This window comes from Hoplias malabaricus, chromosome Y, assembly GCF_029633855.1.
Source record: "Hoplias malabaricus isolate fHopMal1 chromosome Y, fHopMal1.hap1, whole genome shotgun sequence".
NCBI classification, from domain to species: Eukaryota; Metazoa; Chordata; class Actinopteri; order Characiformes; family Erythrinidae; genus Hoplias; species Hoplias malabaricus.
In genome coordinates, this window is record NC_089820.1 from 75,142,194 (window position 1) to 75,268,735 (window position 126,542).

At 43.6% G+C, this 126,542-nt stretch overlaps 2 protein-coding genes across 12 annotated transcripts; one reads left to right on the top strand and one right to left on the bottom strand.

Annotated features, from left to right (window-relative positions):
• Window positions 1-3,669: 3,669 nt before the first annotated feature.
• On the top strand, window positions 3,670-109,266 carry LOC136678622 (discs large homolog 1-like protein). 11 transcript variants are annotated; one of them, XM_066656686.1, is made up of 26 exons: window positions 3,670-4,413; window positions 6,092-6,223; window positions 16,485-16,654; window positions 56,790-56,954; window positions 61,818-61,925; window positions 74,926-75,024; window positions 75,590-75,643; window positions 77,735-77,785; window positions 79,776-79,900; window positions 80,947-81,116; window positions 84,055-84,191; window positions 84,682-84,826; window positions 89,925-90,051; window positions 91,401-91,557; window positions 92,055-92,157; window positions 96,883-96,997; window positions 97,377-97,553; window positions 97,666-97,732; window positions 101,027-101,126; window positions 102,814-102,855; window positions 105,143-105,193; window positions 105,848-105,949; window positions 106,057-106,229; window positions 106,358-106,467; window positions 107,285-107,376; window positions 107,736-109,266. In XM_066656686.1, the coding sequence occupies exons 1-26, from the start codon at window positions 4,395-4,397 to the stop codon at window positions 107,840-107,842; spliced, it is 2,898 nt and encodes a 965-aa protein (XP_066512783.1). In that variant the 5' UTR covers window positions 3,670-4,394; the 3' UTR covers window positions 107,843-109,266. The 11 variants fall into 11 exon arrangements, with proteins under 11 accessions (XP_066512783.1, XP_066512772.1, XP_066512776.1 ...); XM_066656675.1 differs by lacking the exon at window positions 74,926-75,024; XM_066656679.1 differs by lacking the exons at window positions 74,926-75,024; window positions 101,027-101,126 and adding an exon at window positions 101,783-101,816.
• A 1,287-nt stretch (window positions 109,267-110,553) lies between these two features.
• Window positions 110,554-111,802, bottom strand: LOC136679669 (protein NCBP2AS2-like). Its single transcript, XM_066658317.1, has 2 exons — window positions 111,733-111,802; window positions 110,554-111,129 (listed from the first exon to the last, which is right to left on the bottom strand). The coding sequence occupies exon 2, from the start codon at window positions 111,126-111,128 to the stop codon at window positions 110,814-110,816; it is 315 nt and encodes a 104-aa protein (XP_066514414.1). The 5' UTR covers window position 111,129; window positions 111,733-111,802; the 3' UTR covers window positions 110,554-110,813.
• Between the last annotated feature and the right edge of the window lie 14,740 nt (window positions 111,803-126,542).

Here is a 126,542-nt window from a genome sequence, read left to right on the forward strand (position 1 = left end):
GATTTAAAAGGGCAAATCCATTATTCTATTACTTTCATAACCTGTGCTGCATTTGTTTGGCCATCTGGTGCTACCTGACCAGAGGAGGTTGAGTTCCCATGTTGAGTCCCTACTATTGGTCCTTGTGTGTGTGAAGGGTTTCTCCTTTTGAGTCTTTGTTTATTTAAGTGCTCCTCGCTTTTAGGGGTTTTCCTCCTTTTTCTTAGATGTGTTCTTAAGGTTCTTAGAAAGTATGCCACATCTGAAGCTTAGTTCTTCTCAGTGGGTTCTCATATTTCATAATAAAGCTCACGAATTAAGCTACAAGGTTAACCTCATCATTACTGATACAGTCTAAGTGACCCATGAGGACCTGCTGATTATGAAGAAAGAGTCCTATCCTAAAGTCTACGGCTGAATAGTTTCATTGACACTGAAAGCTCCATGAATAAATTGTGTCATAACTCTCTAGTGTGATTCCTGCATGGCTTTCTGCTGTGAAATTCTGATTCACTTTGCCTGGCTGTTGACAGAATGCCGTCTGACTGCGCTTAAACCCAGCGCTGCCAAAATCCTGTCTTATGCCAAGATTATTTATGAGCAATTTGTCCAGAAATGACTGAAAAACAGCTGCCATAATCATATTACTGTCTGCCAGGGCCAGATGGGTTGGATGACGTTAAGTAAACATCGTGTGCTTGAAAGTGTGGATGGGTTACATTGAGTATAGATTCACAATTAGTAAAAAAAAATGTATTTTATTCTAAAAGCTGATCCATTTTCCTGCTATTTAAGGCCTTGCCACTTCCAGTCAGTGTAGACGTCAATCACAGGCCGCTCTATACGGCTAAATGTTTGTAAACAACTTCTTATACAACATTGCTGTTTAATATTTCTCTGCTAATAGCCAGTTTGTCTCTTTAGCTTTTTATGTCACTCTCCTTGAAAGATATTTGGAGCATATTTATGAATATTTGGTGGCACTCACTCACAAAATCATTAGTAAGGATCACTCATTCAAACCTATTCATCTGTAAATTATTGAAAATATCAATGTTAAATTGGATGTAATTTTATGGTTTTCTGTGGAGATCACACACACACTGTGTGTACAGCTGAACCCCCGTGTACCATAAAGTGTCTGAACTCTAGTCACAAGAGGTGTATTCAATTTTTTGGACATACAGTGTTCTATTTTTTGTAGTGAAATGGACAACATAAAGCACAATAGGGAGCCAGCTACTCCTCCACACACAGAGGAAGAGGTGGCCTCAGATCAGAGAGGGTCATTCATAAAACATGACCATCTAAAAATAAAATGCTCTTTTACCACCACTGCTTTCTAATCTGGGACACAGCTTTAGCTGTTTGTGTCGATACACGTTAGTTCTGAGAGGCCAGCGAGCATCCGGAGCCACTCGTGCTTTAGAGCCATTTTAGGTCCAGATGCTAACACTGAGCAATGGAGGTTGTTAGCATCCAATTAGCAAAGACATGTTTTAGTCATGTATCCTGTTTGTACTGGCACAGAAACAGTCATATGATGTCTAGATCATCCAATCAGGCCCTCTACATTGGTCCATACGAACCTAAGGTCCATATGACCCAAAAGATAGTGCCATTTTACACATTATTTACCATGTCCAAATATAGATGCTTTTCTAGATGTTGAATTTTTCCGTAGAAATGTAGATGCTCTGGAGCAGCCTAATGTCACCATGCCTCAAGCTAAGCATGGGCTAGAGATGTACAAAACAACTCAGAATGCTTTGGAGCAGTGGAACTGTATTCCCTGGAGTAATGGAGATCCATCCTTTGCCATTGAGATGAGTGAGAGCTAGAGTTGATCATCCAACACCAATACCAGACATTGAATATGTACACGTCTACAAACTTTAGGACACAGCTTATCACTGCAAGGTAGTAAAGTCAAAACACACAGAGAAAAGATGGTGTGGTATGGGTTCATATTAGCAAAGTTAAAGGGAAACGCCACAGAATATAGGCAATTCTGCATAATAAAATCATCAAAATGGAAAGTCAAGAAGAGTGACATGGTGTGAAACTCAATCAGAATTGTTCTGAATGGCAGTGATAGGAACCAGACATGAGTGTGAGAGACATGAGTGTGAAGATGTGAGTGCTGGACACATGCTTAGTGTTCTTGTGTGTGTGTGTGTGTGTTTGTTAGTGGGGGTGGGGGTGTGTTGGGGTCCCATTTGGAGGATAGTCCATTTGTTTTAATATCAATTTGGACTAAACTGTCCCATGCAAGCAGGTAGCACAAGGGGGCAATCCAGGTCAGAGCAGGAGCAGAGCATCACATCAACACTGAACCACTCAGGAAGCTCAGGGAGAGAGAGAAAGAAGAAAATAAGAAGGGTATAGAATGTATGGTGTGGAATATTCAGTGCTCTGTAACAATCCCACAATATTTGTTCTTCAGATTTACCAATATTTTGCCTTTGTCAACATTACAGAATCTCAGAAGACAAATGTACACTCTCTGAATAAACAGTCATAACTTCGCAAGTACAGAAAACTCAGTTAAGTTATTTTTAAGGACTGTTTTCTAGCTTTGAGAGCACACTATAAGTATAAGACACATTTTGTGTCTAGGAGAAACCTGTTTCACAAACCGGCTGTCTGTGCGGTTGTGGTTTGCCAGCTTTGCTGTTGGAAGTTGCCTTGACTAATGAACTAGTAAATTTGTTGGGGTTGGGGATGCGACCTCTGTTGGCTAGGTAAGTGAACTACAATAACATAGACCAGTGAAACTGACTAGTGCACATTTAATGTATTAATTCTGACCAGAATGAGCCACTGTGTCCCCAGGTTTTTCATTCTGTTGTCTACAAATGTTGTAATTATTACAGCTAGTGAATTTTAGCATAATGTTAACTACCATTAAAAGATACATTTAATAAGATTCCAGTAAACATTTAGCCATTGATTCAACGGTGAAATAATGTAATGACTGCCGTCAAATCAATGTTTTCTTAAAGTTGAATATGAAATTTGAAAAGACGCTAAAAAGACGACTATCAGACGTATTTTCGACGTAGCTTATTAATCGGTCCCGGAATAACTGACTTGTATAAATGCATTTTGGACGTCCATTGGCGTTATTAATTGGTCACCACTTAACTGACTTATTAAGATGGATTTTGCACGTCCATTGACGTTTAAAATTTGTCCTTGACGGACTGACTACATTTAGACCAATTTTGAAAAATCCAGGGACGTTCCTTGTTTACTGGGATGCAGAAAAAAGTTAGTTGACTATAGCTCAAATTGGCTACAAGTGCAGTGAATATCCATTTGTAATTTTAGGCTTACTTTCTGTCACATATTGTTGTCAACAACGTATATTGTTGTCACACATTGTTTTTTGTGTGTCTCTCAACAGGTCAGTTACAGATTTTAGAGTTTACGTAAGAACCCCGCCTTTAAGGCACTGACTCATGAGGCTCCACGGACAGCGAGGCACCAGTTGCTCCCTTGTCCATTTGAGTTGATAGGAATGTCTGAAAATTGCGTGGACTTCCCCTTCGAACTCTGGACGCTCGGTGACAAAGTTTGGATTCTCCTTTAAGAAAGCCACGTGACGCTCCGCCGAGCTCGCGACGCCATTTTGGAGGAAAGTTTGGAATTTGTGACATATACACGGAGGGGGAAAGAAGGAAGAGAGAGGGGGAGAGAAGAGGGACAGAGAGACGGAGATAGAGAGGGTGTCGGAGTGAGGGAAGCACAGGAAGAGACAGAGAAAGACAGAGGGAGGGAGGAGAGAAGGTGTGGGACACTCGCGGACGCCGCGCGCCGAGGATGAGGGCGTTAAAGTGCGCGTGATTGTTGCAGAGGGGTGCACTTGCAGCTTTGGAGTTTGTTTTTTTCCCTTGGTGTTGCAACGTCAGTGTGTGTCTGTGTGAGTGTATGTGTGTATGTATGTATATGTGTGTGAATGCATGCATGCGTGCGTGTTTGCGCGCGTGCATGGGTGTGTGTGTGAGAGAGTGTTTTTCGTCATGCACTGAACTCAGTAGAGCCTGAAGTGTCCGGAGAAAAGCTGGAGAAGGCTTGGGAAGACCTGGAAAAGCTGGAAAACTGCTGGATTTAACTGTTTTCCCTAATCTTTATGAAGCTGGAGAAGGAATGCAATAATCTAGTGAAGTCTGTGGGTGGTCTCGTGCATTTTAGACTTGTTTTAAAGTCCATTTTATTCTCTTTTAGTCCTGTCCCACTCTTCTTTTCATGTTTGGTGGATAAATATTTGGACCTGGTGCCAAAGAGGGGCATCTGATTCCCCCCCCCCCTCCCCATTAGCCCCCTTTTGTGCTTGGGAAAGTGGTCTGGAGTGAGGGGCATTTGGGGATTTTTGGGGCATTTTTGTTGGACCCTCCCTCCCCAGCCTGAAAATGCCAGTGAGGAGAAAAGGTGAGTTTTGAATTTTTTTAAATCCCTCAAATCCTCAGTAAGACCAAGATTAAAGATATTTATTTTTCTGTGCTGTTGTCTCGAGAACACTACTTACATTTCTCCTGCCTTCAAGATAACACATGGTTTTTCCCCAGATAAATAAGCTGTTTCCAGGAGGTAGTATCATGAGATGAAAACTGCATTTTCTTGTGAGCTCAAGATAATAATTGAACATGGTTCTTTTTTTTTTCTTGAAATACCTGAAGTTGTTGAACTTCAGAATGAAAATTAAGTTTTAACCCGAAAGAGAACATCATATTCCACCCTGAGGTCACAAGACTGATAACTTATGATCTAGAGGAAACCTTGTGTTATTTTAAGATCACAAGAAAAATAAGATGTGATGTCACGAAAGCAGCACAGAAAACTGTAATTGACACATGACCTCTGCGGACTTGTGTGTGAACTGAACTGTGAGCTATTGCATAAGCCTCTGTTTCCCAATCCTTCCCTCTCCTGCTCCATTTACACCTGATTCAGAAAGTAACCCCACTAACCTCATTCCCACACTCTGTTCATGAGCTTTACTTTGTTAAAGTCTTGTGCAGAAATGTGTCCACCCTTGCTCCAGTGATTTACAATGAATGGAAGTAAACAAAGTAGATTGGTTTTTCTCTGCCATTTGTAGTGCATTATTTTGCCATAAAATGTAATACGTGCCATAAATGTTCACTGGCCACGTTGTTTTCTTACTTTAGTGCATTTTGTAAATTGTTAAATTCCGTGTGTTACGTTCGGTGTATAAATAACAAATTTACTTTACAGAAAAATGTTTAGGAGTTTATTTTCCCTTAGATATAACTGCAGTCCTTGACTTGACGTGGTGTACCCAAACTTTTGCACAAAGCCAGAAAATTCAGATTTAATTGTTATTTTAATGGTACTTTCTCGAAAATATTGTCAAAAGTTGAAGAACACTGACTGACCAACTGTATATTTAACAAGAAGAGAACAGGAACAGTGTTTTAATGTTATTTATTTGACGTACAGTAATGGAAGTAGAGTGCTGTAAGTGGTGTATAGTATATGTCGTACTTTATGGCAAACAGTATGTGAAAATTTGTACAAGATTAATCTCAATTAGGTGTCAGGATATTACTTTTCTTAAAAAATACCCTAAGTATCGTGATTATGATATTTCTACATATCATTCACCCCTATGCCAGGGGTGTAAATAAAGCAACTAAAATGACCACAATGTCCAGCACGGAGGGCTGTAGGAGTCCAGAGTCCAGTCGTAAGTGAAAGTGTGCTGCTGCTGGAGTTGTGAGTTGCAACTCTAGATCCTGTAAAACATTCAGCAGCCCTCTGAGCTGATCATGTTGCAGAGATTTGAACTAAATCTTCACACGCAGAGGGCTGCTGTCATCGTGGAGCCGCCCATAAAGTGTTTTCTGAGCTAAGCTGACTCTCTGTCTGCCTGATAGGGCAGTATTGTAGTTCTTCCAGTTCTTCTGTGGTTATGTCTCTGTGTTTTCTAATTTTATAATTCCCAGAAGCATTAGCTGTTTGGTCTCCAGACAAATCCCTGAGTTAAATGATGCTTTTATTCCATTTTATTACACTAGTTTTCCATGTGAATGTCCCAGTATTTCAGTGTTGGATAATAAGTATGTGTGTGTGTGTGTGTGTGTAGATGCTCAGCGAGCTCTGGTGCTGTTGGAGGAATACAGAACCAAACTCAACAGCGTAGAGGACAGACAGCTGAGGACCTCCATCCAGAGAGTCATCGACATCTTCCAGAGCAACCTCTTCCAGGCGCTCATAGGTAACTACAGCATTCCTGCCTTTACTTGAGTTTTTACACCAAAAACAGACCCCCTCTGTCCCCTCTCGCCTGGAAAGGCTTTACACTAGATTTCAGAACATTTCTGTGTGATTTGATAGCATTCAGTCACACAAATATTAGTGAAGTCAGACACAAACACAGCTCCATCACTTCAGAGAGGACAGTTCCATTGCTCCACACCCGTATACCTCTCTTGCTGAGGGTTAGCGATGGGCAAGGTGTCCTTCGGCTATGTTCAGCTGCTTTTGGGCGTCCCGTTTGGTTTCATGCTGCACTGTGTGCTCCTAATGAGTAGTTTCAGATAGTCACAAGACATCATAAGCTTTGCTGTGGATGATGGACCCTCTGTCCACTAGCCTAGTCAATAATATTCTTATTATCTAAAACATGGAAAGCCAGTTTAATATCTTTCAATGGGGAATAATGTGTTATTTCCCTTCTGCTGTGGTGGGTGTAGTCTGTCCCTGTGACACTTGGGTGAAGGGTCGTAAAAGTCCAGTAGAACCTTGGTGTGACCTGAGCCTTATGTGGCGTCATGACCATTGTCTATTTTCAAAGATGTGTTGCTTCACTGACTGTTGGTGGGTGTAATTAACTTGGCTGTGGCTAACTTCGATTAACTTTTTGCTTCAATTGTATAATCACAACACAAGGCTGAACGATTTAGGGGAAAGTTATACTCTGTAACAAAATACATTTGGATTGAGACTTGAGTTCTGAATGTTGCTTTTATATATTTTATTCATATGGAAATTATGTAGATGTTTGACTTGAGTAAATTACTCAGAAATCATTATTCGTCTGAGGAGAAACAAAATAAGAGTCTGTAGGAAGTAGCCCTGGGATGATGTATGTTATTATTGAATATTAAGATAATGTGTACATATGATGGCTGTGGTACCATAGAAAACAAGTACTGTCACGTTTTCGCATATTTTGTATCGACATGGTCCCAGAATATCAGTCCTTGTGACCTCCCCACCCCAAATGACCCCTTTTAGGAGTTTAAGTGTAAGTTATGTTCACACTTTGCCGTAGTGAGACTGACTATGCCTGCTGTTCTTTCCCATGTTTTCTCCATGGCTCGCGGTTATAAACGCTCCTTTTCTTTTTCCTAATCCCGCTCTTGCGTGTAAGGGCCCGTCTAGTGCCTGAGTCACTGAGCCAGTGTGGTTTATTCTGAGGAACTGGAATCGTGTTTCTGCTTCTGCGACCGATAACAAACCCCAGTGTGAGAGATGGCAGCAGGAATGCGGAGAGGGCTGTTAGAGTTTCTCAGGGTTTGACTGGCACTGAGCCAACACTCCTCTGTCAGATTCTGGAGGTGTGGAGCTTCCTGTCTCAAACACAACCTCGGCTTCCCTCACTTTCAGTGAAAAATCACAGTTGAGGATGTTTTAGGACTGCAGTATATTGCTTACTTAATTACTTTTAAGTTTTGGTGATGGGACTAAACCTTGTATATTGATGATTGATGTTGTCACTATTTTGTTTTTCGTGAGGTTTGAAAAGTCTAAAACGAGCATTGTTATAAAAAATAATAATAATTAAAAAATGATCAAGGTGTCAATATGATGTCAGGAAAGCCAGCACAATTACAAGACCCATTTCCAGAAAAGTTGGGAAATTGAGTCTGTGATGTGTTAAATATCTTGGAAAAAGGCACAAAATATTTACAATGTTTTCACTCAACAATTAATTAAAACAATGATTGTGTACTTCAAATATGCACTAAATATTTCATTCACAGAGTTCTGTTTTTCTTTCATGTTTAGGATATGTTCCAAGTGTTTTTAGATGATGTCATAATGGGCTGAAATAGGTCATATGGTCAAAACTAGTCCTCCACCGTCAGAACTTTAACTCTCTATAGCTTAGTCAAGCTAATTCAGTATATTTTCAGTATTGTGGTGTTTTATCTACTTTGTCCAGGCCTAGAGGTTTCTGTGTGTGGTCGATCAGTCCAGAAAACAGTTTCTGTGTTGTTGTGTGTCCAGAATAATGAGTTGTTTTCGGAGTCACATGATTTAGGGTGATTTATTCTTTTTGTGCGTGTCAGAGTAAGGCAGTGTTTAACGAATGTTCCATTGTTTTGTGTGATTCTGGGTCCAAATACTTCTCGCCACTTCTCTGAGCTGCTGGAGTGACCTGGAGTGGACTGAGTATTTGAGCATTGATTACTCAGAATTGGTTTAATGAAGTGTCCAGGACTGAACGGATGCAGTTTCTTGGAGGATAAAAGCTCGAGCTACTCGGCTCCAGACTGAGAGCCATAAATATTTGGTTTGCTCCCCCAGTCCAGATTGGCAGAACGTGCTGGAAGTCTGTGTGTGTGTGTGTGTGTGGCAGCATGATGTCTTACTGTAATGCATTTTGTAATGCACTGTCTTTGGAGCAACATGATTAGAGGAGCATATTAACTGCCAGTTCTGGACTGGCCTGCATGAGCCAGCATTATGCGGCATATAGGAGGAATTTATGATTTGTGGTGTGTCAAATTTATTTTCTGCATGTTTAAGTATAAAATACTGCCATAAAGATAAGTTATGTGCATTTAAGAGAGCCACAGGAAGGGTGTGCTGTCACAGGGAGCTCACTGACTGGTGATGTCACAGTCTGAAAACAGGAAAAAACACAAGCTCAGTAGCCCACTGCAGATGTTAGTTTGGCACTGAGTTTGGGTTAAAAGAGAGGAATGAAGATGAAAACAGAAAATATTCAGAAGACACTTCAGTTGATTTTGTGCTCACAGGCATGAGGCTTTATCTGCTAAATATCTAAATATGTGTGATTTGAGCCTCAGTTTGCTGGAAAATCATCTGCTGTGGTGAGCACAATTGCCTGTAGCTGGCCAGCTGTGCTTCTAAACAGCGTAGATCCATCTTATTTGCTTATTTTCAAACTTCCCTGTTGCTCAAGAACTATTCACTGAAATTCCCTCTCTCAGCAATTGGTTTATCGTCAACACGTTAGCCATTTTGCAGTTGGGCTGTGCTGAGCTGAACTGCACAGCGCCGAAAACCCTTCATTCCACCCACTCTCTCAGATATGAGGCTCATGCAACACAACAGTGCACATCGCACCCTACAGAAATACTGTATACCATGTTAATATTTTGACAGTATGACGGCATGAAATATGTGGATACCGGCCAACCCTAGTCCACAGTCACTTCAGGGCAAAATGGCCATGTACATAACCCCCACCCCCCCCCCCCCCCCCCCACACACACACACACCACACCCATGCTGCCGTTCTGGCTCTTCTGCCTCTTCCCCGGAGTGCTGCAGATGAGAAATAGGTTTGAACGACAATTTCCAATTGGATATGAGATCCTGAGATATGTATTCTACGGGACAAACACAATGTAATCCGTCTGTTGACATGATTACCCCGGACCTAATCCCGGGGCCGGGCGATTTGCTGCAGTTTGTGTGGAGTGCAGCAGGAGAAGCAGCAGTACTGTGGACTGATTAGAGCCGGAGGGAACGTCCCGGGACGCCTCAAAACAAGACTGAGCCGCAGTCCGTCTCCTCACAGTTGCAGTATGTGGGTCATCACAGTCACAAAAGTTCACCTATAATAGGTGCCGGCCCTGGAGGGCCTTCAGTTAAGGGGCTTTTAAAAAAAGCAGGTGCTCTCTAAGCTTAGGGACGGCCGTAATGCATGATTTATGACCACAATGTCTCAAATAGGGATGTCCCGGGCCAGTATTATCTATGGATTGAAGCTAAAATCCAATTCAAATCTAATGGTGTATAATGGGTGACAGTGGGTTTTCTTGTTATTATTTGTTAAAAAAAAAATTTCTTCTTCTTTGTGTGTACCAGGTCTTGCATGGTTTTCATTTAATCTTTCCCTATGTTGTCTGACGATACCGGCCTAAATACCTCAATACTGATACTGAAAGGGTACCATGGCAAAAACCTAAAACATCAGGAAAAGTAATGTACTTTCTCTTCAAGCTGAGGGCAGTCGGCAAAATCGCCGGTATCTGCTTGTTAAGTGCGACGCCACACGTGATCAAGCCTTCGGCCCTGTGTCGTATATTCATAAGACATGTTTACTGTTTGATTAAAGCTGAGTGCCTCAATCAATCATGTGATCTCAGCTCAGGAGTTCAGAAACAGGAATAAATTCAACATAAATGGAAACAAACTCCATCTCGGGAGCTGTGTCTCTGGGAGCAGAGAAGCCGTGGAGAGAGAGCTGTCTCTCCCGCTCATGGTCAGTCCTGGTGTTTTAAAAGAATTGTGCTACCGTCGATTCTCTTCTATAAAAAGTAGCAAAGGTTTGTACAGAAAGTTTAGCTGGTACTAAAGTCGAGTTTGTTGTTTTGCTAAATAACTCACTAGAAAGTCTGAAAAGTCGCTAAAACTATCTGCAAAATCATTAAGCTACTCCAGAGCTTCCCATTTTATTCCCTGCTTTTCTCTGGAGATTTTACTAGTCATGTGACTATACAACTGAACACCTGTGTGCACAAAGGCTGCGTCGTAGGTAGGGGAACTCACTGCTTGTAAGGTGTGCCTCAAAACTTTTAGATCTATGGTGTGTCTGGAAACGTGAAAGGTTTTCTTCCCATTAAACCAGATTCCGAATAAACGTGATATGGATCAGACTGTAAATTAGTCTGCCCCTTTTATTGTCCTCTTCTGTTTTAGGCACAAGCTATCATTGAGGTGAAGGGGGACAGACAGGCACTGTGAAATAGAGAAACCGTATCTCGTGGTTAGAGAGGCCAATTTAATCAGGCATCAATGCAGCAGTCTGTTTAAGCCTGGCTTTACCACAACTTTCTCCCCAGAGGAGAAACACGAGACACTGGAGGAGCTGCAGCAGCCGCAGCAGATAAATCCGTGCTTGTTGCGACTGAGAGATGGGCTAGTCCTGCCTAATGTCCGATTTCAGAGATTAAACTCTCCTCCAGCTCCTGTGAAGAGCTCTTTAAAATGCAGACTCATTCAAGTGCCATTCAGTGAAGTCCCTGCATTGATATTGTATTCTGCAATTTAAATTTTGAAAATTAAAAAATTGTTTTTTTTCTATGCTTTGTGTGTTGTCAGTTCACACATCACACAGTGAAGTCTGCCATGTGCTTTCTTTGAGTTGTGAATTTCCTGCTTCTTGGAGCTCAGCATACTTGAAGGAGAACACTAAGTGGTCAGGTTTGAATTGGTATATGCTCATATTGGCTAGGGGTTTAATAGAAATGATGTTTCATAAGAACAAATTTAGAAATTCAGTGTAAAGGGCTGAGTGTGAATGACTGGGTGAGTGTGTGATGCCCTGTGATGGACTAGGTGTCTTACTGGCTTTCGCCTGTTGATGCCAGGTAGGCAGGTAGATGAAGTGCTGTCAGAAAGGGAATAAATGAATGAATTCTTGAATAATCATGTTTAAAGAACAATTTAAAGTCCGATTTATACTTCTGCGTTGCCTTGACACAGAACCTACACTGTAGGCTACGCATGAGCCCTATGCCATTGTGAGAATTTATACATCTGCGTTGGTGTCAGTCTGCAGATACACCGCCAAAACACCAGGGCTGAATCTCAAACATTGTCCTCTAAACTGTGTAGTACACAATGTAGTGGTGTAGTTGAGTTACTTTTATAACTCTTTAAAGTGCACTATATATATATATATATATATATATATATATATAATAGAGGTCTTTTTTTGGGACAGAGCTTAGTTTACATGAGGTGCCAGAAAAGGAACAAATGTAAAAACGGTGTGGTTCTGCTTCTCTTTATATTTTCCTGGAGATGTCAGTGTATTCCCTTTGTTAAACATTTTTATTCTTTTTTGACACCCACACTATGTCTGAGAAAATCTCATTCACGCCATGAATGTGTGTTGTCTGTGCTTTCTGTAGCGTGGAGGAGTTCCTGTATTTCTTTGGTTCAACATAAACAATGTCCGAACGACTACTGACCTATCACAGTCATTGCGGTCACAACATAGACACAACGGGATTACATTTCAGGAGAGGTGCGAGTCAAGCTACGCCATAGAGTACCGTGTAGGGTTAACACAAGTATAAATTGGGCTTTACACAAGTGGAGTGGAGTGGAGTGTTGGTACTGTGTATGCCTAATCAGATGCTCCTTTGTTTTCTTGGGTTTGCATCATGTTGTGTAGCTCATTGTGCTGTGTGTAAATTAAAGGAGGAGTGTGTGTTGGAGGGCTGTCAGAGTTATTGTAATCTCAGGCTCCGTTTCAGGCTTGTCTGTGTCTGTAGCAGATGCTGTGGCTCAGTTGTCTCGTAACTGTTTGTGAATGTGTGTCATTGTTGACACGGCTTTTGCTATGTAATCTGGACGGCTGTTGGGGACGTCCCTCGTCTTTCTGCGTCTCTGAGCCTCGTCCTGTTCCGCAGTCTGTCGGCTCCAGCTCCCTCTGTCTCTCAGATGACAGGCGGAACCTTCACTACAGTCTCGGATACGGCTCGTCTCTGTAGGCCTGTCACAATTATTGCATAGAGACTTGACCACAGTTATTTTCTGCGCTTGTTAGACTTTACCAATGAAATTTAGGTCACAAAAACAAGTTGCAATTTTATCCAGTGGTTTGCGGCAAACATGTATAAATAAAAGAAAGCAGAAAGCGTGTTGAGTCATAGGTCAGCAGTGAGTGGTGTTCGCTAAGACCTTTAGAGGGTGACTGTGAGTGATGTTTGTTTACTTGAGCTTGAGCTGATTCGTTGTCATTTCGGAGATAATTATTAAGCTTATTTGGAGCAACATTCTGTTTAATCTTATGTTTATGCAAATGCAGTGTTAGGAGTATTGCCAAGGACACACTGTTATAGCTTGTTGTTCCTTATTGAGCTGGGAATTGAACCCCAGTCTTCTGTGGGACAAGGATTTGCACGGTGTCATACATTGAATAGAAGGAGATACTTTATTGTGCATGAGTATAGAGCACCTCCTCCTGGGTTTGAAGGGGACACCGTCCTGGGATTTGACCCCAGGTCACTTGTCGTAGCTCTAGGATATTGCCCATCTGTCTGTGAAACAATATTAATGTGGCATCAGATATTGTGAGTTTTGAGGCACAGTCCTTTTCCAACTTGGACAAAAAAGCATCGGTCTGAGGCAAGAAGACAGCAGCTTTGTAAAGGCTTACTATAAATAAACGGACGTCCAAAACACGCTCTGTGTGAGCTGCCTTCAGACTATCAGTTATTAGAGTGACATTTTCCAGCTAAAATAAACAAGACACACATTTTCCAGTGCCAGAATAATTAGATTGTCTTCATCTCTTTATGCTAAACAGCTTTATGCACTGTGGTCATGGGTGTGTGCTGTGGATTTTGGTCGTTTGGGACTGGATGTTTATATGATGTAGGATTGTAACAACTGCGAGTATGATCCATTAGTTCTGTTTTTAATCTCCACAATAAATCTGCATCACATCACATGACGCAGGGCTTTACCACTGCATCAAACGGTCGGTAAATAAGAACAAAGCTTTGATCTTTTCAGCTTTTATCATTATATATAAACACCTAGTCCTTTAGCAAAAGTATATTTGAAATTCAGGATTTCTCAGTTAGGACTATCCTCAACTTTTGGCTTAAAGTATACATACTCCCCCTTTTCCATAAGGGAAAACAGTTCTGGGTTTTAATGAAACACCTGTGACATGCTTTAATCAAAATACCACAAGGATCAAACCCCACAGCAGCGTTCTTCCCCCATCTAAACAGCCCTGTTCAGAATGGCCACTTTTAGCGCCTGTTCCTTTAAATGATAATGAGCTGCACACTGCTCACCCCTGATACTAGTGCACAGCAGTGAGAAGCTCTGAACTGTAGACGTTTCGCTCCTTTCTCTGTTTTCTCAGTTTTTACCTGAGTCTGTTTTGCTGCGTTTTAACTTGTCTTTGCGCTCTCACTTAAATAGATCCAGCGCTGTGATTCGACAGAATCAGACAAACGGGCGGGGCAATTCTAACATCTCTGCACTTGATGACAGAAGCGGAGCACAATTAGAACGGCTCGTTATATCCCATGATTTCTGATCATAGAAAACTGATTGGGTGGTCTTGATTCACAGTGTGTGGGTTGGTGGTCTCCAGATACACGTTATTGTGCACATATACTGAACAAACTCGCTCTCTGGTCAGCTCTTCTCTTGAATCTGGATACACAGCTGGATCGAAACCTTGTGTCAGGTGAAATTTTTTTGCAGATGTCAGATTTGTTTAGTGTGGGTTTGAAGAGCCGTCTAAAGTGCTTTACACAGCAAGTCGTCCAGCAGCTTCAAGCCCAGTTTCTTAGCAGGATATGCAAATCACATTTCTTTACGCCCTTTGCAAATAACTACAGACATGTGACACCACAGGGAGGTGTGTTAATTATGTTTCAGATTTTTCAGTGGAGCCACTCAGATATGAGCGGGGTTTATCAGTCCTGTAATTGTAATGTTTTTCTTTGTGCTGCTTTTGAAGTTTGACCCGTTGTTGGTGAAGAACAGCGCTGATCCTTTGTGTAGTAAAAGGCGGTCTACAAATAGAGCTCATATGTAACGTGTGGTTTTTACAGTGTTCTGTAGCTCAGCTTCTAGTTTAATTGAATCTAATTTCATTCAGTGTTCTTTCACTGTAATACCCAGCATGCACTACACTAATATATTATGTCATTGGGAATCCCTGTGGTGTCACTAGGCTCGGTAAAAAGCGTGAACTATGGGAGGAAGTTGTGGCCAAATTTGGTAAAATGATTAATCAGTGCAAAATATTAACCCGTTAATTTCTCATGTGTTTTATATAGATATTTCTGCTGGACCACTGCAGTTTTATGTTCAGTGAAGTATATTCTGCTCTTTATCAGTGTATCTCTTCTGATGCACAGAGATTTAAAGTAGTAGAGGCTGGTGGTTCAAGCGCAGGTGTGTGTTTTCCACCATGCTCTTTCACGCTCAGTTTAGAAGAGACTGAAATAAGCCCAGCTAGGTGCTATTAGCAGCTGTGAAATCACCGGCTCGGCTGTTTGAGCGAGAAACCGGAGCTGAGGGAATCACCCCCACCAGTGTGCATTATAAAAATATTTACTCTCATTACCCTGACGCTCCATGTGATCCAGTGAGTATTTTCAGCCATGTCACCCAACCCTTGTCCTGTACGAAACAGCAATGTCCCTCTGCTGTTTTCCCTGCTCTGAGACTCACTCACTGCTCTTAAAATCACAACAGAGGTCTCTGTGTATGCCGCTGTACAGCTGATCAAGGCTCTGTATTAATCAGCGATGCACAGGGTTATTAATTATATTTTATTTATTATTATTTAATATTGGCCTAATGGTTATTCTGTAAAGGACTCCGACGACGTGCAGTGTAGAGAATTTTGACTGAAAAGTCTTTTTTAAATCAAGCCGTTGAATGTTAAACCACAGCCAAAAAATTAACTCTACAAATTTTTTATTGTGAATTTATTTATTTTATTTTTTGCTGTTTAATTATTATTATTTTTTTTAAGTTGTATTTTTTTTATTAAAATGTAATCAGTCTTAAAAAAATCCAGTGTAATCTATGGATAGAATAAAAATAATATAAAAATAACCTCATATGATGTCATTATTGGATGTAAAAGTTAGTTGACAATATTTCCCTGTTGTTGTTTATTTTTAGAAATGCTTATATCTCTGTTTATCATACTGTTTATATGAGTGTTTAGATTATTGGTGTATAATATAGAGATTGGTCTCATTAAGATAGTATACCGGACCCATAAATTCCATATCCGTGTTAATCCCCTCCCCGTTGTTAAATATAACTGAGTCACAGCTCTGTTTGTTCCTCCTCTTTGCTCCAGGTGTTGTTTCTGGCAGGAACTGCCCCTTGCTCTCAGCCGTGTGTGTGTGTGTGTGTGATCACAACCAGATTAATGTCAGAGCAGCTGTGAAGGACCTTTTAAAGCCACGATTGACCTCCAGCTGCTGCCCATATTCATGCCTCGCTAATCTTTACACTGTAGATCAATCCAAGAAGTGGATTCATGTGCCCTTTTAAAGTGATAGATCCATCCAAAATTTAAATATTGCCCCATATGCAGTTGATCAGGCAAGCTGTGTTTGTGCTGAAGTTTTAGCAGTATGGTGTGTGTGTGTGTGTAATGTCTTAAGCATTTACAATAGGTAACAATGTTGAGGAAGCGCTTCTGATAAAAGTTTGTTTTATAATTTGTATTTGACCATCACCTCATGGTAATATTCTTTTTCCTTTTCTGGCAGATATCCAAGAGTTTTATGAAGTGTCCTTATTGGATAATGATAATCAGAAATGTGGAGAAACCCTGAGAGTGGTGGATGCGATGCCTGCGGTGAATCTGTGGGATTTCTCCAGCATCCAGAGCTCCACCGTTACTTCAGACACCTTGCCCAGCCTTAGCACCAGCATAGAGGTAAGAAACGGGGCTTTCCTTTCCTGGACGCTGGGATTTATTGTCTGTTCCTTGCCTCGTTTATTGCTGTGATGCGTCCATCAATTTTAAGAACTGTAGTTGCCCCTTTGCCTCGACAGGACCAGGAATACTTCAAGAAAACATTGCCTTTTTGACACACTGTATGTCCAAATGTTTCCAGACACTCTGTTGTGGACAGTGGTGTACAGCGTGTATAAAATATAGAAAAGCAGTGACCAATAGAGCTTCCTTTGGGATGAGTTAGAGTGGTATCTGAGGTCCAAAACGTATCATTCCCAACTCCTAACCATTTATAGCATCCCTATTAGTGCAGCAACGAGGGCACAGACTCTCTATTAAAAAGCTTCGCTAAAGGAGCAGGTGTCTACAACCTTTTGGACATATGCGGTGTCTTGCTGTTTTCCAGAGGTGGTTCACTCTTCCTTGGTGTCCTGAGGTTTGATTGAATCCGTGCTGTGGGAATCTACTGCTGTGGAGTCAAGTGGAAAATGGGAAAACCCTGAGTCATGGCACAAACTGTGTAGAAGTGTTCTGCTGTGGTCAGTTTGAAACATGCTTTGATGGGGAAAAAGTGCAGGAGGTGCAATTTATTTTTTGGGCTGATTCATGCTTTCCAGCCTCCGTTCCCAGCTCACACACTGAGCCGTGCCTCAATCTGGCAACACTGTACGGTTTACTGTAACTGTTAACCCTTAGAAGGCAAGGAGGAGTTATTGCTGTTGCTGTAGGTAAGACGTAATGGTGGGTGATTTTTGGGGTGGTATCGCACTTGTTGTTGATGCGTCCAAACCGTGGAATTGTTGATTCACCCCGCCCTGGTCATTAACGATCCCCCATCCCCATGTTCCCTGGTCTGGTTTTCCAAAACACAGAAAAGGCAGGGACCAGATCTCTTCCTCAGACATAGACACGCAAGGGATATTTAACATGTCTAATATTTGAGCCCCTCACTGTGGCCAGGTCGATATCTCTTTATAAAATAAAGCCATATAATTAGAGAAATGGCGGTGTCTTCTGACTCATTCCGGATGATGATATTTTTTATTCTTTTTATTTTTAAGACTTCTGTAATCCTCAAGCTGTCCCTAGCCGTGCTGCAGTCTTGTTACGTGCTTTGCCTCAGTTCCTCTTCAAAGATTCATCTTAAAAAGCCTCTGGATCCTCCTGGATTCAGCAGGAGGAAGGATGTCGGTTTGAGCCGCTGCGCTGTCCATACTGATGACAGCCACGAGCAGCAGAAGGGCAGGGGCTCTCAGTGAAGCACTGCCTGCTGAGTGGTTTAAAGGAGCAATCAGTCATTTTTACCACTGAGTAGAAGCGAATAATATTCAATTATTAGTAATAATGAATAATAAATAATTTTTACTTTTATCTATAAAGAGCCGCTCAGCTTCCCAGAAAGAATCAGTTTATACTCCTCAGAGCAGGAGCGTTTCCATGCTTCAGAACGGTTTAATACACAATCTCTGACACATGCAGGGCTCTAGGAGTCAGTATCATGGCTCTTTTTCAGCATTGGGTATGTGCAGATATTGATTAGTACTAGTTGCGCCATAAACATTTTGTGGATTGTTATGACCCTACTTTCAAAGAGCTTTTCAGACTGGATCTAGATATAAAACAATCGCCATTACTCGCCGACGGACAGTGAGAGGCAGACACTGTTTACAAGTCCCCACACGCAGACTGAAAGTATTTATTTCATCGTTGCTTAAGTGCTGCTCCCCACAAGCTGCTACAAGTCTAGAATGTGTGTCTGACTGATCAGGAACTGAGAGAGGGCTTCAGTGAGTTTGCAACAGTGGAACAACTGGGGAATAGTGTTCAGGTTAAAGTGGTTCAGACTCATTCATAAATAACAGCAGTGTTTTGGGGTAAATCTCAGTGCCATGGGGTGCGTCCCAGTTGTATAATTAACCCTAACTAGTGCGTAGTGTTGTTAAGTGTAAAGATGCAATGCGAAAAAATGTTGTAGATGTATTTAGAGGGAGAAACTTGGCTTGCTTTAATGTGTAACGTTCATGTTGGCATAGCCATACTACAAACATTTTTAATATTGTGTGTCATAACCTGCCACTCATTAACTCGTACAGTTAATATTAGTACATAGGCCATACCTGGTGTAGTACCCAACTGAGACACACCCACGGTCTCAGCCACGTCTTAGCTGTCCTCCCCAGTCACTTTGCTAGGCAGTGTGGGCGGCGGTTTACTGATGTATCAGAATGAGGTAGTGCTCTCCTGCAAGCGTGTTGAGCTTAGTGGAAAAATTGAACATGGGGTCGCTGTTTCTTTTCAACTCTCTAGGTTTCGTCTGTGAGAAAACGTTTAATGGGGAGTGTCTCCTTGTCCTCAAATTGTGAACTCCCTTGCTTTGTTATATGTGTGGATTTGCAGAAACTGTGGCATTAATCTGTCCACACGGGTCTTGAGTACAGTCCTGGGCCTCTTATTTTAATTGTTATAAGGTTACGTTTATGTTAATGACAGTAGAGCTGTGATTTTTTTTTTTAAATTTATTTATTTATTAATTTTTTTGCATGATTAATTTAGAATGGACTAATGTTTAACCCTTAATGTGCTGGGAATTTGGAACCTAGGCTTGGTCAGTGTGGTCCAGTAGCTCAGCATCATGTTGTCATTAATGCAGTAATCGGTTTTGCAGTTTAATCCTCATCTCTAATCATTTTACACGCCTTTAGCAGCATGTACTAAGCTTTGTGTTCATCACAGTTTGAAGAAGTAGAATGCTGGATAAGTTAGTGTCGGTTAATAAGGCTAATCCCTTTCCTTCCTCTCTCTTCTCCCTCTCCTTTTCTCCCTCGCTTGCGAAACGGCCACTTTCAGGACTCTCCCCTCCTAAACGAGATCCTGCATGTGCTCGCTAAAGCCAAAGCGGCCCCCGGTGAGCTGGACCAAGTAAGTATGACGTCGGGTCATCCCCCATGGCTGCATGCCTGGTCCACTCATCTCTCCCCGTCCAGTTCTGCTCCGTGGCGCTGGACTCTCCCTCTGTCCCGCTGCAGAGAGGCTCATGTGTCATCCCTGCTCCATTCATGTGGCCTTGGCCCTCGGGCCGTAAGGTGGGGATTGGGGTGAAGGGGGGTTATAATGAATGGGCTTCACTGGAAAACCATCAGAACTGTCACCTTTCATCTCGGGTGTAATGTAGCATGGATCAGACGAGGTCCAGTGGGAGTTGCACTGATTGGGCAGCTCCTTGAGATGTTTGAAAGTTTGAAATTCATAAACGCTCATTTCATGGTCATTGTCGAACCTCACCTCACTGAGCTGATTATATACTGCGCAGACGCCGCTGGTTTGAATGTTATGAGATATTTGCATGTGTAAAAATGTTAGTATAGTACTTCTCCTCCTCCTCCTCCTCCTCCTCCTTCTTCTTCTTTTTCTTTTTTTTTCTTCTTCTTCTTCTATTCTTTTTCTTCTTCTTCCTGTTTATTTATTTGTTTTATTTAATTATACTGTACTTGTACTTAAGAGTATAACTTACTTAACGGGTTGTATTTACATTCATTACATTCTGTCTTGTGGACAGTCATTAATGTTATCCTGCGTATTGTTATTCTTGTTATTTTTATTCTTAAGAAAGCAGCAGTTCACATTCTTGCACACTGGCTGTCTGTTGGTTAATCTACTAAAAAAGCCTATGGCTGGCTGGCTTTATTGTAAATATCCAGATGTGGTTAAAGAGGTAAACAGTTGTCACACTCATGCACTCGCTCATCCTTTCACTCACTGACTCAGGTATGTACTCAATCACATACTCACTCGCTCACACACTGGCATACTAACCCTATTCACTCACTGACAGACATACAGTCACGTACATACACTGCCTGATGCACTTACATACACATTCACTCGTTTATTCACATACTCACCTACTCCAGCTCAGTTAGGAATGACACCACAAGGGGTGCCATTTCTCACATACGCTTTAGGGTCCACTCTACAAGTGGGTGCTGTTGTACTTTAAATCCGTGACCTCGGTGTCTTAGTTTCTGACGTGCAGTGGTGCATGAGACGTGTTCAATGGAATGCGAAGTACAAATCAGTCTTTGTGCTGCAGTTCTTTTCTCATTTTTTCGTGTTTGTATGACAAAAGTCATAATGTTGTGGTGTGTCTCCACTACGCGCTTAAACGTACGCTCTTCTGTTAGATTTGATTGAACGCCTAATTGAACCCTCTTTATAATCTGTAGTGAACATCAGAGCTCAGCCTGGGCTGAAGTGAGTGGACCCCCATTAATTATTTAACCCTCTGCCGTGCTCGCCTGTGATTGGTCGGCTGTTTCAGGACTCCTCTTACTCACTCTGAGCTCTTAGGAGCGATGGGCTTTTTTTTTATTTTTTAAGACTGAGTCTGTTGCATCACTTTCAGGAACAAATCGGACATAGTTAGCATCTTTCATTCTTTATTTTGTTCTCACTGAGAGGCTTTATAGTCTTCACTGCTTTTATTCACTCTTCTTCACTCAGTAACAGACTCCTTTCTGTTTTTATGTTGTATATTTGCTATTATCTCATTGTGAATCTATAATTCTTAATGCATACATCTCTTATATTATACTGGTCTTGGACCGTTGACCAGACTGGAGCTGCTTTGTAACAATGCCAGCTGTAAAAATTACTATACTGATAAAACTCTGTTATATTGAATTAGGTACTCGCCACTCAGCTTGGTTTCTGGGTCCTGAATTCATCTGTGGTAAGTCACCTGGCTTTGCGTAATTGCCCACCATGGTGTGTGGCTGGGAGAGTGTTGGATGCCCTTTGGTGGGCTGGTGGCTGTGCCTTGATCCCAGTCATTCAGGGTGCACTCTAGACCCTAAGCAATGCCAAACGAAAGAGAGTGAAAGTGGTTGCAGAAAATGAATGTATAGTGTGTACAATGCACTTCTCTTCCTCGGGCATAGGCATTAGAGAATGGACTGAAGATGTGTTGTGGAGAGACATTCGGCAGAAGATGTATCAGGAGTGAAATAAATATCAGCACCATTGCTGAGCATTTTAAAAACCGCAGCTCTTCAAGAACAGGTTTCTGAAGTCACAAAATGAAGCAACCAATCCCATCAACTTGTAGGGTAGCTCTGTTCTTAAAAGCTGCAGGCAGTGGAGGGGTGTGTAGAGAGAGCCCCTCTGAGTCTAATCGAATATAGGCTGGTGCATTCTGAACGAGGGGGAAGGTACAGTTGCCAAGGAGTTTTATCTTGGAATTAACTTGTACAGCTCTGTTCATGACAAACAGAGATGAGGTTTTATGCCTGATCCACACTACTAATGCTAACTGACGTTGAGAATGCAAGACAACCCACACATAACGACTTTTTTCCCAAATGTTTCTGTGCTTGATTGTGTTAGTCCTCTAAGACCCCATGCTACACGATCCGCCCTGAATAAACACCACACACTTTCTGATTACACACACCGACAGACAGCTTTTGTACTCAAAAAAAGTAAGAGTTTCTCACACTTCATGTAAACAAACTCAGTGGATGACTGTGAAACCATAACCCAGCTCTGCTCTTACTGGTTTAAGGTCTCTCAGGCCTGACGTTAATGTTGCGTTTCATGCCTGAGACTCACCATGCGCCCACAATACAGGATTCTGAGTCGTAAATGTTTAGCATATTTTATATTTATGAATCACGATCTGAGCCCAGGGCGGCACGGTGAAGTAGCAGGTAGTGTTGCAGTCACAGAGCTCCAGAGACTTGGAAGTTGGAGGTTCGAGACCAGCACCGGGTGACTGTCTGTGAGGTGTGTTCTCCCAGTGTCTGTGTGGGTTTCCTCCGGGTGCTCCAGTTTCCTTCCAAGGTCTAAAAACACATGTTGGAAGGTGGATTGGCGACTCAAAGGTGTTCATAGGTGTGTGTGTGTTGCCCTGTGAAGGACTGGAGCCCCCTCCAGGGTGTATTCCTGCCTTGTGCCCAGTGATTCCAGGTAGGCTCAGGACCCACCGCGACCCTGAACTGGATAAACTGTTACAGAAAATGAATGAATGAATAATCAGAGCCCTGACTGCACTGGGAGGAGATTGGATTTTGGACTCCTCACACTACAAGATCATGTGGGAAGATCATTGTTTATGGTCAGCCTAAAATCTGGAGACCATCTGCATTGTTGAAGGGAGCCTCAAAAACAGCCAGATGCTCCTGTAGTGTGGGCTAGGCATTAGGGGTTTAATTGATTTCCGGAGAGGGAGTGTAACAGGGACCTTAGTGATTTTCTCAGCCAGAGTAGAGTAATACAATACTGTTTTAATTAGGAATGAACTTGATTTATTAAAGCCACTTCATGACTGAAGCCGTCAAACAAGAGAGTTGGGAGTGGTGTAATTATGCTTTTACACTGCAAAGAACCTGCACGACTTGGCACAGCTCTTTTGCTTTTACACTGGACAAACCTGGTACATGGTCTCTAGAACCTGGTAGGTTTTCAGTCCCAGCTTCCCTGGGGTTCCAACTGTGCCGAGTAGCTACTAAATGGTAACGTGTAAACACTGCAGCGCACTGATTGGCCAGAGCCATGGCAATCACCATGAAATGTAAAGCTCATTCAAATCCAGCACAAACCACAGCTTGTAAAATCTCTTAAATTACACAGCTTTCACATTTGATTTTTAACGGACTCGAAACTACACCTTGTAACTTTGCCTCGAGGGGTTTTGAGGAGGTTTATTTGCTCCTCGGGTCGGTGGCCGATGAAAATTTCTAGTGAAAGCTGAACGTGCGACAAGTAAAACTCATCTGTGAGAATTGGGGCCCGGAGCCGTGTCCAGTCCAAAAAACAAAAACAACACACAAATACATGATGTGTAAACAGCACCTATCTTTTCCGCTGCTGTTGTTGTGGTTTTTGAAAAGCCAGTGGTTCTTGTTAGGGACGGGATTTTACAATGTCACCAGGTCCATTTTGAGGGGGAGAAGCAACAAGCTGTAAGCGTGACGAGCCGTCTAGAGTCGAGTTGATTAAAGCCGGACCCATGCGGTGGAAAAGCGAAATTAGTGATCCAGAGCTAACGTCCTCACAGCATTGTCCAAAGGCTAAGGTAAAGCCTTCCCAGGGACAAACACCTTGTTAATAACCCACACTTTGGTCCTGTGATGATGCTTGTGTCCAAACGTAAACGTGGCACTCCCCAGCATCCATCACTAAACACTGGAGTACAGAATTCAGTAATGTGTGTTTTCTTGTTTAAAATGATTAATAATTACATAAAATGATATGGCTTAATTAATTTTAACACAGTCTCCTCAGCTTTATCGTTCAGCCTTCTGGTCTGTGAAGGAGTTGCCGAAGGGCTCGTTGTGAAGTGAAGCGTGAAGCAGAAGGTCACTCCCGTCTCTCACGGCCCTGGAATTTGGTGGCGAATGGGTTAATGCGAGCGCCTGGCTGCATGAGCATCCAAACAGTTGTTGGCACGTGGCTCTGGAGCCTCCAGAAAGCTGCAGAGAGAGTCGGCGTGGGGCTGGAGGAGCGTCCCTCCCCCTCTCTTCTCTCGCTCTGTGGGTGAAGCGCGGAGCTCGAGAGGCTGCGGGACTTGCGCTTGGTTTCGTGGCTTTTGATGGCGCTCTGTCGGACGCTGGGACGGCGATGCTGAGCCGCGAGAGGCTGCTGCCCCTCTCCTCAGGATGGACTGCATTTGCATTGTTACTACAAAGGTAGGGCAGAGGCTTCTGGATCCTCTGGGGCTGGTAGATGCTCTTTGTAGAAGTCCTTTGGTAGTACTTCAGTACTTTTGCATCCAATATAAGTACTTTGTGCACCAATTCTCTCATGGCTGAATACAATCAAGTCCTTACAGCGGTGCTCCATTCCCAGGAGGAATACATTTCTTGTTAATCCACGTGTCTTCTAACTTTTGGGCAGGTAGGAACTTGGAAGCGTTCTCTAGGATGTTGTATAAAAACATTTAAACAACGTCTAACTCAGGTTAAGTCCGTGTGTTTAAGACAGTGCTGCATGCTGTAGGCGCAGGCTGTTGTCATTTTTTGCTTCAATATCATTACTGTTTAATCCCGAGCCTTTTCACGTTCGCTTCTGAAAGCCTCTCCGACCCATGTATGATTTAGAGAGTTTTTGTTCAGCGAAGGCTGTGCCATGTCTGGCACTTTTCCCCCTTTTCTCTTTTCTCTAAAGCCACAGAGAGAGCGCCTCTGCCCAGTTTGGGAAAGCCAGAGCGTTCAGAGTCCAGCAGTGGTCATTTACAGTGTGTCCACGTTCCCCACTCAGGAGACAGGGAGGCATCGATGGAGAAGTGCTGAGCTGTTGAGAGTTCAGATGGGAATCGGTTGCTTTGTGGCAAAAGCCGTTGTTGGGTCTGTGTCCACACTTTGACTCTGCTTTTGAACTGGACAGATGTTTTTATCACTTTGTTGTGTACGAACCTGTACAGCACGTTTGAATGGAGGGTAATGTATTTTGTGTCTTATGTTTTATTAAAATATAGCATTCAGGCATGGAATTGCAAAGTGCAACATTGAACACTTTTGTTTTATTTATTTACTTTTTCATTTTTATTGCCGTGTTTCGTAATTATTTTGGGTTTAAAAACCCAATGTAACAAACATCACAACAACCGTTATGTAACTTGTATTTCAGTGTTTTGCTCCTGAAATGGGATCAGTGTGTCATATATAAAACAGCTGGATTGTTAAATATTGGAACACACCATTTAGAAGCAAAAATATACTTTTAAAATAAGCATTTCTATGACCTCTGTGTCATACTGTAGATAAGGTCACACAAACACACATTCACAAACTGCCATGTGACTACATCCAGGATGTTTGTCAAATGTCACTTAGTGACGTCATAATTTAAGGTGGAGGATAAAGCCGTGAAGGGCTAAAAGTTTGACACGCATGTCACCATGGGCTCTTTTGGTGGTTAATGCCTTTTTAAAAAGAAATAACAGTGAAGTGCTAAAATGAGGGATCTTGTCCAGTTTGGCAACCCTGAGCAGGTTTCTAGTTCTGCAGGAGGGTCACCCTGGGTCCAGAGCAGGAACACACAGGTTCTCACACACCCATCCAGTCACCCACACACACTTGAGTCTCAAAACACACCAGTTTTGAGACTGCAGCCATAATGTACAGTGTGTATTAAATGTTTTAATATTATTAATATTGAGTGTTATTAATAATTACAGTAAATGCAGTTATTGTTTATTTTAATTGATTATTCAATGTGTAATCATTCTGGTGTATTTGAGTCTGCAAGAGGCAGGTGTGTGTGTGTGTCTGAGAGACACAGAGAGAGTGTATGTTCTTCAGGGGTTGGCGATTATGGCCCTAAAATATCACAATATTTCAGGATATTATGACGGTAAAAATGTTCTTGGCAATATGACAAAACACTGAAAAATACTTGTATTTATTTAAAAAACAGATTACTGCAACAAAATGAATGTTATATTAATAAGAGTTAAATTTGATATTTAATATAGAAAATATATATTCTAACATAATACCATGGTTTATTGTACATCTGATATTTCATAACCAAACCCCACACACACACACACACACACATATATATATATATATATATATATATATATATATATATATATATATATATATATATATATATATATATATATATATATATATATATATATATATATATATATATATAGATAGATAGATATATTTAGACTTGGTTACGTTTTATTGTTTTAAAAAATGATGACGATATTATTGTTGGCACAGTCTTAATGTTCTGACAGTAATGCACGGTGACCTTTCCTGCCCTTGGTCTTGAGGAGCTTTTGGTTCCTCAGGACTCAGAGAACCGTGTTATTTATTTTTTTTTTGATTCGGACCTGCCGAGGTAACCTTTGTTCATCTTCATGATGTGAGACCTGCAGCACTGTGACGTATGCCTGAGTAAAGCATGGTGGAGGTAGAGTCTCTTTCTCTTTTTCTTTTCTCTTTTTTCTTTCTTTTTTTTTTTTCTTTTCTTTCTTCCCTCTCTCACTTCCATCCTTCCTCTGTTTGTCTCTCTCTCTTCTCTCTTGCTCTCTTTCTTTCTGTGTCACTCAAACTCCCAACTGCCTTGTTCTTCCCTCCGGAGGGACCCTCCTCTACTCTAGTAGTGAGCTGTGTGTGTGTTTGTGCTGGTTGACTGAGTGTGTGCTTGCGTCTCTGCTGGGTGTCCCCTCCAGGGCACTTCAGTCTTGGCAGCAAAAGCACATGGACGTTCATATGGGACCCCCGCCCCCACCCCCAAACACACACACACACACTCTCCCTCTCTCGCCCTCTCTCTGGCAGATTAAACTAATGTCTTTATGTATTTAGACATGTCACACACGTCACCCACTCTTTCCCACCGTCTCGCTCTAGATTTTATGTGGAATGTGCCAAAGAACACGGAGTTCTCTTCTATTGTCTTGTGAGAACTGTACTCTGATCTTTATTTCATTCATATAATGGAGATTTGTTTGCAGCTACATGTAGGAATTAGTAGATTCGATGATTTTTCTGCATTAATAAAGTGTAGAACACAGAGCACAGCGTGGTCAGTTCACAAGAAAGTGAGAGGATCCCTGTATCTGTCCCACCATTTAAGGTGGAATGGGCTGTTGTGTTACAAAGCAACAGTAACAGGAAAACGCCCCAGATTTTAATGTGATAAAGACTGTTCTGTTAAGAAGCAAAGGCATCGTAATGTCACTCTCCCACAATTTAAGGGGGAACCAGCACTTACGTTAAGAAGCCCAGTCAGCAGAATGTAACTGGAAAAAAAAGTTTGTATTGTGGAGCTCAGGCACCAGAATCTACCTGCTGCACCATTTAAGGTGGAACAGACTCTTTAGTCCCAGCCGTTCCGTGTAAGCTCCTCTTCCCCAATTCAGGAGAGTCACATGACCAGTGGCTGGTCAGAAGGTTCGGTCGTCCACTGTGCTGTGGAAAGCTCCGGGTCGTTCGGGTCATTGCTGCTCGTGCCGGCTGTGTGCTTCATAAAAGAGGCTTTGCATATTTCAGCAGCGTGAGCTCTCTGTGCTGTGAAAGTGCGCTTCCATGGACTTGGGAAAGCTAAATTATGCATTCAGATCCTCTGAGCTGGAGACTACAGTGCGGCTGTGTCACTGAACTGGAATCCTCATTCAAAGCGGCCCAGAGTGAGGTCATTGTAAGAACGTGCAGTGGTCAGTGATGGCTCTGAGGTGTGATTGGCCAGTGCTGTATTAGCACTGATGTGAAAACGGACACCCAGTCACTCTCACACTCGAATCCTGTGGACAGTTTCACACACTCTCACACACGCACCTGTGGACAGTTTCACACACTCACCCAGTCACTCACACACACACACCTGGGGACAGTTTCACACACTCACCCAGTCACTCACACACACACCTGGGGACAGTTTCACACACTGTGATGAGGTCAGTGAATTGGACCCATCACCAAGACTGGAATATACATTAAGGAATGTATATTAGTATCATTGCTTACCTTGTTTCAGTTCTGGTCCTAGGGGAATGGCAGCGAATTTCCTGTCTCTCTTTGTGCTAGCCGAAGGGCCCACGGTGAGGTATAGAGAGGGGGAGGGAAGAGCTGGATTCAGGAACCTGTGCAAGGGAAAAAGCAAATGAGTAGAACTATTAAAACTATGTACATAGATAAACACTTACCAGTGAAGTTGGAATGAGATGTGCGGGGGATATCTGTTGATGGTCGTATTGAAGGGAATTAATATCTTCCTGGGAGCAACCTTCTTACCCCTTTGCTAGAGTTGGGTTAGTCCAATTAAGAGAGGGGTGGGGCTAAGTTCCTAAAAGGAGGGGGATTTGGCTGCAGTAGCCAGGTAAAGGTAGAGGGAACTGCAGTATGGACAAACTTTGTCTGTTTAGTTCCAACGTGCTCTTTTTATTTTCTTTTCATTTATTTTTCTTTTCTTTTCATTTCTCTTCGGGTACCTCTCTTGTTGTGACGTCATCACGTGTGCTTCGTTTAAATAAAGTCTCACGGAAAGAGTTATTTTGAGTCCTGCCTACTCCTTGCTGAGTGAACCCACATTTCCTCATCCGTACCCTCCACACTACAATTTTAACATCCATCCCACAAATGGTGGCAGTGGAAGCAGTCTAGGAGTGCTGAACTTCACAAGTGGTAGAAACGCAAGAGGACGCAGCCTTGATCACCATTGACTTGTGATAGAGTGGCAACAGTGGAGGCCGTCGACAGTAGCGCCTACCAATTTCAGCAAGACAAACTCAGCAACAGTAAGGATGGCTCCCAAAAAAGCTCACACAACCTCAAGTGCACAACAGAGAGATTCACCAGATGAAGAATATAACACGCAGAGCCGGCCAGAAGTAGAAGCATCAAGCAGCTCTACCGGAGAAATAGAGCAGGTCAGTGGTTTGCTCCGGAGCTTCATTAGAGAGCAGCGGGAGAAAGATGAACTCCTACGAAAAGAAGCAGTTAAACAAGAGCAAAGGTGGCGCGCTATGCAGCACCAGTTTAACCTGCTACAAGGGGAAGTTCTGAGGACGCACCAGGAAGAGTTCCGTAAGAGTAATGAAGGAGACGAAGCGGGTACAGCTCCACAGCCCCAGATCCTGCGACGCTCCCAAACGGCGTTAGTAGCGCAAGAGTCTTACACGGAATGGCAACAACAACACCAGCAGGGCATGAATTCTATCTGGCCGACACCGAGAATGCCCATGCTTAAAGAAACAGATGACGTTGAACATTACCTGACCATGTTCGAAAGGATGGCGCAAGCAGCCAGATGGCCCGTGGAAAATTGGGCTTTACACCTTGTTCCACTCCTTGATGGTAAGGCTAGAGCAGCTTATGTGGCTATGGATGGAGAAGACATCGGCGACTACGGTAAAGTTAAAGACGCGATCCTTAAAAAGTATGAAATCAACAAAGAAACTTATAGACAACGCTTCAGAGGCACCACAGTTCTTGAAGATGAGACACCGAAAGAGCTCTACACCAGGTTGAAATCACTATATGAGAAATGGATGACACCACGGGAAAAGACGAAAGAAGAAATAGGAGACACCATCATATTAGAACAGTACCTGAGCATGGTAAAACCTGAACTGAGAACTTGGATCATCGAACGCGGGCCGGTAACAGCTAAGCAAGCAGTGGAATTAGCTGAAGCATTCACCGCCGCACGGCGAGCAGATGCAGAGTTCAGGATTGGCGCCAGCGGCTTCAACAAAACAAGCCAACAGCGGGAGCTCGGTAAGTCTTTGGATGGATTATGCAGTGGTCTGAAGCCGCAATTTAATAAACAAGCCGCACAGGGGCGCTGGCGTAACACTAATTGGAGAGTAGGAAAGGAACAAAGTAATAATAAAAGTCGCTCAGAGAACACATGGAAATGTTTTAATTGTAATCAAACTGGCCATAAAATAAACGCATGCCCAAAATTGCAAAATAGTGCTAGTCAACTGTGTTACATACCAAAGAAGGAGAGAAGCTTCGAACCAGTTGATAATACTAATGATAATCAGATTACAGTTAAAATAGGTACTAAAACGGTTAAAGCTCTCATTGACACAGGAGCCAGTCAAACCCTAGTTTCAGAAAAATTTGTGTTAAAGTCTCAGGTAAAGCATGAGTCAAAACTTAGGGTTAAATGCATACATGGTGAAGAGCAAGTCTACCCTACAGCTGAGGTTAACATTGAAATAAATGGACAGGGGTTCTTATTAAATTTTGGCATACTGCAGAAAACACCTTATGCGGTTATACTAGGTAGAGACGTGCCTATACTTATTGATTTATTAGCTGCAAAACTGAAAAAAGCGGAGGTAATGGTAGCTACTAGATCTCAAAATAAGCAAAAAGAAATAGATGAGCGAAAGGCTTTGCTTGAAACATTACCTTATGGCAACGAGGGAAAGGACAGGAAACCACGCAGAATAAAACGGCAAGAGAAAGTTAAAGGTACTGCCTTAACAGAACAAGTGAAAATCCCTGAAGACAATACTGAGCTAATACCGGGTAACATAACTGAGTTGCAAGCACAGGATGACTCTCTTAAACCCCTGTTTTTAAAGAGTAGTAAAGAGAGCATTGTAAACGGCAGAGAGAACCAGTTCATTATAAAAGATAACATTTTATACAGGACCAAAAACAATATCAATCAGTTAGTGCTACCAACTAACTTAAGGCAAGAAGTACTTAAATTAGCACATTCAGAGCCTTGGGCAGGACACCTGGGTCAGGCTAAGACACTGAGCAGGATAGCTGGCAGGTTTTACTGGCCTAGATTATATCTTGATGTAGTCGAATATTGCGGAACGTGTCCTGAATGTCAATTAACATCTCCTCAGAAAAACTCGGACAAAGTCCCTATGATAAATATGCCTATTGTTGATGTACCATTTTCACGGATTGCCATGGATGTGGTAGGGCCCTTACCAAGAAGTCGTGTAGGCAATCGCTACATCCTGGTAATTTGTGATTATGCAACACGGTATCCAGAGGCTTTTGCACTCCGCAAGGTTAAAACACGCCAAGTGGTTAATGCACTAATCCAACTAATCTCAAGAGTAGGGATACCGAAAGAAGTTTTGACAGACCAGGGAACAAATTTTACATCAAAACAACTAGGGCAGGTCTTTTCTTTGCTGGGTATAAGAGGTATAAAGACCACTCCATACCATCCTCAGACTGACGGGTTAGTTGAACGCTTCAATAAGACATTGAAGAGTATGCTCAGAAAGTTTGTCTCGGAGACTGGTTCTGATTGGGACACATGGCTGCCATACTTACTCTTTGCCTATAGAGAAGTACCGCAAGCATCTACAGGCTTTTCCCCATTTCAGCTCCTGTATGGCAGGGAAGTGAGAGGCCCACTTGACGTCATGCGAGAAGCCTGGGAAGGGGGACAACAAGATCAAAAAATGAATGTACTGTCACATGTGCTCAAAATGAGAGACAAAATGTCCAGGTTGACAGAGTTGGTCAGAGACAACATGGAAAGAGCCCAATCACGCCAAAAAGAGTGGTACGACAAGGTGGCGAAGAACAGAACACTGACACCGGGAGAGAAAGCACTGGTTCTTTTGCCCACATCGGACACTGGGCTGCTGGCAAAATGGCATGGGCCATATGAGGTGATTAGGCAGATCAACAAAACCTCATACGAGTTGTCGCTACCTGACAGGAAGAAGCAGCAACAAGTCTTTCACATCAATATGCTGCGACGATGGAAAGAGCCAAAAGCAAACACCACAGAACAACTCTGGGTATGTGCAGTCGGAGAAGAGGAGGAGTGCACGGAGCAATATTTCCCGGGTACAAGTGGAGCTAGTACGCTGCTCAATTTGTAACACCTCAGTACAAAGCAGCAAAAAGAACTGAGGAAAGTCATCCCACCAAAACTCTTCAGTGAGGAGCCAGGCAAAACGAGTATTATCCAGCATGACATCCGTCTCCTGAAATCGGATCCAATCAGGCAGACGAACTGTAGAGTACCTGCACGCTTGATTCCAGACCTGAAGGAAGAGGTGAAGATGATGTTGAAACTGGGGGTCATAGAACCTTCTATAAGTGAGTGGTGTAGCCCTGTGGTGCTTGTACCCAAGAAAGATGGAGGGTTACGCTTTTGCATAGACTTCTCCAGATTGAATTCTGTCTCTGCGTTTGACCCCTACCCCATGCCAAGAGCGGATGAGCTGATTGAGAGGCTGGGTAAGGCTCGGTATTTGACAACCTTGGACTTATGCAAAGGTTACTGGCAAGTACCACTGAGTCCATCAGCCAGGGAGCTGACAGCGTTCCGTGTACCCTCTGGGCTATATCATTTCACCACAATGCCCTTTGGATTACATGGTGCGGCCGCCAGTTTCCAGAGACTTATGGACCAGGTGTTGAAAGGGACCGATGGATTTGCAGCCGCCTACATCGATGACGTGGTTGTATATAGCACGAGCTGGGAAGAACATTTACATCACGTCCAGACAGTGTTGCAAAAGATTGCTGCTGCAGGATTAACGGCCAACCCAAACAAGTGCTATCTAGCCAGGGATTCGGTCTCATACCTGGGTTATATCCTGGGTGGAGGGATGATTCGCCCGCAGGTTGATAAGGTGGAAGCGGTCAGAAGAACTCCGGCACCTACAACGAAAAGAAGGGTGAGATCGTTCTTGGGACTAGTGGGATGGTACAGGCGTTTTATACCTCATTTTTCAGCCAGAGCGGCAGTGTTGACTGATCTTATAAAGAAAGATAAGCCTCAGAAAGTCAAGTGGACGGAACAGTGTGACAAAGCATTTAATGACCTGAAGCAGTGTTTGTGCTCAGAACCAGTGTTGAGCAGCCCAGACTTCGAGAGGCCATTCGTTGTTCAAACAGATGCATCGGGATGTGGTCTGGGAGCGGTGCTGCTGCAAGGCGAGGAAGAGGACCGCAAACCAATTCTCTATATCAGTAGGAAATTGTTTCCAAGAGAGTTGAACTACTCTACGGTGGAAAAAGAGGCTCTAGCAGTGAAGTGGGCATTGGACTCATTGAAGTACTATCTGTTAGGTGCTAACTTCATACTTGAGACGGACCATAGGGCGTTACAGTGGATGTACAGGATGAAAGACAGTAACGCGAGGATTACGAGATGGTATTTGTCACTTCAGCCTTTTAAATTTCAGGTGCGGTACCGGAAAGGTGCTCAGAACATTACAGCTGACTTCCTTTCACGTCACTCTGAGGAGTGACTAGTGTAAGGGGGGGGGTGTGTGATGAGGTCAGTGAATTGGACCCATCACCAAGACTGGAATATACATTAAGGAATGTATATTAGTATCATTGCTTACCTTGTTTCAGTTCCGGTCCTAGGGGAATGGCAGCGAATTTCCTGTCTCTCTTTGTGCTAGCCGAAGGGCCCACGGTGAGGTATAGAGAGGGGGAGGGAAGAGCTGGATTCAGGAACCTGTGCAAGGGAAAAAGCAAATGAGTAGAACTATTAAAACTATGTACATAGATAAACACTTACCAGTGAAGCTGGAATGAGATGTGCGGGGGATATCTGTTGATGGTCGTATTGAAGGGAATTAATATCTTCCTGGGAGCAACCTTCTTACCCCTTTGCTAGAGTTGGGTTAGTCCAATTAAGAGAGGGGTGGGGCTAAGTTCCTAAAAGGAGGGGGATTTGGCTGCAGTAGCCAGGTAAAGGTAGAGGGAACTGCAGTATGGACAAACTTTGTCTGTTTAGTTCCAACGTGCTCTTTTTATTTTCTTTTCATTTATTTTTCTTTTCTTTTCATTTCTCTTCGGGTACCTCTCTTGTTGTGACGTCATCACGTGTGCTTCGTTTAAATAAAGTCTCACGGAAAGAGTTATTTTGAGTCCTGCCTACTCCTTGCTGAGTGAACCCACATTTCCTCATCCGTACCCTCCACACTACAATTTTAACATCCATCTCACACACACTCACCCAGTCACTCTCACACACACACCTGGGGACAGTTTCACACACTCACCCAGTCACTCTCACACTCGTACCTGTGGACAGTTTCACACACTCACCCAGTCACTCTCACACACACACCTGGGGACAGTTTCACACACTCACCCAGTCACTCTCACACTCGCACCTGGGGACAGTTTCACACACTCACCCAGTCACTCTCACACTAGCACCTGGGGACAGTTTCACACACTCACCCAGTCACTCTCACACTCGTACCTGTGGACAGTTTCACACACTCACCCAGTCACTCTCACACACACACCTGTGGACAGTTTCACACACTCACCCAGTCACTCTCACACACACACCTGGGGACAGTTTCACACACTCACCCAGTCACTCTCACACTCGCACCTGGGGACAGTTTCACACACTCACCCAGTCACTCTCACACTAGCACCTGGGGACAGTTTCACACACTCACCCAGTCACTCTCACACTAGCACCTGGGGACAGTTTCACACACTCACCCAGTCACTCTCACACTAGCACCTGGGGACAGTTTCACACACTCACCCAGTCACTCTCACACTAGCACCTGGGGACAGTTTCACACACTCACCCAGTCACTCTCACACTCGCACCTGGGGACAGTTTCACACACTCACCCAGTCACTCTCACACTCGCACCTGGGGACAGTTTCTCACACTCGCACCTGGGGACAGTTTCTCACACTCGCACCTGGGGACAGTTTCTCACACACGCACCTGGGGACAGTTTCACACACTCACCCAGTCACTCTCACACACGCACCTGGGGACAGTTTCACACACTCACCCAGTCACTCTCACACACGCACCTGGGGACAGTTTTACACACTCTCACACTCGCACCTGGGGACAGTTTCACACACTCTCACACTCGCACCTGGGGACAGTTTCACACACTCTCACACTCGCACCTGTGGACAGTTTCACACACTCACCCAGTCACTCTCACACACACACCTGGGGACAGTTTCACACACTCACCCAGTCACTCTCACACACACACCTGGGGACAGTTTCACACACTCACCCAGTCACTCTCACACACACACCTGGGGACAGTTTCACACACTCACCCAGTCACTCTCACACTCGCACCTGGGGACAGTTTCACACACTCACCCAGTCACTCTCACACACGCACCTGGGGACAGTTTCACACACTCACCCAGTCACTCTCACACACGCACCTGGGGACAGTTTTACACACTCTCACACTCGCACCTGTGGACAGTTTTACACACTCTCACACTCGCACCTGTGGACAGTTTCACACACTCACCCAGTCACTCTCACACTCGCACCTGTGGACAGTTTCACACACTCACCCAGTCACTCTCACACTCGCACCTGTGGACAGTTTCACACACTCACCCAGTCACTCTCACACTTGCACCTGTGGACAGTTTCACACACTCACCCAGTCACTCTCACACTTGCACCTGGGGACAGTTTCACTCACTCACCCAGTCACTCTCACACACGCACCTGGGGACAGTTTCACACACTCTCACACTCGCACCTGTGGACAGTTTCACACACTCACCCAGTCACTCACACACTCACACCTGGGGACAGTTTCACACACTCTCTGGGTCGAGTGTACGTGAATATGTTAGGACACAAGGATTTTATTTGTGCAGCTGTAGGGAATTGGACCCTTGTCTTCAGCAGAGGTTACAGAGTGAAGCCTCTAACCAGCACCACAAGCAGTGATTGGCATGAGGGGTCGTCCTTCACCCCCATAGACGAGGTTACAGAGGAGCCATGAATGCTCTCTTGGACTCGTGGCCTTGGACAGCCGAGGCATCGCCTGCGATCGGACTCGCGTTCTCCTGCTTTTTTGTTTACGATGCGTTTGCGCCATCAGCGTGAATCCGGAGATGGGATGATGCTCTCATTTGATAAAGCAGCTGACTCTTCCGCAGGGGAATGTGCAGAGCTCCTGATCCACACACAAACACTCCTGTGTCTAGAGACCTGGCCCCTAGCTCCTCAGCGTCCCACAGAGAGAGTTCCCTCAGCACCACACACAGGATTGTTTTCCAGATAAGAGGAGGACGCTGTAGGAACCTTGTGAATGTTCATGTTTTGTCCAGTGAAATCATCTTAAATCTAGTCAGTATATTTCATAATGTGATTGTTATAATAATGTTTTGAATTTAACTATTATATATTTTTTTCTGTTGTTTTTAAGTCATTTTAACCAATGGAACAAGCACAATGGTTTGGCACTGACTAGATTTAAGATATAGTTCTCTTGGGTCTTGATGAATCATGTGGCTTGCATTGGTCAATATCCCACAAGGATCTCTGCACTTGACGTCAGAAATGAAGCAGAATCAGAATAGCCTATTTTATGTCATGTTTTCTGATATAGACAGCACACAGCAAACTGACTGGGTGGTCTTGTTTCACAGTGTGTGTGTTGGTGGTCTCCAGATCCTTCCATTTATATGCGCATGCACATTATTGTGCTATTATAAGTGGCTGTTATTAGCAGTCTTGATAGAAACATGAAACAATACACAATCCTTTCGTCCAAATGCATCTTTTGTTTTTGCTGAACTATTCTGTACTACTTTTATTATATCTGATTTAACATGATCAAAAACTGTTATGCAACCATAAAGCCTTAAATATAGACAGAGGAATGTCAGATGATATAAACAGAAAATATGGTCACTGTCAGAACAAAACCTTGTATCTCGATTTGTGCCATTTGTAATTGTTTGACATAATTTGAAAATTAACTGTAAATATTTTCAGTATGAGATCCTTTTTGTGGTGAAGACACAGTCGATCAACTTACGAAATGTCTGCTGATGAATCCTTCCATAAGGTTCAGCAGTTTCTGAAACACAGCTGATACAGACTGATCCCCACAAACCTTTCTGTGTTAATGGAGTACAGAGAGCGTACAGCTGCGGGAACCAGCAGAAACACTGCCTCCATATTCCTCTCCCATCACTAAGGTCAGTTTAATGGTGTAGGGCCCATACTTTCAGCCTCGTTAGATTCTAATGTGTAGGATGTGTAGCTCTGAAAGCCAGCCCCTCTGATAAAGTTTAAAGTGTTGTGAAATACAACAGGAATGTTTCAGGAAAGTCTCATCCTGAAAACAAACTTGTTTTGTAAGTAATCACTCCAAAAAATAAGGGTTTGGGGCAGGACCCTGTTCACCACCGTGTTTCATTGATCACATGGGGAATTGAAATGGATCCTGTTTTAAAGCCGTTGTGTGTACGACTCTCTTCTTGGACTTCAGCTGCACAAATGCTTTGCACCTTCGTCATCGTATATTTTATACACAGCTGTCTCCAGATTCCCTGAATCCTCAGATGAGGATTCCCTGAAACAACGCATCGTACTTGCACTTTTGTGTAATTTGCTGGAGTTTCAGACACTATCTGGAATTTCAGATATTTCTGATATTCTGGGGTAGGGCTGGGCAATTAATCGAAAACTAATCGAAATCATACTAAACTCGTACCAAAGACAAACTCAGTGTCTGTGGTTTGGTAGTGCTTCGTTTTGACAATAATTAAGACGACACTGAACAAAAAGAAGTCAAATGTAAACACTGAGAAATCTTTGGTTTCAGCGACCAAAGCACAATCACACACCAAATATAAACAGTGCTCAAACAACAAGAGAGGAACAAGCTCCCAGCGACATTAGAAAAAATATCCCAGCGTTAATACTGGAGTATATTTACAGCCCAAGCCTCATCACTGAACTGTGAGTCAAAAACACAAAAACAAAGTAATTGTTCATTAATCATAATTGTGGTAAAATGTACAGTTAATCGTGATATTGATTTGTGCTCATATCGCTCAGCGCTAGTCTGTGAGTATTTAATGTTTCTAGTCATTTGCCTTTGTCCAAACATTTTTTTCAGAGGCAGATGTGAGTGAATACATATATATATTTTATATATATATATATATATATATATATATTTATTTTTTATTCATGGGGTTACTTTTTATTATTATTATTTTTTTATTATTATTATTTCATTTCTCATACTGTCAGCATTTTGAAGTAAGTGTTTGAGGCTTAGTGCTTAGAAGTTCATCAATCTTGATTCGGTTTGTGTAATTGCTACTTAATGTGTAATTAATCCATCCCGATTAATTATACTACATTTTGAAAATAATGATCATTTGATTAATGTTGCCATTTAAATGAATGTGTGAACAGCTCAACTTACTCCAGCAGCAAAAGGAGGCTTTTATTTTGTATTATCTTTTATGCATTCAGCTGCTTCCCTCTACTGGCTTGATACAGCACTACATATTAAAAGTCTGTATCAAATTATACATTGGTCTGGTCTAGATATGTCTGCTTAGCCTGAGTTTTTGATGTCTAAATTAGTCTTTTTCCTGGGCTGGTTCATTACACATGGTTGTTTAATTATTATAAGGTGTTGGATACACATGAAAATAAATAGAAATGTCGGAGACAGTGTTGAGAGTCGCCTCAACCACCAGCAACATGCAGCATCCACCTGGATGACGTGGAGGCAGCTTCCCCTCACCACACATCAGCTCTGAGGTATAGAGGAGATGAGGGGAGTGGCTGAGCCACTTTATTTGAAAACCAGGCCGTCAGAAGTGACCACAGGAACAAGTTTAGTCGGACATTAGTATAACACTTCGACTGTTTTCCAGGAAATGGCCAGGGGTCGTTTAATGCTCTTCCCCTCTAATTTCTGTCATTTCATAAGGAATAGGGATTTCTGTTGAAATGTAAAATGAAAAGCAGGAATGTGGATGAGTTCAGATTTCATGTCGCGCTGACTCACTCCACCAGGTGGCGCTGTGTGCAGTGGATATTTTCCAAAGTAGTCTAAGAGGAGATTTATGGGTCCCATAACCTTCATTCTTGTTTACTTCTCATCATTTGAAAAACACAGGCTGCTTTTAAAACCATTTTACTTAAGTAGTTAACAGATAAATGATCTGGTATCAGATAAATGAGATATTATTTGAAGTGAACTGGTCCAAAACTTTGATTTCTGCCTCTCCATGGTCTTCCTATTGTGGACAAAACCGCTCAAGTGTGAACCCAGTGTGTATCAACACTGTTTACCATTAGAATGGGAATACTCTGGAGTAGCTGCACATGAGGCTAAGGCCAGTAAATTTTCAAGAATGTTCTAGAATAGTAGAAGCTGCTACTGTATCAAAGGGGAAAGTGGGAGAAATTACGTATGTCTTTAGAAGAATCATTGAGGGTGTGCTATTTTTGTGTGTGCGCCTGACACCTGCCATCCCCACTGACCACTTCTTTTAGCCGGAGCAGCTAGCGCTGGGCTATCGTGCTCGTCCTGCTTAGGGCTTCCCTCTGACGCTGCCATGAAAATATCCTCACACCGCCAGGCCTCATCAGGGCTCCCCTCCTTCAGCCAAAACCCAGCCAAGCTATCCCTGGAGGGGGCGGGGCTTACAGCACCAGCTTGAGCTGTCCGTCCCAATGAAACGAGGGATGTGATTGGCTGCTGGAGCTAGAAATAATGGTGATATGTCGAGTCCAAAGCTTTTCCGGTTTTTAATGCTGAGCCACACATCCAGTAAACCCTGTATTCAGAAGATTATTAATGCTAGTGGCACATGTGAAATATCTTTAGATATTCTAATGCATGTGACACCTTTTAATGCCTGCCATAAACGTTCGTGCATAACTTATAAAGCAAGACTCTGTGAGGTCTGGTTCGTACTCACTGTGGAAGTCTGTTGTTGAAGTCATGAACGCTAAAGTTATATATAATGTCATTTTACAATGTACAGTTAAAACAAAATGATTCTTCATCCCATAATGATAAATGTGGGATCTGTTAAATGGTAATGAATGAAAAGGATAAAATAAGAAAAGTGAATAATGATAAAAATAAAACAATAAAACTGCTCCCTAAATAGTGGAAATTTTAATATTTAAATAATGTCAGTCCCGACTGGAAAAAAGTCCTAAGGAAAGTGCACAGTGTTCCTGAAGATGTTGCCATGGAGATGTGCGCAGCTGAAATGAGGCTAATTATATCCCTATAGGCTCGTGATTTCCTAAGTGAAGTATGTCAGAAGCTGCTGGGCTGCTGTTTTTATTTCCCCTATAGTTTTTGGCCGTTTTCGCCCGCGTCCGTGTGTCTGAGTGACGCATCGCTGTGAGTGTGGCAGCGGTGTCTGAGTCACGCTTTGATAGTGAGGCGGTCGGACAGCCGAAGCCATGCGAAAACCAGGGAATCGGTGCAAAGTGTACAGCTGGCGTAACTGGAAATTGTGACTTGATTCTTTAAAGGGCCCCTACTGTGGAACAAACTCGCTTCTCTCATGTGTTTGAAAGAAGAGTTCGATGTAGAGGACTGTCCCGCCACTTCCCACCAATGTAATAATCTGATAGATGCCCTTGGCTGCTTTTTTATTTTTTTTTTTATTTTTTTTTAATTATCTGAATTGTATATTAAATACAATAATACATGTTTAACTGAACATTGCAGGAAAGACCAGGGGATTTCATATAATACTGTTCTATTAAGGTTTTATAGTCTGGCATCTCCCTTTCTTTTTTCTTTTTTTTTTTTTTTTTTTATTTATTTTTTTTAATTCCATGAGACTTTCAATTGTCTGCAAAGGATTTGCAGCCACACTTCCTGAGTTCAGTCTGACAGGTTGATTGCATTGTCTGCCTTTTACAATCCACTCGAACCCAAGCATATACATTCATTCAAATATATCCAAAAATATTCAGTAATATTGAAAGCTTAGCTCTGGGATGGCTAGGTTTGGTTTCATTTCATTTATACAGCAAAATGTTTGCAAATTTGCTGCTTTTATGGCCATTTCTGTTGTGACGTTTATTTTTTTCTTTAATTCATGGACTTCTGGGAGAAACCTGATGGATTTTTTTTAACTTGATTCTTTTACATCCATGGCGGCAGCAGCAGGTTAGTGTCGCAGTCACACAGCTCCAGGGTCCTGGAGGTTGTGGGTTCGATTCCCGCTCCGGGTGACTGTCTGTGAGGAGTTGGTGTGTTCTCCCCGTGTCCGCATGGGTTTCCACAGTCCAAAAACACACGTTGGTAGGTGACTCCAAAAGTGTCCGTAGGTGTGAGTGAATGTGTGTGTGTCTGTGTTGCCCTGTGAAGGACTGGCGCCCCCTCCAGGGTGTATTCCCGCCTTGCGTCCAATGATTCCAGGTAGGCTCTGGACACACCGCGACCCTGAATTGGATAAGCAGTTACAGATAATGAATGAATGAATCTTTTACATCCCAACATAGAACAAATAAATGAAATCTTTGACAGCTCTCGAAGCGCAAAAAAAACAGTCTCATCCAAATATGTTTCAACAGTGATTTCTTTAAATCAGAGGAAGGTATCCTGTCCAAACATCAATATCAGCATCAATAGTGTCTGGTCATCTACAGAAAGGAATTAGACTCTCGAACCACAGCTTCAGATTTTCACTGCTGAAGCCCAAGCACTGCTCCTAGCATTAGAGTATGCAGAAGCAGTTCAACAAAGAAGGATACTTGAATGCCCAGACTTCAGATCGTATCTACAGGCACTCAAATCCCTCGAAACCAACCTCCCAACAATCCTAAATGTTCTACAGGAAGTGTACTGCTTAACGCTACCGAATTATGACATCATCTTTTGTTGGATACCTGGACACTGTGGACTCTTAGGAAATGAAAGAGCAGATCAAGGGTCCAAAATGGCCTCATGCAGCCCAGATCGGATGTTCCAGATTCCACCATAGACGTCAGACCTATAAAACAGACCTTTAGCAAGGACAAGTGGCAGAGTGAATGGGCTACATGCCAGGACGGTAAATTACACAAAGCGAATCACATTATTAGACGGAAACCGTAGACCTACCTTCCAAAACAAGCTGGGACTAACCAGTGTACACAAGATGCTGTATTGGACACACCAGATTAACTCAAGTATCTAGTAAAGGGAGAAGCAGCCCCATATTGTGCAAAATGCCAAACTCAGCTTACGATAAAACATTTAATGCTGGACTGTATTGATTTTGGCCACAAGAGGCAACAGATCCTAACGGCGAAGTCCATAACAGAACTATTCAACAATACGAAAGCATCTACACTCCTAAAATTCCTTTCAGTAACAAAATTTATTGTAAATTTTACAGTAAAATACTGGCAGCAAAGTTCCCAGCAATTTACCGTATTTTTACAGGAACACTACTGTAGTTCAAGTTTACAGAATACTACTGAAATTGCACAATACATTGTTTTACTGTAAATATTTAAATCTAGAGTAAATCCTTTCAGCAGGTTTGCAAGGCCTTTTACTGCCATTTACTCAGAAACGGTACCTTTTACAGATGAACACTATGATGAACTTAAACAGATGGCAGCTTCAACATATCATCTAAAATAAAACTGTATTAGTAAATCAATCCCATCTTACTGCTTTTCTTGGCATGAATGTGGCCCTATGGGGAGGTATGGCATTAATTACAAACCAACTAACATCCCACCAACCGGCACACGAACCCAGAATCATGAAAATGCACAGGAGGATTTTGGGAGGTGGGAGGGTGTGGGGTTAAAACGCCATTAGTCTCATTGTCTAAGTCGGACGCAATGACATCAGCGTGTCCTAGTGGATCGTCTAATACCCAGACCCTTCTTCATTTTGGCGTCATTGGCTCTGTCTGTAACTGCCCTGCCCACCATTAGGTCTGGATGACCAGTGGAGTTTAACCCTGAATTTTTGAAAGCTTCTGAGAGCTTTAATAACGGCAGGAATCTTGATCTACAACAACAATAACACTGAGTACTTCAGGTGCAGCCATTGTGGTCGTAGATGTTGAGTTGTGCACACAGTTGATATGATCTCCACTCAGCTTGAGCTTTAGAGCACAGCGTTCGATTCCGAGTGTCCCCTCCCTAGCTGTGAAGCAGTGGAGATATGTTCTCTAAAGTAAAACCATCACGGTTCCATTAGTGTGTGGTCCAGAACCGATCGTGCAGCATCAGTGTCTCAGCTCACTAATGCATTCAAGGCTGAACGCCTTCTAAATCATCACTAAAACCTACTAAAAGGATCCATCTTTAATTTCCTCAGGTCTGTTATAGACAGAGTGTTTTTAAGGTGGACTGAGAGTTGACCTTTATCTCCCACTACGCTGTGTTTTGGTTTCTGTTCACAAACGTCACAAAGTCACAAGCAGGGTTGACCAATCAGCTTCCAGCACCTTTACCTCTCGCCTTATTGGCTGCTCCCTGTACACCCCCCCCCTCCCCCTCCTCTCTAGTTCATGTAAACATGTTGGAAGTCACTCCATTATGTTTTCCTCCCACCCACTACGCTACCCACTCTCAGGATATTCTGTCTCTCTCTCTCTCTCTCTCTCCCCCCCCCCAGTCTTAGCTGACGTAGAGCACCCACACTATGTAATGAGAGGGAGAGATATTGTGGGAAATTGAAAGACAGAGATTGAATGAGAGAGAGAGAGGGACCATGAAAAACACGTTGAATGGAAATGAAACTGAGGAGGGAGTGGGTGACTGAATGGAAATAAGTGAGATATAAATGGATTGTGAGAGAGAGGGAGATTATCGGAAACTGAGACAGGTTAAAGGAAAGTGAGACTCCGGAGAAATTAATGTTTGAGAGAAAGATGCTGAAGGACAGGGAGAGGAAGAGTGTGTGAGAGAGAGAAATGCTTGGTCGCCCAGCTCGGCTGTGACTGTGCCCATGTGATAAACCCCACGCTCTGTTAGAGCTTTGTCCTCTCTCTCTTCCTCCCACCCTCACTCAATCTCTCCTCCGCCTCTTCCCTGAATCCCTCGTTCACCCCAGCGCTCTGCTGTGTGCTCTCATCCCTCTCCCTCTCTCTCTCTCTCTCTCCATCTCTCCTGGGGAACAGAGCTGGCTTCCTCAGTTCCATAAAAGCTGGACTCTCTCTCTCTCTCTCACACACACACAGCATGCCTCCCATGGGGCCTCACTGTAAACACCTCCGCCGAGACAGACGGCTGTGAGCGAGCGAGCGAGAGAGACGCACGGAAAGGCAGCGGACAGACCCGGTTACTTTGCGGAAGTGAGGGAGAAGAGGAGGAGAGGAAGAGGGAACGAGGGAAGGGAGGGAGAGAAGCGGTGTCGGAGGGAGAGGAGGAGAGTGGTCAGGAGGAAGGCTCGCTGGATGAGGGACAAGGTCTGGGTGGCCCAATGGAGTGAGGCTGAATGGAGTGAGGGTGGATGGTGCGGGCGGGCAGCAGCAGTGGAGGAGGTGGAGGGGCTGGAGGAGGAAGCCGGAGGGGCAGGAGCCGGCAGAGAGGCTCCAGGAGGCGAGCATCCGGCTCCTCGGCGGCCGAGCGCCTCAGCTGCCCACGCCGGGAGAAAATGTCACCCGGCATCAAAAAGCTGGACTGCTTCTCGCCCATGCTGTGCCACTGTAAAGTGGCCTGCACCAACAGCACCATCTCCCTCATGTTCGGATGTAAGGTGAGAGAGAGAGAGAGACCCACGCTCCCACAGCGAAAAAGCATGTTGGGTTTTGCTGTGGTTTATTGCTCAGGGCTTGTGCTTGTTTGAGAAGTTTGAATGCATCCCTTGGGGGTTGAGAGAAAAGTAACTTAAAGTAACACTTGGTAAGATCTGTAATTTGTGCTACTGGTCTCCGCCTTCAGTGGCATAGTGTACTTCACTTTTACAGCACTGTCCTGAAATCAAGGGGGAGGAAGAAGGAGTTTTGGGGGTTCCTACCCTTCTACAAAATTTACATAGTGTTGTTTCTGCAGTGCTGAGCCCAGAGTAGCAATGACAGAGGCACTGTTTTCCTTATTACAGCTCAGTGGAACATCGCAATGAGTTTGAAGCTGTAATTTTAAGGTAAAAATGTTACCTAGTGTTCCTTTAAAGCAGGATTTCTACACTTAGCTGGATAACTAGGGACCAAAATCAACTCATGTCCAATCAGAAAAGAGCTCAAATACCTCAACTTTGGTCTTAAGATTTGGCTAACTGAGAAATCCTGCTTTGTGAAAAACACCCCTTAATTGGTTCACATCTCTTTAAAAGAAAAAAAAAAAACATGTTCTAAAAGTGGTTCTATGGCATCGCTCAGAGTACCTTTTCAGCACCTTTATTTTTAAAGATTGTGTTTGATTTTGTGTATATTGTATACACCACATATCTCCAAAATACTCCACCTTAATTTTTCTTAGAGTAAAGAGATTTAATTCCAGAACTTTCCTAGCGCTTTTGTTGGTCCCTAAAACGTTATAATTTTCACGTATGATCTGAGGAAGCTGTAATACATGGCTTTCTTTTGACAATGATTTTGAAAAATTATATAAAATATCATAAATGCAATCTATAAGTCAGTAGCCATTTTGGAGTTAAATGTGACCTTGCCTTGGGTCACTGCCTGTGAGGAGTTTGGTCTGTTCTCCCTGTATCTGTGCAGGTTTTCTCCTAGGGCTCTAGTTCCCCCCCAAAGTCCAGTCAACACATGTTGGGGTGTGTGTGTGATACCTTGCACCGAGTCAAGCGTGTGTCCAGTGGGTTCCAAACCCACCGTGATCCTGTCCAGGATAAAGAGGTTAGAGAATATGAATAAATGGGTGAGCTGTTTTTCTACATCAGCTTACTTGTTCATAAACTCAGAGGGGGGTGATTGTGGTTGGTCGGATAGCATTTTGTTCATTAATTTTTTTTCATTGAGTCAGTGTTATGTTTACGTGGAAAGTGGAATGAAATCTGAGAGGATTAGTGTGAAGCTGTTAACTGGAGTTGATGCTGGAAACTGAAAGTTGAGTAAGTCATGTGTAAAGTTATAATATTTGATGAGGAATTATGAAACATTGGATGCTTATTATTGAAAACTGGCCAGTGGTCTATAAGTCTGCATCTGTCTTAGTTGTCTTAGGATGGGTGTGAGAGTCCCCTCAGATGTCTGTGGGTATGTTTTGATCTGAGGGAGCATGTAGTGGCGGGTCTTTGTTTGTTTGTTTGTTTGATGGACAGAAAAACAGCTTGGTGTCTCCCAGAAAGCACAAACGTGGCTGAGAGGAAAAATGAAATGGAATGAGCAGTCACTGAATTGTCTACTCCTTATGGGCAGCACTACAGGTTAGTTTTGGTGGAGGGTTGTCCCACACCAAACAAACCTAGACAGGTGGTTCTGTGTGTATGGGCACTGTTTAAAATGGAGCAGGAAGTTAAAGTAAGAAACGTATTGACCTTAATTACAAAATGTAATTCATTGCCTTGGGTGTCTGTAATTTGTAGGCATATTTACCTATTGTTTGGCCTTTGTTTGTTTGTTTTTTATTGATTAATCAATTATATTATATTATATATATATATATATTTATATTTATATTTGTTTTGGTCCCTATAAACCAAAACACTGAGTTCTGTATTTCTGCCTTTATCATGGGACAGAGGTTCAGAATATCTAGATCATTTCCCAAAAGGAGCTTCAACAAAAACAGACCCTGTAAAAACAAAATGAGATATAGGATGGCAAATGTGCAAAAATACTCTCATTTAAAATGAGTAAATACATTAAAGGGAACTTGAACACAATTTAAAGGTGTGATGCAAGTTTAGTCGCAAATCTTTGTTTTTTTTTTTAAGCCCTGTCTTAGAAGTAAATTTAGAATTATTAATATAATTTTTTCATGCTGCATTCAAAGCTGTTTGCTAGATAATCTGAAACTAAACACTGAATTCGTTGCTATTTTGCCTGTGTCATGTGACTGCCAAAAAAACACCATCTACAGGACCATTCTTCAAAATGGAGGTACAACAAAAACAATTTCTGAAATTTCCTTCGGGATCATTCATTCATTGTCTGTAACCGCTTATCCAGTTCAGGGTCACGGTGGGTCCGGAGCCTACCCCGATTCACTGGGCACAAGACGGGAACACACCTTGAAGGGGGCGCCAGTCCTTCGCAGGGCGACACACACTCACACATTGATTCACACCTACGGACACTTTTGAGTCGCCAATCCACCTACCAACGTGTGTTTTTGGAGTGTGGCAGGAAACCGGAGCACCCGGAGGAAACCCATGCAGACACAGGGAGAACACACCAAACTCCTCACAGACAGTCACCCGGAGCAGGACTTGAACCCACAACCTCCAGGACCCTGGAGCTGTGTGACTGCGACACCTACCTGCTGCACCATCTTTCGGGATCAGTAAAATGTTATTTAAAAACAGACCCTGTAGAAAAATTATTGGGACGTTGGAAAGCATGCAGTATACCTTGCCTTAAAGAAAACTTAAACATTTAAAGATGTGATGCCATAAAGAGCACATTATTTAGTTTCATTGCTGTTATATATATATTCACCTTAAAGATATTACCTTAAATATTTTCATATCAGTTCAGTCCTGACTACTGAAGTTCACTTGATATTTTCCAGCTGTATTTCCTTAATGTTACCATTTACAGTGACAGTGCAACTGAGTGTCAATCACGAATTCCAGCAGGGAATGTTTTCAGCAGATTTGTGCAGTTTACATTGGACAGTAAGCAGGAATAGTAACTGCAATTGCTCTCTAACAATCTGTTTTCCCTGATATGTGCAGATCCGAAGGGATTGGAGGCTTCATTCACATTCTCTGGTGCTTTAATCAGTCCAGGACTTTCTGTGCTGTAGTTAACCCTCTCCAATCCACTTTAATCACTCACTCTGGTGTGTTCCGATTGGGGTTGGCTGTATTAGCTGTGGAACTGGAGGGAAAACTTAGCTGTAATGAGTGTGTCATAGGACCGCGTCAGCTCAGGCATCTCTGGAGACACAGAGGACAGCAGGAATTATCTCTTCTTCATACTCTTCACTCACTTGCTCCTCCAGGAAACATGAGGAACTTTGTGGTTTGCCTTGGGTGCTTAGTGGATAGATACAGTTTGGTGCAATTACCAGTGTAGATCCTTCTGAATGTGTTTTAAATCTGTTCACAGGAATACAGCAATCTTAATTCGTCATTAATGCTGAGTGAAATATTCAGTGCTTAGTGAAATGTTCAGCGTTGTTGATATCTTACTGATCTATTTAACATTGATTCCATTCTTTGAAAATAATATATAAAAACGCAGGAATATTATTCACATTTCAGTTTTAAGAAGAATTTTATGAATTTACACTTAAATTTTCACTTACATTTAAACCTGTTTGTTTGATATTCAAAAATAACATAATTTCATTCTGATTTTCCGCCTCTATCCTGGGACCGGTATCTAGATCATTTCCCAAAAGGAGCTACAAGACAAACAGTCCCTGTAAAAACAAAAAGGGATGTATGATGGTAAATGTGCGAAGAAACTAGGGGTGGGCGATTGCCCTAAAATAATATCACAACATTTCAGTGTGTTTTGGCAATAACGATGTTCTTGATGTGACACAACACTGAAAAATACATTTAATTATTTCAAGAGCAAACTGAAGGTTTTATTAATGTTAATTATATTGAATATATTCTTACATAAAACCATGGTTATTGTACATCTGATATTTTGTAACCAAACCACCTCCACATGACTGAAGTCACTCCCCTTCTTTTTCTGTGACTAAATGACTTATCCAAAATATGTCATGCGTTCTTTTACATAACTGCATGATGTAATTTCTACCAAGTTAGAATATCACTGTAATCACGATATAGATATTTAAATTTTTTCTTTTTCCTTTTAAAAATTGACGATTTTAACGCGTTACGATACGTCACACCGCTAAAATGTACCTTCATTTGAAACCATTGAATACATTTAAAAGAAACTTGAACACAATTTAGGGCGGCAGCAGGTTAGTGTCGCAGTCACACAGCTCCAGGGACCTGGAGGTTGTGGGTTCGATTCCTGCTCCGGGTGACTGTCTGTGAGGAATTGGTGTGTTCTCCCTGTGTCCGCATGGGTTTCCTCCGGGTGCTCCGGTTTCCTCCCACAGTCCCACAAAGTGTCCGTGTGTGTGTGTTGCCCTCTGAAGGACTTGCGCCCCCTCCAGGGTGTGTTCCCACCTTGTGCTCAATGATTCCAGGTAGGCTCTGGACCCACCGCGACCCTGATCTTGATAAGGGTTACAGATAATGAATGAATGAATTAATTGAACACAATTTAAAGATATGATGCCAGTATAGTCGCAAACCCCTCTTTTCTAAGCTCAGTCTTTAAAGTAATGATTCAGATTTATGATCGTTTTTCATGCTACATTCAGAAACCGTAATTAATGTTCATTTGACCAGATGATATTTGACAAATCATTGGGATTGATCCCAGATGTCCATTATTAGATTGAATCCAGGCTTTTCTATATGTGATCCCCACTGGCCCCTGGTCTGATTAGTGTGTGCTTCCTAGCATATGGCCCTCCACGCCACTTTATCTATGACATTATCCTCTTGGTTCCTGGGAAACTCTAGCCTATGGATTACATCTCATCTGCTGTGCTGTGGATTGAGGTTTGATTAGAGTTTGTCATGAATCTGGAGCTGTTAAGATCTTTAGATCGCCCGTGCTGCACCAGACTTTTGAGGGTTAACCCCTAAATAATACGAGACAGACGGGCGTTTAGTGCAGTAGAGCCATGTTCTTTGGAGGGATGTTTCAGCTCTGTACATATTGATGCACCTGTATTACATAGTGTCTAATTGTGGCATGATTAATGCAGCTTCATGCAACGCTGGGCGTTCAGACACACTCCTGGTTACTCACACACTCACACCTGTGGACAGTTGGTGTGTGGACCTAATGGAAACAGAGCCGTGTAATAAGGGACGATAAGAGCCCAGACTTGTTGCGCATGAACTGTCTTTTTGAAGTAGCTGCCAGTGATGTCTAGAAAGGAGGACTAAACTTCTGATTATAAAGATGTAAAGGTCCATCCTTTGATGTGTAACACATTCAAGACTGCTTTAATCAAAACTGCCACCCAAACAACACCAAACCAGAAGACACAAGCTGCTTCACTGTTTGGAAAACAGAGGAGGGAAAGACTTTGAAATTAAATTAAATGCTGAAAATGAGCAAGTCTAATTTACCTTATTATCCCACTCCACAGAGGCCTGTGTTTTCTCAGTGTTCACAGGCACCGGTGCTAAAGGCCTTTCTAAATGCGCATGGGATTATTTTTACTTGCAAATGTGAGTGGAGTGCTTAGTTTAGAGCGGTGCTCATTCAGCTCTGATGGCAGTTCTGGCAGAGTCTCGCTGTTAATCTGGACATTACGAGTCAATCCCACGTGACTGGACTCTGGCATCTGGCCGCGGGGCGTTTTGAATTCAGCTCAAACAGCGTAACTTTTAAAGGCTTGATTATTTTAATCAAATGTGGCTGGATACGAACAGAAAAGGAGTGGGTTTCACGGGCTTTGGGTTTCAACGTTATATGAAAGGAATGATTATTATTGTTGATAATAGCGTAGTCTAATTTATGTCTTAAAAGGGCGGGTGAATATTAATTTCAAATCCTTGCTTTTTTCAAAACCGAAAGGAATAAGAAAGCGATTATGTTGATATCATATTGCATGCTGTTGCCTATTTAACAAAATTCTTAAAATCAAAACTACTTTTAGAAATGAAAATTAAATGGTATTAACGGTAGTGTCGCAGTCACACAGCTCCAGGGACCTGGAGGTTGTGGGTTCGATTCCCGCTCCGGGTGACTGTCTTTGAGGAGTGTGGTGTGTTCTCCCTGTGTCCGCGTGGGTTTCCTCCGGGGTGCTCCGGTTTCCTCCCACAGTCCAAAAACACACGTTCGTAGGTGGATGGGTGACTCAAAAGTGTCCGTAGGTATATGTGTGTGTGTGTGTCTGTGTTGCCCTGTGAAGGACTGGCGCCCCCTCCAGGGTGTATTCCCATCTTGCGCCCAATGATTCCAGGTAGGCTCTGGACCCACCGTGACCCTGAACTGGATAATCACTTACAGAGAATGAATGAATGAATGAATGAATGAATGAATTCTATTTTCCTCTTGATACAAGGAAGGAAGACCCTTTAAAGGTTCTTCCCCCACTTTAAAAGATCTCCTTTACAATCTTATCTTCATAAGGAAACAAAAATGGCTTCTGTTTGGTGTCTTTGTGGCACCTTGGGGACATGTTCACCCCATTTTTCCACATGTGAACGCATCAAACACTATTGCAGTCCCCTCTAAACCGCCATGTTTTGAACAGCCGGTTTGTTTAACCCCGTCTTTGCTCGTGTGAATGTGTGTCTGGCGCAGTGATCGGGGACGCTCAGACCAGAGGGCGGTATGACATTGCACTTGATGTAGGAAGAAGCCCGAAATCAGCATGGCTCATTTTGTCCCAAGTTTTCTGATGTAGGCAGCCCACAATCTGACTGGGTGGTCTTATTTCATAGAGTTCATCAGTGGGCTTCAGATTTACGCATTTATCTGCACATACACTGAGTGCATTGTTTATGGTATGTCCCCTTTTAGAATATACAGTTTACAAATTGCAGAAATTACTTTTCATTCTAAAATATGACAGCAATTATACAACTTTCAGACTGTACCTAATATTAGATTAGGACCTCCCTGTTATTTAGCCATGAAAAGAGCCTAATTAGCCTCATGACAGCCGTGACTGTTTTACATCCGTCTCCAGAAACAGAGATGGGCTCTAATTAGGAAAATGATTGAAGTGCGAGTGTTTTTTTTTGTGATTAATCCAAGGGCGATGCGTCCAGATGACAGTGATGTATGAGGGTCCGTGCGGCTCTTCCGTCTGCTCCTCTGGTAAATACTAATTCCTTTGTCGATTGTCCTTTTCTCTCAGGACACTCTGCTCTGTTTTAAGCCTCTTTAGGAGACGGGAGCGTTCTACAGCTTTGGTTTTCCCCCTCGTTAACGGGTAAAGCACTGATTTAACAAAGACAAAACACTACAGGCCTCTTCATAGTCATGAGCTATTGGCAGATTGGTGAGTAACCACTTTAATATGGCCAAGAAACCAAAACCTCATCACATTATAAATTAGCAGTACACTCTCTTTACTCCGGCATCTGTTTGCTAGCAAAAGAGTTGGCTAGTAATCTTCTCCTCCAAACATGGTGCGCTCCAGTGATGTAGAGTTAGCAGAATCTCTGAAGAGGGCTTCTCCTGGAAAAACACTTCATAGATGATAATATAACACTCAGTACTAGATCTGATCTGTTGAGTTGTAATCTCCTGGTGCGGTGCTGGTCTAATTATGGGAACACCTCTAAGCTAATAACATTAACTCTATTCACTCCCTGATGAATGGGAAAAGCTGTTTGAAATGCAGTCATCCAAGGGCACCCTCTTAGTTTAGAGCAGTGGTTCGCAACATTTTTTCCTGGAGTGTGCTTTCTGTCCCAGACATTTTGGGCCTTACCCTACTCCCAGCGTGCAGGATACATCCGATCAGCTTCTAATAACCTCATTAACAACCTTCAACTGAGCAGAGGTAGGGGTTTTTAAGCCAGAAATATGCACCACTAGGTACTGAGTGCACAATTGTTCATACTCGGAAGTGTATTGTTGTGTATTGACTGCCTTACAGGTGATTTACACTGCAAACCTTAAATCCAATCCATGTAACATTTCTCCTGATGAGATGTTGAGAGTGTAATGACACCTGGAATCACTTGCAATATGTAAAAGACATTTAGAAATAGGTTAAATATAATTATAATATTCAAATATACATACATCATGCTCATTAAGAGAAATACTTGATATATTTCTCATAAAACCTGCCAACCTTGTGTTTCTCTTTGCTATTGGACGAGACAAAGCATTATTAGCTTGTGGCGCCGGTTCCTGACACAGTTTCAGAGAGTTTTCAGGCCCTGGGGCTGGACGAATGTTCTCTGCAGGTCGGTTTGCAGTGTGGGCAGAGGTTTTCACTGAATCACTTCCAGCTCTTAATGGCGCCAGAGCAGGTGGCGTATCTCATTAATCTAATTCAGCTTTAATTCTCTCTCTTGGCGCACGTGATTTCTGGGTCTTACAGCCACGTGACCGTCCTGAGCTTTTTGGTTTTATATCAAATGCTGAAGTATGAGGATTCGCTCAGTTTAACTACTCCAATAGTTATTAACGTGTTTATCTCTACCATGTTTTTCCCTGCCATCCAGAGCTCTCAGCATTGAGAAACATGTGGACGATATATGTGCCTGTATTATCAACAGGGATAATAAAAGGTACAGTGAGTATAAAAACAAGAATATGGTTTGAATATTTTAGCTGCTCTCTCTGTTTTTTATAGATATTAATATCTTAAAAAGGCCTTAACTAAGTTAGATCTGACTTAAGGTCCTAGGCATGAAATCAGGAAAAGTACGGAGTGTTCACAAAGTAGATGGAGTGAATCAACGGCATGTCATTTGCATCCACATCTGTGATCTTTGCTATGATTGGTCGGCTTATCAACAGATATGCAAAACAGAGGCAAAGAGGCCACTTCAGAGGCCTGCTGTCAGCTTTAAATAAAACTGCGTGAATCACAGGGGCTACCTATAGAGGAAACTTGTCAGGGTGCTGAGGAGCCTGTTGCCGTGGCAACTGTGTCCATCCCCTGCCCGCACAGGAGAGACTTATCAGCCGTATTCACCTTCACCGCCGTCAGAATAAACCACTGCCTTACAGGGAAGAGGGGGTGCGATTTGATCGTCTAGGAAAGTGCCACGTCACAGGGGCATTCCTGTTTTCATCTCTGAACTGTAATGAATGAAGTATTATTAATATTGTCCAGTCTTAGTTCCTTCTGATGGCATCTGTCATCTCCTGGTGGTCCTAAAATGCCACAGTAGACACTACAAATATGTTGTTTGTAAATACCATTACTCATTATCCATCTCACCTCAGAGCAAGCAGCTGTATTAGTGCAGTTCTGTTTGTTTTCACTGTTTTTGCTTGTTTCTCTTATTTCTCCACTCTGGTTGTGTCTGTTTTAGTCCAGTTCTGTGATTGGAGAAACACGGACGAGGGGGCGGGGCAATGCTAAAGTCTCCTCCTCGCTGTACATGAGAAGTGGAGCAAAACTACAACGGCTCATTTTATCCCATGTTTTTTTATTTAAGCAGCCCACTAATGACAGATTGAGTCTTGTTTCACAGTGTGTGGGTTGGTGGGCCCCACGTACACAGATTAATACTGATGTGCTCAAGCCCTGAACTAGAGATTTCTTCACATAATAAGTCCTCTTTAAACTGACACTAGGAGTAAAAAAAAAAATACACAGGTCGAGTGGGAGTTTATGATTGTTTTTTTCAGTACGTTTAACCTGTTATCTCTGTTTTATAGTTAAATTATGTCCACTCTTCTTTTTGCATCTTGTTTCCCCTCAAATCTAGTGATTTGTGTTGGGGAAGGTATCAAAAGCAATCACAGTTCAGTTTCACTTCACAGTTTTCAAACTTGACCATCAAATTTTTTTTCTTACCGTGCATTTAAGGTTCCATATGTAAATGATCTCTTTTCTGATAGGCTGCCCAGCATTGGGCCTTAATCACTTCTTAAGACACTCCTAAGACTTCATCTTGAATGGGTGGGGCTAAACTGCTGGAGGCCGAATGAGTTGGACATGTGTAAACGCAGTGGCTTTGGTGACATGATAAAAACCAGTACATTTTAAACCATTTCATATAGAAACTACAGGGCGAATGGGTCCAGTATGAAACACATCATTCACAAATCTGTATAAAACTCATTAATATCTAAAAGCAGTGGGTTCCTCTGCCAGTGCTGAGCGAAGGCTGTTAGTCACAGAGTTTGAATATGCAGGTGTACTGTTTAAGAGCTCATGAATATTTTCCATGCGTCTACTTACCTCCGTCATTCGCTGTGAATAATTTTCTGTCAGTAATGTGGAGAGGGAGGCGTAGCACAGGCTTATACCCAGCTCCTCGACACTTCCTCCTGATCTAGTCAGCTGTGAAAAGGCTGGGCTGCATCTCCTGCTCCAAGATTACCATACATTTAGGGATTACACTGTATGCTTCTCTGTTTCCAGGCTTTTTCGGCTCCTGAGTTTGTTTCCCAAGCCTCCTGCAGGTTTTTTGTTTTTGTTTTTCCCCAGATGTCTGTCAATTTCAGTCCAAAATTAAAATAGATCCAGTCCAAAATTAATTTCAACAATACTGTGATAAATTGAGTGCCACTGGAAAGTTAAAGGAGAAGTAAAGGACTTTTGTACCAAAAGGCAGCAGACCATATTGTGGCAATATAGAGTTAATTTTTACAAAGAAGCATGATGTTGCTGTGTAGATCCTGAATGAATCTGTGTATGATCTGTAGAATGGGTCCCACACACTTGTGTGATGCAGGGAGAGGGTGGTGGGGACAGTGATGCTCTCTATGACTCCTGGAAGGGCATGAATAAAAGAGAGGGGTGGTGGTGGTGGGGGGGGGGGGGGGGTAGAAATTCTGATGTATCCAGGCTATTAGGCTCAGCTCAGTTTAGTCTTTATTGTGTCTCAAGGAGAAAGTTGATTTGCAGCAGTCATCCACCATTCAAACAGAGTAAAAGACACACACATTATCTTCCCTTGTCCTCCTTGTTCACCAGTGTAAACTCACAGGGGATAAATGGGCTTTTTAATCTATTACTGCGTATCTTTGGGAGTGTAATGGAAGATGATGATACTTTGTATGCAATGAGTGATCTGATACTACACTGACTTCAGCCTCATTTAAATGCAGCAGAGAGGATTCCAGAGAAGTGTTGTTCTCACAGCAAGACAACGTCCCCGGTGTTTGTGCTCATTCAGAAGCTCTGCATCTTTTAAGGTGGAGCGGTATATTTGAGCAGGAAACCGACTGTGGCTTGTTTGTGGTTGAGGTTTTACTTGGCTGCAAGTTTTTATTCACTTTGGTTTGAATTACCACAGAATCTCATGTATGTTTAGATTTGTAGCACATTCTACATACATTTAATTACATGCAGGTAGTGGTCTCCTGAATTTGGAGTCAGCCCGTGGATAATTGTAGAAATTGATCACTTTATTATTTAGATCAACATTAAGTTCGGTGTCAGTGTAATGTTTGTTTTAGGCCTCGTCCACATGGATCCTCTTTTAGATTTTGAAAATATCCCTGTCCAGACGACTACGAAACGGCTGCATTATCAAGCCTGTCCAGTAGGGGGACTTTATTTTAAGAGAGACATCAAAACACAACGACGCATGAGAGAAACAGAGATGTTAATCTGAAATCACTTCATACTCCTTATGTAGTGCACTACGCAAGTCATGAAATTACTGACTCTAGACTCTTTAATGCTGCATTATATATTTCTAATACAGCAAAACTGATATTTATTCTTATGTGGGAATCTGAAATCTAGTGCTAGCTGCATGTACATTGTTTGTAGTTTAATGAATTATGTACTTCACTGTAGGGGAAGTGAGGACGTATTTGTGTTCTAGTCAGAGAGAGGCACTGTGACGTCAGCTTTTCTGAAAAAGAGAATGGTGCCAACAGTGTTTTCAAAAATCTTCACCTTGGAGAGTGTTTTTAAAAATAAACAGATGTGTGGAGGGGGTGGGGGTGTTGTGTTGATAATGTAAATGCTTTGGAATAGTCCGGATTACGGTCTCATTCTTGTAGGAAGTGCCCTTGAAAGCTGCGATAACGTTCCTTTGACCGCTGGCTCACACAAGTGTCCTCTTTGTGTTTGTATTCTGCAGAAGTATCGCCACCATGACGAGGACACATCTCCCCAGGAGCAGAGCTCTCCTCAGCTCACGGATGAGGCCCCGGGCCCCGAGCTGGTCCAGGTGGCCGAGAAGAACCTCTCCCAGATCGAGAATGTTCACGGCTACGTGGCCCACGCCCACATCTCCCCGATGAAGGTCAGACTTGTTGTGCTCTGCTCTGGGCTTTTTAATAAACGGCTTGTAGCTGCGCTGTCGCTGGCGTTATGTTTCTGCGTGCACCTCAGAAGTGGGTGATATGATCGTAGTTTATCGTTATTGTGATATATTTTGTTGTCGCTGTTGGAACAAATCCTGGTGTCTATTAATTTTGTTTTAAATTAATTTGAAAATAGCTGTCGTCGTTCACTCTGTGTCTGAAGAAATGAACCAATAGAAATGATCCAGAACTTTACATTAACTTTCACTGAAGGTTAAGATGGTAAAGTTTTTTGGTTTGTTCCCACTGCGACAAAACGATAATCTCTACGCGACAGTGATTTAGGGCCCAAAACAAACAAAAAAAAAAATTTTACTTTTATTTATTTGATATTTTGAGTTTGATGTCAGAAATGTTGGCATATTTCAAGAATATAGCTGTAATATTTTATAATAAAGTCACGGTAGACTAACACCTTCAACTCCTACAGTAAAAATACAAGTATTCTCTGTATTTCAGATGACGTGGTGCCCTTTATTTTTCATAAATTATGGATTATGGACTTTTCTCTCAAATAAAAAGACTTTTCTCAAAACGAATTTCCAAATTTATACTTGAAATATTACTTTATTCTCAATTTTTATATATATATATATATATAATATATATGGCCCTAAACTGCTGTGGTTTTGAGTTATTGAACCCAGATATTTTAAGTTTGCCATTTTGTCTTTGTTTGTCAAAATATCATGATATGTATTGGGTCTTTGTATCATGATGTTTATGATGTTTTTGCCATATCGCCCAGTCCAGATGTTGCCACACCATCCTGTTTAATTGAAAGCACTCACACACACACACACACACACACACACACACACACACACACACACACACAATCCTGTACACAGTGTAAGGAAGAAGAGTGAACAGGCTCAGTGCCAGTGTGTTATTGTGGCCCTCCCCATCCCCCCCACCCCCACCACCCATCTCACACAGACACTACAGTGAAGCGAAGTGAATACCACTGATGAGAATGTGCTGTGTAGTGTGAGAGGAGAATTATTCAGTGGGAGGACGATTTTGCTGCTGGGGTTTTCTCATCCCCAGTTTGAATATATAGGGCACGTTCCTCCCCTCATGGCTGCTGCATGATTGTTATTAATAGCGTGCAGCGGCTAATAACACGCTCTCAGAGCCCAGGGGCGGCTCTCTGATCCGTTACGTAGCCCAGTGCACCCTGATCCTGATCATGCAACTCAGGGACATAAGAAGCTACGGAGCTTGCACGTCCCGATACACCGTGTCTCTGCTTCTTTACAGTAGCCTGCTATAGCTTGTTAACACACACTTGACAGATACAAACGACGGCGGCCATGTTTAAGCCTTAATTTTAACACCTGTACTTTCGTCCTTTTTTATAGATACATTACAGGGTCAAAAAACTCCTCCTGATGAGGGAACATAGCTACTGAGGACAATCAGATCAGTTCAGAGGCGAGTGCCTGCTTTATAACTGTAGTTAGTGTGATGCTAATGCTAGTTAGCTTCAAAGCTCCAGTGTAAGACTTAAGATGCAAAGATTTGTAATATTTAAAATAGATGTTCGATGAACCGTTTTAAAAAGGAATGATAATTGATTTAACTGCGCAGAAGAGATTTAAATAAATAAATTAAAAAAACTCAACACATGCAGGCCTCGGCAGGCTGGGCTGGCTACATATGTGTTTTCTGCTTCTTTTTCATGTGGATGGATATAAACAAACTGTGGGCAGCCTTGTCTTTCATCATGATTCTCCAGTGCTGTCATCAGCTCTTAAAAAGCAGATTCTTTGCTCACTATGCTCAGTGTTTTGTTTTTTAGCTGTGGTTGACCAACCACACCCACAGCTTATTATCTCTTTCTCATTTTCTCTCTCTCTCTCTCTCTCTCTCTCGCCAAAGTGAATAATCACATAAATCCTCCTGGTAGTATTTACACATAATGGATTTTCAACAGGTAGAATTTAAAGGTTATGACTTGCCCACTCTTAACATGAGTTAAAAATTGTGGGTGACCTAGAGGTGACACCTGGGCTCTACGAATAACAGTGTCTTTGACCGTTTGTGTGGCTCCACTGAGGCGTTTTACTCAAGGTGAAATCCAGTCACGCTTCAGTCTACTGACCGAAAGGCAGAGAGGCATTTTTAAATGTCCAGAGGAGGAGGAGGAGGTGTGTGTGTGTGAGGTTCAGACATTTACGAGTGTTCTTCTCAAGCCTGCTGTGCTCCACTGCTCATCTCTGCTGTTAGATTTATGACCCCTCTGTCCTCCCCCGTCCAGTATTAACCACACACACACACACACACACACACACACAAAAACACTCTATGGTTGGCAATCCATGTCTGCCTCCTCTCATAACTCTCTGCTCCCTCGACCCCCTTCTCCATTGATGAACTCATCCCTCTACTCCCACCACCTCTCTCCCTATGCCCCCCCCCCCACCCCCAATTCATCATTCTTCTGCCATGAACTCATCCAGCAAAGGCCACTCCCCTCCTCAGAATTAAGATTTAAATTAATGATTATTCCTGTAATCTCAGCACTTATTTAGTTATTTCAGCACCTGAATCATTAGACTTTGTTCATGTCCCACTCACTTTGTCCTGCCACAGCTCCACAATCATTTAAATGTCTTTCCATTACTGTGCTGTAATACAACTAAAGCAATGTCGCCCTCTGCACTTCCTGGAGAGTATTTCAGTCTGTCAGATTGACCGTCTGGATCATTTTGTTTTTGGTTAATGTATTTATTATACATTGTTTGATCCCTGGTATCACCCAGGGGTACGGTGGTCTTCCCTGTCCCAGGTCTCCTTTACAGTGTTGTCTCCAAACTCGTGCCAGGCTTCACCCACCAAAGGATATTGTCCAGACCTTTCAGGTTTTAAGGTGCATTAACATTTAAGCATAGAAAGTTAACATTCTTGAGGCACAATTTTATGATCTGGAGGCTACCAACCCACAGACTGTGAAACAAGACAACCCAGTCAGTTTGTCAGCTAACTAAGTCAGAAAATGTAGAATAAAAAGTGCCGTTCTGATTCTGCTCTGCCTCTGACGTCATGTTCAGAGACTTTAGAATTGCCCCGCCCCTTCGTCTGAGTCTCTCCAGTTTAAGGTTTAACAGAGCAAAACAGACACAATGACGTTGGAAATATAATAGCACTGGATAGAAACTGAGAACAGAGAATAAAGAGAACAGAGCGTCCCGCTACTCACTGCTGTGCGCTCAGGGTCGGGAAAAACAGTGAGCGGCTCATTATCATTTAAAAGACAGGGGGAGAACACCGCTGTGGGGTTTGGTCCTTGTGGTGTTTTGACCAAAGAAAGTCATAAATGTTTCAATAAGATCCAGAATTCTGTTCCCATTTGAGAAAGTGGAGAATTAATGTCACCATTAAATGATTATCCAAGTTGAAAGGCTCTTAAACATGTGGCATTAAACGACTCTAAAAACCTTGTTTTTTGAAGTAGAGGAAGCCTTCCCTGCCCTGTGTGCAGCTTATAAAGCCCTGATGCCTGTAAGTTAATTCTAAATTGCTGTGTCACGATCCGCCCGTAATCGACGTCCTCAGTGACTAAGACTCTGTTGACTAATCAGAACCCACTCACTCTCGTCCTCCGAGGCTTATTTACACCAAATTGTCCTCAAGCGCAGCTTGCCGCCGAGCCGCCCACCTCTGCCGGGGGTTGGGTAGAAGCGCAGTAGCGGAGGCGAGCGTTTAGGGTTGAGTTTTGACGAGCAAGAACATCTGGGACGGGGAACGGCACCTTCACGTTGTCACCGAATCTCCATCTTGGGTTTGATGAACTGCTTCAGGTGCTGTTGTGACTGCTGGGGTACACTCACATAGCCGTGCACCATAAACAAGCCCTTATCACCCGCTCTGATTAATCACCCGCCGTCGATGTTTGTCACAAGACGAATAGTGTGGGAGGAGAGAAACTTCTCAAGGCAAAGTGCTTGATGTGGTGGAGAGCAGGGCTCCATCTCCAGCCCATTCACTCATCACTGAATGGAGCTTTATCGCCCTCTTGTGGGTTACCTACGTCAAGGCAGTTGCGCTTTGGTTCCACCTCTGGAGCAGGAAGCAGGAATGCTTGTTTGTGCTTTGCTTTGCTCGCTTGCGTTTGAAATGCCATCATGTTTTAAGGTTTTTGAGCTGTGGGTTTGTAGAAGATCTAGATTCTACTGGATGTAAAGCTGAAATCTGAAGCCAATTTCTCAGACGTGGGTTCAGATCAGTGTTGGACTTGCGTTTCTAGCAGAGATGCAGTATTAGCTTGAACCAGACCCTGATGTTTAGTGTCTAGAGGTGCCAGCTTTGGTAATATTGCTTATGATTATTAGTTTCTCTTGCTGCAAACTTCAGGATCTGTATTTAAGCCTTTGCTTCGTCCTGAAGACCCGCATGTTACTTCATCTTGCGGCTTTTCGGACGTTCAACACCCAAAGACTTAATCTGGCTTAATTTGTGTCTACGAACCTGGCCTTTAACATTTTATATCCTTACCTCAGCATCCTTCTCTTCACTCCCACTCTCTGTCTCTGTCCATTAATGCAGTGTCTCTAAACCCTGGTCCTGGAGGTCCCTCTGGTCATTAACTGCCCCCTTACTGAGCCAGAGTGGGTGTTTAAAAGCAGGGAAGCTTTACAGTGTACAGGGCACTGGGCCTCCAGGACCAGATTTGGGGAAACTCTGCTATAACGATCTCTTTCTGTCTGTAAGCTGGACTGTGAGTTCTCTTTTACGCCTACCAGTGCTGTGTGTGTGTGTGTTGTGTCAGAATAAGCTGAGTTGCCCCCTCCCTGTAGGTTGAGTCGCTGGAATGCATCTTCGACGGGCCGCCCACAGTGGGGAGCGAGGACAGCCCTCCCCCCACCCCTGCCTCCCTCTATCCTCAAAGCCCCATGAGCGTCCAGGTAACGACCGCAAACCCTCCCCCGGCTTCTGCCTCCAACATGGGAACTGCCAGCAGCCATCTCTGTGTGCTGTAGCTGTGTCTCGTCCTTTGGCTGTCAGTGGTGGTCAGTCATCTGGTCATCTGCTGTTGTCTGGTCCCGTTACACTGCGCTCACAGTAGGCTTAAGGAAGATACTTCATAATTTGTATGAAATATGGGGATAAATATGTTTATGTTCATATGTAGATATGTGTCCATAGAATAACAATGAGCTACTAGTTTCTCATTTTTAAGGGCACATTTTACGTGAAGCCCACCAACCCACACACTGTGAAACAAGACCACACAGTCAGGTCTCTGTGTTCTAAGTGTGGGATAAAACAAGGCGTTCTGATTCTGCTCTACTTTTAACGTCAAGTGCAGAGACTTTTGAATCACCCCGCCCCCTTGTCTGAGTCTGTCCAATCACAGCGCAGGACCTGTGTTTATGTGAGTGCGCAAAGATGAGGTTAAACGCAGTGAAGCAGACGAGTGCCGAGAAATAAGAGCACTGAGTAAACATGGATAAAACGAGAACGGAGAAGAACGAGAACCAAGCGAATACCACTGCTGTGCACTCAGGCTGTGGGTGAACAGCGAGCGGCTCGTTATCATTTAAAGGAACAGGCGCTGAAACCAGACGGGGAGAATGCTGCTGTGGGATTTTGGCCAAAAGCAGGTCACTGTCCAGTACAGTTAACACATACTTCACACCAATACTGAAAGAGAAGAAACAAGTACAGAGATGACCTAGAGGATGTCTGTACATTCCAGTAACTGTGCCTCATCATGTTGTCAGCAGTGTCTAGTCATCCGCTCATGCGGTCATCCAGTTGCTCATGTCCCGTAGATGTAGCCGCAAGCTCATCCTTGTGGTTGAGGGCTTTGTGGCGATGCTAGATGGCGCAGTTCCCAAAGTGCATGAATTTACAGCTCCTTTACTGTCAACTTCCCTGTTGTGTTTTTTGTAGTTTCTTTGTTTGTAAATGTGTGGGGGTCTTATGGTGGTCAGAGGAGCATGAGCTTGAGTTGAGAGAGCTCCTGTCTCAAGCTTCTGTCCACTGACTGTTGCTTCCTTTGTAAATGTGACCTGTCAGAGCTGATGTCCTTGAACATTAAAGCATGTTTTTTTTTAATCATCTCCTGAACAACATTTGCATGAAGTGTAGAGTGACATGACATCAGCACACTATAGTGACCCCTTGTCTTGCGTTGAATGATACAAAATGCGATGCTATGTGAAACTACAGAAACTGTCTTGTTGATTTCCGATGGATTATTGCCCGAGGACCATGTTTTAGTGGCTTACTGCTGTCTTCTAAGCAGACAATTAGAGTTCTGTTCCTCTCTGGGGAATCTCACAATGCTACACCTATAACTGCCCATTGGCAAAACTCCTAAACACACATTTTGTCACATTGAGGACTGTAAGTCACACTGGATGAGTGTTTGCTTTTTAAAGAAATGCTGAGAATGTTCTTGTCAGGTTCTGCATCCCGTACAAACGATCAGCCTTGAGCCTCCCCGCTTTCCCGTCTGTGACGTCAGCTCCACCACGTCTCCCGTTTGAACGGATAGACCCTCGCTTTACAGAACCCTCTCTCTCTGTCTTTCGTCAGAGGGGACGGTGGGTCGTGGGCAAAGAGTACGAATAGCTGTTGCGCAAGATCCTAAGTGAGGAACTCCACATGCGAGTGGACGGGGTTTGAGGAAGATAGAGAGGTCGGGGGATAAACAAGTGGGACACACGTCAGATAGCGTGACCGGCTTTTGTTGTTGGCTTTTCTTTTACGGTGAGCGCGAGGGGCCAAAAGGAGAGAGGGGGAGAGACTTTAACAGCACTGAATTAGCTGTGTCAGGAGAGAGAGAGAGAGAGAGCGAGAGAGCATTCCAGCTGAAGTCTGCTGACTCATTTTGGAGCTGGATAAAGGCAGACTGAGGTACCTGCCTTGCCCCGAGCTCACAGCCCTGCGCCACACCGAGAGGGAGGGAGGACGGGAGGGAGGAGGTGAATAAAGCGGCGTGGTAGGGATGCGGAGATTGTGAAAATCTCTCTCTCTTTCTCTCTCCCCTCTGTCTCTTTCCATCTCTCAGATTCTCACTTTTTTTCCTGCCTCACTTTTCTCGCTCGCTCGCTCTCTCTCACTCACTCACTCTCTCCATCCCTGCAGCAGTGTGCGTCAGACAGCCACAGCCTCTCTATCTATCTCCCTCCTCCTCTCTCTCTCTCTCTCTCTCTCACTCTCGCACTCTCTCTCTCTCTCTACCAGCCAATCGTCACAGGTTCCCACAACCTGTGAGGCATGATTTTGTCGCCGTTTCACGCGAGATGCCTGCTTAAGGTTGGATAGCTGAGGGTGTACAGATACTTACGCACTCACTCGATTTGGCCCCCACCCACCCCTCCCTCAACCGGCCCACCATGCTCAACTCAGTGTGGTACGCCAAAAAGATGGGCCGGCGCATCATGGGCACGCTGAGGAGGACCAAGAGACTTCACCTGCACTTGTTGGTAAGTCTGGAACATTGCAGCGGGGGGCCAGAAATGTCTGGACACACTTGATTAGAAAGTGTGTGATGGCATCTCTTATGTCTGCAACCCCCACCTCCTCCGTATTCCGTGGTCACTGGCTTTTTGGAGATTGTTAATCTCTGATCGAGAGCATCGGGTCTGATCTGTTGCGTCCTGTAACTGCGCAGCTCTCCTGTCTTTGGTTTTTCTTGATGAGAGCACTTGTTTTCTGAGGGGAACAACGCGTGGGAAAGCCAGAGGTGGTAGCTTTCCTTGCTTTGCTGGAGCAGAGGTGCGTCATTTTGGAGCGGTACGTCATTGCCAGCAAAAAGGCTCGGTTACAGCCTCAACATTTTTAGGTCTAAGCCCTTGTTTTGCGGGAAGTGGACGCTGCAGTGGGAGTTTTATTGCGGCAGAGCGCCAGCGATGTCCAGCGTGTCTGTGCTGTCTAATGGGAAAACGTGGAGGCACATACCTCTTCCCCCTGCTGCCTGGCAACCTGCGTGCTCATGTCATGCAGCAGTGCTCGCAGTCTTTTATACACACACACACACACACACATGCAGCCAGCTGTGCTCACACACACACACACACACACACATAACATACACACTGATTACTTGCCCTGTAAATGCCATGTTATTGTTGTGATGCTGTATTCTTAATGATGCATGCCATATTTTTGCATGTGAATTCCTACACTCCGCATCTCTACAGACCTCAGTGTAGAACTTATCTGATGCCTAATCTGCTGTGTGTATTTTGCCTTGTGTTTTGATCTACAAATAACTCCCTCCAGCTAATTGGGCCCTCCCGAGACCCTCTCCTTTCCTGTGTATGAGTAGGAAGAATCCACTTGCTTTATTTGCGAAGTGTTGTAGCTCTCAATATCAAGTTTGGCTTTTTGATAAAGGGGTAAATTATGGAGCACACTGCTCGGAATTAAAGGGGGCTAATGGGGGTTGGCTCCTCCCCTCACGTAAGGTAGACGGTGGATGGCTTTTATCACAGAACATTTTGGGTAGAAGTACTGTGCAGGCAGCATGTGTGGGACTTGGCAGAGGCCATTCAAGTGATGACCTGTTGTTGTTGAAAATAAGAAATAGGTTGTTGGTTGTTGTTCATCTGGAGAGGAGGGTATTCCAGGTATTTTGGCCAGTGGACTGAGAGGTGACCAAAAGTGCGTATAGTTCCGGCTCCTAGGGCTGGGCAATTAATTTAAAATCGACATTCAACAGTTCTACTCAACTTCTATATCTTCCCTATATAGATTTTTCTTTTAATTCTTAATATTTTGCTAATTCTGTTAATGTTTTCCACTGTGTGGTCATTTACTTTCCTCTGAAAACCACACTACCACCCATGTAGTCATGTGATCCTGCCTCATAGAAGCGGCATGTAGGAGAACCTAAACACAGAGGCCGACCGAGCCACTCTTGTACTCTTGTTACAGTTCGTACCAAAGCAAACACAGTCTTTCTCTTTTGGACATGTTTTGACTTTAGAAAACCTTAAAGGTGTCAAATGTAAACACTGACAACAAACAGTTTTTGTGAGAAAAGTTAATCCCACTGGTCTGTTTAACACTTAAAGCGCAATCACACAAATATGAACAGTGCATGGCTGAAAAAAAAGAAATGGACAAGCTCCAGGCAACATAGAAAAAAATAGATACCTGAGCATATTTACAGAATGAATAAAAAAAAATTTACAGGGGGTAAAAAAAAAAATAATAAAAAGATAATGGTTCGTTAGTTGTAATCAAGGTAAATTTTAAATTAATCGTGATATTGATTTGAGGTCACATCGCCCAGCACTGCAGTCTCCCCTGTTTTGGCATCTACCATTTGGTTGGTGCCTCATGGATGTGCTGTTCGGCTCTGGTACGGTGGCCTAATTGACCATTAGCAAGACAGACGAACTCGGCTTGGCTCCAAAAGAAAAAGAAAAAGAACTGAAGGGCTTTAGCGGTGCTCTCATTAGTCATGCACACTGTGTGTTCAGGGGTAATCGCGAATGTTTTATCGATGTCCTGCCATATCTGTCGACAGCCGTGCTATTGACGCTTGACACTTTTTGGGATTGCTGTCTCAGAATCGATAGTTAAGACCAAAACGAAGACAAGTGACATGCGCCATGTTGTCGACTTGCTCCCTGCCTCCAGTTTGAAAGATGGGCAGAAGAAAAGCCGTGGCTGTCCCATAAATCACAGACCTGCACAATTATGACAAATCATACTCGAGCCAGGGACTTGATGCGTGAGCGCTTATGTTTTTCCTGCCACTCTGCGCACTAATGAACATGTCAGTAGACGAAGCCAGTCAGCTTGTTTATGTAGAGTCTGGAGCGAGCCAGGAGAGCGGAACCTGCTCGGGAAATCCTGCTGGCTCTCTCAGATGTGCGAGCGGTTGCCATGGCTTTACCTCCCGCAGGAGAGCAAGAGGAGCCTGGTGACAAAATTACCAACTCTTCCAGCACCTGTGGCACATCTCAGGAAGCTTCTACCCGGAGCGGCCCCTTTGGAGCACCGGCTGTCGAGAACATCGGCTGCACGTTGCACACCGAACGGGAAAGCGAGAAACGACCTGGCGGAATGCTTAAGACGACGTCTTAGTTCATTCATCGCTGAATATGATTGGTTTTTCTGTTTGGTCTCTTCACCAACGCTGGGCGCTTGTTTCTGACGAGCCATGGGATTAGATTTGTTACGACGATGCGGTCACGGCCTAGAGACAACGAACTTTTTGTTCAACTCAAAACAGTGAGGACTTGAGCAGCCTGCTGTAATTTGATTGTCTGCGCTCAGATTTACTGTTTGATTGATGACACCGTGGGACAAGGGAGCGGATTGCTAGAGGAGTACGAGCTCTGGAGTTTGATTTACCATTGGCAGCTCGTCATGGAGCATTGCTGCTGACAAAGAGCAGATAGATGTGCGCAGATTGTTACAGTTTTGTCTTTTCTTGCTCGGAACCCTCTCTCCCTGCTGCACTGGGTGCGGCTCGGTGGCTTGGTGGTGGGCGTGGGGGAGTGTCTGAGGAGCCCCAGGGTCATGAGGACGCTGCACAGATGAAACCACCAGATACAGCCGACACAGGAAGCCACTCTCATAATTAAGGGAATCATTCGGAAAGGCTTTCGCTCTCGCGCACTCTCTCGCTCTCTCTCCCCCGCCTTGGGCTTGTTTCTCCTGGTCAGTGCCACGCTCGATAGCTGACGGAGCGTGTTGGTGATGAACTACATCTTTGGTGGCAACACCTTGTACTCCAGGGGGAGTCGAGGGGGCAGCACCAGCTCTGCCCACGGAGCCCCTGTGGGACCCAGACTTCACAACTGGTCATTGCGCAGCTCCTCCGAAGAGCCAGCGGACACGAGTCCGACTCGCTGGAGCCGCCTCCTGACTGTTCTCACGCGCCTCAGTGCGTTCACCAACTGCGTTTCTGTGAGGTCCACCGAGGTAAGGTCAGCGGGACCCTGAGCATGTGGACGAACAACCAGGGAAGCTTTGAGCTAAACTTGGTCTTGTTCCCGTTGACAGTGTTATTTTTACGTCATCAATGAATATTTCAAATAGTTGCTTTCCAATAAAAAACATCAAGCTACGTTTTTGTAGATCTTTAGTTCACTACGTCGTGTGAAAACAGCAGCTGTCCTTCACATTGTATGAATATTTCATGATGAAGTGACCAATAGATATGCTTTAAATTTTTTGACTTCTTTGGGAAGTTAAGAATTTATTTATATTTTTCCTTCCCCTTTGAAGTTAGTATTTTTGGAGACACGTTATTCATTGGAGAGTGAAGATGTGTAAGCTGAGGTAATGATGATTTGTAAGCTTGAGTTTTAGTTGTTTGTGTACAGAAGACTTCCACACAGCCGTATTTGAATTTTGAAGAACGGATTTCATGAAGAAAACAAGCCGAAGCTGAAGATAATCAAAAAGGTTTAGATTTTTCACTGGCAAGTGGTGTGGAATTTAAAGGAGGCATATTATGAGAACCATAAAAAACAGATCACTTGTTCTCTACATGCGCACAATATTGCATGTATATAGAGCCTTTAAACCCACACACTGTAAAACAAAAAAGTCTGAGTAAAAACAGAGGAGGAAGAGAACAGAGTGAAAGTAGCTAAAATCCAGAGCTTCTGATCCTCGCCCCTCGCTGCGGTGCACTCAGGGTTGGGGTAACAAAGTCAAATTGTTATTTTATTAATTAATTATTATTAATATTTATTGATTAAATTGAGGTGAGCAGGTTATTTTGCTGTCACACAGTTCCAGGGTCCCATGGTTGTGCAGTCAAACTTTAATGGCCACTGTGAGGAGTTCTCCCAATGTCTGTGCAGGTTTTTTTTTCCCCCACAGTCCAAACACACACACGTTGGTATGGATTGGTCTTGCCAAAGTGTCCATATCAATACGAGTGTGAGAGTAGCTGGGCGAGTCAGTGATGATAGGAGCCCTGTCCCTGGTGTGTTCCTGGTGGGCTCCAGGCCTGATCATGATGAAGCCGTTACTGAAGACAAGTGAATCAATAAATAGACTTTCTGAATTACGTAAATAACAGTAAATAATGCTTCCTTCACTAAAGATTGTCTGTAGTAACCAACAGTGATGTCAGATAACCCGTTGTTTTTGTGTGTGACAGTAGTCATGGTAATATATTATTTCTGAAATATATTTAACCCCAGCAGTAACATGAATGTGAATGTTTCTGCAAGGCCATATGTGGCCAGTAGATGGCACTAGAGTTGCATTGTTCCTCTTGTTGTCAGGATGATCTTAATCCTTTCTCAATCCCAGCAAATTTGGGTTTAAAGCCTCTGCTGTTATCCTGCTGCTTTTCACTGTGGAGAGTGCATCAGTGCTCAAAATCAGATTTCGGTGCTTAACCGCCGTTAAATATTTGCTGCTTGTCGTCTTCACACACAGGAGATGCCCGTAATTAAAATAACAGTTGTAACACGAATGCCTCTGCAGTTCCAGAGTACACAAAATATATTTTCTACTCACCGCAGGTCCAGAATTTAACCCCAACTACAGCCATCCACACTCTGGTTTTACATACGCTCATCAAAATCCAGATCAATCCACTTACTCTCCAATCCAATAGCCCCACGCCGTCATGTCGACACAATCCCAGCCAGCCCTGCATTATTTATCCCTCCCTTCATAATTTACTCAACGTAAAGTCCCTTTGCGTCCGCCCAGTGACGAGCCATCTGTCTCAGCAGCAATGACACGAGAAGGAACGCACTCTCCATGGCGTGGCTCAATAATATCATCAAGTTGTTGCTAATATGTGGTTGAAACCATGACCTGATGTTCGTGATCTTGAACCAATTGTGAGTTCCCGAAAACCTCTGTAGCTTTGTCTTTGTGGCGTTCTCAATACATTTGGCTTTATTTTATGGTCTGTATCCAGTTTGCCTCTTTCAGACATAAACATGAGCGGTCGTTCACACATGAGGCGCACAGCAGGAGATATTTTTTAGGTGTGGCAAAGAGCCTGTGCAGTGCGTGCAGGGGAAGCTCCGGAACATTTCCCACTCTGTTCTCACATACGCTGGCTCTGACTTCACTAGGTCTTTACTAGGGCATGAGGACAATAAAGTCTGGAACAAATGTTGCAGGTGCTCACGTTCACACATGGAACTCCTCTGGGTGAACTCCGGAACATTTCTGGATTACCGCGCATGTGTGAAAGGGGAATAAGAATCTGAGAATCTCTGCTCTGGACTCTTCAGCTCCAAACTCCCTGCTTCATTTGAAGAAAGGCCTGGATAAGTAGCTGATTGGTTGGATCAGGTGCCTGAACACCTCAAAACAACACATTATGAGCAGGGGGGTATTCCAGGAGTAAGACCAGGAAGCACCGACATATGGAAAGGGGCGTCTGCTGAACATTTCTCCTGCTTTTGTTGGCTGCGGATGAGGCAAGCTGGCTTTAGTGTGTGAATCCGAGCTAAGCATTGATTATTCATGCCAGGAAAAAAGCCCCTCTGCTCCTGTTGGCTGTGCCCGTTGGAGCTCGCTAATTGGCACGAGAACGCGAGGAGATGAGAGGGAGAGTGAACACACGAGAGACGCAACGCCAGACAGTAGGATCTTGTGTGTGTGTGTGTGTGTGTGTCAGCCCCTCGCAACCCAAGCAACACAGCGGTGTCAGAAGCTAAAAAGCTGTCTGAGAAACTGGAGTGGATTCGCCTGCTTTGTTGCCAAGAAACCCTCCTTCCGAGCGCCTTGATCTTTGTGGTGCAAAAATCTCTTCTTCCTCGTCTGAAGGTGAGCTTGTATTTGACACCATCACTCCAACCATGACCACCTACTTCCCCAGCCCGGATTACACCTGCCGAAGAGCTGACGGAACAGATAGAGGGCTCTTGGAAAGAAAAAAGGTCCCACATCAGCGGGTAAACGTCAGGCAGCAGCTTTCCCAACCTCCGACAACGTTCTACAGCTCGTGCACCCTGCCCTCCAACGCCGCCAAGACCAAGGCCAAGTTCCTCAACCTGCGGGACAGCGTGAAGAAGAGTCCCACCAAGAGCACGGCCAAAGTGACCGTCCCAGGAGAGAGGGTACCCACCAGAGCGGAGCTGTTCAGGGCTGAGCTTTTGTTTGACAAGGTACGTCAGGGACCTTGGTAGGTGCCTTTCGTCTGATTGCGGTTGTGGATCGCTGCATTAATCTGGAGAAGCATGGATTGATTTGAGTTACTTGGTGGTTGGATTTCAGATCTGTGTTTAGTTGGTTGGTCGTATCCAACACTGGTCCCTGTGCAAAAGAGGGTCTTTCAAAGGTTCTTAAATAAAGCCAGGGGTTGCAATTGGAACCCTTAGTTAGTTATATACAGAACCATATGCATTTTGAAGTGGTTCTTTAAGATTGATGAAGAATGAGTCGTATCTGGTTTTGTATGACACCAAAAAAGGTCTATTTCAATATTGTAACTCCAGCCATTTCATATCAACCCTTGAGAAGAACCCTTTTATTCGAAGACTGTGCAGCGTCCCCGTTGGTTGTGTTTGTGTTGGAATGGTACGTTGTGTTCTTTAAACCCTGTCAGTGTTCATTTTAATGAAGCAGCTGTTGTTTTGCTTATTCCTTGTTAAAACAAAATGTCTATGTAATTAATAATGTCCCGATCAAGTTGTTTTTGCCCCGATCCGAGTCTTTTAATACTGAGTATCAGCGGATATAGACAATTGGCATCCCACAATAGGGAGTGTGAGTTTGCCGCCTACAGGAAACAGGATCCCACTTATCACAGATAAGTGATGCTGTGATCAGCCCTGATACTGATCTTTGAGATCGGATCATTCATTCATTCATTATCTGTAACCCTTATCCAGTTCAGGGTCGCGGTGGGTCCAGAGCCTACCTGGAATCATTGGGCGCAAGGCGGGAATACACCCTGGAGGGGGCGCCAGTCCTTCACAGGGCAACACACACACACACACACACACACACACACACACACACATTCACTCACACACTCACACCTACAGACATTTTTGAGTCTCCAATCCACCTACAAACGTGTGTTTTGGACTGTGGGAGGAAACCGGAGCACCTGGAGGAAACCCACGCGGACACGGGGAGAACACACCAACTCCTCACAGACAGTCACCCAGAGCGGAAATCGAACCCACAACCTCCAGGTCCCTGGAGCTGTGTGACTGAGACACTACCTGCTGCACCATCGTGCCGCGAGATCGGATCAGGGCATCCCTAATGTTAATTAATGCTTAATTAAAATGGACAGTACACGTTTTTCACGTTTTTACACGAACTCTCTCTCAGTAGGTTGGGTAACAGTCAGTAGGGATATAATCATGACTTCATTTTGTTTGTGGAACCGTTAAAATGTGTGTGTATGTATTTGACATAGTACAACATACAATGATATGTGTCTACGTTTAACACATCTGTGGCAGTGAACACACACACACACACACACACACACACACACACAGAGTTGGGGTTTAGGTGCCCTCCCCAAATGTATCTCAGCTGCCCCTAAGTGTGAGCTTCCGGAGCCTGCTCCTCTAACCATTGGGCCACCCATGTTAGGATCCATGGGGATCTCTGAAAGGTGATCTTCCCTCTTCCCTCTGTGTTTGTTTTTGGGTTGATTTCACTTAGAGCTTTTAATTCCACAATTAAATCCCTAATGCGGAGCGGTAAAGTAGGGCCGAAATCAATGCTATTGATGAGCACAGATTTTAGCCTCAGCGAGGACAGTGTCCTGTTGTCTAACAGCAGCACATTTACATCCGTCCCAACACGAGATCACACTTTTTGTCTGAGCCTTTTGCATTGTTTTGGACTGGAATATATATATAATTTATAAACATGGGCTCATCCAGCGTTTCCTTCTGAGACCCAGGAATTTTTTGAGGGGGAAGCTTTACCATAAAAGCCTCTGTCTTTTGACAGTAGAACGTTTCTGTGAATATTTGAAAAATGCCACAAAACACACTCCAACTCTTCCCAAAGCTGTTGCAGCAAACTCCACAGCACAGTGCAGCGGTGCTACACTCCTGCATCACGTGCAGCTGATCCATAGCAGCTTATTTCATTCATGTTTATTTATGATGGTTATACAAGCCGTGTTTACACAGTCAAGTGTCTCTGTCCTGTAGTGCGTATCGATCAGGACGATGGCAAAGCTAACAGTGCTGTTGGAAAGCGAGTGATGTGCACAGGACGCTGTGACGTGGCTAAGCTCGGCTCAGTGACGAGGTCGCGACGCGTTTGGAGGAAAACAACATGTAAACAGTTTTCCGTATTAAAGCAAGCGGAGTCTCGGGACACTGGACCTGAGACGCTCGAGTGAACGTTCAGCTGAGGGAACTGAAGGAGAAAAGCTGCAAGATGTTTGTTTGAAGCCAAGAGAGTACAGCTAGCCCCCCTCCAACAGTGTCCAGTCACTCAGTTACTCAACGTTTAGGGTTCTCCTCCAAGCGCGATGAGCTCCAATTGTGTTTGTTTGTTTTTTGGAGGCAGGTTGAAAACGAGGTTGTAGAACTGATGTATCTTGGAGGAAGCATGTGAAAGCATTTGGCTAAACTTGGCACCACTGGCCACATGGCGTTATTTGTTGATTTTGTTTGTTTATTAAATTAAAGTAATAATAATACACGGTTTCTCCTGGAGAACACACTTTTCAAATGTGCAACTATTGCTTATTTGCTGAATTAAAATTAAACAACACAAATGACACATTTTATATTGTATGGGTTCCCCCCAAAATATATTTTATAAATTATATAATTTACAATATCAATAAGGCATATAATTTGTCCATCAGCACTATAGAGCATTAATATAATTGCAGGTCTTTGATCTTCTGTGTAGCGCTGTGTAGCTCTTACGGTCACATCCCGCTGCGTCCAGATGTCAGTCCTGAGTTGATGTTCTGTGGATTATGTCTGTGATGCTGTGCCTCGCTGAATTGGAATAAATGGAGCGTGTTTATATTTTTGATATGATGCTTGTAAATTTTCCTTATTTTCGTGCTTAAATTTTGAGTCTAAAGCAGATCCAAACGCTCAGCAGTTAATTCTACAATCACTCGCTCACTCAAACTTTTGTTCCAGGTGCCACATTTCTATCTGCTGCACACCTGCAGTATTTACAGACCTCCAAACAGCTGTATGCAGATGATGACTTTGTTGTTGTTGTGGGTTTTTTTTTCCTCCTCTCTCCCCTCCTCACTTCTGTAAGAGCTTCAACCTGATCAAAGTCATGGTGGATCTGGAGGCTACCAAGAATCATTGGGCGCAAGGCCAGTTAGTTACTTATTTTGAACATTTGAAACAGCTATTGTTTACTGTGTGGATCTGGAGGCCACCCACACACACACTGTGAAACCAGACCACTCAGAAACACAGGATGACACAGGATGAAACGAGTCGTTCTGATTCTGCTCCACTCCTGACGTCAAGTGCAGAGACTTAAGAATTGCCCTGCCCCCTCGCCGGCGTCTGTCCAATCACAGCACTGGACCCACCTTTATGTACGAGTTAAAACACAGACATGAGACACACGGAGAAGAAAGAGAACAGAGCGAAAACGGCTTAAAACCAGGGCTGCTTCCGTTCCTCGCTCCTCACTGCTGTGCGCTCGGGTCGGGGGGTGAACAGCGAGCGGCTCGTTATAATTTAAAGGAACGTGCGCTGGGGTTTGATCTGTGTGGATCTGTGTGGTTTCCCTTGTGGGAACGATGGAGAAAATGTTCCCTTTAATGGAAATGAAATAAAGGAGGGGGATTTGTCACTGGCCTGTTCAGACTACTCTTCCACACACTATGGGTAATACACATGTGGCATTTCACAGCTGGACACACACTGGGATTTACCTCTTATTCTCTCCCATCCCCCATGGGGCATGACCTCCTGTGCATTGCTGTTGTGTATATGTATGTGACCTGACCTTTTTCCCCCCTCCGTTGCTATTGTTTAGCAGACAGATGCCGCCCCTCCCTCCGCTCCCATAATCCCCGTGATCCCAATCTCGCCCGTCCCTGTGGATACCACTGTCATCCCTCCATCGACGTCACAGGTTTTTTGTGTTATTTTTTCCTTCATTTCCTCTTTTTCCCCCTCCCCTCTCTCTCTCCTCCCTCCCTTCTTTTCTGTTGGTCATTTTCTGTTGATCCCTTGCCCATAGCTCTGCTCTTTTGATGGGGGCAGTAGAGATTACCGGCCCAAGAGAGAATGGGCTGGAGTGCCCACACTTCACTAAAGCAGCGTCCTGTCATCAGAGGAAGTGGACAGACCCCTGGAGGAAGAGAGAGAGGGAGAGAGAAAGAGAAAGCAAGAGAGAGCAAAAAGAAAGAGGATTTAATTTAGGCTGTTTTCAGACGTAGAAGCATTCATGCTCCAGCACTGCATTTTCTGCAGCATAAAATGCGACGTACGTACGTATTCCTGGGCGTTCGGCCTTAATCTGCTGTGAATAACTGTGTATCGTCATGAGGAGAGTAAGTTCCCCTCGTCTTTGGAGGACGTCTTAGGGCCTGGTTTAGTTCTAGGGTCTGACAGAGGCAGGAGAGTGGGGTTGTTCTGGAGGAAAAGTGGGACCTAACGTGGAAATCTAACGGGACTGATTTTGCTCTTTTTTCCAGGCAAATCCACCCCCTGTTGTGGTCAACACGGAGAGTCTGGACTCAGCCCCATACGTGAGTATAACTCATAGCTCTTTATTTATGCTGCATTTGTACGTGAAGAAACTAGAGGCACCAGAATGAATCCAAATGCTCAGCTCCTGTTAATATTGTTCAGACGATGCACATATTCATGTTCCAGGGTCCAGTTAAGGGTCAGTATCTGACTGCAGTATTTATTTATTTATTTATTTAAGTTATTTTTTTTTTAAACATTTTTTTTCAAAATATTTGGTGTAATTTTTAATGTTTTTTTTTTCAGAAAAATATTTCTTCTTTATATTTTGTAAAAATGTAAGTCATTGAATGATTCCTGCAAAATAATTTTTTTTTTTTTTTTTTTTTTTTTTTTTAAGCAATATTTATATTGCAATTTAATTAACTTTTAGTTTATAAAAGTGATAGTCTGAGAATATCTACATTTTAAAGGGGGATATATTATGGAAAAAAAATTCCATAAGCACATTACTGTGTGTATCTGGACAACATCAACTCTCACACTGTGAAACAAGACACACTCGGTCAGTTTCCTGTGACTTAAGTTAGAAAACGAGGGATAAAACGAGTTGTTTTCATCCTGCTTCCCTTCTGACGTGAAGAACAGGGAAAACGAGAACAACAAAGAAAGAAAACGGCTAAAAAGCCAGAGCTTCTACTCCTCGCTCCTCACTGCTGTGCACTCGGGTCAGGGGTGAACAGTGAGCGGCTCATTATCATTAAAAGGAACAAGGTCATTCTCAACAGGGCTCTTGTAAACAATTGGAGACAGTTGCTGAGGGGTTTGATCCTTGTGGAGCTGTGGCCAAAGCATGACACATAGGTTTCATTGCTGTAACGCAGAGGGTTAGTCCTATGGTAGGGTCTTGTTCAGTTTGGTGGTAACCCAGTGTTGTGGGTGATGTGTCGCTCCAGTATTAATTTATCCCTCTAGTGCATGTGTGTTTTCTTACCCACCATTTCACACGCTATACTTTAGCCCTTTTCTGCTGAACCAGCAACTCACAGATTCTAAGGAGCATATGGAGCCCCCAGGGGCTTGGTGCCATTTTGTCTCTTATAATTGGGGTCTCTCTAATTAGCCTCCGTGGGGAAATTGTGCTCAGAAGGGAAAGGTGTGTGTAATCCCCTGAGGTTTGGCTTGTTTAGCGGAGCTTGCTTATGAAGCCAATTCTGACCCAGGACATTATCCTGTAGAAGCCTGAACCAAACACTAACCGTATCAACCACAGCCCTGATAGGATGATAGGTTCCTAAGGAAGGTGGGTTTAGTGTTGGACTGATATCAGCAGACAGCTGTGGAGAGTAGAACAGAGCACTGTGATCCAGTACTGTGATAAATCTGTCCTGAAATTTGGTTTTCTGTTTGCTTCGTCTTGTGCAGTGGGGGAAACCTATGGAGGCTTTTCCACTGAATGGTACCTACTCTATTCCACTATGCTCTGTCATTTGGTCCTGGTGCCTGGAACCGGGTTATTTTTATTTATTTATTTAGTATTTCTATTTTTTTTCCACTTGTTGTCAGAGACAGTTTTGAGCTACATTTCAGAGATGGAGCTGGGAAGTGAAAAACAGACCAGGGAGCAGGGGCCAAACAGCGAGTAGAGTCCAGAATTGTAGGAAGTGACCTAATAGACCACTGCTAGATGATGAGTACCTTAACATAGTGCTCAGTAAAACTCAGTAGCAGGAGGCTTTAATATCTGTAACAGAGAAATGGTCATCGCTCACCTCCTAGAGTTTAGACACCTTTCCCAGCTGTAACTCAAAAGCTCAGCGCACTGCGACACTGTCCGTGGTGCTGAAATAAAGCTGGACGTGCTCTGCCCTGGCTCTCCAGCGGCTGACCATTCTCTCCCTCACTCAGTTACATAATCAGCACAGAGCCAGCTCTCCCTCTGCCCGGGGTCAGAGCCATTACTTTGGCTTGTGATTGACATGTGGCAGATAAATGGTCGCTTTGGCTAACGTCAGTTCACACAAGGAGACAGTAGAGAGACTTTTAGAGACAGCAGCGTTCAGTGTGATGCATGCTGGGTAACGTAGTGAAGAAAGTACAGATGAACACTGACATGAACGTTAAATGCAATGATCTCTGTTTCCCTCCAGGTGAACGGCACCGAGGCAGACTATGAGTATGAGGAGATCACGCTGGAGAGGGTGAGTGTGTGTTTGTTTACTTGTTTGTTTACAGGTTGTTGTACTCAGCGCCCGAACGAGTGCAGGAGCCTTGAAGAGGTATTGATTGCTCCTCCTCCTCAGCAGTGTTCACAGCGTTGATGACTGATAGCAGAGTCTGGAAGACTGGGAATCGGACGATAGCTCTTCTGATCAAGTTTATTGGCAAGATGGACGTCCAGAGTAATGCCCCCTGAGATCAAAGTCAGGATTCGGCCTGTAATCCCCTCCCTCTTCCCATTCGATTACTGTAACGTGACATTGCACTTAACCCTTTGTAGTAGCAGCAAATTCCTCACAAAGAACAAAAGAGAGGAAATAATTAAATTTCAGATATACATTTGACATCAATTTTACTCAAATATCAACACTTTATAAACAAGTTATATCAATACTTTCAGATAATGGAAAAAACCAAGGAGCAGAGTATCGTCACCCAAGATCTCACTAATGATGTCAGTAATGATCAGTGATGACACTGAGTCCCTTTAAATTTGCCATATTTTATTATTATTATTATTATTATTATTACATTGTTATTAGTAATAGCTACATTGTAACAGCTCAATTGTGGCAACTACCTCAGTCTGTGAACATAAAACATAAAAACCCACTGAAGCTACACAGGTATGGGCCAGTGGATGGAGACACACTTGGCTTGGCTGCCGGACATTTGCTGTGGAACTACCATCATCTTCATCATCATCATCATCTTCCTCAACTTGATAGTGATTCTTAGGTTATAGTTCTGTAATGAAACCTTGGCCCCACTTGTTCTTGGCCGTTGTGGGTTAAATATTAATGGATTTAAAACGGAGCAGAGTGACCGTAATGAGTCCAGGTTTTGACGTGTTGACCCCTCACTCATTTCTTCCCAAGTCATCTCCCTATCACCACCCCCGACTCCTCCGAATGCGAGTCTCATAGTAATTAAAACGCCAGATGTCAGGGGCAGCCGAGCCCAACTCTCTCTCTCTCTCTCCGTGTCTCCTCTCTTTCTCTCTCTCTCTCTCTCTCTCTCTCTCTCTCCCTGTCTCCTCCTCTCTCTCTCTCCCTGTCTCCTCCTCTCTCTCTCTCTCTCTCTCTGTCTCCTCTCTCTCTCTCTCTCTCTCTGTCTCCTCCTCTATCTCTCGTTCTTCCTCTCTGTCTCCTTTTTTTCCCCCTTTCTGTTTCTACATCTCTGGCTCTGCCTCATTGTCTTGTTGTGACCCAAATTCAGCATCTAACTCTTTCCTTTTTTTCTCTTTCTTCCTCTCTCCCTCTTTCCCTCACCACCCTCTCTCTCTCTCTGAAGTGTGCATTATTAACTCAGCATAAATAAACAGTGCCGCTCTGGGCTGAATGTCACTAGCGCCCCCTAACGCCCCCACATCACACATCACTCTGAAGCTCTGGTGTTTCCTTTGGGCTCTGCTCTTGTTCTTGATTTCCCGGTTCTCTCCCAGTTCCACACTGGACACCCCCCCCTCCCCTCCCCCTCTCTGTCATTGTGTTTATGATATTATTCAAAAGAGCATCTGAACAGGAACAAGCCACGAATGGAGGAATCTAGGACAAGAATTCCAGCCTTCTGCTAAAAGCAGGAGACAGATGCCGTTTCCTAGATAAACTCGCTGCTGTTATTAACTCCTCGACACTGGAATTGGCATTGACTCGAGCGTTTGATCCCCTGATAATGCCACCGTTGTCCCTTCCGCTAATCACTCAGCGTGATGCTAGCCAACACAGGCTTCTTTCAGCTTGATGTAACAGTATTACCAGTAAGGGTTAGTGCTCTCCTCCAAGTGTGTTGAGCTGGGCTGTGTGTGCAGCTGTGTGTGTGTGTGTGTGTGTGTGTGAGAGAGAGAGAGAGTATTTGACATTAAATTACATAGTAAATGAATGCATTTTTTTAAAGTAATTTGTGTTTGCGAAGTGAAGTCTTTCTGCATGTGATATTCCACTTTAACCGCGTATCTCCCTGTGTGTCCAGGGTAATTCGGGGCTGGGCTTCAGCATCGCGGGGGGCACAGATAACCCCCACATAGGAGAAGACCCCAGCATCTTCATCACCAAGGTCATCCCAGGGGGCGCTGCAGCACAGGACGGGAGACTTCGGTTAGTACCTGCCTCCCACGAGCTGCACTTGGAACATTGCTGTGGGGTTTGATGGCGTTATTGAGGTCAGATACCGGTGCTGGATGGTGGCTTCCTCCTAATGATGACAGAGATCTACACGAGCTGGGGATGTGTTACACATTGGCAAATTATTGGCAGTGAAAAGTATAAAATTTCATCTGAGAATGCCTGCAGACACCCTGGGGTGTGTGTGTGTGTGTAAGTACGCTGTCAGAGGCTCATTAAAGCTGCAGGAGAGCTGTGGACAGTGCTGACATTGATGAGAGTGTGACAGCAGTGCAGTGATAGACAGACTGTGTGCGCTTTGTTAAGCAGAGTTTTTTTATTTTTACTGGCAATGTGCAGTTTGATTAGTGATGTTTATGTATGTGTAGTGTTCTGTTCTGTTCCAGGAGTGTGTGTGTGTGGGTGTGATGATAAGAAAGATGTTAATCTGTTCTGTGGAAAGGCGCTGTGACCTGTCGTACACAGAAGTGGAGCAGTCCTTTACCGAACATTTTAATTGGATGGATTTGCCTTGGTTTGGTGTAAATGAGATTATTGTGTGTGTGTGTGTGTGCGTGCAGTACTGTGCAGAGGCCCTTTGTCACCTGCTCTGTATGCCCCTCAAAATGTTGTAGATTGCTGTTAATGCAGGGAGTGAATTCAGGTCTGTGCCAGGTGTCTTTGCGCGGCGGTGTTCCCTGAGTGACACCCCTCTGGAATGAGCTGGAGTTGCATTTGTGATCCAGACCTAATCGTCCAAAATCAGAACCCCATCTCACTGTTGCACTTGTGACTGAAAGCCTTCAAATCTTCACAGCAGAGTTCCAGCATCTAGTGTAGCGCCTCCCCAGAAGAGTCAAAGCTTATCAGAAATGGTGTTGTAAGTGAATGGCTAGACTTCTCCCTCTTCTGTCTAGACAGTCAACGCTGAACATTACCCCCTAGTGGAGTGTCTTATTGGGATTCTCTGAGCAGGAGGATGCTTTAAAAAATATTGTTTATTTATGAAAAAGAGGTTTGTGTTCTGATGTCCCCTGCAGTGTGAATGATGTGATCCTGCGCGTGAATGATGTGGACGTTCGGGACGTGACCCACAGTAAAGCCGTGGAGGCGCTGAAGGAGGCCGGCTCTTTGGTCAGACTCTACATCAGAAGAAGAAAGTCCGTCTCTGAGAAAGTGGTGGAGATCAAACTGGTTAAAGGGCCCAAAGGTACAGTAGAATCTCAGCAGCGCCTCTGCTGGTGTGACTGAGTTTTATAACGCTGCGTAAACAACAGAGTAGAATACAGATATTACTTGTTTTTTTTTGTTTGTTTGTTTTTTTACGATAAAATGTTAAGGCTTTTAATTAGTTGCTTTTTATTAGTTTACTACGGTTCACTGAAATGTATTATTTGCCGTGAAGTCCATGCCGTTTGGCCGTTCGTTCTCGTAGGCAACCGTCTGGGTCGTGACCGTAAATATTCAGATTGCCTATGTCCTATGCTTGTAACTGGAGGCTTCCACTAGAGGGCAGACCAGAAAACAGATGCAGGTAATTGCAGACTTTGCTCTGACACAGACTGTCTTCAAAACGTACTGCTGAGTGCCTGCACTGCCCCCTACTGTTTACACATGTACTGAACCTTATGTTTTGTGCTTATTTACAAGTTTCATACACACCCTGCGCACCAAACAGAGAAGGGATACGCGAGGCAGCCATCATGCGTAAGCAAACGCATATCAGTCAAACAGTCGTCTGAGCTGAAACACACTAAACCTTCAGCTAGAATGGACGGGGCTAAGCTGTTGTGGTCTTATTAGAAGATAATGTTGGTCGTCATGGTTGCACAGAAACCGCAGACCTATTAGGAGTCTTTCCCAGGGACTCATTGGTGAACTTATTACCTGAGCTGGGAATCGAACCCCAGTCTGGTCTGCGGCATTGGGGACAGTTAACCAATACACAACACCAGGGCTTGTCGCTTAAGGGAAGAAAATGTGTTTTTTTCATGATATGGGCCCTGTTTGATGTGTGCATTTGCTGTTTTCCTCATCTCTGCCTCCTCAGAGGGAGCGGGACATATTTCCCTGTTGTTCTGCAGTGTTTTTCCTCATTTGTTCCTAATCCTCAGTGTAATGCAGTGAAGGAAGCAGCAGTAAATAACTTCCTGGGATTAAAATCGGTCCAAGGCAAAGACAGCACCCCCTCCCCCCAATCACAAGCAGGGACTTTTTTGTGTTATTTTATTTTATTTTTTTCTTGGTTCTCCTAGTCAAGGAGATTGCTGCATGCAGGTCCTACAGTCTTCCTCCATCAACTGAGCCTACTGTTGCCATGACTACCATTTCCCCTCCCCATTCTCATTTGCGCTTTGGCTCTCTGGTTCCTTGATGACAGCGGCGTGTCTTATTTTCGGAGGATTACGAAGGCTGTTGCGTTATCACGATTGCCAGATTGTTTCGGATTTTAGCGTTCCGGGGCTAAAAATGACGTGCGCGGTAGACAGACATCGACAGACTTTGTGGTCAGGGCTGCAGATGTGTCCAGATGTGATACAGATGCGTTGTGTGCCCTTTAAGTCATAACTCAGTTGATCAATTAAACCTTGTTTTATATTTGCTGACATTGGGAGGTCATGTAACAAAACAACGGAAATGGGTCCTTATAGTGTCTGTAAGTTCAGTTAGTGTCTGTTGTTCTTATGTAGTTACGTGTAATAATGTGTATTAACATAAGCTGTAATTCTAACAGTGTAAGATCTGTAACTGTGAATACAAGTAACTCTTGTTGCATTTCGTCGCTGTCAAATTAAAGGCATGTATCTCTGAATATATCAGAAAGAAACAAGAAAAAAAGAGAAACTAGGCAAGCCTAGTTTTGCCGGACCACCATTAGCCGTCTAGTCACAGGAGTGTTTCTGGCATGTGTGTATGATCATGGGAAGCCTGTTATTTTCTGTTCATACAAAGCTACAAAACTGAAGCACCGTGTTGAGACGACATTACAGCCACTCGTTACCAGAAAGCAACAAGATAACATTTAAGTTTTGGAACATTTTTAAAACCAAGCACCTTTACATTTTATCAACGAAGTAATCTACACTTGATGAAGGAACAGGGCATCGCTGGGAACTAGATATTTATTACTGACTTACATTTCTATAAGGGTCTGACTGATGAAACAGTGCTGTCACTAATTCACAGACTCGTTTATTTTGAGTAGCACCTTGCTCTGGTGTTCTGGCTTTAATAATATCGAGATTTCATCTGTTTTTGTGTAAAGTTAAACAAACAGTGCAGATGTAATTTACCCGTTAGTAACGGTGAGGTGTGTCCGTGTATTTGTGTCATTATAGGGACTGACAAGATGACTTTGTTTGTTAAATATATTTTAGAAAACAAAAGGCTGTGTCACAAACATTCTCCAAACATAAAGAAGAGACTGTGATAAATATTACCTCAACAATGTTCAACACGTTTCTGTTCGAGGCTCCAGTAAAACACTGAGCTGCACCGCGGTGGATGGTGGACCTACAGCGCTGAAGCGGCGCGAGTGTGTCCCAATTCAGCTCTGAACTCTCTGACCCCTTGAACATATGAACAAGCATCAGCATTTTAGGTCCCAAGAAAGAGTCCTTATCCAGGGAAAAGGGGACCTCTGTCCACCGCAGAACGGTTCCGAATTTAGTTTACGAACTGGAATGTGAAATATGGCTGAACCTAACAACACACGGTGTAGTGGCGCCTCCTTAAGTTCTCTCTGTGAAATACGGCTGAATTAGCAGTTCCTATTCACGCGTGCGCGTTTCAACATCAGGTGTCAGTCAATAACTTACTTCAATAGAAGTGAATGTAAAACGATGTTATTCCAAGTAATTTTGGAGCCTTTCTGTTGGTCCATTCATCATTGTGTTTAAATGATATAGTAAACTAATAATCAGCAAAAATGGAGATACATGTTTTTAATTGGACAGCAGCAATATGTAATTAATGTTTAAATATACAGTTTTTAGACGTGCAGTATACAATGTGACCTCAAATACAAGTAAAAGAATAATAAAACAAATGGTGCATCAGTTTGCAAGATATATATTTACCATTTTTTGTGGAAATGTTATCCATCATCCCAACCACCTCCCCCCTGTTTTTGTGTTGCTTTGTCCCAGGACTTGGCTTCAGTATAGCTGGGGGCGTAGGGAACCAGCACATCCCGGGGGACAACAGCATCTACGTCACCAAGATCATTGAAGGAGGAGCTGCACACAAAGACGGGAGGCTGCAGATAGGAGACAAACTTTTGGCTGTAGGGGCATTTTGTGTAACATTTCAACAAATGTAGATGTGCATAATCACTGTAGGTGTGTTCTTACAGTAAAGCCACAATGTCACTAGAGAGTGCAGGACCCTATTGCATGGCTCAGATGGGCTTTTTTTTCCTGGCACTTTAGAGTCACCATGGCCAAATCAGCAGTACGTGAATTCACCTGTCGCTTCACCGAGCCTGAATTCACCATGACATATCCCTCAAAAATGTATTTGCCCTACATTTCTCAGGCGTAAAATCAAAAACTGCTGTGAATTCCATTAAATGAATGGGATTTCACTCAGATTTTACTAATGTCTAGTGTTCCCATTGATTAAGTGGACAGCAGAATGAAAATGTATATTATATATGAATTAAAAATGCTCAGTCTAATACAGTACAGTCAGTTCTTTTAGTTATATATCACAAGGCAGCTACGCCTAGCAGTGTATTATGCAATCTGAAGAGTGTGTGTGTGTGTGTTTTTCAGGTGAACAGCACCCCTCTGGAGGAGGTGACCCATGAGCATGCCGTGACTGCCTTGAAAAACACGACAGACGTGGTCTACTTGAAAGTGGCTAAACCCAACAGTGTCTTCATGAACGACAACTTTGCTCCTCCAGATATCACCAACTGTGAGTGACACCAAAGTCCTGCGTTTTTTTTTTTGTTTGTTTGTTTTTTAACCAAAGACCCTGTAGTAAAGTCTGTCCACCCTGCCACGAGCTCAGAGCCTCCCCAGAGCAGACACTTCCCCTTCATGCCAAACTGAGCTCATCTCTCTCTGAACGAAGGGAGTTCAGTGGAAGAGTGTAATTTCTTTAACTTTTACAGCACTGTCTTGAGGTTAAGGGAGGCAGATTGTAATGGTTTCCCTCCTGCCTCCTGAAGTTACGTAGTGCAGTTTCTGCTGTGCAACACCAGAGGCATTATTCTCCCTGTTATAGCTCAGTGAAGCATCACAATGATTTTGAAGCTGTTTATGGTAAAATCACTACCTAGTAGGGTTGGGCCAATAACGATAATATCGTATACCGCGGTATTTTAAAATATGGACGGTAGCTCAGAATGAGGGCGGTGTTTTTGACGTGTGTGTTGTGTCAAATTTCTGTTGTGTCTTTTAAAAGTCGAATAAAATGTTCATGTGCATTTAAGAGAGCCACAGAGAGGGGGCGCTGTGGGAGCTCAATGACTGCTGATGTCACAGTCTGAAAACAGGTGGAGAAAAACACGAGCCCACCGCAGTTGTAAGTTTAGGGCTGAGTTTCAGTTAAAAGAGAGAGGGAGAAAGCTGTAAACAGACAAAAATCTCAGACAATCCTTCACTCGACTAAATGTGTGTTTTGAGCCTCAGTTCGCTGAAGAATCTGCTGTGCTGTGCTAAACCACTAGTGCCTGTTAGCACCAGCCGCGCTTCTAAACAGTGTAGAACCGTCGTATTTCGCTTGTTTTCTAACTTTTCTGTTCCTTCAGCACAAGTTGCTGTAATTTGCTCTCTCTCAGAAACGGGTTTTTATCGTCAACACGTGTCAGTGTGCACTATCGGGCTGTGTTTAGCTAAATTCACTCGACTTTATGCTCACGGATATAAGGCTCAACACAGTCTGATGGAACACCCCCTCCCCCACGTTAATACCGTGAACTGTGACAATACTTTTGAGACGGTATGAAAAATGTGGATATCGTCCATCCCTATTACCTAAACTCTGACCAAATTATAAACCAAAACCCCAGTAGCTTGCTAACGACTATAAAACCCTTTGTGTTTGATTATTTATTGATGCATTTTAACACTGGGAACAAAACGCACCTTAATGAGTGCATCCAGCAGGAAACACTTCTACGGAGACACATTACAATCATGGAAATCACCCTTTTTCATCATCGCTGCCCTTTTAGAAAGGTCACTTTTCATTCTAATCAGATCTTGAAGAAGCGTTCTTATCCTGTTAATGAGACGTTTTCAAAAATGAGAGAATTTGATGCCCTTTGCTAGGTTTGATTGTATTAGCAAAGCAAATGGCGCCACTGAGCGAGCTCGTTCCTTTGCTGATTAGCGGAGCAGACCTCCCGTTTGGCTTCCGTTTAAAGAAGCCATTTTTGTAATCAAGACATCATTGGTTTGCTGATCAGAAATCTAGTGGTGAACTACGACAACTAATAACTAAGTCCATGGAACCTCGTGGTTACCGTGGCGACGGTGTACTTTTTTACATTAAAAGCTGGTGTTGAAACTTTTTCTTCTGGCATCAAAATGAAGAGGAGACCAGTCTGGATGCAATGACTTTCCTTATTGAGCACTCGGGTTCCAGGATGAGGTCTAGAAGATCTCAAAGGTCTTAAAGGTGTGAATTGAACACTGAGGCATCTACTTAAATAACCCATTTTTACATCGTAAGACAAAGACAAGATCTGAAATATTCAACAGTGTGTGATCTTTCAAACTGTGTTAGGTGTTAAGAAGATCTCTGTGTGTGGGTGGGGGGGTTGGTTTCTCTGCAGAGGCTCCCAGTCCTGTTCATGACGACTAAACAGTCTGTAGTTCTCCTTTCGATAAAAACAAGCCAGTAACGTCTCACTTACTAGGGTTTTCTCTCCATGAAGCAGATTCTGAGCTGCTAGAGCCAAACATCAGTCTCCCTTCACTTCTTCTACACTGTGAAACAGGTGCTGTAGGGGATTATTAATTGCTGCCTGTCTTTTTTTTTTTTTTTTTTTTTTTTTTTTCCTTCCCCCTCCCGAGACTGTACAGTGCAGCTTACTTACGGCTTTATGTCTCCTGCTCTCTGAAACTCTGTTCCTGATCATTTCATACAGAATAAATACATTCCAATTCATGGCCAAATGTTTGTGGACAACTCCTCAGCCAAAATCTCTTCTGAAACGAAGGCTTTTGCTCGGCCGTTTCATCCACAGTTAGCAGCAGCCTAATACGCCTTTCCAATCAGCTCATGAAGGCCTAGCCAATGCAAATGCCATTTTCAAGCCTGTTTCCAGTGAACACTCTAAAGCCTCTGAAGCTACAGAGCCGCTGGACTCTTAACAAACACAGCGCAATATGGAAAGGAGAAAAAACAAAAAACAAAGTGTATCAGCCTGACCTCCGGGCTCGTTTATTGATCGGCGCTCGGCTCATAGGCCTGCCAGTGGGAGCACTAATAGTCCACAGAGGAATCGAGTGTTATCGATTGCTCTAACCTGGACCTGCCTCCCTCCCTCACCACCCCCCTCCTGCCTTTAAAGCTGCTGCCATACTGGGGAACACAGAGCACACATGTAGCTACTGGCTTTTTCCAGTTCTGGATCATGTGACTGACCACTACAGCTCACTCAGCCTGGGGGATACAGCCAGTTCCCGGCTGGTAGCGAGTTCTACTTCAACTTTTCTCTTGGCTGCTAGCCCCAACAGCTCAACAAACTTGGAGGAGACCACTAATGCCAGCTCGGTTACTAACAGACATGCATGGTGCATTTGTTTGTTGAAGCGTGGGGAGATGGGGATGGGTAGGAAACCTGAGGTGAACACAGGCTGGTTTAAGGCCTTTTTACAATGAATCCGATATTTACAGACGAAATAAAACACTTGTCAAGTTCTGAAAGCAAACACGCAGGTGTGTTATAATCAGACCGACCAATGAGAGCACCGTTGTCATGGTTGCAGACCAAACAAAAAGAGCAGGAAGACAGGTGGTGGCTGAAAAGCTCGTCTTGTTTGTAGCAGCTTTTCGTAACACTGACTACTAAAACATGGTCCTTTTTCAGCATCTTCCCAAAATTTTGGAGCGTTGAGACAAAAAACAACAATAAATAAATAAAAAACCTCATCAGATATAAAGTTTCCACAACATTAAAAACCGTATCCATTACCTGGACCTCGACTGTTTTACAGGAAATGCCCAGGGATCTTTAATGACCTCAGAGTCAGGAGCTCTGTACAGTTCTCACATCAGAAGGACTGTTCAGTACAGTGTCTGTGTCACTACACTCAGGTATTGGCGTCCACAAAGACCACAGGAAGAGCGCCCCCTATTGGCACCACCTGTTTGGAGGTGGATTTGCATGTTCTTCTGTCATCAGCCGGGGGTATTTGTCTCTGCCTTTGTCCCTTTATGTTTACAGTGCTGTAAAACAGTGTCTAATAACTAACATAACCAACATTGTTTTGAGACTACATGAAAGAAGAGGTTTAGATTGATTTTAAAGGCTTCTTTGAGTCTTCCACCGCTCAGGTTTTGGCACTGACATCTCCAGGCCTCGTGGACAATATGCTGCTCTTCCGTGACACGAAGGACAGCCGCAAATTCAGTCTTTCGACTGGATCCCATGTCCCAGCGGGCCTTTGCTAATCCAGCAGCAATATCCTAATGCAGTGGAGAATCAGTGTGTGGAGCGGTTCTCTCTCTCTCACACTCACACACTCACACCCTTCAACACCAACTTAATGAAGGAGAAATAATTCCCTTAAGTGCGCTCACTCACTCTTCCGAGAATCTCTGTAACAGCACTTTAACACTGGAATGGCTTTCCTTTTGGACCGGGCAGTGCACCCTGTGTCCTGACGTTTTCAGTGCTCCGATTCAATCGCTGACACAGGCCTTCAGTCTTTTCTTATCATATTATACGCAGACTCTTTGATCACCGTGCCCCATGTCAAGCATAAACTATATGTCTATAAACCCCTCCCAGTGCTGCTCGGTGTAGCAGTGGAGCTATATTCTCTGGAGAGTGCCTTTGGGGTGAGCGGGACTGGCGTCTGTGATCCCAAGTGTCCCAAAGTCATATGGACGAGACACTTATTTACTGGCGTGGGACTGCAAGCTCTAGATACTGTTTCAGCACTGACCACGGCTCGGATGAACACTGTGTGTAATATCGGGCCAGTACCCTCCTCTCAGTCCTATCCTTGCTCAGCCTCAGTGATGTCACATCACATCTGAGGTCAGCTCACTCCTTGCCGCTCACAGCGTGACCCAGTTAAAGCCTCTCAGATCGGGGAGAGGTTTTCTCGGAGCAGCAGAATTAGTTTGACAAAGTTGGTGGAAATATAAAGAGCGGCATTTTAAAGGAAAAGCCTGTGCCCACAGCCCTGTGCTAGTTCCTGCAGATACCTTCTTTTAGGGGAGACTCGTAGATCAATCGCATCAATCCCCAGTGAAGCCCCAAGCATTTCATGGCCAGGAGTGTTAAATTACCCCCACCCTCTTCATCCAGTGTAGATTGTTTAGTGTTCAGAAGAGGTGGCTTCTTCTGTCATCAAAATAATTGTTCATGGATATTGACATGACCTTCTCTGAATCTGCCCCACACCCCACACCACTACTTGTTTTCCTCATGCACTTGCTCCAGTTGACCTCCAACAAAGAGGACACATGCTCTTCTGACCAGGGCTTTGCTGCTCTGACCCCCAGGCCTTTGGCATGGCTTTAACAGGATCAGTTTAGCCTGAGTTTAGCTTCGATTTCATCCCTCCCACACAGCTCCCATGTAAACAGAGCCTCTGTGGGATGGAGACTTATATTCCGTGGGTTAGAGGATCGTTTACGGCCGTACCATCACCATGAGTTGGGGTCAGACCTGATTCTACAGGTGCTGGACTAACGGTGGACACGACCGATCCTGGATCAGAGCGGTAGCTTTGCATCAAAATGACAAAACTATTCCAGCGTGTCTGATTTTACAGTGTAATATTAACATTTGACGTGTGTGTAAACACTGTTCATCTCCATCTCTCAGCGTACTCCCAGCACATGGAGAACCATATCAGCCCCCCAAACTTCCTGAGCCAGCCGATGCCCCCCGCCCAGTCCGGACGCTTCTCCCCCACCCCGAAGACCACGCACGGTGAAGAGGACTTGACCAGGTAACGGTCACTCTTCTTATCAGTGTGAGAGTGCATGTTGTACTGGAGAGGTGTAAACAATATGGTGGCCTGCTAGTGCAAGCTTGCTGTGCTTTTATTTCAATACAATTTTTTAAATTAGTTTAAAAATGTGAATGTTGACAAAGCCAAATGTTTGATGGTGATGTCATGTTGCTTTCAGTTCTTTTATTGTTCATATTGATATTTGTGTAATATCGTATTGACCGATTTTAAGAAATATATTGTGATATAAATCTTGCCCGTATCGTCCAGCTGTTTTTGTTGTTTTTATTATCTTCTTGTTTTTATTTGGTGCTGTGTTCTAATCTGTTATTTAATTGTGTTTGTTGTTTAAAATTATTGTTTTTTTATTTATTTTTATTATTTGTTTTGTTTTGTTTTTTTGCAGTGTTTACTTGGTTTCTCGTGTTACACGTAGAGGCTGCAGTAAAACTGATCTGAGGGCTTTTAGTCCGTCATCACTAGACACACTGCCCAGTTGTTTTTTAACTGTTGGGGTGCTGATGAGTCTAATCTGACGAGAGCTGTATCAGATTCACTGCTTTACTTTATTGATGACCCCGGTCAGGTTTAGGTTGCCAGGTTGAGCTCTTGGGCATCGCCCCAGAGCTGCAGAACAACTGGCAACTGGCAGGGGTCCAGTACATGTTCCTTTACACTCTCTCTTTCATTCCTTCTCTCTCTCTCTCTCTCTCTCTCTCTCTCTCATTTTCCTTCTCTCTCTCTCCCTTCTTGACTTATTTTTACTTTTCTATCCCTTCTTTGCCTTCGTCCATCTCAGTTGTCACCTCTTATACATAGAAACAGTCAGGTACCACTTCATCAACAAATAAGTACAGAAGATAGTGATGTGTTGATTCAGACCGTTCAAAAAGAGGGGTGCACACACTGATCAGTTTTCTTCATCCTGCAGCTGGTGTTAGTTTGGACAGTGATGAACAGTCTTTTGAGCATTGGTCCTTAACCGTTGTGTTTTAATGCAGAGCGATTGTTACAGAGGTACTGACAGAATCTCTTGTCAGTTCTTTGAGCAATAATTATCTCAGCGCAGCAGCGCCATCTAGAGGACAAACACAGTGGCTGCACCTGCCTGCTAACTGAATTTCCCATAGTCTTATAGGTTTCCAGCTTCACGCACTTTTCATTCTCATGGAAAAGGATTGTGGAACCTTGGGTCTTTGTAGTGGGCTTTACTCAAATAGAACGTGTATAACATTGTCTTTATTAGAGAAACTGATTTTATTGTTTTAAATATCCTCATGACAATGACAGCAACAGCTCTGTTTCCCCGAGTGTGTGTTAACAGTGTGTGTATGTTTTGGTGGCAGAGAGCCGAGGAAGGTGGTTCTTCACAGAGGGGCCACAGGGCTGGGCTTTAACATCGTCGGAGGAGAGGACGGAGAGGGCATCTTTATCTCCTTCATCCTGGCAGGGGGCCCTGCGGATCTGAGCGGAGAACTGAGGAAAGGAGACCGCCTCATCTCTGTGAGTCAAACAAAACCCTGCTCGTAACACCAGCGTCGGGACAAACCCTGGCATCTCCAATTATAACTCTCCCTGTTTTGATAGAAGTCGAAAATATTTCTGATTTGTTTGAGGTGAGCGAACCCATAGAAAAGGCTCTAAGGCGCTTGGAAATCCTTGGTGATTGATTGCAGTGGATGTAGAAATACCAGACTCTCACTAGTTGTTGACCTCGCTCATCTCAGATACAGAACTCGTGTGTCACTGTCCATTCTCTCAGCTTGACTGTTGCTCTGCATACTTGTATCTGCTCCCTCCAGGAGCAACTGCTGTGTCTGAACCACGCACACCATGAACGTGTCAGTGTCACTCAAATGACAGCTGCTGTGTGGTGGTGGTCTTGTGGGGGTCCTGAGCACTAAAGAACAGGATGAAACAGAGGGGCATAACAAAGTATGCAGAGCAACAGCCTACATCCTGTGACTGTTACTGACCGTGCTTCTTCTTCATCGCTTCAGGTGAACGGAGTGGACCTGCGCAGTGCCACACACGAGCAGGCGGCGGCCACTCTGAAAAACGCTGGACAGACCGTCACCATCGTCGCCCACTACAGACCAGAGGGTGAGTCCACAGCCAGAGGCCAGGGCTGCTGTCAGTCATCCACACTGAGCACGCCCACAGCAGCGGTAACCAACCAATTACTAGCAAGGTCCAGTCAGTTCAGCAATGTGACGAACTTCAGGAAGACCCAAATACCGCTGGTTAAAAATGAATGGGAAAGCTTGTAACAATCAACACGTTTTCGTGACAAAGCCCCGCCCTTCTGTAGTGATATATGACTATAGGGCTCTCGCCATTCAAAGAGAGAGGAGCCTTGGGGCACGGCTAAACTGGCCAAACACATCTGCCTTCTCTGACTTTTAGACATACAGTTCAGGCCCGAAATCTCAGATCTGTGGTCAAACAATGGCCAGGCCAAAGGCAGCAAATCATAACCCTGTCCTTTAATATCATTCTGTAGACGATTTCTAATCTCTCTCTGGACATCTGGTTCCATTCACCACCACTGTGAGCAATTGTGTCTTCACATCAAACCACTCTGAAGGTCATTGTTTACGTTTTAACTGTGGAATACAATGGAAAGGCAGGTTTGTGTGGAGTTACTGAGACCCTAGACCTTCTCTTTGTCCGTTTACTATAGTCTCCGAGTTCAGTTCATGGTGTGGTGATGTCGTCGTGATGTGGTGAAGATGGCAACAGTTAATTTTTTTTTCTGGGTGTTAGCGTTTAGTTCTTTGTCTACACCCATTTGACACCATTTTGAGCACCGAGGATTCCTTTTTTAGTGAGAGCACACACCCTCGTACCCCACCAAAGCTCATAAATGACAGACAGTGTGTTAACGCTCTACAGAGAAACGCCTTCATCATTGGGTGTTCTGCCAAAAGGAGAACAGAGGAGCTGCGTTTATAGTCAGAGCTGCCCTTTTAAATTGTAGGGGAGTGGTGTCCGCATGAGCCAGGACCACCGTAAACATCGTAAATTCAGTCAAAGTATTTGTAGAAAATTGTACACTGTGCCTTTAATGTGAGTCCGATGCTGTGTAATCACAACTGTGTGTGTAACCGGAATATCTCACATTGTGGGGAACAAAACCGGGGCTAAAAATGACGTTGTGGGGACTTGTCTTCATTGTGGGGACCACGGGTTAGGGTTGAGATAGCTGCACTTATGGAAATGAATGGAAGTCTGTGTAGTGTCCCCACGATTCACACATACAAGTGTGTGTTGTGTGTGTTATTTTGTATTATTCTGATAAGTCAAAAGTTTGGGGACACCTGCTGCTCTCACTCTGGTTCAGAAACGAAGGGTGTTACCGGAGTGTGTTCAGCTCCTGGGTCCTTCAGTAAGACTCTAGCTGCTACTAGTTAGATATGGATCTGCATTTAGATACAGTGTAAGTGATGAGAGTCTGCTCTCCAGCTGGTGTGTGTGTGTGTGTGCACGCTTACAGCTCAGCACTTTCTCATGCTACCTTTCATGTTGATGTTCATATTTATTGAAGGACAGACTCGCTGTGCCTGAAGCACACTGCCTTGAAAAAAGAGAGAGAGGAATGGAAAGGGAATGATAAAGAGATGGATGGAGAGAAGAGTGGATTTAGTGATGGAAAGAGAAGGGAACAGCAAGGGAGATGGAGATATGGGAGGAGTCTAACTCTAGTGTCTGCCTCTTTGCGAGCGAGAGAGGGAGATGAGGGAGAGAGAGGCATCAGACGAGGTGGAGGTGTGTGTGTGTGTGTGTGTTGGCTCTATGACAGTGTCCTGTTAGTGGACAGTTCACAGAGAGCGAAGGGAGGACGCTGTGGAAGTCTCCAGAAGCTGAAGACTGTAAGTACTGCACTTCAACTCGAGCGGTAAATCCAGAGAGGGACAGAAGGTCATGACAGGGTCTGGTGTCTCTGGTGTGTGTTTGCGCTGTGGACACTTTCCCATGTGAGCGCCTGTTTGCTGCTGTGGTACTGTATTTTCCTGTTGGTCGCATGTTTAACTGCGTGTTTTAGTGTGTTACTACAGCACCACTGAGTTTAGATCACATCTGGACATCAGTTTCCAGCCTCTGGCCTCTGTCCACACATCAGCAGATGGTAAACTCATCAGACGACAGTGGTGAGAGTCGATTATATTCCATCTGTTAATAATAGGTGCTCACTATGGAGTTATATAGTAATCAATCAATTTATTTTTAAACAAGATCAGCAGCTGTTTGAGTCCATTGTTCCACTGTGAGAAGATGTCCCAAAACCAAGGGTCTGAAAGGACGTGGATCTGTCCTTGAGCCCTTACTGAGAAAAGCAAATAGACGCGCACACGCTAAAAAGAAGCTGCTGGCGTTCTCCGAGATGCGGACTTGCCACCTCACAGACCTCAGCATCACTCGATTAGAGCCAAGTTTGGCGAGAAGTCAGACGTACGTGATTTTCCACTGATCGGCCGAGACGCTTCACCAACCCGCCTCTGAGTTCCAGCCCCCTCCCCTCTTTAGGGAAGCTAACTGTAGGGAAGGGTAACTGTAGCTCCAGTTTGTGATTAACTGTGTAAATAAAGTCAATCGGTGAAATATTGCCAAGACTTTACTTTTCAAAACAAATTCACAATGTTTTATTGGCACTTTTCTGAAGGAAATGTTTGATGATTTAGACGTGTACAAAAAGATAAGGTCACTCTCGGTGACTGTTGACTTCCAGTGTTTGTTAGCAACATGAGTCTAACGCTACACTACAGTTCTATATTAAAGAAGCAGAATGTGGACTCAGCTGATCTGGGATCAGTGGAAATGGACTTTTTCTGCATTATTTGGTGGCTGAAAATTGAATGGAGATTGCTTTTAAAGAAGTAACAAACACAAAAGCAGGGTTGCAATAGTAGATGACTCCTCTGTGTGAGTTGCACGCGTCTTTTGTGAGTCTGTATTGTGTTGGAAGGAATCATGTTTCTTAGGATTTGGTGTCAGTTGCCACTGGTGAGGAACTGGATACACCATCAGATGACAGAAACACACACACACAAGGCTTACTTTAACCCCCTGGTGCCATCTCTGAGGTGATCTGACATGCCGTGATATTTTAACAATTTAAACCTAGCTAAAAAGTTTGTTCTCGAAAGCTACACAAGCTAATGTTCAGCACAAACCCAGCATCATGAGTCAAATGTGAGAGAACTCTGTGATTCATCTGTTTTTTGTTTGCATTCTCACTCTAAACATGGACTTCGCAAAAACCCATTTTGAAAGGTGCTGATATATAGTGGAAAAAAACAAAAAAAATTTCGAGCTCTGAACTGTGGAGACATGGGTGTTATCCACACAATGGTGTTTTAATTCGTTTTTCTTCTATTTTGCTATGAATCTGATGTGACACTGTATTTATCTAAACCTGTGGTTCACACACTGATGATCCATGAGAGAGGTGTGAAACACAGGTAAACTCTCAGCTATCAACTATCAGCTGAACTCTCTGCACATTTCCAAAACATTTACCGTCGATTTCACAAATTCCTTCGTTAGAATGTGCTGCTGAATAAGCGTAGCGTCGAGGCTAACCAGCGCTAAAAATGCTGCAGACAAACAAGTAAAATATAGTTCACTCACTCATCAGTGAAGCCGTTCCTCCTCAAGCAGCTGAAATGTGTGACTGCGCCGTCTTCGAAAAAACATAGCCATGTTCATTTGTTTACGTGACTAAAATGAGCGTTATCACACATCATAATTCTCCAATAAGAGTGGCCGGATTAGCATGCTATTATCATATGAATACGAATGGGTGGGCCATCAAGGGTCTCGGTCTCAGTCTCAGAGAGAGATGTGCCTCTTGTTACTTATCTTTCTATAACATTCATTCATTCATTATCTGTAACCCTTATCCAATTCAGGGTCACGGTGGGTCCAGAGCCTACCTGGAATCATTGGGCGCAAGGCGGGAATACACCCTGGAGGGGGCGCCAGTCCTTCACAGGGCAACACACACACACACACACACATTCACTCACTCACACCTACGGACACTTTTGAGTCGCCAATCTACCTACCAACGTGTGTTTTTGGACTGTGGGAGGAAACCGGAGCACCCGGAGGAAACCCACGCGGACACAGGGAGAACACACCAACTCCTCACAGTCACCCAGAGCGGGAATCGAACCCACAACCTCCAGGTCCCTGGAGCTGTGTGACTGCGACACTACCTGCTGCACCACCGCGCCACCCCTCTTTCTATAACAACCGGGGGAAAAATATCTTTTCAACCTCCTTATATTTGAAAACCCCTTTAATGTTTCTGGGGTTTGTTTATTGTGCTTCAAGGACAAAAACTCGCTGAGTTGCGTTTTTTTTTTTTTTTTTCCGCAAAATTCTGATTTATCTCACAGAAGGAAGAAAACAAAAGACACACACAGATCATTCAACAATGATCACAACATTTTTGTCCAGGATAACGACCCAAACTCAGAAGGTCAGTGTGTACGAAGTGTGACAGACGCCACATTTGGAGACCCCTTTCTAAAAGGCCCCTCGTTCGTTATCTGCATGACGTAGAAGTCTAGTATCGCCCCCTGCCCCCGTCCTCCTGTATTAGGTTAATATTTCTCTCTGTGCGAGTGTCCTCTCTCGTTCTCGACCGTGTATGAAGCATCTCTCTAAAGCTCCGCTGCTACAAACTAAAGTGGGCAATTTTCCCAGACAAGTGAAGCGGGCATTGTCCCTGTCCCTGTCCCGCTGCAGGCCGGACATCTCTGAGCCGTGGAGAGGTGTTTGAGAGCTCTGTTTTTGTCTTTGTGTGTCGTCATTGTTTAGAGTACAGCCGTTTCGAGGCTAAAATCCATGACCTTCGGGAGCAGATGATGAACAGCAGCATCAGCTCTGGGTCGGGTTCGTTGAGGACCAGCCAGAAAAGATCGCTCTACGTCAGGTAACAACCTTCCCGAGGCTCATATTTTGCATTTTTGTCATTTATAGAATTTTATAATGTGTTTATTTATTTTTTAAATGGGGTAGATATGGTAGTAATCCCCTAATGATATTAAACTTATGTCTATGTGCAGTTTGTGTGTGAAAACATTTAAAATTCTTAAATAACACAAAGGTAAATTGGCCAATCAGGATTTTTTTCCTTTGTAGTATCTAGGTAGATATTTTCAATCATGCACTCCCATTGGTTAAAACGTCCAGAGCTGGACTAAAGGATTGACACACTCGCATTAACCCATTGTTGAAACTGGCTATGCTAAAGATATAGGTAAGAACTGCTTGTTGTGACCGTCGTCTTGGTCGTTGTGCCTCTTCCTCAGGGCTCTGTTTGATTATGATAAAACCAAGGACTCGGGTCTGCCCAGCCAGGGCCTGAACTTCAAGTTTGGGGACATCCTGCACGTGGTCAACGCGTCCGATGACGAGTGGTGGCAGGCGCGACAGGTCACTCCTGAGGGAGAGGTGGAGGAGTTGGGGGTCATTCCTAGCAAGAGGAGGTCAGACCCAGCACACAATAAAAAGACACATCGCAGTGTACGTTTAATAAAACACTTTACGTTAATCCTTAGTGTAAACGCAAATGTCTTCTTTGTCTGTGTCTCCCCTCAGAGTGGAGAAGAAGGAGAGAGCCAGGTTAAAGACAGTCAAGTTCAACTCCAAGTCTCGGGACAAAGGGGTAAGTCCACTGCTGGGCACAAAGCTCTGATAGCACCTCACGGTAGAGACATGGCTATGTTCAGTGAGTTTTAGTGAGAGTTATTTTACCTCGTCATTTTTATTAATAGAAGTATTTTTAATCTTTTCTATCTGTTCTTTTAAAGGGGAGTTCCATTAATTTTCCAAGCATTCGCAGAGTTAACTTGATTTCCATGCTATATCTCACACGCAGTATTAAATATCATTGTTAATGTGATAACATTTTGTGAGGAGCTTCAAGACAGACGTCTGGTTCCCTTTACAACTAATTGTGCCCGCGATTCGGAAATTTGGTGGAGTTCCCCTTCCTGTAGACTGAGGTGGATGATGTAATGCTTGTACAGTAATATTAGAGCACAGCCTGCGTAATGGACCATACTGTATTTAATACACTAATAAAGCTAGTGTTGGATTGTTATGAGATAACTGCATGTTTAAACTGCGACTGCTGCTGGCCCTCCAGGTCTGTACAGCGCCGGTCAAGAGTTTAGGGGCACTTTGCTTTTGCACTGTTTGGTCACTTTCTTATTTTAATTATAAGAATCCTCCTGTGCTAATTGTCATGGAAGTTCTTTTTATTATTGTTATTTTTTAGTAAATCAACCCTTTTTTGTGTTATATCACATTGGCAAAAAGAGCATGGTGTTCCCAAACTTTTGACTGGCCATGTATATAGCTGTATGCAAAGTTCGCATGCCTCTGGTGAGTTTTTGATTTTCTAAGTGAAAATATGCTAATATCTTCCACAGAGAACATGCAACAACATATTATATTTATTACTGTGTAATTACTATGTTATTGCTAATTAATGAGCGTTAATAACAAAGCAACGTTTTTTTCCTACGTGTTAAAATCCATTAAATGTAATAATGAGTTAGTGTTAAATGCTGGATATGTTCTACGTAGGGGATACAGCTTATTTTCACTCAGTAAATCAACCCAGGGCTGTTAACATTAATAACAGTGAGCTGACCAGGGGTGTGTCCACTTCTGCACATGACAGTAACCATGTTGAATGAGTAATGAACCCGTAGCTACTCTTTGAGCTAACTTCCCAAAGCTAGACTTGCATGAGAGGAAAAGGACGGATGAAAAACGCTTGCCATTGACGATGGACTGCTCCACCTTCTTTACTCCAACCCCAATCCCTCTCTCTTTCCTGTCTTTCTCATCCCTCACTCATCGCTCTCCTCCCTTCACACACTCTCTCCTGTTTAACAACGCTCTGCTCTCCACAAACTCAACACTGCTTATCTGCTTCTACTGCTGCTTCAGTTATTACAGATGTTACAATGTTATTACAGTGTTATTACCCTCACACTCAGGGGTAGCTGATTATTCTCCACAGACTTGGTGTCATTCATGTTTAAGAACTGCTCCACAACGAGGTGCTATTCAGTGCCTTTTGCTTTTTTGGGGGGTTTGTATTTTATTCCTTTATTTATTTTTGCAGACATTCTTTGTCAGTCCTTCGTCATTCTGTTTTCTTTACCATTCCCTCTTCTTCCTGTCTTTGTTTTGTCTTTTTCCTTTCTCTTCTTTTTTTTGTGTTGTCTTTTCTTTCCTTTCATCCATTTCTTTAGTGCCTTCCTTTGTTTCTGTCCTCTTTCTGTTCGTCTTTCTCTTATTCTCTCATTTTTGCTGGGGGATGAAGCCAGACGCTAGCTAACAGGGGCCAGAGGAGAAGAGAAAAGCCTTTCCTTTGTGTTCTGTGCAGTTGGCAGTAAGACGGGCTTAACTGAAGCAGATAGAAAAGGCGCACACACACACACAAACACGCAGTCACACATGCAGTCACACAGATCTGCTGTTTCTGCCGAGCGTCTGCTTCAGATAATCCATGTGTGCACCAAACATTCAGTGGCCAAAATGTGAAATATGGCCATGGGCACAGGGCAGTAGGGAATGTCCACTCCTGCCTGACTGAGTGTGTACAGAGCAGGGTCTTTTACAGGGATGAAGACTCTTGCACAGGGACATACATAAGAACAGGGTGGGTTTCCGAGATGACATTGTGTTTATTTACACCATGTGTTTTACCACAAACGCAGACAGCTAACCATAGCCCTGGGGAAATGCTACAGTAGCCAACTTCAGACATTCTCTCTGGCTGCAGAACAGCTGTAAAAGACGTTAGCTTAGCACAGTTTCCAAACTAAACAGGTCAGTACGCAGGTCAGGATCGTGGTGTGGTTCATTTCATTTCAAAGATCAAAGAACAAATAGATTCAAAGAAAGTAGTTTATTTTTCTTGAGTTCCTCCCAGGACACGAGGAAGAAACAGGAAGTGGGTGTGGGGTGGGGGTGGGGGTGAACTGAGAGTCAGTTTGTGTGGTTTGGTTTATTCTGTTCCTCCTGCTTTGCTTTCTGTCATTCTGGTCTGCGGTGTGGGTTTATGGTGACTTCATTTGTTTGGTTTGTTCTTGTGCTGACTTTGTGCATCCTCCCATCATTGAACCATTTAAGGAACAACATCAGTAGGGGGTCATCGGTGAGGACTAATATTAGTCTGATATTAGTACACAGTCCACCATGGGCTGCTGTTTATTAAACTTATTTTTGTAATAACTGTGTAACTACACATTATTAACATGTTATAATTGTGTAATAAGCTTACTGTTACATGTATTCACTGTTATAGATGGATTACAGTAGCACATTCTTACAGAGAATCCGTATTAGTGGCAGTGGTCCTATGTGGAACAGTTTTCATAGTAAGATGGATCTTTGCATTGCTAATGGTTACTCGGATTGATCAAGAACATGTTGTAAATGGATCTATAGCACAAACACTTTAAGAAAATGGTTATTAAAAGCACCAAAAGGGTACCATACAATATATTTTCCATCTTTAGAACTAATTATCCATGCAAATATGTCTTTACAGAACTCATATTTTTGAATAAGAATCATTGCCTTTAATATAGAACCCTCTTTTGAGTGCAGCTTTTTCTTTGTTTGTAATTACACAAGTGTATCTTCATTATTACACCATTGTATGTAATTACAAGAGGAAAATATGAGCTCTATACTGTAATTCACCCAACAGTAAACACCATGTGGTGTTAAAGTGTAATTACGCTGTTATTACACACTCAGAAGGTTTTGTTGTTCTGGAATCCTTGGAAAAATAGCAGAGCCTGAGAAAAAATGCCCAAAGTCAGCACCAAAGCATTCGTTCACTTTTTTTTTCCCCCCTTCACACGAACATCAGCCACCCTTCTCTCCTCTCTCTCTCTCCTTTCTCTCTGTCTTCCCTCCTTCTCTTCCTCAGCAGTCCCTCAATGACAAGCGTAGAAAGAACCTCTTTTCCCGCAAGTTCCATTTCTACAAGAACAAGGAGACGAGTGAGCAAGAAACAAGCGATGTGGACCGTGAGTACAACAACAGTGTTCGCTCATGGCTAGGGCAGCACAGGGCCAGCAGGGGGCGCAGCAGCACTGGAAACAGCCACCAGAACTGACCAGCATTGACCACTCTGAGCAGGAGAACCAGGGCTGGGTTCTTCCCCTTGTCCCAAATGTAGCGAATCCGCTGTCTGGGGTTTCTTCAGTTTGGGGCTAAAGCACACTAGATTTTTTGGAACCTTTCTGTGAGGATTTGATTGCATTCAGCCGTGTGAGTGGTGTGGAGTGGAACTGTTGCTATTGAACACAAACAGCGCTCCTATTCATCCTAAAGGTACTGGATGAGGCTCTATCATTTCAGAGAATGCAGTTCCACTGTTCCACAGCCCAGTGCCAGGGGGCGGGGGCAGTCTTATACCCCTCTAGCTGACACTTGACATTAAGTATGATGAGTTCTCGTCACCATTAGCCTTGTACCTCCAATAAGCCGTGTTCTCACACCAAACCTCTCTCAGCTGGGAAATTGTGTGCCATTGATTTAGCCCACCCTTCCTCTCCTGCCCTGGGGGTCAGTTGTGGTCAGTTGCCGCTGTCTCCGGTCGTCAGGAACCCCAGAGTCTGCCAGTAACCCTTTATGCTCTTGTGGTTGTTTTGCTCTCTCCTTGCTCTCTCGCTGACCACAGGAGAACCAAGACGATCTGCTTTCCAAAGGCCAGAGTAAGTGCCCGAGCCCGGCTCCGAGAAGCCCACTGCAGACGCCCTTCACCCCCACTCTCTTTCTCTCTCTCTCCACCCCACTCTCACTGCCCCTCACAGCCCACTCCACATCTGTCATAGCTCATTACCTCATAATCGCCCTCAATCCACCTTCAATAGTGCTGTAGACTCAGACCCACTCACACCCACAAACACACACACACACACACACACAGTGAGACCCTGCTGGCCATGGGTCATTTATTATTCTCACAGAACTGAAAGAAGATATTTTTAAAAGTTTAGAAATAATTAGACTTGTTGAATTAAAACGATGTGAAGTACATGTGAATTAGTGTGAGCCCCTGAAAGGCTTACTTCATAGCATCTGCTGCTCACCAAATACTACGTTGTGATCCACAAGCACATCACATATAGTCATATGCAAACATCTGGACACCCTGTGTTGGGTGATGCTAGAGACCAGCGCTGTGTCCAAAACTGTGCCCTGTTCCCTGTATAGTGCACCAATTTCGGGTTCCGCCATTTTGTAGCAGTGTCCGGAAACATAGTGGACAATTTTCAATGCACTCTGACAGTCCCACAATGCACTGCAAAAGTAGTGTACAACCCATGTACACTAGCAGATATCAGATTACCCATAATCCACTGCATTGTTTGGTGAAAACCCACATGAGTTAGTGTTTGAAATCATTCACTACCCCCCTGAATATGACGGGGAAGAGTGAATAAGGAGCCGTTTCGGACACAGGGCGGATGTTTTCATTCACTCAGATGTGTTGTATTATTGATGATAAGAATCATTCTATTCTGTCCTATACAGTCTGGATCTGAAAGGGTTAAGTGTTCCTGCTCCGCCCTCTAGTGGCCGCTGTGGGTGTTACACACGTGTTATAAGCCTTCATCTGATCAGTGTGTTTTTGTCTCTCCCTCAGTGTGTGTGTGTGTGTGTGTGTGTGTTTGTTTCACCTTGGTTTTCCCTGTGTTGTGATTTCAGAGCATGTCACCTCTAATGCCAGTGATAGTGAGAGTAGTTACCGTAAGTGTTTCCCTTTATTTCTCCCTTCATTTCATCCATCGCCCTTATTCACCTTCCTCTGATTGTAAAACACCCACACACACACACACACACACTTGCATGTATAAGCCTGCCCTGTGGTCTGTGTATGAACATGTAGTCATTTCAGGTGCTCTGTGGTACCTCTACGCGACTCGGCACGCTTAAAACTTATCGCTTTCCCACTGGCAGAGCTCCCCCGCGAAATGGAGCCGCTGACGTCTCAAAACCCCGTCTGTAACAGGAATCACTGGCTTTGAAAACCACAACAACGACGGCAGTAAAGTTAGGCGCTGTTTACTCATCGTGTATTCGCGTGTTGTTTTAGTTTTTGGGACTGAACTTACTCCGCACCCCAGTTCTCACAGATCAGTTTTAATTGTTGTACGTTCGGCTTTCGATTTTTTATTTTACTCCTGGAGCATATTAACCTCTTCAAAACCCCTCGAGGTGAAGTTACGAACTGCCGCTGGGAGTCAGATCAAAATAAATGTGAAAGCTGCTGTAACTTTAGAGATTTTACAATTCGAATGAGCGTTGCATTTTGTGGTGATTGACATGGCTCTGGCCAATCAGCGGTCTCCAGGGTTTACACCTCACCATGTAGTAGCTACTCGGCACGGTTGGAACACGGAGTGATCTGAGGCTAAAAACGTCCCTGGTTCTATGGACCCGTAAAAAACAAGTGGAAAAGCAAAAGAGCCGTGCCGAGTCCAGTAGAGTCGTGCAGGTTCCATGCAGTGGAAAAGCAACATAAGACTGCTGTAGAGAACACTGCTGTAATGTCTGGAGTAGCAGTGCATCTGAATGTGATTATACAGTGTACACACACACACACATGTAATGCAAAGTTTAATCGGGGGTACGTCCCTCTTTGCTCTTGTAACACCTTCTAATCTTCTGGAAAATATACACCAGATGTTTGAACATTTCTGTGAGGATTTGATTGCATTCAGCCACAAAAGCCTTAGTGAGGTGAGGTGCTGATATTTGACGTGAAGTTACGGATCGCCTACAACTGCTCCAGAGACGTGCAGGGAGCTCCGTCTCTCCAGAGAACACGGGTGCACTGCTCCACGGCCCGAATCTCCAGTCTTCAATGAAAACAACAACAATATAAACATAGAACATTTAAAAATAGAAAAATATACTTTTTTTCACGGGTTTCATGGGTTCTCAAATTGAGTCTAAAAATGGAAAAGAACTTTCTTTAGGCTCATTCTTTGCTCCAGCAAACACAGGTTATTACTGCATGAGTAATGTGATTATTTGGTCATTATTATTATCACTGTGAGTGAATGATGGTGTCGGACAGACAGACAGATACAGACCGACGGACAGCTTCCGGTTCCCTGTGTCTGTGTGAGAGAGTGAGGGACACTGCAGTGAAGTGAAGGTTCCAGAACCTCAGAGATACAATACACTAACATCAATCAGCCCCCAGCCCTGTCTCCATAGCAACCACTTCCCAGACCCATCCCCTCTTCTCTTTTTCATCATCTCTCTCCCCTTCCCCATCCCTCTCTCTCTCTCTTTCTCTCTCTCTCTCTCCTGTGTCCTTCATCTTCTCTTATTCCTTTACAATAATTTAGCTTCATTAATTTTGTCAACAGCTTGTGTCTAATTAAATACAAACTAACCGAATTAAGAAATCTCCACCGACACCAGTCCGTCCCTGTTCTTTATTAACAGTGCACAGGACTAAACTCTAAAGTGTCTTTTATTTCCGTTCGAACTGACACTGCTTATAAAACAGGGTTCATTTCGCAGTCGTTCATGAGGAACGTGCCTCTGCTCGAGAAGAGCTCGGAGGAGCCCTGAGCCCAGCAGAAAGAGGCTGCCTTTATCACTCCCCGAGCCAGGACTTCATTCACACTGTTCAAGCGACCTCTAGTGGTCAGCAATAACAAGTGCAGCATTTCAAAGCGTTTGCCAGTAGACCCTGAGCAGCCACTTTATTGGAAACCCTGGTGTACGGTTGGAGACTGTAGTCTGTTGTTGATGCAGTTTGTATTGGCCATTCTTTAGTCCTCCTTCAGTGTTCAGTGTCTGACCACCGAGCCACTTCTGTTTGAATATGTGAACAATATGCACACACAACCATGTCTGTGTCACCACTGCACTGATAATATCTAGAAAGCCCTGTTCCTGTGGTGAAGATCTGACCCCACTGATGGTACACTGTGCAGTCTGTATGACGACAGTCTGTAATTGTACTCTACAGGGAAGCTACACCGCTCTTTCTAACTGGTCTTGCGTTTACTCTCAGGTGGACAAGAGGAATACGTCCTATCCTACGAGCCAGTATGTCAGCAAGAAGGTGAGCGCTTTCTAATCAATGTTCATGATCAGGAAATATAGCCAAATATAGCTATGTCTAAGAATGTAGGCTTACTGCATGGATATTGCCCAAGGGGGAGTGCTAGAAGGCATTAAAACTCTTTTGTGGGCCAAGAATTGAGCCCTGTGGAACACCATATTTGAAACGTCACTGGCGTTCCTGAGTGGTGCAGTGGAGTAAGAGTATAACTGTCTTTGCTCTCTGGGTAGGTAAGATTTCCCCTTCTTCCCCCATCAGTGCCCACATTGCTAGCTAACATAAGCATCTGTCAGCTGTGGCAGACTTGGATAATTGGCCTTCTCCTCCAGCATACTAAACCTTTCAGTGGCATTGCATCAGATGTGGTTCAAAAAGAAGCGGCGGTCTGGCCTCGTCTTTAGGAAGCGCATGTTTACCTCTGCACTCCTGAGGCTGGTGGCACTGTGTGAGATCTACTGGACTACTAATAATTACTGAGAAAATTAAGCAAAAATATTTTTGGAATATATTTTTAAAGAATAAAAAAAAATAATAATAAAACAACAGTATGTCAGTGTCATACAGCCTCAACCACATGGTGGTGCCCTAGAGAGAGACTGTGTACACACTGTTTTTACAGGTTTACCTCGCTATAATAAAAGTCCCTTTCCACAGTGAACTACACCCGGCCAGTGATCATCCTGGGTCCCATGAAGGACAGAGTGAACGATGACCTGATATCGGAGTTTCCCGACAAGTTTGGCTCCTGTGTCCCTCGTGAGTATCCAAACTGACCTGACCGGCCTCGTCTGTAAAACGCATGTCATCGGTTCTCATTGGCTACCACCAGACACACAGCGACCGTTTCTGTGATTCTCCCTCAGACACCACCCGGCCGAAACGGGACTACGAGGTGGACAGGCGTGATTATCACTTCGTTGTCTCTCGAGAACAGATGGAGAGAGATATTCAGGAGCATAAGTTCATCGAGGCAGGACAGTACAACAACCACTTGTACGGTACCAGTGTCCAGTCTGTACGAGAGGTGGCAGAAAAAGTAAGACCCTGTCAGTGTCTGTGAATCTGTCTTTGTGTTTGTCCCCATCTATTAATAACTCTCTTAGCGTTCTTGTCTTTCTGAATCTGTTCCTGTTGTAGCTTATTGTATCTCTTTACTGTCCTCAGGGTAAACACTGTATCCTGGATGTATCAGGCAATGCCATTAAAAGACTGCAAGTAGCTCAGCTCTATCCCATCGCTATCTTCATCAAACCAAAATCTGTGGAGAATATAATGTGAGTAGCAGCACAGGGACACACACACACAAGTTCATCTTTCACTGCCTAATACCTAAATACATCACCACTGTCCAAAAAAAAAAAACATGCATCTCCAAAACTTTACAGAAGAATGAAAAAAAACCTTCTTAACATTCAATGGAAGTCAATGTAAATAGATTTTATTCCAGTTCAATTTTAGAGCATTTCCATTCATCATGAAATTTTAACACCATGTGAATGACAGCTGTTGTGTTCAAATGACACCGTAAACAATGGAGATATGTGTTTTTGTTTGAACAGAGACCATATGTAAATTATCTATATTCATTCATTCATTCATTCATTCATTATCTGTAACCCTTATCCAGTTCAGGGTCGCGGTGGGTCCAGAGCCTACCTGGAATCATTGGGCGCAAGGCGGGAATACACCCTGGAGGGGGCGCCAGTCCTTCACAGGGCAACACACACACACACATTCACTCACACCTACAGACACTTTTGAGTCACCAATCCACCTACCAACGTGTGTTTTTGGACTGTGGGAGGAAACCGGAGCACCCGGAGGAAACCCACACAGACACAGGGAGAACACACCAACTCCTCACAGACAGTCACCCGGAGGAAACCCACACAGACACAGGGAGAACACACCACACTCCTCACAGACAGTCACCCGGAGCAGGAATCGAACCCACAACCTCCAGGTCCCTGGAGCTGTGTGACTGCGACACTACCTGCTGCACCACCGTGCCGCCGTGATCTATATTGTATCCTGCCTATTTTTAAAAGTAATTGAATTATTCCGTTCGAATGATGTGTGTGTGTTTTTCAGGGAGATGAACAGGAGACTGACAGAGGAGCAGGGAAGGAAAACGTACGACAGAGCCATGAAGCTGGAGCAGGAATTCACAGAGCACTTCACAGGTCAGTGAGCGCTTCCTCCAGTGTCCGACAGCTCCATACCTTAGCACTGAGCGTGGTGACAGTAGGCTCATGTACAGCTGCTATAGTGTTCCCAACAAGTGCAGTCAGTGTAAGACGTTTGAATAGAATTGAGCACAGATGGTGCTGTGGGTTTAATAAGCTCAGACAGAGATGCAGCCAGGCACCTGTGGTGTTGATATTCTTCACTGTTCTTTGTTGCTATCTGTTTATATTCAGATATTAATGTCCAGATTAATCATTCTTGAACGACGTTGGTTTAGAAAAAGACTAATATAATGTACAAGCTATGAGCGTGAGATACAGAAATACAGATTTTTCTTTCTGTTTTCGGGTTGCAGCCATTGTCCTGGGAGACACCTTGGAGGAAATCTACGATCAAGTCAAACAGATCATCGAGGAGCAATCTGGACCATACATTTGGGTTCTGTCCAAGGAGAAGCTATGAACAGCTGCGAATTCCCTCCTTCCGTCCTCCATTTTCTCTCTTCAATTCTTTTTTTGGTTAATTTTTTTTTCCCTTTTAAAATTTTATCCCTTATCCTTCAACCTCAACCCTTTTCCCCCCCAATCTCTGTTCACAATCCCTCTGAAGACATAACCACCACCCAGGACACCAGTAACTCTTCAGTCGGTGTGCCTCAAGGGTGGGTATTAGGGCCTCTTCCGATCTCCACTGCTTCCATCTTAGAGAAGGGAGGGGGAGGGGGAGTGGGTGGGGGAGGGCAAGCCAGACCAGCATCCATTCAACGGGCCTTTGAAAACGGTACAGTTCCTTAATGTTTAAGGGAGGTTACTTTCTAAGGAAGAAGAGCTATAGAGACTGGGCTGGATCATTTCTTTTACTTTTCCTCGTCTTGTTTGGTGACGACACAGAGGTCGAGTCTCAGGCATCGGAATCATCGACTCAAGAAAATCACGGAAAGCAAAACTTTGCACGTTCTAGCTTTAAGAGCATGTGTACTTTGACCCTTCTGTTCTTTTCCTCTCATAGTTCCATGTTTTCAGTACATCATCTATCATAGTGTATTTTACTTTTTCTTTCGATTGTTGGCGCATATTTCGCTGTGTTAATTGTCCATGTTAGGGAGCCTTTTGTTGTTTGGTTTGTTTTGATCACGTCACGTTGGCTTTTTTCGAAATCAGTGTCTTACATAAAATACTACATGTTTCAATACTTTTGGTTTCTGCCATTTGTAAGGAACTGCCATTTTAACGGCTACAATTGCCAATGCGTACACCAGAGAAAATTTATTGTATGGTGAAATCTTAACAGATATTTAACCCTCCATGAACTGCCTATTTTGTTATAATAAAAGTCTATATTGAGCTTTTACTTGAGCACTACTACTACGGGAGTTATTTTCTTTACATTGTGAGACGTATATATGAACAAGGAAATTTTGCAGAGACTCTTAATAATAATATTAATAATAATAATAATAATAATGAGGATAATATGGATATATATTTTTTTCCTTCTTCCTTTTACCACATTTGTCTTGTTTATTTTCCTATGCTGGAAGGATGGGTGCAGTAAATGGAAGCGTGTCTGAAAGAAGGCTGGACGTGGTGCAGTATTTCAGGGTTGTAACGACACCTAGCGCTCTCTCTCTCTCTCTTTGAGCTGTCTACTCATGTGTGCTCCACGATAGAACAGAACCAGAGAGTAGTGCCTGGTCTTCTGCCCCTCAGTTTGAGAAGGACCCAGGCCTGCGAGCTCCAGTAAGAGACTCGTCCATTTCTAACCCCATCCAGGAGAGGGCGTCCCCAACTGCTCGTCTCATGACATGATTGTTTTCTATACTTAAAGACTGCTTGTTCTGCCACCTCACCACCTCCTGCTTTTTAGGGACACTTTGGGGGGGGGGGGTATACAACAACAATAATAATAATAATAATACATGTAAATAACCTACTGATCTGATTCATTCCATTGATCAAAGAGAACCAGAGGAGAACGCCTAATTCAACACAATAAAACCAACAGTTTCTCATACAGCTCTGTGTTTGTGTCAGTGTTTCTTTAGGGGTTTGGTGGGACATCTGCTCGTCCAGTGTTCAGTATCTGTTAACTTAATATGGAGGGCTTCTTCCCCCCTCTTTGATTAGGGAATAACCTCTAGGGTTTACACCAGATGATTGGGGATTTCATGGCCTTAAATCATGAGTCTTAGTGAGGTAACGTGCTGATGTTGGACGTTTACTTCTGGATCACATCCATCACTCCAGAGAACACCGTTCCACAGCCGTTTGAGTTGAGGCTTTGTAAACCTCTAGTCAACAGTTGGCATTGGCTTAACCTCATGGGCAGCTGCCTTTAGAGTAGCCACTTCTTTTTGCTTGCAGAACTGGTGTGTGTGTATACGGAACAAAATATGAAAGCAACACTTGTTTTTGCTCCCTTTTTCATGAACTGACCTCAAAGATCTAAGACTCCTCCACCTCCCCGGTGTGGCATATCAAGATGCTGGTTAGACAGCATCATTATGGCTGGCCACTATATATGTATATAACCAACAGGTAACCAACAGACCAGTGCGACAGGCAAAAGCAACAATCAGAAATAACCAGTGGACAGACACTCATGGGGCTTCACTGATGATTCATTCCAGCTCCCAACAGATCTGCCCTATTAAGTGTTCTATGGGATTTCATTATTGGTGATGGGGCTACTCCACAAAGCAGGGTTTCTCAGTTTAGCCAAAGTTTAAACCCCAGGTTAAGCCTGTGACATAGGATTAGAGCTGAGGGTCTTTCCTATTGGACAAACCTGAAGTTTGGGCTTAAAGTAACACTATGTATTATTTTTACCTTAAAATTACAGCTTCAAAAATAAGTAAATAAATCACTGGGCAGTTATAGGGAGGATTACAGCCTCTGTCATTGCTACCCTAGGCTCCGCACTGTGGAAACTGAGCTATATAACTTTAAGGAGGGTCAGAAAACAGCCTCGGTCCCTTGATTTCAGGACACTGCTTTAAAAGTGAATTACACTCTAACTGTAAGGGAAGCCCAAGAGTGGTCTGGCTAACTGGGAACTGCTTTTGTGGTGTACCCCCATGGGCTCTGGGACAGCATGGGTTGAACTATGGCAGTTTTACAGCTCTTGTGCTTAAAGGAACTCCACAACAAAGTGTGCAAAACATGTTTGTTGAGATCAGATTTTATTCATTAAAACTGTCCAATGATTTGAATCAGGTGCTTAAATATACAACTGTGCAGAAGAAATACGAGCGGAGACAGGCTCTCCTGTTATAACCTAACAACGTTAACACTGCCCCCACCAGTGTTTCCACATGTAGGTGTTTAGAGTAATGTATTTCAAACAGACTGTGGTTCTGTTATATCTTAAGGTCTACACCAGTGCTTCCAGTCCACACGTGCGTCCAGTTCCACTTCCCCTCAGTCCACACGGGTCACTTTTTGTCCTTTATCTGTCGGCTGGCCTCTCTCATGCCCTCCTTCACCTCTCTGACAAAGGTGTCTCTGAGTCTGGAGGCAGTCTGGGCTGCCTGGGCTGCACTGTGGGGCATCTTCCTCACCTCATCCTGCAGCTGTCTGACCGTTTCTGAGTCCCTGAGCCGGGCAGCGGCCTGTTTCCCTGTCAGCTGGGCCTTGGTGAAGCTGAAGGCTGTAAGCTGGGCCGCCCTCCGGATCACCCTGGACTCTGAGAGGCGCTCCACCAGCTGAACCCTGTGGATCAGTGCGAACAGGAGCCTCTGGAGAACCATCCTGGAAGAGGAACACAGAACATAATGATTTATTCAGTGCTGTATGTCAGTGAGCTGTGTTTAGAAAAGGTACATATTTATAATAATGGTATAAGTCAGTATTTGTTTAGGTCACTAAACAGTTTCATTCTCTTAAAGCAATTCTTCTAGATGTAACTCAGGTGGTGTAAGTCAGATTAAGATGGTTCCAGTCTCCTACAGCAGATGTTTTTTTACACTGAGTCTCATAATAAAAACAAGAGTTTAGAAATGTGTAAACAGCGGTTATTTCTATTTTATGGAAGAAAGACACAGCAGTTATTTCAGTGTTATGTTCCAAAGTCTCTTCCAGTGGCTATTTGAGGTGTACTTTAGTGTTGTAAGTCAGTATTGGTGTTAATTCGAGTGTTAGAGACATATTCATGTGTATCTGCGTGCTGTCAGTATTTGTGTTTATTTCGGTGTTGTACGTCAGAACGTTTGTGTATTTTAGTGTTTTATGCCAGTATTAGTGTGTTTATTGGCGTTGTAAGTATGTATTTATGTGTATATGAATGTTTTATGTCAGTAATAGTGAGTTATACGTCATTATTAGTGTGTAAACAGTAAGTTAACGCTTCTTTACCTGGAGCAGCTCAAGGTCCTCTGGCGTGAGTGTCCGCAGTGCGCATGCTCAGTGCTCAGCTCCTCCGCGTTAAAATACAAACGCAGCTTGGAGCTTGTTGCTGCCGCTTACAGGCCGGAGGAAAGAAAATCGACTCATTTGAACCGATTCTTGAAATCTTTTGTTTAAATGAATGAATGAACGAGTCGTTGATAAACGGTTCCTTTGAACAGATTCAGGGTTGCTCTACTTCCAGGACAGATTGAAATTGGGCAGCAGTAACTCTACTGCTGACTATATATCAGCCCTAGGTTTTCTCCTACTGGTCCCGTCACTGACACTGAGGGCATTCATTTGTGTGAATCATTATAAATTGTTCTCAAATTCCATAGGTTTTCTGATTCTTCCTGGCTCTTAATCCTGGAGGAATTGACCTTACTTCTAATTTCACTGGAGAGATTGAGTGTGAAAAGATGTTATCCTTGGTTGTACATCTCCATCACTTTCTCAGCTAACAGTTTTTCTCAAAAAGGTATCGATAAAGAGTTTTTAACCCATTTGAAGCAGTATCAAACCGTTTCTTTTGATACTCCACTTTCTTTTGGTATTCCACAGTTTCTGTGGAGGGTGTAACACTGGATCGCACTAACTTCTCCTTTAGTGTGGGGAAATTAGGACGCTCCAGGCCTGGAGGGTGTGTGGTGTGTAGTTAGCCATTAGCGATTAGCACTCAGGACACATACTCAGGAGTGGGCTACACGAGGGCTAGTTTATTTACTAAACGGACCATACAAAGCCAGGTCACACGGCTGCTACTCATTCCGTTCATTTATAAAGGAAACATACAACAGAGAGCTTCTTAATAGTGTTACTGGATTAATAGAGAGTCTACAGTAAGATGGAGGGGTCACTCTACTACTAACTCTCTCATGGGAGAGACTGCTGTATACATACACACATATAACAAAAATAGTTAGCCTCTCTTAAAGGCACAGCTTAGCTGTAACAGTTACAGGGGTTTAACTTTATAGGGTCATATGCAGTTTTTAATAAATTAGTTTTTAGAAGAACCATTTTGAAGTATTTATTACATACAGCAGAAGCTATGGATTCAGTGAAGGAGAGAGAACCGAATAATGAATGACTCCGCACCCAACGACCATTCAGAAGCAGGTTCAGATAAGCTTGACTACTACTCCTTTCAGTGAGGACTTTGAGAGCTTGTGTGTTCCTAGATAGATAAAATATCTGCCCTAAACAGCCCCTGCCTGACGCTGCTTCCAGTGTAAGTGTGGGTGTGTAAGAAGCAGTCAGGCTGGGGATTGCATCATCTCAAAAATTCTCACAATGAGCTAAAGTTTGAAGTGGTTTTTTTTTTTATTATTGTGTGAAGTAAGGGATTTATCCGTTTCTGTTGTCTATTCATTCATTGTGGTTTCGTGTTAGATTAGCTTTATGGCCAACTTATTGCACTAAGCTAAGAATAGTGTCCCAATCATCCAGAGAAAGCCTGTTAAAGTCATGAAAATTATGGGTCTGCTAATTCATAGCTCCATTGGAAATGGTGTTTAATAATGCTAGCAGGTCTATGTCATGTAGCTGAGGTGCTAGGAGATGTAATGTCTGAAGTAAGTGGTCAGCGCTGTGACAGAGCATTTCCCCATTGAAATGTAAGCTTTCCAAAGGCAGTCACCAAAATACAGATTCAAACAAGCAGGATTTCTGATGTCACGCACCTAAGGAAGCAATCCAGGTCAATTCACGGGGTGGGGACTTCAAGGTGGGTGGAAATACAGACAGGAACTAAATGCATAGTCATAGGTCTGCGCATACTGAATGATGAGGTTACAGCTAAACCAGGTTTAAGGCGTTACTTTATATATTTTCTCAAAAACAACTTGGAAAATCATTTAAATCAAACCTAAAACTCCTTGGAATATGTAGAATAATATTATATTATAATTACAGTCTATACTGAGAATAATTATATGTATTAACTAGATTTATGATGATTTCACTTGCTAATAGATCATTTTTCGCTAAGTTTAAGCAGAAGTGGCCCCACTGAATACCTCACCGCATTATCAACCCCACAGTGTGGGACCTTTAGCACAACCTGAGGTGCGGGAGGTCAGTGGAACTTATGAACTTTGAACCTCTTCAGCTAAGAATCAGTCATTAGCTTCATTAAATTAGCTGTGGTACAACGCTCTTAACTTTAAAAGCTTCAGCTCCACAATGTGTTACTGACCTTCACATGGACTCAGTGTGGGATTCTCACGGTGAGGTGGATTTGTGGTGTGTTTACTAAACTTGCACAGGTACAACACTAAAAATCTTCCATTGTCTACTACTGAAGGATTACATGAGATTTCAGGATTAGCGCAAAGCTGTGGAATGCTGTGATTAGTGGCTACGTGTTTGAACGGGAGTGGGATTGTGTCCTTGTTTTAATTACGGTCATACATTCTCTTGAGTGTAGGCATAACATATTTCATATATTGTGTATGGACACCCCTTATAAATTAGGGGAATCCAGCTGTCTTTAAGTGCGTGTATTGTGCACACAGTGCTAACCATAGCCCTAAGCATGAAGCATGAACATGAAATGAATTGGGGCGCTCTGGAGCAGCTGTCCATGAGCTAACAGTCGCCTTGCTCAATGCCAAGCGAAGGCCAGCAGGTTATGTGTTCTCAGTGTACAGACCTCTGGCCTGTATTTTCGGGATGAGCTGGAACGGGGTTCTCATTGCTGAATGCAATTAAATCCTTACAGCAATGTTCCGATAAGATGTAGTGGAGTTCCCAGGATATTAGAGGCTGTTGCTGAATACCTTTGATTTCAAAAGTAATGCTGGATGTGCAGGTGCCCAAAAAAACTTTTGGCTGTATACTCTGTTATCATTTGTTGGCAGGAGCAGTGCAACACGATCCACACCACCTCCAGCTGTTCCTTACGGCGTACGGCAGGTTCAAGTTGTACTTCAACAAACAAACCAACCAGTCATGAAAGGGGAACTCCACCTTTATGTCTCTTTCAATATTTCCGCATGACTACATCAGTGAGAATTACACAAGGTCATTTTGAGTGGTCTGAGGTGAAATGCTCCACTCTGAAGCAATGTTTAGTCATTTTTACAGTGGCACTGATAGGAACCCAGGGTCACAATGTCTGAAATGCATTATTTTGCATTTTTAAACGGCCCATTTGAAGGAAGTGGCAAACGCTGGATACCGCACATGCCTCGGGAAATGAACTACTTTTGGAGTCATTTGTGCTAATGTTATTTTCTGACTCTCCAAAGATGTGGACCAGAGATACTTTTAAAGTGCTTTCCTCATTGAACTCGGATAAACTTTCTGTTTTATACTGTTCACTGTCCTCCTTGCCATATTTAAAGAAACACAATGTAGTATGTTTACCTTAAAAAATACAGCTTCAATATAAATGTGATGCTTCACAGAGCTGTAAGAGGAAGAATAGAGGCTCTGTTATTACAACCTTAGGGATCAGCACTGCAGAAACTGCACTATGTAACCATTGGAAGTTAACCACCACTCATTCCCATCCCCCTTGATTTCAGGACAGTGCTGTAATAATTAATTACACTCTGCAACTGTAGGGGGAGGGCGGAACACAGCAGGTAGTGTCACAGTCACAGGAGTTTGGTGTGTTCTCTCTGTGTCCGTGTGGGTTTCCTCCGGTTTCCTCCCACAGTCCAAAAACACATGTTGGTAGGTGGATTGCCGACTCAAAAGTGTCCATAGGTGTGAGTGAATATGTGAGTGTGTGTCGCCCTGTGAAAGACTGCCGCCCCCTCCAGGGTGTGTGCCTGCTTTGCGCCCGAGACCCTGAACTGGATTAACGGTTACAGATAATGAATGAACTGTAGGGGGAGCCCAAGAGCAAAACTCTACCTAGTGTTCCTTTAAAACATTCCAGTGTCAAACCATTCATTCATTGATTTGTTCATTGTTTGTAAGTGCTTCATGATGATCAGGGTCATGCTGGGTCCTTAGCCTGCCTGGAATCATTGGGCACAATGCAGGAACACACCCTGCACAGGGCGCCAGTCAGTGAGGAACCAGTCTGGCAAATACAAATGAACAGAACCGACAAAAAAAACTGAATTAGTTTCTGCAAAGATTATGTATTTCTTAATAAAATTTTAATACATTTTCTTTATTGATTCAAAAAACTGTCACTTTTAAACAAAGAAAGAAAGGATGCTAGAAGTGTAAACAAAGAGTGGGCGAGGGACAGAGAACACTTGATAAGCCAGAGATATGCCTTGTTTCCATTAAAGCTTACAGAAGCCTACACAAGGTCCTCAGTGGACGGATGAATGGTTTGAAACCGTCTGATAAAAAATATATTTGTTTACATAATACACAACCAATTTAGCAACAACAAACACACACACACACACAAACTCACATAAACAGCTTTGCAGTCTCCATAGAAAAGTAATATTCAATTGAACGGGACACTCTGGAACAGCTGCACATGACTCTAATGTCCCTGTATACCGCCTCCCCCACACACAGCACTGGCCTGGGTTCTCTGGACGTATGGAGCACCATCCAGTATCTTAGAATCAAGCTTGTGTGGCCAAATTATCATTAGCTGACAACACTAATGTTTATGTATGAGCAAGGTATATGTACAGGGGATTGTTACATTGGTCAGAATCATTCACATTTTTTCTGTTAGGTAAAGGGTGGCCTTTTTGTGTGGCGTTAAGAGGTTTGGGAAGTTATATCTGTTAGCCGTTGATGAGATGAAAGCAGAAAGTAAACTAACAGACATATGGGAAGTCAGTCGTAGGTGTGGGATTGATGTGGTTGATATCTGTGGGATCTTTACTGTGCAAAAATATTCCACATGTAGTTTCAAATCCTCTAAAGCTCCAGGACACAAATTAGTTTACTGTACCTTTACAGGAAGAGCCTCAGATAACGTGGTATCTCCAAGGATCCTCTTAATCTGAGTTTATACAATGTCCCAGAGTACATTTTTTTAAAATTCTATCTACACGACCTTCTGTCTTTCTGTAAGGAGAAACAACATTTTATCATCTTGTATTTCATGACCCCTGGAGCTCACGATGCTGCAGCTTGGGCCAAAAGAAACTAAAAGAAGAAGCTAATAATGGACAGAATATCACTGTCTGAAATCTGACCTAGACCCAAATTCAAACACCGCAGTGTAGCATTGTTTTCTTGGAAGAGAAATTGGAGGATAATGCTTAAAAACACACTGTACTTAGATTCAGTCAGCCATGCTTCAGATTAATACAGGAGCTGCAAGGCTAATGACGCTAACATGTAATAGCTGGTTTCCACTGGGTTAGCATCATACAAAATGTGTTCATAAATCAACACGGTATAATTAAGATGCTTTAGAGCCAAGAGCTTAAGGACCCCCAGGTCCAATGCCTAACTGGACAGACTTTACCATAAGAATATTAGTAAAAACTTCCATTATTTGTTAGCAAATTTAGCACCATAGCTCTAGTGCAAAACTAACGTAGCATAGTAGTAAACAATTAGCTTATGCTATTATATTCATTAATTGTCTGTAGCCACTTATTCAGTTCAGGGTCACGGTGGGTCCAGGGTCTACACCGAATCAATGGGGAATCGGAATCTCCGTCACAGGGCACTACACAGTCACACAATCACTCACAAACTCAGACAACTACTCACACTCTCACACCTAGGGACACTTTTTGAAGGAATGTTGGAGGAAACCCACCCAGGTACAGGGAGAACACTGCTATTATATGTATATTATCATATTCATATTAATTTAATGTACGTACAAATAAGTAAAAATATATTTTTTGTATAAACATTAATTTTAATTTAAAAAACCCATGCGGACACAGGGAGAACACACCAACTCCTCACAGACAGTCAATCGGCAGGAATCGAACCCACAACCTCCAGGAGCTGTATGACTGCGAAACTACCTGCTGCACCACCATGCCGCCTTTATATTTTTTTGATGTAATCAATAATGAATGTATCCTAGGTTTTTTATAAAATTACAATTGTCATATTTAATTCTATGCAGCAATTACCATAAAATGACAAAAGAGCTAGAATACTCCTAAGATATATATTTATACTATTATACAATTGTTGACAGATAAAAGTACAGACAAAATTCAAGTGTCAAAATGGCTGGTACTGCTCTTTTCAGCTGTGCTAGTGTAGTGGGTAACACCTCTGCCCTTCAAACAGAAGCCTAGGGTTCAGGTCCCATCTTCACTAAAGCTATAAGTCACACTGAGTAGGAGCGTCAGCGTAACGCCACAGATGTAAATGCTATTTGTCCATATTTATCCACAACAGTGACGAGATTTGCACAGAGAGGAAACCGAGGTTGGACAGAGGACAGTGCAGGGTCAGTGAGGATCGAGTCTCCGTCCGTCCCCCTCCCCGCCTCTGTATGGGACACACAGATAAGTGTGTGTTCTGAGAACGTGCCGCTGCACAGTTGGGGCTGGGGGAGGCTGCACAACGCAGATACTGTTCAGAAGAAAGGCGGGAAGGAAGCACTGGACTTTGTGAATGATTAACCCTTCGAGTTCTGAGGGTCCACATAAGGGTCCGTGCTTCAGCTCTTTCACACTACGTAACCTAAAGTTTCATACATTCTCATTAATAAGAGTTATTGATATCTGTATATAAGTCAGAAGCATCTTCCCACTGGCCTCAGTATATGTAAGCTCATGCACAGCTGCTCCAGGGTGTTTTAAGTGTTTTTTTGAGGATATGACCCAGATGAATGAATCAACAATACAGAGACATGTACAAAAGGAAACATACTGTGTATGTATCACTGGGGTTGCGCTACCACATTCCCAGCCCTTTGGACTCCAAAGAACTCCTCAAACTTGAAAGGTGAAGAAACTGGCTGGAGGAACAGGGCAGCCTTGCCCTTAAGCGAAGGAACACCTTCACTCTTTAGGACGGGACATGGAACCACATAGTACTGTCGTATTTTGAGATCGCATGTTGTTCCTCCAGGTTTCCAAGCCTCAGTACAAAAGTTTCTGCACCCCCACTGTTTTATGGAAATGTGTTAAAATTAAAATCTAAGGTATTAGAGCTTGTGCCAGAATCAGCAGGTTAAATAACTCCACGTGTGGCCTTGAAGCGGAGACAATGAAAAGCACCTCATCCTCCGAGCTCAAGGACACAGTGTTCTTTCCGAACAGCTTGTGGTGTCTGTGGAGAACCTCCACCAAACACCAGCTACAAAAACACAGACCTCTGGCTCATTTTGTAGCCAAAAGTTTGTCTGACACCAGTCTAAACCATTCAGAAGTGGGATTTTAGGTCTAGAACATCTGTCTAACTTGACCCAACGACGGCACCTAAAACCACCCCTCACCCAGTGACAGGACAAGCATATGTTTACACTCTATATTTACCTTATTAGAGCATTATTACCCTTTAATAATTCTATTATAGTCACAAAATATAGAGGAATAATGTAAATTACCTTTTTAAAAAGTCATTTTTGAAGCCTATCTACATTTTTATATTGAATCACTATGTACTTTGGCCACAATTATAATTGGCAAGCAGCCTATTCTCTCCGTGCCCATTGCCATGTTTGAGCCAGAGGCTCTAAGTAGGGGTTCACAATGGACTTGTCTTTGGAATGCTGATTCCAAAGACATTTTTCCTGTTGCTTTCAATGTGTGCAGTGCAATCAGATCCTCAAAACAATGTCCTGAAATGTAGTGCAAACCCTTTTCAGAGGAGTAGAGGTTGTTACTGCAGCAAAAGGGGGGTTCCACTAATGCCACATGAGCCTGTGAACGGATGGGGGGCATTACATGAGGATTTCTGAAGGTAATTTAAGCAAATATTCATTCATCACACCCTCCTGGATATGGAAATAGATGTTTATGTTTCTGGCACATAATTACATTAATGTAATTATGTTTAACACGTAATTACAGTATTTACTTACACCCAGCGCAGCGTGTGAGAGAAAACACTGAGAATAAAAGCCGTTTTGGCTGTGACCGCCATTGTGAGGATTAAGATTGCGGCGTGTGAGCAGACTTTACTGTTTACATGCTGTCACTACACAACTCTCTCTCTCTCTCTCGCTGTATCTCTGTTTTTCTTTGTATCTTTCTATCTCCCTCTTATCTGAACTGACTGTAGAAGTGATGCAGGACAGTGCAGGTGTGTTTGTGGCACCAAGTTGCTTCACCTGAACTGATAAGAAATAACACACAAACACACACACACACAAACACACACACACACAGTTCCTCTCCCATTACCAGACACTAACTGAAGCATTAATAGTGCAAGTTTACAATTCTCTTATTTATTCAAGTAACATCAACTTCTATCACCAAATCAGTAGCTTAACTTTATAACATCAGATACAACATTAACATCAATGTTCAAAAATTCAGAAATACACAAAATTGGCCAAAATACATAAAGTTTCATATTTCAAACTGGGCTTCAGTTTCTCACTTTTCAATCTGTGCAAAAATGAGCAAAGGCAGGTGCAATGGTGTAGGAGTGAGTTTGATAGTGGGGGTGGGGGGCATATTTGCTGAGTCAAAGCCCACCCCATACCCAAAATATTAGCTATAAGCTGATTCCTATGTAGATAATGCAGTAAAATACTGCAGTAATAATCATGTGGAACAGCATTTGATTAACATTAACATTGTGTCCCTTACATTTATTTTTCGGCATAGCTGCTCGAGATGAGGGTGGGTACCTGAGCTTTGCCTGACGTAAACAAGGACTACTGACGTGCAGACTGACCAATTAAATGTTTACAGAGAAGGTTATCGACCAATAACGGTAGCTCTACAGTCAGACCGTCCAATCAGAAGATTTTAGGCTACTTCACCACGCCCCTTTCTCACCCAAGCGAACCAATCGGAGTAGAGGAGGGAGGGACTAGTTTGTGAACGAAACGCTTCTCGAAGTTCTATGTAAACTCTAGAAAAACAAAATTCCAGGCATTTGTGAAATTCCGCCCGACATTTTTTTAAGTCTAAAAAAGAGGACATGTCCGGGTAAAAGAGGACATCGGGTCACCCTAATTTTGGGATATGGCCAGGGGCTAACGTTAACTTGCTGCATGTTTACAGCGCTTTCTCACAACCTGAACACAGCTAATATTAACGTTAACTCTTAGATCCGTCTGTGTTTCCCTGACATTTATATACAAGCCGCTTTCATAACTGTAATTACCCATCATTGTTATCTGTTGTGCTCTCGTTACTGACCTCGAGCCCAGAGCTGGTAAAAACTATCTTTATAAACCAGACTCTGACGGTGAATCATTGGCCAGTGAAGCTGATGATTGAAGCAGCTTTATATTTGAACAGGCGCCTTAATGAAGGCTTAAAGAAGACCCACATTCTCCGACTCACTGCCAAAACACGTTCATCTCAGTGGCACATTTTCAAAATAAAAGTTTGCGATTAAAACCAAGCTAAATGTTTCTGGTCTCATATACAATGTTATTTTCTTATGTTTAAGGGCTATTCATTGATACAATGCTGATATAATGTTATCATCAGTTCTGGGGAATTTCCAGCACTTTACTTTTATATATAACTGTATATACCCATTAACAAATCTGCTGAATCATTCACCTTTTGTAAACGCTTTAATCTCAACCCCTTGACTTTAACCAATGCGTCCACTCAAAGGGAGCTCTGCAGATGAAACAGCATTAAACCTTATGTAAAGAGGAAGTTTTACAAGCTCCTCTATAGAAACCAGTGCTGTGGGAAAGAATTGCCCCATGCCCTGAATCTCAGACTCAGAGGGGCTTCTCCAGTCTTTGTGTGTAAATGCCAGCTGGAAGATGAATACAGGTAGCAGTAACTAATTCCGTCTCAGGGCCAGGGCTGAGGAAAAAGCTAACACTCTGTTCCTCTCCATTGAGTTAATAAAACACTCTCTGTCCTCTGTGCTTTATTCCTCTAGACACAATGTTTTAATCCCCAAGTGCTCTGGAGATGTTCATGATTTGCAAAGCTGTGTACTTACAACTTTAACATGTTTCTGTAATTCATGATTCAAACTTTTTAATTATCATGTGTCCAGTAAAACGCAGTTAGGTCATTTTCACACATTAAAGTCCAGACCAAGGTCCGAAACAAGGTTTGTGTTTGTGTCCTGTCATCAACACGTATGTGGGCTGAATCTCTGCATACTTAACACTGATTGGTTTGTAGAGGACCGTGCGTCTGCAGGTAGCCAGGAAAAATAACAAGCCAATTCGTTTTAACAAAATACTATTTACTACTACTACATATTTGTGAGTCTGGTCAAGGTATATCTTATGTAAGACACAAACACACAGTGCTACAATGCTAGTCCTATTTATTTAGCTGCTAATTATTAGCATTTTCTTTTCCACCTAAAATGGCTGACCTCTGATAACTGTCCCAAACCACACCAACTGCACGTTACCCTCTGGTTATTTTTCTACTATAAAGTTCACCTGCCCTGAAATGTAGCTAATGAAAACACTGTCCCCAACAGGAACAGTGGGCTTTGGAAACAACAACAATGGCTGTGGTAATGTTTAAGGCGGTAACATTACTCATTGTGTATTCATGTGTTGTTGCTGTTAGTTCAGAGAGATCAGTAGAGTTTGTTCCTTCCTTGTTGAAGCACCCAGCTTTCGCTGGATTCTTTCATCTGCCACTGATCCAAGGAGCATTTGAACATATTCAAAAGACAGTGGTGTAATTTTACGAGCTGTCGTCACATAAAAACAATGTGGCCTCTGCTGTAGCTGGAGATTGTACAAGCCACTAGTTTGTTCTAAATGTCTGAATTTCACCATGTAGACAAGTCTCTCTGGCCAATAAGCTCTCTGCAAGGTTTACATGTCATTGTTTAATCCCTAATCTGGTTGCTTGGATCCAGGCTCAGGCAAGAACTAAAAAAGTACTCACTTTCAGGGACCAGGTACAAGAAAAAACAAAAAACTGAGCCAAGCCAAGCTGAATAAGTCCCATGCAGTGGAAAAGCTACATTGGTGCCCTTTAATGATGCAGTATTTTAGACCCTATGTGGGAATGGCAGCTGTTCATGTTTTAGCTTTTATTTACAGGGTGACCTTATGTTGGTTTTCAAAAGACGAGGACTGGGGCCGGATGGTAGCATGGGGCTGAGAAACAGCTGCGCTGGGTGATCTGTGGTGTGCTTTGGTGTGTGGGGGGAATAGATGGCAGATGCATCAATGACCATTCAAACATTGTGTTGGACTTTAATACATAAACAGATTTAACAAGAAAAAATAACAAATGCCTTTATGGCCTTATACTTTTAATAACACGTTAGCGAGCATGCTATAAACAACCACAGCAGTGTCAGTCAGTATTAAATTAGCACTTGTTAGAGTTTACAGCTAACAGGGGAGTAGAACTGCAAGCATCCGAAGACACATACACACACAAACACACACATACAGAGAGAGAGAGAGAGAGAGAGACAGAGTGACAGAGAATGAGAGAGACTGTTTATTTCCCTTGACAAAAACAGTAATTTAAAGTGTGTTAGCGAACGTGCTAGAACACAATAAAGTGAATCACAGTTGAAATGACAAGAGCTTTAATTCTGTAATAACTGTTTAGAGACAATCTTCCTGAAACTGAGGGCTTTATGCTGCTCTTGCTGAATCTTGGCCTTGGGCATGATGACTGTGGGCATTTTACTGGAGATTACACTAGCTGTGTCTTCAGCTGAATGCATGTGTCAGCAGAGTGCTACTGGTTTGAAGGACTTTCCACAAACCCTTGAACATAGTCCACTTTAGATGGATACATCCCGTAGGAGAAGGAGGCTGGTGAAAGTGTTTCATGGAAAAAGAAGCTGTGAGTCGTACTGTAAAAATCGTGAGCATTGCCATATTTTCACAGGTGCTGCAAAATTATGTGAGAAAAAGCCACAAGGGTTTGTGTCTGCAGCTCCATTTTCCTGAGCCCCTCCCGGCTTCTGGGTCTGATACGTTTGGCTCCTGTGGGCCTTTCTGTCCTGTTTCAGACCAAGGGGCAATGTGTGCTGAGTAGACAGTCTGGAAATAAAGCCTTCTATTCATTACTGTACATTCACCTTCTCTGAGCCCCCTGTGGTCACTCACAGAGCACAGAACAAGAAGGAAAATTTACATTTCAGTCTCTGCTCCAATCCCTGGGCACAAGAGCACACTCTGGACAGGTGCCAGTCTATTACAAGTCGTCACAAACTCACTCACCCAGTCACTCACACACTCACACCTGTGGACAGATCCACACACTCACCCAGTCACTCACACTCACACCTGTGGACAGTTTCACACACTCACCCAGTCACTCACACTCACACCTGTGGACAGTTTCACACACTCACCCAGTCACTCACACACTCACCTGTGGACAGTTTCACACACTCACCCAGTCACTCACACACTCACCTGTGGACAGTTTCACACACTCACCCTGTCACTTAAACTCACAACTGTGGACAGTTTCACACACTCACCCAGTCACTCACACACTCACACCTTTGGACAGTTTCACACACTCACCCAGTCACTCACACCTGTGGACAATTTCACACACTCACCCAGTCACTCACACACTCACACCTGTGGACAGTTTCACACACTCACCCTGTCACTCACACATTCACACTTGTGGACAGTTTCACACACTCACCCAGTCACTCACACACTCACACCTGTGGACAATTTCACACACTCACCCAGTCACTCACACCTGTGGACAGTTTCACACACTCAACCTGTCACACTCACAACTGTGGGCAGTTTCACACACTCACCCAGTCACTCTCTCACTCACACCTGTGGACAGTTTCACACACTCACCCTGTCACTCATACACTCACACCTGTGGACAGTTTCACACACTCACCCAGTCACTCACACCTGTGGACAGTTTCACACACTCACCCAGTCACTCACACACTCACACCTTTGGACAGTTTCACACACTCACCCAGTCACTCTCTCACTCACACCTGTGGACAGTTTCACACACTCACCCTGTCACTCACACTTACACCTGTGGACAGTTTCACACACTCACTCTGTCACTCACACATTCACACCTGTGGACAGTTTCACACACTCACCCAGTCACTCACACACTCACACCTGTGGACAGTTTCACACACTCACCCTGTCACTTATACTCAAACCTGTGGACCGTTTCACACACTCACCCAGTCACTCACACACTCACACCTGTGGACAGTTTCACACACTCACCCTGTCACTCACACTTACACCTGTGGTCAGTTTCACACACTCACCCAGTCACTCTCTCACTCACACCTGTGGACAGTTTCACACACTCACCCTGTCACTCATACACTCACACCTGTGGACAGTTTCACACACTCACCCTGTCACTCACACCTGTGGACAGATTCACACACTCACCCTGTCACTTATACTCACACCTGTGGACCGTCTCACACACTCACCCTGTCACTCACACACTCACACCTGTGGACAGTTTCACACACTCACCCTGTCACTCACACTTCCACCTGTGGACAGTTTCACACATTCACCCAGTCACTCACACACTCACACCTGTGGACAGTTTCACACACTCACCCTGTCACTTATACTCAAACCTGTGGACCGTTTCACACACTCACCCAGTCACTCACACACTCACACCTGTGGACAGTTTCACACACTCACCCTGTCACTCACACTTACACCTGTGGACAGTTTCACACACTCACTCTGTCACTCACACATTCACACCTGTGGACAGTTTCACACATTCACCCAGTCACTCACACACTCACACCTGTGGACAGTTTCACACACTCACCCTGTCACTCATACTCAAACCTGTGGACCGTTTCACACACTCACCCAGTCACTCACACTTACACCTGTGGACAGTTTCACACACTCACCCAGTCACTCTCTCACTCACACCTGTGGACAGTTTCACACACTCACCCTGTCACTCATACACTCACACCTGTGGACAGTTTCACACACTCACCCTGTCACTCACACCTGTGGACAGATTCACACACTCACCCTGTCACTTATACTCACACCTGTGGACAGTTTCACACACTCACCCAGTCACTCTCTCACTCACACCTTCGGACAGTTTTACACACTCACCCTGTCACTCATACACTCACACCTGTGGACAGTTTCACACACTCACCCAGTCACTCACACACTCACCCTGTCACTCACACACTCACACCTGTGGACAGTTTCACACACTCACCCAGTCACTCACACACTCACACCTTCGGACAGTTTCACACACTCACCCAGTCACTCTCTCACTCACACCTTCGGACAGTTTTACACACTCACCCTGTCACTCATACACTCACACCTGTGGACAGTTTCACACACTCACCCAGTCACTCACACACTTACACCTTCGGACAGTTTCACACACTCACCCTGTCACTCATACACTCACACCTGTGGACAGTTTCACACACTCACCCAGTCACTCACACACTAAATAATATCAAAATAATTTATGAAAACAAAATATCCTCACTGTTTTCATATGCATATTATTTCCAATCAAACGTTAAAAAACACCTGTTTTTGGGTTCACTATTTTCGTGATGTCACAAAAAACAACACTGTTGCATGCCAGCCCACTGTTAATCACAAACCTTTCACATGCAAGTTCTTGGGGGTTTTAAAGGCACAGCAACAAGAAAAGTCAATCGAGAGAAGGACGAGAAGAAACAGTCTGGAGAAATACTTCTTAAAGCCACACAAAAATCATGAGCCTTCCTCGGGG

Excerpts from the sequence above, each read along its gene's own strand:
- LOC136678622 (XM_066656686.1), top strand. Across the intron at positions 16,655-56,789 it reads GCCTTAGCACCAGCATAGAG|AAGTATCGCCACCATGACGA; the intron begins GTAAGAAACGGG and ends TGTATTCTGCAG. Across the intron at positions 91,558-92,054 it reads AAGGAGACCGCCTCATCTCT|GTGAACGGAGTGGACCTGCG; the intron begins GTGAGTCAAACA and ends TCATCGCTTCAG.
- LOC136679669 (XM_066658317.1), bottom strand. The coding sequence starts at position 111,128 with ATGGTTCTCCAGAGGCTCCTGTTCGCACTGATCCACAGGGTTCAGCTG.